At 35.8% G+C, this 144,179-nt stretch overlaps 1 protein-coding gene and 2 pseudogenes across 2 annotated transcripts; 1 reads left to right on the top strand and 2 right to left on the bottom strand.

Moving 5' to 3' along the window:
• Nucleotides 1-43,741: 43,741 nt before the first annotated feature.
• Nucleotides 43,742-44,032, bottom strand: LOC101693017 (annotated as a pseudogene).
• A 21,339-nt stretch (nucleotides 44,033-65,371) lies between these two features.
• GPR174 (G protein-coupled receptor 174) lies at nucleotides 65,372-136,769 on the top strand. Of its 2 annotated transcripts, XM_013048174.2 has the most exons (3): nucleotides 65,372-65,574; nucleotides 90,602-90,697; nucleotides 132,013-136,769. In XM_013048174.2, exon 3 carries the CDS (start codon nucleotides 132,563-132,565, stop codon nucleotides 133,553-133,555), a length of 993 nt encoding a protein of 330 aa, XP_012903628.1. In that variant the 5' UTR covers nucleotides 65,372-65,574; nucleotides 90,602-90,697; nucleotides 132,013-132,562; the 3' UTR covers nucleotides 133,556-136,769. The 2 variants fall into 2 exon arrangements, with proteins under 2 accessions (XP_012903628.1, XP_012903629.1); XM_013048175.2 differs by lacking the exons at nucleotides 65,372-65,574; nucleotides 90,602-90,697 and adding an exon at nucleotides 117,683-117,724.
• On the bottom strand, nucleotides 126,755-127,263 carry LOC106004144 (annotated as a pseudogene).
• Nucleotides 136,770-144,179: the final 7,410 nt, after the last annotated feature.

Genomic DNA, 144,179 nt, shown 5'->3' with positions numbered 1-144,179 from the left:
ACAGAGGCCACCGAGAGAGGTCGACTACACCGGACCTCCCCAATCTACCAGACCGCCTACCACTGCGGAAGTCTGGAGGGCCAGACTTCATCCCACTGGACAGCGACGAGGAAGACGACTGAACCAGGTTGGCCACCCCCCACCCCAAACTAACTAACGGGAGGACGCAAGGCAAAGGGGAAGGGTGACACCCTCGCGTGGGCCGTGAGCTCCGGGCATGCGAGAAGGACGCCACAGACCCTGGGGAACGCACCCACCTATTTCAGGCAAGCCCCAGCCAGCGAAAATAGATGAGGGGGTGGTTACTAAACAAGCTCGAGCACAGCATACATAACGACCTTAATCAAATTGAACATAAACTATATTGTAGCTACTTAAATTGGAGTTGGTTTCGATTTCAATACAAATTAAAACTTAGACTGGCACAATGTTTACTAAAATAAAAAGAGCCTTTACGAAACTCTCAGTCAGGGAAGACTGGAGAGAACTTAAGCCTCAATCTCCATGGAGAAATATAGAGAAAGTTGTACAAGATAAATTTCCTGAGTGCAGGAAAGGTACTAAACTTAATGATTTATTAATTGACCCAGAAAAGGTGCAGCCATTATTGGAAATGGCACACCGAAAAGAGGTGCCAGCAATTTTATGCAAAGTCATCGATGACGTAAACAATGACAGGCTCAAAGGCAAAAGACTAGTCAAAGAAGCCATCGGTAAATCAAAAAACCCCTTCCTGCAGATGGCTCTTGCAGAAGCTTACCAAGACAGCGGTAATAATATGGCCCAATGTAACCCGGTTACAGTAATCAAAACATCAACCCCTATGAGAACGCCTGGTGAAGGAGTCCAGATCAGGGACATAGAAACCAGAGAGTATGGTAGACAAGAACTGGCATCCTTGAGAAATGGTTGCGTGCAAAACGGCCTTAATGACGCCGAATGGCTATTAAAATTATGGAATAAAGGAATGCATGGCATAAGACTCTCAAATCAGGAAATGAAAAATCTTAACCTATCGATAGACCAACCAAATGTAGCGGAGGCACTACAATTTTATTTAGAAACAAAAAACAGGGGCGCCTGGGTGGCTCAGTGGTTTGGGCTGCTGCCTTCGGCTTGGGTCATGATCTCAGGGTCCTGGGATCGAGCCCCGCATCGGGCTCTCTGCTCCGCAGGAAGCCTGCTTCCCTCTCTCTCTGCCTGCCTCTCTGCCTACTTGTGATCTCTGTCTGTCAAATAAATAAATAAAATCTTAAAAAAAAAAAAAAAAGAAAAGAAACAGAAAACATTGTCAGGACAGTTTTTGAATAGATAGCCATGGCATGGGTACAGGCATTCCCAGTTTTAGATATTGGAAGTCTAGACACAAGATGGAGAACACCAGAAAAAGGTATTAAGGTCATTAGGAAACTTTGCCTATTAGGATTAATCTATTATGGCGATTTAACCAGTCATCCAGGCAGATTCCAACTAACAGCATCAATGAAAAAAGCTTTTATTAGAGGCGGACCCAACAACATGACACTGGCTCTCAGTACAATTATGGCAGGAATGAACACAGGACATAACACAATAGAATACTTGAGGAATATGAGGGATATCAAACAAACCCCTAAATTATCCTTCTGGATATCTAGGCCGTGGCCTAGACAGTCTTCTAGCAATAAAACCTGGAACATTAAGGAACAACCTACTGGGCGAATGCCTCACAGCCCAATGCAATGGGCCAATATTAGGAGGCAAAATGAGGGGCCTAATGCAAAAAACGACATAGGGGCTCCCCCGTCTGGCCAACGAGGGAGACCCATGGGGCCCAACAAGAGGCCGGAAGGGCTGCAGAGATATTTTCGCCCAAGAGAACCACAGAAAGATCCCTACCCAGGAGTCCCTCAAAGACGATTTTATCTCAGAAAACCAATGCACAATGCCTACCAAGACAGGAGCCGCCAGACACAGTCAGGGCAAACAGGGATAAGCCGCTTTCGCGATCGCAACCAATCTTTACCTTTACAGCGAAAATCCTTCTACAGAAGGACATAAGACCATATATACAGCTAACAGGCAGCCTCCAAGGAAGTAAATTCCATGATTCATTCTTAATAGATACCGGTAGTGAAATCACGTTAGTACGCCCAGAAATATTACCTATCAGTGAAGATACTTATAAACACTATACACCAGTTTGCATAAAAGGTGTAACAGGACAAGAAATAACGGGCTATAAAACATGCATGTCTTTGTATATATACGATAAGGAAGTAAGCATAGATATAGTTATATGTGCACATGCCCCGTGTAATATATTAGGTATAAGAGAAATCATAAAAATCTTTGGAGACTGGATACCATTGAAAAGACTTAAAACCATCAAAATGGATCCAGATAAACCCGAACGTATATGCTTGACTATAGAAGAATTAACAACCATGAAAGTAGAGCCCATAGTTTTACCTAAGATTAAACCATGTTTCACACCACAATACCCCATTAAAGGGGGAAAGCAGGAAATTACTGATACCATCTCAGACCTATTAAAGAGAGGAATTATCAAATATACACAAAACTTTAACAGCCCAGTATGGTCTGTTAAAAAGCCCAATGGAAAATGGAGAGTAACGGTAGATTATAGAAATATCAATAAGAATTCCCCTAAGATGCCAGGCCAACTACCAGACATAGAGAATATAACTAAAGAAATTACAGATTTCAAGCCAAAATGTATGGTCACTATCGATCTGACTGACATGTTCTTTGCTATACCTTTACATCCAGATAGCAGAGAAATCACCACATTTACATGGGAAGCCAAACAATATCAATTCACAAGAGTCCCACAAGGATACAAAAACAGTCCCATTATTGCCCATAGTGTTATCCAGCAAACAATTCCATGGAACAAGATTCCAGAGAACACTAAGGTCCTAACATATGTGGACGATATCATTCTAGGAAAAAGAATTAAAACTAGCTATGGATATATTCATTGATGCATTACGGAACAATGGATGGACCATCAATATGGACAAAGTCCAGGGACCATCCCATCAGGTAAAAATTTTAGGGATTATATGGATGACAGAAGGCCCCAGTATTCCCGATTTGGTAATTAACATTATTAATAATATACCAGAGCCCACTAATAAAACCCAGGCACAACACCTGCTAGGATTATTTGGATATTGGAGGATTCGTATTTTTCTTGTGTGTGGCTTGATGGACACAGTAATCATAAAACTATTGGTGGGAAAAAACCCCACCAATCCAGAAATCAACCCAATTACCAAATTTTACAGACACTTTTGGATATATAAAATGACCCTCTTCGGGTATGTTAAAACATGTCCCTCTGGTAGTCAGGGGGTGGAATGTAGTGAGTACGGACCTTTAATAAATAAAGTGTAATAAATAAATGAATAAATAAATAAATAAATAATATGTAGTAAGTGCAAACCCCTACTAAATGAAAAACAGGAACAAAATACAAACTAACTACTTAGCAAATAAATCTAGACCATATGCGTGTAGTGATAAGATTAGCGCGGAGTAACAAGTTATAAATATTTTAACTTGTGCGAAATATTGTAAACCAAAACAGGTTTACGACGTGTATATGTTTTTGGTGTGTAAGCATAAGAAAAATAAGTGATGTAATATGTTTATGAACATAATGTAAGTGATGTAATATGTTTATGAACAGTATATAAACAGGCATCGGGTTGGACTGAAGTGAAGCGAGTTCCCTGTCGGGAGAACATCATCGCCGGTGCTACTGATGCCCTGACAGTTCCGTTGCCAACCACTCGCTGGTTCTCAGTCTCAACTTCTGCGGTGACCTCTCTGTCTAGATTGTGAGGCAACATCTCCTTCTCCGTGACAACGGCAGCGGACCGTGACCGGACTATGATAGTGGTGCGGACCCTGTCCCAATAAAGATCAAGTGAGTTACATCATATCCATCTCTCTATCTCTTCTTTACACGTTGCGACCTCCTGGCGGGACGCAGGGGTTTTGCTCGCGACAAATAAGTAGTAAGATAACATTTAAAGTAATGGTCAGTTTTTCCAAAAATAAAAAGTAAAACTAAAACTAAAACAAACAAAAATATTGCTATGCTTTAACTACATTAACTATGATGAAAAAAAAGGAGAGAGAAGACTCAAAAACACAAATGAGAAATGGAGAACAATACAACAGGTAAACACAGCAGTGCATAGTATGATAATAGATTACTATAAACAATTATATACTAACAAATCAGATAACTTAGGGGGAAAAACAGATAATTCCTAAAAATGCACAAATTATGACAATTGAATCATTAATCTTACATCCAAGAAACAGGAATTCTCCTTAGACCAATAAAAAGAATTAAAGTTAAATTAGGAATCAAAAATCTCCCAGCACAGAAAATCTCATGATCCTATGGTTTAACAAATTCTACCAAACATTTAAAAAATAATTAAGGAATATTTTTATCAAAATCTTTCAAATTATGGAATAAAGGGAAGACATTCACTTAAGATATGTCATGCCACTGTCTTCTATTATCCATAGTTTCCAAAGAGGAATTATTTTAGGATAATCTTATTTAAATCTTATTATTAATCTTATCAAGAACATCTTTTGAGTGGTTACTTCACATAACCCTCTGCTTTCAAGATTCCCTATTTGTCCTGTCTTTCAAATATTTGATATTATATCTCAGTGTGGATCACTTTAGGTTTACCTTGGAATTTTTGGAGCCTCTAGGATATGTACACTCATATAGTTCATCAAAATTTGGAAAGGTTTCTTGACCATTATTTATTCAAATACTGTTTCTGCCTCTTTCTGTCCTCTCCTTCTGGGACCCCATTATGTGTATGTTGGTATATGTGATGATGTTCTACAGGTCTCTTAGGCTTATTTTGTTTATTTATTTTTCCTTATTATTTTTGTTCCTTCAGACTAGATAATCTGTTTTTTTTCAGACTGGATAATCTCAATGGGGGTGTCTTCAAGTTCACTGATTCTTTCTTCAGTATACTTAAATTGTTGAATATTTCCAGTATATTTTTTTCATTTTAGCAGTTATATTTTTCAGCTTCAGTTCTTTTGATGTTTTTATTTCAATTTGGTTCCAGTTTATAATTTCTATTTCCTTATTGGTATTTTCTATTTGGTGAGACGTTCTTTCTTCTGTGTGGTTTTTTGTCATTGTTTCTTGTACATGGTTTCCTTTCAGAGTTTGAGGGTGTTTAAGGTAGTTGATAATAGCCTTTGTTCATTAATCCAATGACTGTGTTTTTTTTTTTAACAGTTTCTATTCATGTCCTTTTATTTTTATTCCCTGTGATTGAATGGGTCTGATTTTGTATGCTTTGCAATATTTTGTTTAAAACTGGACATTTTTAATAATATAATGTGGCAACTCTTAGAAATCAGGTTTTGGAAAAAGATTTCCCCCTTCTTTGGGAGGTTTTTTAAATTGTTTGTTTTAGGCTTTTGTGTTTTTGTTTATTGTCTTTTTAAAATCATTTTTGTAAATGTTTTATACCATGAGCACTGAAGTTTGTGTTTCATTAGTTTAGTGGTAAATTATTGTTTTTATAGACTCCTTAAACATATACTGAGTTGCTGAGCATGCTTTGAAACCTGAGATTAACCTGAAATGAAAAAGACTCAGGACTTTTCTGAGTGTGCATCTTGCTGAGTCGTACATGTGGCTTTTAAATTTTATTGTACACACAGCTGTTTTTTAATTATTTAATTTCCCAAACAGTCTCATTTCAGCTTCTTTTGGGTCCTTAGATGGTCTACTTTTTTTTTTTGAGATGATGAATTTAAAATGTTTCATTCTTAGCTATTTTAAGAATTTTTTTTAATTTTTAATTTTTTATAAACATATATTTTATCCCCAGGAGTACAGGTCTGTGAATCGCCTGGTTTACACACTTCACAGCACTCACCAAAGCACATACGCTCCCCAATGTCCATAACCTCACCCCCCTTCTCCAAACCCCCCTCCCACCAGCAACCCTCAGTTTGTGACTCTTAATCTCACATTCTTAGCTATTTATAAGGGTGAGTAAATTACTTTCAGACAGTTGAACATATATTTCACATTTTCACAGACTGAATTGGGGGACATTTTTGATAAGAGTTTAATCTCTTGAAAGGAAGTTGTGATGCTCAAATAAAAGTTTATAATATCTGATTTTTGCTCAAAATTTGTTTACAACAATAAAATGTTATTTTAATGGCATGTACCATATCTTCTCTTGTGGGATACTCTTTGTATATATGTATAACATTATTTTCTTTAGGTGGGGTCTGTGTCTTATCCATATTTTAATTATATCTTAGGCTGAGTATATGGTAGGCACTCACTCAATGTGATTTCTATTTCCATAAGCTTAGATGGTCTCTTATATGTTTCTACCTATAATCTATTGTTCCAGGCATCTGAAGGTCTGTAGTTCCCTTGAAGCCTTTCTGAGCAGTACCCTCTGCTTTCTAACACTTTCTTCATGTGAGAACTTAGTTATGTTGATTATGCTTGCCTTTGATTTGGGTTAGGAAAAACAAATGGCCATCTTTTTTATTAATTTTTTAATTTTTTATAAACATATAATATATTTTAACCCCCAGGTTACAGGTATGTGAATCGCCAGGTTGACACACTTCACAGCACTCACCATAGCACATACCCTCCCAAATCTCCATAACCACACCCCCCTTCTCCCAACACCCCTCCCCCCAACAACCCTCAGTTTGTTTTGTGAGATTAAGAGTCACTTATGGTTTGTCTCCCTCCCAATCCCATCTTGTTTCATTTATTCTTCTCCAACCCCCTTAACCCCCCATGTTGTATCTCCACTTCCTCATATCAGGGAGATCATATGATAGTTGTCTTTCTCCGCTTGACTTATTTCGCTAAGCATGATACCCTCTAGTTCCACCCATGTCATCGCAAATGGCAAGATTTCATTTCTTTCGGTGGCTGCATAGTATTCCATCGTGTATATGGACCACATCTTCTTTATCCATTCATCCATTGCAGGGCATCTTGGTTCTTTCCACAGTTTGGCGACCGTGGCCATTGCTGCTATAAACATTGGGGTACAGATGACCCTTCTTTTCACGACATCTGTATCTTTGGGGTAAATACCCAGGAGTGCAATTGCCTGGTCATAGGGAAGTTCTGTTTTTAATTTCTTGAGGAATATCCACACTGTTCTCCAAAGAGGCTGCACTAACTTGCATTCCCACCAACAGTGGAAGAGGGTTCCCTTTTCTCCACATCCCCTCCAACACATGTTGTTTCCTATCTTGCTAATTTTGGCTATTCTAACTGGTGTAAGGTGATATCTCAATATGGTTTTAATTTGAATCTCCCTGAGGGCTAATGATGATGAACATTTTTTCATGTGTCTGATAGCCATTTGTATGTCTTCATTGGAGAAGTGTCTGTTCATATCTTCTGCCCATTTTTTGATATGATTATCTGTTTTGTGTGTGTTGAGTTTCAGGAGTTCTTTATAGATCCTGGATATCAACCTTTTGTCTGTACTGTCATTTACAAAAATCTTCTCCCATTCCGTGGGTTGCCTCTTTGTTTTCTTGGCTGTTTCCTTTGCTGTGCAGAAGCTTTTGATTTTGATGAAGTCCCAGAAGTTTATTTTCACTTTTATTTCCTTTGCCTTTGGAGACATATCTTGAAAGAAGTTGCTGTGGCTAATATTGAAGAGATTACTGCCTATATTCTTCTCTAGGATTCTGATGGATTCCTGTCTCACGTTGAGGTTTTTTTTCCATTTTGAGTTTATCTTTGTGTATACTGTAAGAGAATGGTTGAGTTTCATTCTTCTACATATAGCTGCCCAGTTTTCCCAGCACCATTTATTGAAGAGACTATCTTTTTTCCACTGTATATTTTTTCCTGTTTTGTCAAAGATTATTTGCCCATAGAGTTGAGGGTCAATATTTTCTAATAACCAAAATCAAAGATATGAAAATATATGAATTTCATATATGCCTCTGTGCCGGGCAAGGGCTCAACCTCTCTCCTGGGTTTTGGCACCAAATGTAAAGTTGCTCCGGCTGGTGATGATAAGAAAAGAGGCTATGAGGCAAATGGATCCGAGAGATGAACTTTATTGCAAGCACCCTTGGGCAAGGTTCTGTGACTCACAGAAAGAGAGAGAGAGGCGGGTAGTGAGTAGGGGAAGTCACACTGGGAGGGAGTTGGCGAGGTCCTTTTATCAGGTTGAGGTAGGGCATAGCCTTGCACCCACTGGGTATGTGGTGATCAGAGGGTATGGGGCGGAGGTGGTCCATGATGGCCAGTTTTCAATTTGGAAGCTCCTGGGTGGAGAGTTTCAGTCTCCTGGCAGTGACCTGGAGGCCGCAGTGAGGGTGGCAGGAAAGTCTGCCATCTTGGAGAAGGTTGGCAGGAAGATCCGCCATTTTGGAGCACTGGTTTCCCAGCCAGCCCATCAAATTTATTTAAAAAATAATAGCTATGAACTTCTCAAACCTGGGGAAGAAACTGGATATACAAATAAATTAATCTAGAACAACTAATTGTCTCAACCCAAAGACAAGTTCTCCAAAACAGATTATATTAATACTGTCAAAAGTCAATAATAAAGTATTTTAAAGGTACCTGGGGGTGTGGTGGGGAGAGACAGTAACCATCAAAGAAACTTTCATTAGAGTATTAGGAGATTTCTCAGCACAAACCCAATAGCCCAAGAAAGAGTGGAATAACATATTCAAAATAATGAAAGATAAAATCTGCCTCCCAGGAACACTCTGGCAGAGATTTTTTTCAGATACAAAAGATAAATAAAGGCTTCCTCAAGCAAACAAAAGCTGAAGGATTTCACCACCACCAGATTTGCTGTACAAAAAATATTGAAAGGAGATTTTCAAGTTGAAACTTAAAGACAAAAATACACATAATTCTGAGTAAAGTTATCAATAGAATTAGAAATCTATAATTTTTATAATATCAAACTCTTAATTATAGGATAAAGATTAAAAGAAAAAAAGCATTAAAATTAGCTGTAACTATTGTAAAAGGAATTGTTTTTTTAATTCCTCTTTCTGCTACTTCACTACTAGTGTATATAAATGCAAGATTTCTGTATATTAATTTTGTATCCTGCAACTTTATTTAACTCATTTATCAGTTCTAATAGATTTTTGGTGGATTCACTAGGGTATTTTATACACAGTATCATGTTATCTGCAAATAGTGAAAGCTTTAATTTTTACTTATCATTTTGGTTGCCTATTTTTTTCCCCATTTGATGGTGAGGTTAGGACTTCCAGTACTATGTTGAATAAAAGTGGTGAGAATGCACGTTTGTCTTGTTCCTGATCTTAGAGGAAAAGCTCTCAATTTTTCACTATCAAGAATGATGGTAGCTGTGGGTTTTTCACATATGGACTTTATTATGTTGAGGTTTCTTCCCCCTAACCTTACTTTGTTGAGTTTTTTTTTAAATATTTTATTTATTTACTTGACAGAGATCACGAGTAGGCAGAGAGAGAGGAAGGAAAGCAAACTACCTGGTGAGTAGAGAGCCTGATGCGGGACTCGATCCCAGGACCCTGAGACCATGACCTGAGCTGAAGGTAGAGGCCTAACCCACTGAGCCACCCAGGTGCCCCACTTGTTGAGTTTTTATCATGAATGTATGCTGTGCTTTGTAAAATACTTTTTATGCATCTATTAAGATGTAACTTCTTTGCATTGACCTTAGAAACATTTTTCTACATATGTCTTCTCTGGCAAGGGAAACAAAAGCAAAATTAAGTTACTAAGACTATGCCAACATAAAAAGTTTTGTGCATTGTAGGAAGCCATCATCAAAACAAGTAAGATATTCAAGATTATATATATGATAAGGAGTTAATATGCAAAATATATAAAGAACTTATACAATGCAACACACACACAAAACCCCCACAAATAATCTGATGAACAAATGGGGAGAGGACCTAAATAGGCATTTTTCCAAAGAAAACATAGAAATAGCCAACAGACATATGCAAAGATGCTCACCATCACTATCCTCAGGAAAATGCAAATCAAGCCAAAAAGGGCAACAAAAGATAAATAAGGGAATTATGTAATAATAAAATAGCAGCAGAACACACCTTCTTCTCAAGTGCACATGGAACATTCTTCAGGATGGATCATATGATAGGCTACAAAACAAATCGTAGCATTTCTTAAGAAAATTGAAATCATGCCAAATATCTTCTCTGACTACAATATCATGAAACTAGAAATCAACAGGAGAAAAGAGAGAATATATACAAATACTTGGAAATTAAACACAATACTTCTAAACAACCATTGGGTCAAAGAATAAATCAAAAGGGAGATAAAAAAAAAAACTCTCTGAAAACAAAAAATAAAATAGAAAATATCAAATATTGTGGGATGCTGCAAAAGCAGTTCTGAGAAGAAATTTAATATCAATAAATCCTAAGGTAAGAAGTTAGAAAGTTCTCAAATAAACAATCTAGTGTTACACTTCATGGAAGTAGGAAAGGAAGAACAATTTAAGCCTAAATTTAGCAGAAGGAAGGAAATAAGAAAGATGAATGGTTATAAATGAAACAGAGACCAGAAAAATAGTGGAAAGAATCCACAAAATTAAGGGTTGCTTCTTTGGAAAGATAAAATTGACAAACCTGTCTAAATCGATAACCTAACTGAAAAAAAAATAATTCAAATAAAAGTAAAAATTAAAAAAGAAGACATTACAGCTAATACTACACAAATACATAGAATCATGAAACTATAATGAACAATTGTATGCCAATAAATTATATAATGTAAAAGAAATTAATACATTTCTAGAAACACACATGCTACTAAGAATTAATGAAGTAATGAAAAATTTGAACTTGTCTCACATTTAGGTCTTTCATCATTTTTAATTTATCTTTGTTAATGGCATAAGAGAATGGTCCAATTTCATTCCTCTATATGATGGAATATTACTCAGCCATCAGAAAAGGTGAATACCTACCATTTGCATGGATATGGTTGAAGGAACTGGAGGATATTATGCCACATGAAATAAGTCAAGTACAGAAAGACAATTATATGGTTTTCACTCATATGTGGAATAAAAGGAATAATGCAGAGGACCATTGGGAAAGGGAAAGAGAACTGAATAGGAAGTAATCAGAGAGGGAGACAAACCATGAGAGACTCTTGACTAGGAAACAAACTGAGGGTTGCTGGAGGGGAGGTGGGGGGATGGGGTAACCAGGTGATGGGTACTAAGGAGGGCACGTGTTGTGTGATGAGCACTGGGTGCTATACACAACTGATGAATCATTGAACACTACGTCAAAAACTAATGCACTATATGTTGGCTAATTGGACATTAAATAAATAAATAATAAATTAAAAATCTGAACCACCAATGAAGAGTGAACAGAATGAATCAGTAAGTTAAAAACTCCCAATGCAGAAAATTCCTGGATCTGAGCACTTCAATGGAAAAATTTACTCAATATTTAAAGAAATATTCACACTAACCTTCCTCAAGATGTTCCAAAATATTGAGTGGAAGGGAACACTTCCAAACTCATTCTACAAAGCTGGCATTACCTCGATATCAAAGCCAGATAAGGGTACCACTATAAGAGAAAACTATAGACCAATATCCATGATGAACATAGATGCAATTTCTCAACAAAATGCCAGCAAAATAAAATCAAGAAGACATTAAGAGGATTATGCACCATGACCAAGTGGGATTTATTCTTGGGATTCAAGGATAGTTCAAAATACATAAATCAATATGTATTACACATGACATTAACAGAATGAAAAATAAAAGCCATATTTTTTCAATAAATGCTGAAAAAGAATTTGGCAAAATGTAACGTCATTTGATGATTAAAAATAAAACCCTACAAATTGGGTATAAAAGGAACATACGATGTGATAAAGGATATGTACAACAAACTCACAAACTAACAGTGTACTCAATGGAAAAAAGATTTGAAAGTGCTACTGCAAAGACCAGGAAGAAACAAGTGTGTCTTCTTTCATTATTGCCATTTAATATAGTACTGAAAGTCCTAACTAAAGCAATTGGGCAAGAGAAGGAAATAAAGTATTTAAATTGGAAAAAAAGAAGTGAAACAATATAAGTGAGATAATCATATAATTTTTATCTTTTTCTCTTGCTGTGATGTATATTGTAGATTTCTCTGTGACTATCAAACCACTGTTGCATCCCAAGAATGAATCTCACTTTACTGTGGTGATTTTTTTAAAAATGTATTGTTGGATTTAGTTCACTAATACTTTTTTTTTACAATTTTAAAATTGGTATATTGAGGTAAGAACACTTAATATGAGATCTACTCGCTCTATAATTCTTTTGTTTTATTTTATTTCATTGCTTTTCAGTGTTCCAGAATTCATTATTTAGGCACCACACACAGAACTCCATGCAATATGTGCCCTCCATAATGCCCACCACCAGGCTCACCCAACCCCCACCATCATCCCCTCCCAAACCCTCAGTTTGTTTCTCAGAGTCCACCATCTCTCATGGTTCATTTCCCCCTCCAATTTTCCCCAACTCACTTCTCCTCTCCATCTCCCCATGTCCTCTGTGTTATTCCTTATGCTGCTCCACAAGTAAGTGAGACAATATGATAATTGACTCTCTCTGCTTGACTTATTTCACTCAGCATACTCTCTTCCAGTCCTGTCCATGTTGATACAAAAGTTGGGTATTCATCCTTTCTGATGTATGCATAATATTCCATAGAAGATATGGACAATATCTTCTTTATCCATTTGTCTCTTGAAGAGTATCTTGGCTCTTTCCACAGTTTGGCGACTGTGGCCGTTGGTGCTATGAACATTGGGGTACAGATGGCCCTTCTTTTCATTACATCTATATCTTTGGGGCAAATTCCCAGTAGTGCAATTGCAGGGTCATAGGGAAGCTCATAAAGAAGCTCCACACTGTTTTCCAAAATGGCTGCACCAACTTGCATTCCCACCAACTGTGTCACGGAGTTCCCCTTTCTCCACATCCTCTCCAACACACGTTGTTTATTGTTTTGTTAATTTTGGCCATTCTAACTGGTGTAGGGTGGTATCTCAATGTGGTTTGGATTTGAATCTCCCTGATGGCTAATGATGATGAACATTTACTCATGTGTCTGTTAGTCATTTGTATGTCTTCACTGGAGAAGTGTCTGTTCATGTCTTCTGCCCATTTTTGACATGATTATGTGTTTTGTGTGTGTTGAGTTTGAGGAGTTTTTATAGATCGTGGATATCAGCCCTTTGTCTGTAGTGTTACTTTGAATATCTTCTCCCATTCCGTGGGTTACCTCTTTGTTTTGTTGACTGTTTCCTTTGCTGTGCAGAAGCTTTTGATCTTGATGAAGTTCCAAAAGTTCATTTTTGCTTTTGTTTCCTTTGCCTCTGGAGACATACCTTGAAAGAAGTTGCTGTGCCTAATGTTGAAGAGGTTACTGCCTATGTTCTCCTGTAGGATTCTGATGGATTCCTGCCTCATGTTGAGGTCTTTTATCCATTGTGAGTTTATCTGTGTATGCTGTAAGAGAATGGTCGAGTTTCATTCTTGTACATGTGAAAACTTAATAAATACAATAAAAATCTTGAATATATCTGAAAAAATTGAAATAGGTTAATATTTTGGCTACTTACATTCCCTACTTCCCTAGAAATGCTTATTTTTTCAGATAGTGTTTGGTGTGTGTGTGTGTGTGTGTGTGTGTGTGTGTGTCTGTGTGTGTGTATGTGTGAGCATGCTCACTCAGCTTTCTTGTGCAATCAGGGGTGTGAAAACCACTAACACAGTGATAGTATGCTATGTAATAGACATTAACCTTTAAAACAGAAGGCCTAATATCCTGTCACATCTTGGCATATTAAAATATGCTAATTAATCTCTATGTACTTAAAATTGACTATATTACCTTTAAAGTATATTCCAGTTTTAATATTCTATAATTCTAAAATTCTTCTTGTATTATGTTCTGTTAAATACATAATTAGGCAGACACTTAACCAAGGGATTACATAAAATCTGCTTCCTGTGTAAGAACACTTAAGAGTGAAAAACTGAAAGCTCTTCTTTTTAAGATCCAGAACAGAAAAGGGAAACCCCATCTAGCTACTTTTATTTAATGTAGTACTAGAAATCCTAATCAGAACAATTAGGCAAGAAAAAGAAATCCGAGGCATCTTAATTGGAATAAAAGAAGTAAAGTTGTCTTTATTTGCAGATGGTATGGCATTATACATAGAAAAACCTAGACTTCACCAAAGACTATTAAAACTAAACAAATTAAGTAAAATTGCAGGATACAAAATCAAAATACAAATATTAGTCATTTCAATACACAATTAAGAAACTATCAGAAAGAGAAATTTTAAAAACAACCTCATTTAAATTATTTAAAAAATACCTAGGAATAAATTTAACCAAGGAAGCAAAAGACCTGTACACTGAAAACTATAAAACATTCATAAAAGAAATTTTAAAAAGTCACGAGTAAGTGGAAAGACATTCTGTTCTCATATTGGAAGAATTAATATTAATAAAGTTCTCATAATATTTAAAGCAACCTACAAGTTCAGTGCAATCCATATAAAAATCCTAATGGCATTTTTCACACAGAAATAGAACAAACATTTCTAAAAGTCATATAGAATTATAAAAGTCCCCAAATAGCCAACGTGAACTTGAGTGAAAAGAAAGCTAGATGCATCACTTTCTGATTTCAAGCTATACTACAAAGCTAAAATAATCAAAACAACATGATATTTATATAAAAACAGGCACATAGGTCAATAGAACAAAATAGAAGAGCCCAGAGATAAACCCTTATATATATGGTCAATTCATTTACAACAAAGGACCCAAGAATATATAATGTGGAAGGGGAATGTCTTCAATAAATGGTTGGGAGACTGAACAGCTATATATAAGAGAATGAAACTAGAGCAGTATCTTACACCATATACAAATTCAACTCAAAATAAGTTGAAGACTTCAATATAAAACCTGAAGCCATAAAATTCCTAGATGATAATATAGAAGATAAACTTCCTGACATTGATATTGACAATGATTTTTTTTTTCTGACACCAAAGGCAAGTACAATGAAAGCAAAAATAAAAACGTGGACCATATCAAACTAAAAAGCTTCTGCGCAGCAAAGGAAATCATCAACAAAATGAAAAAGCAGTCAATGGAATGGAAGAATGTATTTGCAAATCATATATATGATAATTGGTTAAAATCCATAATAATGAAATTCTACAACTCATTAGAAGGAGTAATATGCCTCCATCATAAAGGATGAATACCCAACCTTTGTAGAAACATGAACAGGACTGGAAGAGATTATGCTGAGTGAAATAAGTCAAGCAGAGTCAATTATCATATGGTTTCACTTATTTGTGGAGCATAACAGCATGGAGGACAGGGGGAGATGGAGAGGAGAAGGGAGTTGAGGGAAATTGGAAGGGGAGGTGAACCATGAGAGACTATGGACTCTGAAAAACAATCTGAGGGTTTTGAAGGGGCGGTGGGTGGGAGGTTGGGGGAACCAAGTGGTGGGTGTTGGAGAGGGCACAGATTGCATGGAACACTGGGTGTGGTGCAGAAACAATGAATACTGTTATGCTGGGAAAAAAAAAAGGATACCAAACGTCATAAATTATGGAGTCTAGCAAGCACTATCAAAAAAAAAATAGTAATCCATTAAAATGGGCAGAAAAAAATAAAAATAGAGGGTCTGGATAGACAAGTTTCCAAATTCATAAAAATGGTCAACAGATACACAACAGGAAACATTCTTAGGCTCAGCATCTTTAGTAATCAGGGGAATGCAAAGCAAAATGACAATGAGGTACAACTCATACCTGTTAGAATGTTTATTATCAAAAGGACAGGAAACGACAAGTGTTGGTTAGGATGTGGTAAAAAGGAACCTTTATGCACTGTTGGTGGGATTGTAAATTGGTGCAACAACTATGGGAAACAGCATGGAGCTTCCTCAAAAAATTAAAAATAGAACTGCCATATGATACAGCAATTCCACTTCTGGGTCTTTACCTGAAGGAAACAAAGCCACTATATCAAAAAAAATTATCTTTATGTTTTTTAAAGTAACCAAGACACAGAAATATCCTGTATGTCCATCAATGGCTGAATGGATAAAAAAAATATGTGTATATATTCATGTGTATGTGTGTGTGTATGATTATTATTCAGCCATAACGTAGAACAATCCTTATATTTGCACCAACATGAATGGACCTGAGAGTATTATGCCAAGTGAAATAAGTCAGGAAAAGACAAACACTATATGATCTCATCTATATGTATAATCAAAGAAAAGTAAGAAAGAAAACTGAACACATAGATAGAACAGATTGGTGTTTGCCAGAGGCAGAGGTGAGGGTCACTGGGAACAAACTTCCACTTATAAGATAATAAGTCCTGAGGATACAGCATGATGAGTACAGTTAACAATAATGTACTGGACATTTGAAAATTGCTAAGAGCGTAGATCTTAAAACTCATCACAAAAGAAGATGTATAACTATGTGCAGTGATGGATATGAACTTAATTTATTATGGTAATCTCTTTGCAATATATACATATATCAAGTCATTTTGTTGTGCATCTAAAACTAACACAGTTATATGTTAATTATATATCAATTTTAAAATAAATTTAAAATATTTTAATAAGTAGAAGCATTGGGTATGGTAGATTTGAGAACCTCTATTTCAGCCAGTCATGTCAGAGCTGTTTCCATTTGCTCAGTTAGTACAGGAAAAGTAAACTTTTTGCCAATTAATAGTAAATGGGAATCTTCTGGGCAATTTCCTTCTCAATAAAGGAGAACTGCATAAGATTTTAAAAATTATTTTAATTATATTTTAATTATAAAACCCAGTGGCATTAAGTATACTCACAAAATCATGCAACCATCACCATATCCATTTCCAGAATTTCTCATCATCACAAACTGAAACTCTGTACCTGTTAAACACTAAGTCCCCATTCCACCCTCAGGAAGACCTTGATAACCATTATTCTACTTTCTGTCTCTATGAATTTGACTATTCTAGATATCTTACATAAACTAAATCATACAATATTTACTTTTATGTGTGATTTGTCTTATTCTACTCACATACATCTTCAAGGTTCATCTATGATGTAATATGTGTCAGAATTTTATTCCTTTTTAAAACTAAGTAATATTACATTGTACATATATACCACATTTTGCTTATCCATATATGCATCAACAAATATTTGGGTCCTCTCCATTTTTGGGATATTGTTTATAATGATGCTATTATGAACACGCAAATATCTGTCTGAGTCCCTTCTTTCAAATCTTTTTTTTTTTCCCCCAGTTAGGCTAAAATTTTTTATTATTTATTTGTTTGTTTTATTTTTTAAATTCAACTAGCCATCATTGGTTTTTGATATAACGTTCAATGACTTGTCAGTTCAGTATAACACCCAGTGCTTTTTCAAATCTTTTGAAATCTATCAGTGTGGAATTGCTGGATCATATGGTAATGTTATGTTTAATATTTTGAAGAACTGCTATACTGTTTTCCATAGCAGCTTTTAGTGCTTTATATTTCCACCAGCAATGCTCAGACATTCCAGTTTTTCCATTTCCTTACCAACACTTATTTTTTAAAAAAACTGATAGCCATTCTAATGGATGTGAAGTGATAGTCATTGTGGTTTGGATATGCATATCCCTAATGAATAGTGATGATGGGCATATTTCATGTGCATATTTGCTATTTGCATATATATTCCTTGATGAAATATCTACTTAATAGATATTTATCTACTCTGCCCCTCTTTGTAATTGGATTTTTTTTTGGAAGTTCTTTATATATTCTTGATCTGGATCATTTATCAGATATATGGTCCACAAATACTTTCTCCCATTCTATAGGTTGTCTTTTCACTCTGTTTACAGTGTCCTTTGACACATAAATTTGTTTTAATTTTTATCAAATCTGATTTATCTATGCTTTTTTTTGTTGCTTATGTTTCTGATGTCATATCCAAGAAATTATTGCCAAATTGATGCCATGAAAATTTTCTCTGTGATTCCTTCTAAGAGATTTCTAGTTTAATGCTTAGGTCTAACATTTAGGGTTTTTTGTTTTGTTTTAATCTATTAGTTTTATTTTAATCTATTAGTTAGTTTTTGTATACGGTGTAAGGTAAAGGTCTAACTTCTTCTGCTTGTGGATATTGTTTTCCCAGCAGCATTTATTGAAAAGACTCTCCCTGCTCCCATTGAATGGTCTTGGAACCCTTGTCAAAGATCATTTGACCACATATGTGAGGGTTTATTTCTGGGATTCTCTATTCTCTTCCATTTTTGTCTATATGTCTGTCTTCATGCCATACCACACTTTTCTGATTACTGTAGCTTTGTAATAAGTTTTGTAATTAGAAATCATGGATCCTTCAACTTTGCTCCTTTAGAAGACTTTTTTTTTTTTTTTAACTCTTCTGAATCCCTTGAGATTCCGTTTGAATTTGAGTATGGATTTTTCTATTTCTACAACAAAAAGTCATTGGGGATTTAATAAATATTGCATTGAATCTGTAAATAATCTTAGGTAGTGTTGATATTTAACTATAGTACGTCTTCCAATCATGAACACCAGACACCTTTCTATTTACTGATGTCTTTAATTTATTTCAGTGATGTTTTATGGTTTCCAGGGTATCAGTCTTTCACCTCCTTGGTTAAATTTGCCTCTAAATATTGTATTCATTTTGATGTCATTATAAATGGCATTTTCTTTTTTTTAAGATTTTATTTATTTATTTGACAGAAAGAAAGAGATCACAAGTAGGCAGAGAGGCAGGCAGAGAGAAGGGGAGAAGCAGATTCCCCACTGAGCAGCGAGCCCATTGTGGGGTTTGATCCCAGGACCCTGAGATCATGACCTGAGCTGAAGGCAGAGGCTTAACCCACTGAGCCACCCAGGTGCCCCTGTTTTCTTCATTTAGGACTTTTTTTTGTCCTGACTCTTTGTTGTTGTTGTTGGAAATCTGTCATATGGAATCACAATGCTTGAGAGGAAAAACAGTCTTTTTGTGGCCAAGAAGAGAGAGGATATAAGTATCTTAAGGACAGTAGCAAAATAAAAATGTGAAGAGACAAATTCCTTGATGACCAGGTGCTATAGTAACTCTGGAGACTCCTACTTCTAGACTTCTTGTTATGTTAGATAATTAAGCTTTTTATCACTTAAGCCAAGTTTGGTCATATGTTCCATTACTATTATCTGAAAATATCCTGAGGAGCATAATAATAAAGGGCATCTGAAACTGCAGTTAAATTATTTTAACATGAAGCATTATATATACAGAAGAATATATAAGACACATAAGAGTTTAAGGAATGATAATGAATAAACACATGTGTAATCACCATCCAAGTAACTAATAAAACATTACCAACATTCTGGCAGACCCCTATATGTCCATTCCTAATTGCATTCTCTTTCTTTTTGATTTAGAAGCAACCTCTCTCTTGACATCAGTGCCATTCATTCACTTCCTTTATTCTCCAGCCTTACCACCTCTGTAATGTATACTTAGGCAATTTATTGTGTAGGAATATACTGCATGTGTTGTTTTTGTTTTTGTCTTTTAACTGAGTATCATGCACAAACTTAGCTGTGTAAAGGACAATATTGACCATACTGGATGAAGTTTCCCAGAAAGTGATTAGCTAGTAGTCTCTAGATCATAATCTTTCCTGAAATGTTAATGGATAAGATCATAGATGGAAACTAGAAAATTGTCAGGGTTTACCTCAATCAGAGTATTTGGAAGGGCCATTATATGGGCCAAGTAAATTACATCTAGCAGGAATAAACTTTACTGTATTTTCTGATGTTAAGAACACTGTGGTCTAGCTCTAGTTTCAGGTGTAGGTCAAAGTAAAATAATTCTGAGGGATGAAATATGTGTTCTTAGGTAACTCCACAGATTTGGAGATATTTTGGGAGCAGAATTTCATCATCACTCTGTTGAGATAAATGAGGTAGATACAAGAATCTAAGCCAACCACATCAGACTGTCTTCAGGTTAAAAATAGTTATAGTGACACCAGAGATGTTGGTCATGGCATCTCTCAGTATTTCTCAGTATTTTTGCCTTCTATGTGTGGTGCATAAAGCTGTTGTCCTGAGCTATGACCTCACTTTATTCACAAGGATCCCTTTAGGTTCTCTCCTATGTTGGATGTATTGTTACCTGAACTGCTTCTTGTAAACTAAAATTTCCTTCTTATTAATTTATTTTATTGCTTTTATGCACACACCCTCTAGCCTTTCTTAAGAACAAGTGAATGGGATGCAAATTGTTCAAGATTTTGCATATTTAAAACAATCTTTGTTCTAGCCTTATACTTGAGAGTTTGGCTGCCTATAGAGTTTTAAATGAGAGATAATATTCTTTCAGAATTTGAAACAATTTTAACACTGTCTTCTTGCTTTTAGTGCTGTTTCTGAGAAACACAAAAGCATTATAATTCTTTGCATAATTGTATAGTGTGACTTTTACTTTCTCTCTGTATATCTATCTCTATTCTCTATTTCTCTTTATCTTTCTTATGGGTACATTTTTTTAAAAACAACTTTATTGAGAAATAATTACATAATATAAAAGTCACCCATTTTAAGTGTACAATTAAATGATTCTCAGAAATTTACTAAGTTGTGCAACCATCACTACAATCCAGTTTTAGAACATTTTCATCATCCTAACAAGATTCTTCATGCTTGGTTTCACTCAACCTTGGTTCCTATACCCAGTTCCAGGTACAATTTATCTACTTTCTTTCTCTATGGACTTGGTGATTTCTCTATGTATCTTTATCTCTCTTTCTCTTTCCATTTCTCTTTCTGTTTTCAGAATAATCTCTTTGCCCTCAGAATTTTGAAATATCACAATGATATGCCTTGGTGTGCATCTATTTTAATCCATTTTAATCAGTATATCAGATCCTTTTAAACTGGTAACTAATGTCTTTGAGATATAAGAATTATCTCATATTATTTCATTGATCCTGCCCTCTATTTTTCCTGTACTCTTTCTGCAACAACTATTAGTAGGATATTGGATTTTCTGGATGGATCTTCCATTTTCATTTACTTTTCTTTCCTATTTTACATATTATTGTCTTTTTAAAATTTTCTTTTGGTGTTCCAGAAATCATTGTTTATGCACCACACCCAGTGCTCCATGCAGTATGTGCCCTCCATAATACCCACCACCAGGCTCACCCAACATCCCAACCCCCTCCCCTCCATACCCCTCAGTTTGTTTCTCAGTATCCACAGTCTTTCGTGGTTTGTCTCACCCTCCAATTTACCCCAACTCACTTTTCCTTTCCATCTCTCCATGTCTTCTGTGTTATTCTTTATGCTTCACAAATAAGCAAGACCATATGATAATTGACTCTCTCTGCTTGACTTATTTCACTCAGCATAATCTCTGCCAGTCCTGTCCATGTTGCTACAAAAGTTGGGTATTCATCCTTTTTGATGGAGGAATAATACTCCATTGTATATAGGACCATATCTTCTTATTCCATTCATCCATTGAAGGGCATCTTGGTTCTTTCCACAGCTTGACAGCTGTGGCCATTGCTGCTATGAAGATTGGAGGACAGATGACCCTTCTTTTCACTACATCAGTATCTTTGGGGTAAATACCCAGTAGTGCAATCACAGGGTCATAGGGAAGCTATAGCGCCCCATTTTTAATTTCTTAAGGAATCTCCACACTGTTTTCCAAAGTGGCTGCACCATCTTGCATTCCCACCAACAGTGTAACAGGGTTCCCCTTTCACACACATCCTATCCAACATATGCTGTTTGTTAATTTTGGCCATTCTAACTGCTGTCATGTGGTATCTCAATATGGTTCTGTTTGAATCAACCCGATGGCTAGTAATGATGAACATTTTTTCATGTGTTTGTTAGCTATTTGTATGTCTTCATTGGAGAAGTGTCTGTTCATGTCTTCTGCCCATTTTTTGACATGATTATCTGTTGTGTGTGTTGAGTTTGAGGAGTTTTTTATAGATCTTGGACATCAGCCCTTTGTATGTAGTGTCATTTGCAAATATCTTCTCCCATTCTGTGCGTTGACTCTTTGTTTTGTTGACTATTTCTTTTGCTGTGCAGAAGCTTTTCATCTTGATGAAGTCCCCAAAGTTCATTTTTGCATTTGTTTCCTTTGCCTTTGGAGACATATATTGAAAGAAGTTTCTGTGGCCAGTGTTGAAGAGGTTACTGTCTATGTTCTTCTCTAGGTTTCAGATGGGTTCCTGCCTCATGTTGAGGGCTTTTATGCATTTCGAGTTTATCTTTGTGTATGGTGTAAGAGAATGGTTGAGCTTCATTCTTCTATACATAGCTGTTCAATTTATTGAAGAGATTGGTTCCCCGCCACCCCCCCAGCAAGATATTTTTTCCTGCTTTGTCAAAGATTATTTGACCATAGAATTGAGGGTCCATATCTGGGCTCTCTACACTTCATTGGCCTATGTGTCTGTTTTTATGCCAGTAACATGCTGTCTTGGTGATCATAGCTTCGTAGTAAAGCTTGAAATCAGGTATCGTGATGCCCCCAGTTTTATTTTTGCTTTTTGAAGATTCCATGCAAATGCATGTGTATTTATTATGGAAATTAAAACTATATTTAGTAATTTGAGATCTGTTTGCCTCACTTAATATGTAAGGGCTATTCTTCAATGATATGCACTTGAATCCGGGTCTTCTGACAAAATCTCCCTACATTGCAGCTCCTGGGACAAGTTAGATTTTATGGAAGATCACTGTCCCACAATAATTTTTCTTAAAGCCCATATCACAGGAAGCAAGTATGCTACTGGATATTACTTTTTTTAAGAAAATATTTAGTGACATATATTTAGGGAACAATGAGGGCATTGTATATTCCCTATTTGGCCTCCATCTCTGCCATTCTCCTTAACTTCTTTGTCTTGTTGTGTCCCTGAAAGCTAACTCCTGAAAATTTCATCTGTGGTCTCTTTTTCCCTGGCCAATAAGAGATACTTTTGATATATGTGGGTTGGTGAAAATAATCGGAGGCTTTACCTGGGAAATGAAATTTGAGCTGAATCTTGAAGAATGTTCAGGGGTTTGGCTCTCAAAAAGGAATAAAATACTATTAACTCCCTTGGTCCCTTTAGCCCTAAAGGTAAAAGTGGCTTGTGGCTATTCTCTGGATGACTCATCATCCCTTATTTGTTCAGCTACCTCTGACCAGAACTCTGTAAGACATTACTTGATTAAAATATCTTTGTGCTAATTACTTGAGGTGAATTTTGTTTTCTTCTAAGATACTGACTGAGTTAACATTTAGTAGGTTTCTTTACTGCAGAAATTTACAGAGGCTTTAATGTGCTAATTGCATTAATAATCTCTTAATGGAGGTTATCAGCTGGCAACACTTCCCAAAAGTATTTGTCTATAGAGCTCTTTTAGAAAAGTAATAATAGTTACTTGTTGATTCACTTATTTATGTAAACTAGCTTTCAGACTAATATTCAAAAGAACTAACTTTGGGAAATGTTATTTAATAATTACAAATATGCTACTTATCAAGTCTTACACTTGATAATACACTGTAATAAATACTTTCATAAATTATCTCACAAAATTGTATCAGAAACCCTATAATGTGGATTCTGTTATTATAATACTATTATCATTTCCCATTTTTATTTTTTCATTTAAAAAAAAATAATTTGAAAGATTTTATTTATTTATTTGACAGGCAGAGATCACAAGTAGGCAGCGAGCCCGATGCGGGGTTCAATCCCAGGGCCCTGGGATCATGACCTGAGCCGAAGGCAGAGGTTTTAACCCACTGAGCCATCCAGGTGCCCCCATTTCTCATTTTTAAATAAGGAAACCAAAGTTTAGAAAATTAAATGCTGCCCAGCTTATAAATGGTGAAGGTAATCAATTTCAAGTCTTTGATTCTAAAGTTCCTGTCCTCAAACTTCTAAGGCCTCATAAGGTGTGACATACGAGGCCTTGAATATGGAGATTTCCAGTTAGCAAAAGGACAGTTCAGTGAATGTAATCCAACTATCTGGCTCAAAAGATTGCTATACATTGCTTAGTAAATAATTCCTAGTGAATGTTGATGAACCAAGTGAGGATTTTTGTAACCCCAGAGAATTAATGTAATTCTGTATGCTCCAAACTCACTACCTGGGAATATAGCATTCCATTCATTTTTTTTGTTTGTTTGTTTCATCAAAGGCCAATTTTTCTTAATTACTGGAATCTTGAAAATAAGGACATCTTATTTTTCAACTTATATGCCCAGCATACCTCTCACAAGTATATACTTCATAAATGTTACCTGTTATGATTTCTGTCATACAACACTGTTCCTACAAATTTCAATGATGGAGAAAATTTCCATGAGCATCATCTTATTTTTAAAATCCTATATTCCATACTTAATCATGTATCTAGTCCCCTCTTTATTTTTTACTCTCACTTAACATTCAATTAAATTTAGAGCTTTAGAGATAATACGTTCTGGTTGGAAAGTCTTAAGTTTTAGTCATGGTTCAGGTTATGACAAAAAAAAAAGAAAGTGGAATTATTATTCCAACACTTCATGGACTATAAACTGAGCAGACCAATTTCAGATACAAAGTAGCACACTCTAAAAGGATTTGTGCATGTGTGTGTAGCAGGGGAGGGGCATACTGTGTATTTTTGGTATGTGTATGTACTCGTGTGTGTCATTTCTTCCCAGAATGATGAAATATAACTAGCTAAAAGTTGGCTCAAGGAAGGTAAATAAGTAATTAGATTGAGGCAAATAAGTAATTTTATTGAGCAACATTAATTTTTAAGGAACAACCTTTTTCTTACTTTAAACTTTTTTTTACTGAGGCATAACTGACATAACATTATTAGTTTCAGGTGTACAACATACAGATTTGGTGTTTGTACCTAATGCAAAATAGCCACCAGAATAAATTCAGTTAAGATCTATAACCATACATAATCACAATTTTTTGTTATGATGAGAACTTTCAAGATCCACATTCCTAGCTACTTTGAAATATGCAACACCTTATTATTAACTGTAGTCACCATACTGTACATTCTATTATATCACCATGACTTATTCATTTAGTAAAACGTACTTTTAATGCAAAATAAAAAATGCAAGTCTTACTCTGCCATATCATGCTCTGAGTTGGAAAACATATACAAGATGTAATAATTAAATGAGTTGAGTAGCGTTGGAATGAAATATCATGGATTATCTTTTTATTTGGACTAAAAAAGAACTGAAATTTTCCTTCTAGAACTGAAACTATGTAATTTGCATGACTATGATTAAGACTACTTGTATAAACTTCTTATTAATTGTTGATTATAACACTTCACTAAAATTTGCCTATATAAAATTTACATGACTAAGTATATTGTTATTTTTCTAATATTTCTCCTTCCTACATCATTGTATTCTGCTTGTCTGAAAGGTCACAATAAAATAGGAAAGGACAATGCAGAAAATTGTTGTTAAGACTTTAAAGATGTGCTAAATTAGATTTCTGAACACCATTTTTAGGAGACCCTAATAGGCTGTGAATGTTCTTATTGGCCTATTTCTTTCTAGCTCAAATGAGAAGACTGTCCAGATGTTAGTCTTGAAAACCCAAAGTATTCACAAAACTGTGAGTGTTCATGGCTAATGTGGAAGAAAACCACAGTATCTATGTAGAGGAAAATTTAGCATTATGAGAATGATGTTTAAATATCAGGGCCTTTCATTGTAAGGGCCCTTTTCAAGTCCATATACCTTAACTCTATTTATCCTTTTAATATGTTTTTTTTTAAAAAGTGCCCTCCAATTATATCCAAAATATATATTTTGTGGGAATGAACAACTTTTTAATGAATAACTTTATTCTTATTTAGACCATTTTGTGTTCAGTTCTTTTGCTACAGATGATCATGCACATAAAAATGAGTTTGGCTACATTAAAAAAAAGTGATAATTTTAATCAAAGCACCTAGATTCATTTTATTTACATAATTCTATGTTCACTAAATATTCACAGAAATTAGAAAAGAATAAATCCTTCTGATTCTCTTGAGTTTAAGTTCTTGTTATTATGGATGATAAAGTTTTATGTATGTGTATTTACCACACTTCATATCATCTTTTTGATTTTTGTTATAGTTGGTTACCATGAGTTCTAATTTTGTTCATTTTCCTTTACATTGACTTATGCCTTGTTATTTATTAATTAAATTTAAATTTTAAAATGTTATTTTCATAAATAAAAATCAATATAATTTACCACAAATAGAAAATAATATTAAAATAAATTCAGTAAAATAAAATTAATTTTTTTCCAGATGCTGGAGCCTGCTTAAAACTTTGAGCCTGAAGTCTGTTCCTTCTATGATAAAAAGGGAAATTATCAATGTTAAAGAAACACAAATAGCTAAAACCAGAGACTTTATCTTCAATATAATCAGAAATATTAAAAGAAAATTGAGGAGAAATGGTTTCCTAAGTCTGTGATTCAAAATACTTAATACTGAGTTTATGTCACATATGATTATTTTACATTTTAGTCAGCACTCCTGTAATTTATTCTGCAACTTCTGTCTAGCTCTAGAGTAACATCTCCACATCTTATGGTACAGTTTCCACTCAAAGGATCAGTAGAGAATTCATCTTCAATATTTAAGAAGCATCAAGACTAAAATGCTTCAAAATTAATGCATCATTATAAATATCCTTCTTGATGCATAACAATAATAAAAATTGCAATAACTTATTTATCATCTATGTAATATATACAAGAGACTTTCATACATACATCATTTTATTTACTTCATATAACAACCTTATACAAAAAGTTGAAAAATCATCGAATAGGTAATGCTATTCTAACTTTGTGATTCAATGCTATAACTATAAGTTAGTTGGTATTATTTTCATCACACTTTTACTGACATAAAGCATGAAGCTTCATAACTATGCTCTTTTAAATGTGAAATATTTGTTTTCTGGGTTTTGGAATGAGAAACATCTGAATCCAAATTTCAGCCCCCACCACTTTCTGCAGGGATATTCTGGATGGGAAAAATGGGTGAAGGTAAGTAGGAAATATGGCTTTCCATTTATGGAATGAATGAGCCACAAGAATAAAGGCACAGCATAAGGAGTAAGTCAGTATTGTTGTAATAGCATTGTATAGTGACAGAAGGCAGCTACACTTGCGGTGAGCATAGCATAATGTATACAAAAGTTATATCATTATGTTGTATACCTGAAATTGATGTAACATGTGTCAACTATACTCAAATTAAAAAAAAAAATCCTAACGCAGATGACATGACAAATTAAAAGCCTCTTTATGTTAACTGAATTGAAAATGTTTTGCTTTAAGTACAGAATATGATGAAAGGGATTATCATTTGTTCTGAAAGTCAAATATTATTTTTTTCTTAGGGGCTTTACAATATGTAATATATACAATATGTAATATATATTCCTTAGGAGCTTTACAATATTTTTTCTCCAAAGTTCAAACTTTTGAAAAATGTTAAGAAACTTTCATTAAAAAATTTTCCTACACTTCTTTGCCCACCTGAAACTAATATAACATGATACATAAACTAACTGAAATTTAAAAAAAAACTTTAGAAACTTAATACAGCAAAAAAACCTTTTCTTGTGTTTATTATATACAATAAAATTTCTTAATTAAAAAATTGAAAGAAATTGTGTACCTGTAAAATATTAAATGGGAAATAAATGTTAGTGGTTTTCCTCTTTACCTTTTCTATTCCTAGGTAACACTTCAGTGCAGTAAAACCAGCTAAACTCCATTCACATGATTTTGAGAAGTGCCTTGGACTATGTTAGAATATCTGGGTGCTTATAGCACTTAAAGCCAGGGAGCTGAAACTGAAAACTTACAGTGCCTGTGAATGTATCTGGCTGTGAGTCATGCCTGACCAACTAACCTATAAGCTCCTAGAGAGCAGGAATCTTGTCTTTTGCCTCTTTGAAATCTACCTGAATCTTGATGAAGGTTTGATAATACGGCATAATGGTTGAAGGACTATAAAAGGTTCTGCTACTATCTTTATTGACTCTATTGACTTTATTGACTCTATTGACTACCTTTATTGACTTTATTGATTGATTCCAAGCAAATCACTTAATGTTTTTGAGTCTGTTTCTTGGTTTTTAATATGGAGATGATGGTGTAACACATTCCTCATAGGCTGAATGAAAAATGCATATAAAGTATCAAGGACAGTAACTAATGCATAAGTGTTCAAAAATGGAGCTAATTAGTACTATTAATATAAATTTCAGTTATCAATAAAGACATAGTTGATTAATCTAATCCAAACACTCTAATAATAGTGCTATAAATGTTTTGAGGCAGAGATTCCTTATTTCTCTGTCTTCTGGCATTATTACTAGTGTGATCATTAACAGTCACTATTAGGATTACAGTCTAACAGTGGCAAGCATAGAAATATTTCGTTTTGCATTATTTCATAACTCTTGGCTTCAGGATGATCTGCCCTCTGCATTTCTTATTTAAGTCAGTGGCACTGTATCAAAGAACTCCTGAATTGATTATGCTATTGGTTTCAGTTTACAGACTCTTTACTTTGCTGAGAAATGAACTTTGGTTTCTATTCATAAACCACTGGCAAAAACAGGATATAACATCACTTCCTTGAGTTTAAAACAAAAATCCCCTACAAAGGTAACTATTACAATCAAAGTTAATATGTGAGATCAGACATTTAAAACCCTTTAGTATTTATCTGTTAGTGAAAAAAAATGTATAGATTTGAGAACTTACTGGAGAGTAAATTTACCAGAGAGGCATGGCATCATGAAGAGATTATCCAGATCTCTCAAGGCTATCCTATTGAGCCAACGTGCCTTATTAAAAGTGAGACTTTAACCCCACTTCTGACAAAGACAGAACAGGGATGTCCAAAAAAAAAAAAACCCAAACAACAACAACAACACAAAAAACACCCCGCTATACACATTAAAGTTTAAGACATGTAGTTTGGCATGCAGAGAGTAAACATATAACATATTGTTTGGGCCCTATAACCTCCCCAAATTAATTTCTTCCTTGCTTGTTACTTATTTCTAAGACCACATTAATTTGTTCAACCATTTAATCAATAGGCTTTAAGTGAGTTTATTAAGGATTGTGTTCTCTAGGGGTTTACCTATCATTTAATTAAAAAGGGTAGTATACTCAGAAAAAAAGTAGTGAATACTAAATTAATTGTAAGTGAGGATAATATATTCCTAAAGTCGGGGTGTCTGGGTGGCTCAGTGGGTTAAAGCCTCTGCCTTTGGCTCAGGTCATGGTCTCAGGGTCCTGGGATTGAGCCCTACATTGTGCTCTCTGCTCGGTGGGGAGCTTGTTTTCCCCTCCCTCTCTGCCTGCCTTTCTGCCTACTTGTGATCTCTGTCTGTCAAATAAATAAATAAAATCTTAAAATATATATATATATATTTATATATATATATATATATATATATATATTCCTAAAGTCTAAGAGATTGATAATTATTGAACATTTACAAGGGTCTTTGAAAGATAAAGGATAGTTTTGATTCATATGGGTAAAAAGTCATATATTTTTCCATTTCACAGATTATTTTGGTATAAGATTAGCTGATATGAGGAAGTGGTGATGCAACATGGGGGCTTAAGTGGGTAGGAGAAGAATCAATGAAACAAGATGGAATTGGGAGGGAGACAAACCATAAGTGACTCTTAATCTCACAAAACAAACTGAGGGTTGCTGGGGGGAGGGGGGTTGGGAGAAGGGGGTGGGATTATGGACATTGGGGAGGGTATGTGCTTTGGTGAGTGCTGTGAAGTGTGTAAACCTAGTGATTCACAGACCTGTACCCCTGGGGATAAAAATATATGTTTATAAAAAATAAAAATTTAAAAAAAGAAAAAGATTAGTTGATCAATGTGGTGAATATACACTAGATGGTTCTTTCTACCCATGTCTCTTCACTTAGGTTGTACTTACTCCATGAATCTAAAGAAATGACCCTAATTGACAAAGCAAAACTGTTATTTTCTAAGCCACAAAAGTTCATGAACTAAACTAATGTTGAAATATAACTCCAAACACATAGAAAACTAAAGAAAGAAATCTTGACCTCTTTCTCCACAGCAATCAGCTTATGTTTTAAATTTTGGTATAGTACCCCTTAAGTATGTTCTCCATAGCATTCATCACCAACTGCATTTATATCAGTCTCTTCCTCAAGCACACCGGCACTCCTCTAAATAATCGTCAACAGTGGCAGATAGCTTAAACACAGAACGGTAGCTTTTTTATTTCTATAATTAACAATAGATTAAGCACTCAGAGACATGATTTCAATTTGAGAAGCTTCAAGTTTCAAATTCTGTTTCCCAGAGGTGGAAGCCTGCCATTAGAGACTCTGAGCTATCAATTAACTGAGCTTTCTAAAAGAAAATAAAAGAGTTCAAGCCAGAATCTAAAACCAAATAAGTGCCTTAAATATCAGTTTAAAGCCTTGAAATTTCAGTTTCATGTATAGTATCTCAAAGGGAAATTTTATGCCTGAAAAATAAAGAGAAACCATGTAAATTCCATGATAATGGACCTTTCTATGAATTCCTGAAAATTAAGTTTAAGAAATCCAAGAAAAAATATCCTAATGATTATCATTATCCTAATAAGAATTCTGTTTCCTTCAATGAGCTATCATGAAACTGGAAGGAAATTTCACAAAAGAATAATTTTAGGGCCATCTCTTTGAACTCTACCTTCTTTCTAAAAAATCTTAAAAATAAAAAAAAATAAGTAAAAACTCATAAAATAAGCATTTACATTAATTCCACTTTTGCCTGAATGCAAAAAGCCTGACATTTGAGGCAAGTTAACTTCTCAGTCACTGTAAGCCTTATTTCAGAAGGCTACACGCATAGTTTTGTTCTGGCCAGTGTTAGAGAAAACCATGCAAATATATGATGTTTTTTCCCCCAACTTTCTAGCTTTTTAGCTTTTCTTCCCCTTCCCATTAAGCTACTCTTTCCCTCCTGTTATGAATTAACTTCCACTCTTTCCCCTAAGATGCTAAGAACAGCTTATCCTTCACATGGACTTGTCATTTCAATTCACTCAACAAATATCTATTTAACATCTATTACATATAAGTTTTCTTGTTTCATTTGAACTGGGATAAAGGCTTTAAACAAAGGCACAGCTGTGTGTGTGTGTGTGTGTGTGTGTGGGCATACCCACACACACCTTTTACTGGGGGATATTTTAAGTACTTAAGGAAAGTAGAAGACATATTTATTATGAGATCTTTTTTTGGTGAATCTAGCCACATACCTTGGTGGTTCTAAAAGAGATTTATATTAGGAAGATTGGAAAATCCAAAATTAGTGTTTCTGAAAATCTAAGTTTTCCTGTCACTGTTCATTGTGAGGATGTGTTGAGATCCCAATATAAGCCCTTTGTTGGTACTAATAAATTAGCTGGCTTTTCCAGATGAAAGAAACACTCTCCATCATCCTAATTAGTAACAATTTTAGGTGGCCAGAGTTATGCTATATACACAGTAGGAGTCAAGAGGATCCCTCTAACATATTTCTATACAACAATAGCAACAATTTATTTATCTACCATTGAAAAACATGCTGCAAGCATTTACTGTATCTATGTACGGTAACGAATACTTTAAACATTTCATTCACATCATTAAGATAAGCACCTACAAATACGGAGTGAGTAAAGCAAGCATTATTATCTTCACTTAACAGATGAGAAGAAAAGTCCAGAGAATCTCATACTTTTTAAATTCTAGAAATTAAATAAGTAGTATTTCTGAGACTATTACATAATAGCTCAATAGCTTGGCCTTTTACATACTATGTTAAGTAAAACTTCTATTAGAAATAATTGTATGTATCTTCTGTAGTTGTTTCAGTTGCTCAGTTTGCAAGACCTCAAAATCACATGTACTTCACTATATGGGGATGCTTGCTGTACAGTTGAAGGAAGAAAGTGCTGACCTACAAGTATATGTGAGGCTTTCATCCTCCAAGGAGTAAATCCTCAGATGAAAAGGAAGGGGCTAGGAGGACTTGCGAGAATGGAGAAAGGCAGCAGCTCACAGCTGTGAGAGAAATGCAGTGTTATCCATCAAACTTGGAATTCACAGCTCTGAGGCCAATTCTGCAGAGGTTGTGACCCAAATTGTGTGATATGAGTTAAACATGGGAAATGTATGCTTTGGGCTCTATGTATTGCTGGAAAAATCCACCCTCTCCCCCCACCCACCCAAGCAGTAGGAAACTCTTCCAACCCAAAGGATACAACTGAGGAAAAAAAAATAATCAAAGACTTAGTAGATTTCAGAAATTTGTGAGGTTGTAAGTGGCTTGAGAAATCATCCAACGTAACACCCCCTTTTTATAGAGGAAGAAATAGGCCTGGATGAATGGAGGTAAAGGTAACTAGATTACACACTGAGTTATTTAGAGTTGTTTAGAGCTGGGGTGAAATCATAGCTTAACACTCCTTGTGTGTAGTTTTCTTTTTTTTTCCTTTTTCTTTGTACTTCACAGACAGTCTTGTAACTTGAAAACAGCAGTCCAAGCAGAGGCCCTTTGTAGTTAAAAGGAGACTCCATTAGAAAAGACTACTAATTTTAGCTTTATAGATAACCTAAAATTATGCATCATTAGAAAAGACTACTAATTTTTGCTTTATAGATTGCCTAAAATTATGCATCCCTACTGTCCAGTTACCTGGAGAGCCTGAAAAGTGAATGATATAAGTGCTTTTTGTGCAGAGGGGATTTAGTCATGGACAGAGTACAGATACCTAGGAGGAAGACAAAAGAGCTTTCCATAACAAGGGAAACATCTGTGCACAGCTGTGAGATAATAGAAAAGTTATGAATCGGACATGGAATTTCACAGCTTTAGGGCCAAATTTGGAAAAACTATATCCCGTCTTGGGAACAATGAGTAGAGTATGAGAAACATGTACTCCTCTATGCCTGAAGCTCTGAGGAAAAGAGGACTACGAGCTTGGGAAGAGAACACCTTCTAAAAAGCTAATATCTGTTTCTGCAGTGTTTGATATTTTATAAATATGATAATTAAAAATGTATTTTTTTTTTTGTAAAGACTGGAAGCATAATGTCGAAAATATAGGTCAATAAGCCAGAGTGATTCAAACTGCATCAAGGGAAACTGGGTACAGGTACCTCTCAATATTCTTTTAACACTTCTGTGAATCTTTCCTTACATCACTCCACTCACAATCTATAGCCTCATTTTGTCCTTTTACTAGTCCCTTCCTCATCCTCTATCCAGGCTTGCCCTTCTCGAAAATCACCAGAATCTCTAGATACTTCTCAGATCATAGCAACCAGTTTCCAAATTGGAATTTCCATTTCCTTGGAGCAGCTGGTAATACCAATTTATAACATGATTTGGATCACTGATCAAGTCAACCATATTTCCACAGTTTTCTAAGATCATTTGCCTCTTAAAAGAGAAGGTTTCTAAAAGGATATCTAAGTAAGAAGTTGGAAAACGTTTTTCTGTAAAGGGCCAAATAGTGCAGACTTTACACTTTGCAGGCCATATGATCTCTGTTGCAAATACTCAACTCTGCCTTTGAATTTAAAAGTATACATAGACATACATACATTCATGGATGAGCTCATACTTGAATCATCATAGCTCTATTACAATAAAACTTCATTTATGAAGACAGGCTGGTAGTGGGAGGAGCTCAATAGACTCTGCAGAGCAACAAATATTTAAGTAGTGAAAATTATAGAAAACAATGATTTAAATTACCTGAAAATTGATCTAAGAAGGATATACTACATGGTAAAACATTTATTCGAGAAAATATGCTAAATATAGTAAATCTCAGCAATAAGTTATAGTCTGTGGCATTTGAGCTATGGATCTCTCCTATTCTTTGCCATCCCCAGCTCTGTGTAAAGGAAGCTTTACTATCAGCACTGTATAGTTGATTGTTACAAGGGCAGGGTATATGTGTATCTCAGACCCTCCCCCAGAGCTATGTTTTTCAAGCTCTATTCTCAGAAGACATGGATGAGAAGACTGAAAGGCCTTCCTACCACCCAAATCCTACTCAGGGGGCTAGGACTTTGCCCCAACAGTTACAGAGTATACTGCAGTCTGATTGGCCTCATCCCAATTTGCTCACAAGGCAGAGATTCCACTCTGGGAAAAGCAAACTGAACAACAACCAGGGGCTTCTATGTTTTTTACCACACCAGAACCCATTGGTAGAGCAACTATATTTTTCTCTCCACCAGAACCCACTAGTTGAGCAAGGTTTGTCACTCTAAGAGAAGTAGTATGCTGTCTCCATCTTTAGCTTCTGGGCAATTGCATAGATCTTCCCAAGAAAAGACACAAACCACAATGACTTATCAGCCTCAGGGGACAGACTGTCTAAGGACCTTATCAAAATAACAGAGATTTTGGTGGAGAGCAACTAAGAGGCAGCCTGTTCTAAGCAAAAGCAGCCATATCTAAGCAGAGCAACCCAAAGTTTAGTAGAGATAACTAGAGAAATACAGACCAGAAGAACTTTCCTGGGATCACACTTAACTGTGGAAGCTGGGAAGGTTGTGTACACTACTATTCATGAACAGTCATAGCAGGCTATGGGGCAGGCTTAAAAAACATTCTCCAAGCCACATACCAACCACTCAGCAAAAAGTAGAAGCCTTGTTGGCTTGAGGAACTTAAGTACAACCTCTGACCAAGCAATTGCAAAATAATAAACATTTCTGACCTTAGGGTGACTTCTAAGAATCTAGGCAGAAAAACAAGATCACATTTAACTCTAGTGGTCTGGAAGACTGCACACATCCAAAGTTGTATAACCAAAGAAGTAACTTCTTTCAAGGGCAGCCATAGAGGGATCTTCTGAGCCATTCATCCAGGATAAGACTGAAGCAAAATTCCAAGTTTCCTGAACTGTAGAAACACACACATCCAATGATCTAATTGGTTTGGTGAACTTAAGTACAATCTTTGACCAATAAATGACTTGTAATGAACAAGGGGTGTACAAGAGAAGCCAGACTAAAAGATTTTTTTTTAAAAAAAGGAAAATCTGAGAACAGACATCAGAGGCTATAGAATAGCAAAAGAAGTAAACTTCACAGAAGTAGTCCACCTAAGTCATAAATCAAACAAATGACCAAATAAACATCAAAAACAAGTCTCAGCAAGGGAGGAGACTCAGTATCAAGTTACTACAATATATCATTTGTGCAGTTATCAACAAAAATTTAAGATATGTAGAGAAACAGGAAAATATAACCTATACATAGGGAACAGAAACAAGCAATAGAAAAAATCTTTGAGAGGGCCCAGATGTTGGACTTAGCAAACAAAAATCCTAAAGCAATTGTTATATCTATGCACAAAAAACTGAAGGAAACAATGTTTAATGTCTTGAAGACATGAAAATTGTATATTATAAAGTAAATAATATCAATAAAGATATAGAGATTATAAAAATGGAAATTATGGAAATAAAAACACAATAAGCAAATTGAAAACTTCAAGAGAAAGGTTCAAGAGTACATATAATTTTTATTTTTTTAACTTTTTTAAATATTTATTTTTTTGGCAGAGATCACAAGTAGGCAGAGAGGCAAGCAGAAAGGAAGAAACAGGCTCCTCGCTGAGCAGAGAATCTGATGTGGGACTCGATCCCAGGACCCTGGTATCATGACCTGAGCCAATGGCAGAGGCTTTAACCCACTGAGCCACCCAGGCGCCCAAGAGTACATGTAATTTTTAGAATAAAGAATCAGCAAACTTGAAGATAGATCAACATGTATTATGCAATCTGAAAGACTTAAATAGAAGTGAGGATAAGTGAACAGCCTTAGAAGAAAGTGGGGCAAGATGAAGCAGACTAACACACATATAATGGAAATATCAGAAGGAAAGAGATTGGTTAAAATGACAGAAAAATATTTAAAGAAGTGATAGTCACAAATTGTATCAATTTGGTGAAAAGCACTAATCTTCACATTCAAGAAATTTTAAAAACCTTCAAAATTATACTGAAACAAAGAAGTCTACAAACAGTAACATAGTCAAAACATTAAGAGCCAAAGATAAAGAGAAAATCATGGAAGCAGCCAGGAAAGGCATTTGTACCTGACCTTTTTATTTTTTTTTATTTTATTATTTTTTTAAGTTTTTGTTTACCTTTATGTTCCCAGGATTTTTTCAAACAATTTTAGAATCCTTGTTGTAGCCTGTTTTCTTCTTTTGCTTAAGTTTCTTCTACAACATTCCTGTTTTAGTTTGCTCAGGATATATGTAATTGTACCCCAGCAGACTCTGAGCAAAGGTGGGTGATGCTTTGGCAAAGCCAAAGAAAAGATCTGGAGACAGTGAATGAGGCATATGTTTATCAAGGAGCTTACATACAAGGAGTTTAGAAGCAGCTAATGGGACAAAATATCTGTTGCTGGGATCTACATGCAGCAAGCTTTTATAGAGTAGTCTAGGAACTATATGCATCCCTTCCCTCCTTGCAGAGCCTGTATTCCAAGGAGAGCAAGGCTTGCCATCTGGACATTTTTCATTATAAGGAGATGCTCTGTTTTGGTCACACCTGGAACACCTGATCTTGAAGACTGAACTACACATTTTTCTACACATTCTGATTGATAGGAATATAGAAGTGGGTGGGATCTCTGCATTCTCAAGACTTACAGGGACAGTTAAGGTGTGCTTGCACAAGCTAGCTATTTGGCACATACAATGCAGGCTTCCATAACAGAATACCTTAGACTGGGTAACTTAACAAATTGATTTTCTCATAGTTCTATAAGTTGGAAAGTCCCAGACCCAGGTTCAGTTTTTAGTGAGAGAGCTTCCTTCCTGGCTTACAGATAGGTCCCTTCTTACATGGGAGAGTCACTGTGTGTGTGTGTGTGTGTGTGTGTGTGTGTGTGTGTGTGTAGAGAGAGAGAGAGAGAAAAGAGGAGAGAGAGGCGAAATTAGTTTTGGTGTCTCTTCCTTTTCTTATAATGGTATCAGCTCTATTCGATTAAGGCCCAATTCTTATGAAATCATTTAATCTATAACTCTCTTACAAGCTTCTTCTCTAAATACGGTCACATTGGAAATTAAGGCTCCAACATATGATGAATTTTGGGGAGTACACAGTTCAGTCCATAGCAGTCACCATCGTGAATAGTCCAGCTTCTGATTTCAGACCTCCAAAGAGACAGGGAACACATTTACTTGCTTATGCTGTCTTTTTAAGTAATTGTTTCAATGGTTTTTCTTGCATTCAGCAAACATGTCTCTTGGGAATTTGTATTTACTTCTTCCAATTCTCCCGTTAGTATTGTGTTGATTGATCTGCTCACGGAAAGGCCCTGGCTCTGTAGCTGGTGCATAGTAATCATTGAATAAGATATTATTTTGTGAAACAGCCCACTGAGTTATTTAAAGGTAGATATCATGTTCTTCATTCTACACTCCCACATTCTGCACACTAAATGTCCTGAGTTATTTCAAATAGTTAATCTTGTAAATATATTTTTATCATCTTAGATGTTCTCTTGGCATCATATTCTTTCCTCAAGTGTGACTAAACTTCATAAGCGATTTTAGGAGTGGTCTGACTGGCTTGGAGTAGAATATAACTATCAATACTATCATCCTAGTTTATTTCCATTAATTCAGCCTAACATGAGATTTATTTTTGTTGCTGCTGGTGATTGTTGCTTACTATTCACTGAGCATGAGTTAACAGTGAGCTGAAATTCCTCTTTTCTACTTGCATTTCTGCTTAGCTACAATGCAACTGTTCTCTGGCTGGTGACTTTTTTTTTAAATGAAAGAGTAAGGTAAGACAATTTTCCTATTTAAAATCCATATCATTAAAGCCAATCCTAGTTAAGATAATGTTGGATCTGTGATTATGAACATTTTAAAAGCATTGTCTCAGTTTCAGTTTTTCCAATAAGCATGTAATGCAGCACAGAGAAACCTTGAGCCAAAAAAATGAGACATATATGGTATGGTTGAGGCATGATGCTTTCAGGTTGTATCTGTTTATAGCTAATTGCTTTAGAAATAGTTGGAGTAAAATCTGAAATACTGTGAAGTCACTGATATGTCTGATATAATCATCTACTTACTAAGCTAGAATAACCTTGAACAGTCCTTTGAAATATTTAAGTCCTTTGTGTTTCATTTTCCTCATGTGTAAGAAGAATATAATAATACCTGCTCTGCTTACCTTTCAGGACTATTGGAAGCACAGATTATCACCACTTAGGAAAGCCTACCTAAGAATAAAGCCAAGCTAGAGGAAATAAGAGAGTATATATGATAAGAAGCATGTTTTTGCTTTCATTGTCTGTAACCTAGATCCAGAAATGTTTGAAGTCCTGGAAATTTTTCAAACATAGTCTAACACATTTTTTCCCTAGGTCCAGTTTGAATTGGGTTTTAGTCAAATGCATATGACAAAAGTCCTTACTAAAACATCCAGAATATGGCAGAGGAGATCTTGGTTAATATGATGATAACCCTAAGGATTAAAATGCCTGACATATGGAAAACAGAGTGAAAGGAATAGTAATGAGACATATACAAGGCTCCAAAAAGGAGCAGATGGCTTAGAATTTGCCTATTGGGTATTTGATTAATTACTTGGGATAGAGCATGGCCTTTTGGGATGGGGAACCAGGGACTCAGATACTCTCTACATAGTGGCAAGAGGAGCATTTTGTTCATCCTACATTACTTGCTTTTTGCTGCACTAACAGAGAATAGAGTTGATGTTATTCTTGTTAACAGTTTAGTTGATGTTTACAATGAGCTGGAGATGTGACCTTTGTTTAATAAGTCATGACAAGCAAAACTAAATGGGAAATTGCTGATAAATAAATTGTTTTAAGTATCTTTGGTTTAATATAAACTAAAAAGTAGATCAATATTAAAGATTTCATTTATTGCTGTGTATAATTTTTAAAGCAAATTAACTGGGAAAATAGGCTCAAAAAAAGTAGGCACTTCTATACTGGAGATATAGGCAGTATGGCTCATGAAATTTGTACAACCTAATTAAGTAGAAATATAAATAGCCTATTTGGGTTTGGATATTCTGCTAAGATAGATGGTTTCAAATTAACTTTCTGTTATCCAACCAGAAGAACCTTCAGCAAATCCTTGAAATTAGAAGGGATTCATGGAACCAATTTAGTCCAATTCCTTAAGCCAAGGAAAAACTGCTTTTTACTGATCATTTTTTATTTTCTACTGTATGTGAATAATCTGTGGAAACTATACCTAAAAAAAAAGGTCTTTTCCTCCATATGACCTAGAAAAGAAGAGCATCTTCATAAGTTATTAGCTCCTGGTCTTTTAGTCAGATCTGGGATTCAGGGCAAGAAAATCAACATGCAGTGGTCTCCAACCAGTCCCATTTCCTTGTTCCCCCAAGATTACGACTGTTTCCTTCCAGAGTTCATCACAGACACAGAGAACATTGCCTATGAACATATAATTTACTCTAGCTGAAAAGTCTCTTAACCAATTCCACCTTTAATCCATTTTTTCTTCTTTTCCCCTCAGCTCTCAGCCTCTTTGCAGTCTCTCTATTCCTATCACCCAATTATCTACCCCCATTCCATTTACTCTGCTGTTAATTCATTTTTACCTCATTGTGCTCTTGAACCAGATCAGGCATTCCTGAGCCGACAGGGTCCCACCCCTCAGTCCCTTCAAACTCCTGATACAGTCAGTTCTGTATGGGAACATGCAAAAACACAGGCAATTCCTAAACAGGCATTTCAAATTAAAGAGTGTAGACATGGATTTAGGGTATTTTACCATTTTTAATGTTTATCTTCTTAATCATGTTTGACTTAAACTAAAATTCCTAAGAGTTTTTTTTATTTATTTTTTATTTTCAGCATAACAGTATTCATTATTTTTGCACCACACCCAGTGCTCCATGCAATCCATGCCCTCTATAATACCCACCACCTGGTATCCCGACCTCCCACCCTCCGCCCCTTCAAAACCCTCAGATTGTTTTTCAGAGTCCATAGTCTTTCATGGTTCACCTCCCCTTCCAATTTCCCCCAACTCCCTTCTCCTATCTCCCCATGTCCTCTATGCTATTTGTTATGCTCCACAAAGGAGTGAAACCATATGATAATTGACTCTCTCTGCTTGATTTATTTCACTCAGCATAATGTCTTCCAGTCCCAGCCATGTTGCTACAAAAGTTGGGTATTCATCCTTTCTGATGGAGGCATAATACTCCATCGTGTATATGGACCACATCTTCCTTATCCATTCATCCGTTGAAGGGCATCTTGGTTCTTTCCACAGGTTGGCAACCATGGCCATTGCTGCTATAAACATTGGGATACAGATGGCCCTTCTTTTCACGACATCTGTATCTTTGGGGTAAATACCCAGTAGTGCAATGGCAGAGTCATAGGGAAGTTCTATTTTTAATTTCTTGAGGAATCGCCACACTGTTCTCCAAAGATGCTGCACCAACTTGCATTCCCACCAACAGTGTAAGAGGGTTCCCCTTTCTCCACATCCCCTCCAACACATGCTGTTTCCTGTCTTGCTAATTTTGGCCATTCTAACTGGTGTAAGGTGATATCTCAATGTAGTTTTAATTTGAATCTCCCTGATGGCTAGTGATGATGAACATTTTTTCATGTGTCTGATAGCCATTTGTATGTCTTCATTGAAGAAGTGTCTGTCCATATCTTCTGCTCATTTTTTGATATGATTGTCTGTTTTGTGTGTGTTGAGGTTGAGGAGTTCATTATAGATCCTGGATATCAACCTTTTGTCTGTACTGTCATTTGCAAAAATCTTCTCCCATTCCGTGGGTTGCCTCTTTGTTTTCTTGACTGTTTCCTTTGCTGTGCAGAAGCTTTTGATTTTGATGAAGTCCCAAAAGTTTATTTTCGCTTTTGTTTCCTTTGCCTTTGGAGACATATCTTGAAAGAAGTTGCTGTGGCTGATATTGAAGAGATTACTGCCTATGTTCTCCTCTAGGATTCTGAAGGATTCCTGTCTCACATTGAGGTCTTTTATCCATTTTGAGTTTATCTTTGTGTATGGTGTAAGAGAATGGTCGAGTTTCATTCTTCTACATATAGCTGCCCAGTTTTCCCAGCACCATTTATTGAAGAGACTGTCTTTTTTCCACTGTATATTTTTTCCTGTTTTGTCGAAGATTATTTGACCATAGAGTTAAGGGTCCATATCTGGGCTCTCTACTCTGTTCCACTGGTCTATGTGTCTGTTTTTATGCCATTACCATGCTGTCTTGGTGATCACAGCTTTGTAGTAAAGCTTGAAATCAGGTAACGTGATGCCCCCCGTTTTATTTTTGTTTTTCAACATTTCCTTAGCGATTTGGGGTCTCTTCTGATTCCATACAAATTTTTGGATTATTTGCTCCAGCTCTTTGAAGAATACCGGTAGAATTTTGATCAGAATAGCATTAAAAGTATAGATTGCTCTAGGCAGTATACACTAATAATGAAAATATGGAAAGGGAAATTAGAGAATCGATTCCATTTACTATAGCACCAAGAATCATAAGATACCTGGGAATAAACCTAACCAAAGAGGTAAAGGATCTGTACTTGAGGAACTACAGAACACTCATGAAAGAAATTGAAGAAGACACAAAAAGATGGAAGACCATTCCATGCTCTTGGATTGGAAGAATAAACATTGTTAAAATGTCTATACTGCCTAGAGCAATCTATACTTTTAATCCAAAGAGTTTTGTGTCATACCAGCACTGTGTAGTTAACTTAGTACTGTCCCAAGGTTTTAGCATGTCAGTTTTGATTTTAAATTATTCTTTGAGTGACCTACTAACACTAACCCCCTTTGCATACTGCAATGTAAAACAGTTGACTAGTCTCACCTCCCATGGAAGATATTCTGTGTTTGTTTATCCAATACCCATTCCAACCTAATTCTAATTTTAGTATATGTGCTGCCGAAGCGAGCACCAACCTAATTCTAGTTTGAATTCTTCTACAATTAAATTACGAAACTAAAATCTACATTGCATGTATGAATACATACACAAACACACATATTTTTAAATTATTTTTTGGCAACTGATATACATGCCTGTGACCCAATTTGGTTAAGCAGATGAAAATTTATGACACTTGGAAGCAGAAGAAAGCAATATGGGGCTGGGGCCATATGGGTGAGCTTGGATCTTATGGAAATCATTATGGCAGAGGCATCCTATTCTTTTAGGCAATCTGTGCAAAGTGTCACATAAAGTCTCTAATATCATAGTGCTAAGTGTTAGATAGTGAATATTCTCCTAGAATATTCCCATGATGTGACATATATCCTTGCTGAATTGTCCTTAGCTGTGTGGCATCTGGGCCTATTTTTTTTTTTCTCTCCCTCCTGGAGATTCAGTGATTTATCTAATAATCTTTGACAAGTTGCTTCCTGTATAAATGAAGTAGATCCAATTTTACAGTGTCTATAACTAAAAACTTACTTATGTCACTTTAACTTCTTACCACAATCACAGTGGCTAGATTTATTTGAAAATGTATTAATTGAATGCTTTGAGTTTCAGAAGATGTCCTTACATTCACTTAAGAATACCTTTCTGTATTGAGTCTACAAGTGTCTGTGGTTTTGAGTATATCTCATCAGGTCTTTCCCACATGTATTAAATAGGCCAAAAGCATAAATACATCATCCTTAGAAATATAAAGTAGTAGAGAAAAAGGTTGCTTAGGACACAGTGTAAAAACCACTGAACCAAAGTTGAGAGCCTGAGTTCTTGTCTTAGCTTTTTACTTCCTAACTGTGAGAACATGTGAGTCCCTTATCCTCTTTGGGCCTTAGTTTACTTCAATGAATAAATGAGGTCAGTGGTTTTTAACTTTTTTGCATGTTATGGACTCTTAGGAAGCTTATAAAATCTATAGAATATTTTCTGTAAAATACACACACACTCCAAAAATTTTATACAACTTCAGAGATCCTTTAAACTCAGGAACCTCTATTTTAAATTTTTTTCAAATATAATGGCAATAGCCCTGGAATTCAACATTTAGTTCCCTATTATTTCACTTATCCTCTTCTATCATTACACAGATCTAAAGATACCTAAAAATGCCAGCATAACCCTGTATCCAACACAGTGAGCACCCTCTCTACCATTTACAGTGACTCTCAGAAAAGAAACATCAAAATAAAATAGAAAGAAGAAAAGATAAATGATCTCTCATTAGACTCAAAATAATTTACACTGAGCTCATCTGTATTACCTGTATTAAGACATGTAGAAATATTTTAATTTACATGTCATATCACAATAAATCAATGTGGAGTCAAAGTCCATCATTACACATTCAGAAAAATTCCAACCATTATCCTCCAAATAATCAGTTTCTATACAAAGATTTATAGATATGCAAGGTACATAGTTTTTCCTCAGTGTGATACAGAGTTTAGAAGTTCTGCTTGAATAGTCCCCAAATCAAATGCAGGATTTGTTTCTTCAGCAATTTCTCCAATGAGTGCAATATTGTGACTTTGTTATGATGTGTATCCCTAGTACCACTTGTTTTACTCCTGTGAAGGGCTGAATACTAGTTCATGACTTTCATCCAAACTCAAGTTAATGGTCTGGTTAAAACATTGCAATCTTTGCACAACCATTCTCTCCTCAGAAGTAATAAATGCAACAGTTTGGTTGATGTAGTTCTCCAAGGCAGATGTCATAATGCTGGGCTCAGCTGCTCTGGACAACACAGCAATGCAGGTGACAAGTGAAGCTAAAAAGGCCTGCCTGAGCTCATCTATATTACACTATTTTAGTATACTGTAATTATAATTATACTACATCGGACAATTTGTATAATTGTCTTTGGGTTTCAATCTCCTCACCTGTAAAATAAGGAAGTACGACAAACTAGCAGTATAACCATTTAGGGGAATATTATATGAAAGCCCTAATTTTCTGGGCCCTTCCTGCCAAGTCGCACTTCTGATAGCACAGTCTGTGGTGGTAACCTTTCTTAGTCCAGTGGTTCTTAAATTTTTTTTGTCCCAGCCCCTTCAAGGATCTGATTAAAATGTAGACATTTTCCCCAAAAAAGTGCTCATATGTATGCACACAGAAATTTTTTTATAAATGCTTTCAGAAATTCCAGAACCTTCTGAAGTCCATGCATGGGACCAGTAAAAACTCCTTTACAGGAAGATGTTTAAAAATCCTTTTATAATTTTTTAAAAATTTAAATTCAGTTTAGTTAGCATATACTGTATTATTAGTTTCAAGGGTAGAATTTAGTGATTCATCAGTTGCATATAACACCCAATGCTCATTACATTAAGTGCCCTCCTTAAAAATCCTTTTACTTCCAATAAGTTGTGAGTCTCTTACATGGTCAGCATGTTTGGCTGAATGCAAAAATGGGTGGTGGATACTTCCCTAAGCCCTTCCCATTCTTCTCCACCATTATTTTTTCCTGTTAATTATCCCCAGATTGCCAGGATCCCCACTGAGAGTAGATTTACCTAATAGGTTTATGCTAAATAAGGAATTTGAGGCTGTACATGTTACCCTTCTCAATAGTTTGCTTTTGCAAAAAGGACAAGGAAGGGGAAGAGCAAAAAAGGACACACTTGGAATACTGACTTTTCAGACCTGATGGCAGGTATATGAGTGGGCTTTTAGGGATTATAACACTTGTATTGAATACTGTGTTGTGTAGAACAAGTGACCTTCTAGTTTATCTATGGATAGGGTGTTTCTTTCTATGAAGGGCAAACCACATGCATATATCTGAATACAAGCTTTATGAAGTGAATTTTGTGTGGGCTCCTGCTGAATCTCCTATCACAAGTGTCTGACACAAAAGATACTCTCACTTATTGTTAATTATAAAGACTTAAAATCAGTAACAATAATACCATTCTTGCCCTGAATTCTGGTGTAAGTAAGCATGCAGATTCTAACAGCACCCTTTTGTTTATTTCCTTTGAGTGCTATTTTTGATTGAGATATTCAGTGCTCATTTGCACTTACACTGTGACTTTTAGTACAATGTTCTTTGAAATTTTTCAAAATAACAAATTAGGCTCCCTCCAGGCCCAAAACTGGTCTGATTGCTATGGCTAGAACTTCCAGTATTATGTTGAATAAAAGTGGAAAGAGTGAACATCCTCATCTCATTCCTGATCTTAGTATTTCCCCATTGAGTATGATGTTTGCTGTAGGTTTTTCATATATGGCCTTCATTATGTTGAAGTATGTTCCCTCTAAACTTATTTTGTTGAGGGCTTTTATCATAAATGGATATTGTAATTTGCCAAGTGCTCTTTCTGTGTCTATTGAAATGATGATATGGTTTTTATCCTTTCTCTTATTGATGCGATGAATCATGTTGATTGATTTGTAAATATTGAGCCAACTTTGCATACCAGAAATAAATACCACTTTATGGTGGTGAATGCTTTTTTAATGCATTATTGGATTCAAGTTGCTAGTATTTTACTGAGGATTTTTGGACTCTATTCATTGAAGATATTGGCCTGTGGTTCTCTTTTGTTGGTATTGTCTTTATCTGCTGTTAGTGTCAGGGTAATGCTTGCCTGCTTTCCTCATAGAATGAATTTGGAATTTCCTTCTGTGTGTGTGTGTGTGTGTGTGTGTGTGTGTTGTAAACTTTGGAATAGTTTGTGAAGAATACATATTAACTCTTCTGTAACTGTTTGGTAGATTTCCCCTGTGAAGCCCTCTGGTCCTGCCATAATATATAATTTAGAAATGAACATGGTCTTGAGTAAACTGACTCTTTGGCCACTGGACTATTTGGGATAGAAACAATGTTCAACCAATTTCCCCTCATTTTCTTCCTTCTTTGCTTTCTGTAAATTGAATTCTGTTTTCCAACCTCCTTTTATGATCAATTCAGAGACTATCCCTCAAGGAAAAAACAAAACATACAGATATAAGATAACACTGAAAACTTTGGCAAAGAAGGAAGGAGTTGAGTCGGTGATATACCCTTGGACTGCTTGTAATTTTGGTACTGAAAGGTAATTTGCAGTTTATTTGGGACTATGTGGGAGTTCCACAAATATGGAATCTACTTTATGCCATAACCTGATAATCCCAAAGCTGTGAGAATTTTTCTCTTGGCCATGTGCAAGAATAAAAATTTTTAAGTTATTCTTTTATTTTCTTTATATTTATAATGATTAACATAATTTGGTTCCAATATTATATTTTACCAATAAGTACCACTATATCCTGAGAATCAGCAATGATAATGTGTCTTGAAATTTTAAACTGCTTTTCTTTAGATTTTATTTATTTATATGTCAGAAAGAGAGAGAGAGAAAAGTAGGCAGAGGGAAAAACAGGGTCCCCGCTGAGCAAGGAGACAGATATGGGACTCAATCCTAAAACCATGGAATCATGACCTGAGCCAAAGACAGACACTTAACCAACTGAGCACCCAAGTGTCCTTGTGTCTTGAAATCTTAATTTCAAAATTGCAAATCAATTTTTAGCATTTTTTGACAATCAAAGCTGTATAACTTAGAGAAAGTTACTTAAAAGTAAAAAGTTATACTTAATATAATTTATATATACTTATATATATACTTAATATATAGCTATATATTATATATAGCTATATATAAGTATATATGTATACTTATAAAAAGTTATACTTAAAAGCTGTATAACTTAGAGAAAGTTACTTAAATTACTCTTTTTTTAAAAGATTTTATTTATTTATTTGACAGACAGAGATCACAAGTAGGCAGAGAGGCAGGTGAAACAGACTCCCTGCTGAGCAGAGAGCCCGATGCGGGGCTTGATCCCAGGACCCTGGGATCATGACCTGAGCCGAAGGCAGAGGCTTTAACCCACTGAGCCACCCAGGCACCCCTAAGTTACTCTTAAGTTACTCTCTTAGCCTGGTTTTTAATCATAAAATGGGACAAATACTATCTAAAACGTAGGGTTGTTTGGATGAATAAATAATAGAACAAATGTGAAATTGGTAGTACAGTGCTTAGTGGATTGCCAACTCTCTGGCTGATGAAGTCCCAGAACCTAAGTCAGGTTCGGTGGGGTGAGGAGGTTCGGAGCCGACGACTAAAGAAAGAATTCTTAAGACGTCGTTGGTGCAAAATGGTGGTTTATTAAAGCACGGGGACAGGACCCATGGGCAGGAAGAGCTGCTGCCCCGGGTTGTGAAGGTGGGCATGTTATATACCCCATGGTTGGGGGGAGGTGGTGAAGGAATGGGAGATTTCGACAGAGTTCTCACATGCTAGGGAGGGCCTACAAGGTGCCGGGGGGAGTCTTTGCCCTTATGGCTTGATCAATGTCGTCTTTAGGTCAGGCATTAACATCAAGATAATTGGGAGATTCTTGGTGGGGTATTATGATCCTGCTGTCATTTACATTCCCTTCTACCTCAGTCTCCTCCAGTTTATGGTGGGAGGGAGACATTAGGGCTTCAGTTATTTGCCTCTGGAAATTTGTGCTATTGATAAGGTAACCTCCCTGTTTAGGTCTCTAGGACATCTTGTAGAGCAAGGGAGATTCCTGTTCTGCAGGATTGCGATCCCTGCAAGTTAACTATTTATCGTTTTATGGCAGTCAGGGGTGCCTGAGGAATGCCACACGTATGGAGGGGAGCGGGTGAAGAGGGGGTGCAAGGCGCCAGCTTTTGCTTTGTCCTCAGCCAGCCTCCTGCTCCCTCATCATTCCCCCCTGAACAATTTTGACCCTTAAATCTTTAAGGTGGTTGAAGGTGGAAGGTCTCATCTTCTGTAACTTCTTCGTGCTGAATAGGGGCGTAGAGCTGTCCCTACCTGCTCGGGTCAATATTGGTCAGGGTAGGAATGTATAAGGGAGTTACAAAAGGTGGAGGCAGCTGAATCCAGCGCTGACAGTGAAGAGGCGTCCTCGCGCGCGACAAGGATTGTCTGCCGTGGTGTAGTCATTGTAGCAATGGAGTCTCGGCACCAAGTAGAGAAACATGGAACAAAGCAACATATTAAGATTAATAAGGCGATAAGAATAAGAAGCCCAAAAAGGAGATTCGGCCATAGTCCTCCTTCAAATTAGGAACTTAGCCATTTACTGAGAGAGAGAGAAGGATCTTGTAGGGCCTTAATCTGGGTGTTCATATCCTTTATTATTCCTGTGACATTTTTGCGATAGTCTGGGATGTATACGCAACATTCTGTCTTGATATTGCATGTGTGCCACCCTGGGCTGCTGTCAGGACATCTAAGGCCATCCTATTTTGTAGGACTGCCTTGCGTATTTGTGAGACTTTGGTATTAAGGAGGGAGATGCCATTTAGTGGATCATTGAGTGCCTTTGTAGTATATTTATTAAGGGCTTCTACATGCCACATGACATCCTCTAGTCCCACAGATGGAACAAAAATGGATGCTAAGTAATCATACCATTTAAAAACAGATTGCTTCCATCTTTGTTTTAAATTGGAGAGATTAGCTGGAGTTGTAATGGTTTTAGTAATGCGCCCATGGATCCAGGCAAATCCCAAAGTACAGTGACCTATCCATCCTGGAGGAAACCAGGGCCACAGGTTGGTTCCACATATCCAGTGGGTTCCGTTTGGAGCTGGCCATCTAATGCCAGGTCGCCTTACCCAATCAGTAGCAAACCAGTCAGTAGTCTGGAGTACTATTATCTGGGAACACATTTCTAGTGGTAGCCATCCCAGATATCGTGCGTTATTTGCCCAAGTACCACTCGTATGATTCTTTTGTTCCCAGCATAAAACTGCCTTTTGACTGAGCCGTCCAATCGTGGGCGTAAGCCACAGATGCGCATCCCAGATTTGATATATATCATCCTTAGTATAGTGATAAGGAGGGTTTCGTAACTTAGGCCCTAGCCGGTGAGTATCATCTTGTGAGCCTGTAAAGCCAGTTAGAATTTTAATAGTTTGAGAATATGAAAAACTTTGATTATGTCCTGGTGAATCCCATGTTTTACTGATCATGGGCCAGGAAGAAACATTTTGATTAGTAATAGATTTATCCCGGAATGTGCTGTCTCCATCTACCATCTCTGAGATATAATTTTGTAGAGAATGCCAATCAGTGCCCTGTAAAGGAGAAACCCACCAGGGTAATCCAGACGTACTTGAAATAGGCAAACTTCCGCAGATCCAGCAATCTGTCTGATTATGTAGTTCAGCAAAATGCTGTGCCCACTGTAGAAAGGAATTGTCAGCTAAGACAAATGAAAGGAAGACAAAGAGAATATATATAACCTTCATTTTCGTTTGAAGGGAAGTTTGAGGTCTTCTAGGGGCTCACAGGAGTAAGAAGTCACGTTGGTTTGTTTGCTCGGTTCCTATGGAGGAGGTACAGGTTTTATTCTAGATATATGAACCCATTAGGAGCGTCCTTCTAATTTCACCGCAGTGGGGGTACATAATATGACCTGATATGGACCTTTCCATCTTGGATGTAAGTTTTCAGTTATATCTGACTTCCAATTTTTTAAGTAAAGCTTATCTCCGGGATTTACATGGGGTGGGCTTTCAGTTATAGTTAAATCAGGTTTGGGGAGAATACGATTAGTATACTCATTAAGTGACTTATGAATTAAACCAGCTTCCAGTGAATAGTTTAGTAAGGCATTATAATCTTCATCTAATAACAGATCTACAGAAAGAAATGGTCTCCCATAAACTAACTCAAAAGGGCTAAGTCCTATAGGTTGTTTTGGGGCAGTTCTCATCCTGAGAAGTCCTATTGGTAGGAGAGTAACCCAATTTTCTCTCATCGTTAACAATCCAGTCTTGTGCGTTTTTAGTATAGCCTCGCTCCTGAGCAATATGAATTTCTTGGTCTGAATAGACTGGAGTTATGGACTCCATTGGAGTCAAGACTGGTATAAGGCTTAATATCTGTTTACCCTTTGCTGCCTCTTTGGCTGCATGGTTTGCTAGGTTGTTTCCTTTAGATTCCAAGGTCATATCCTTCTGATGTCCTTTGATGTGAATCACCGCTACCTCCTTAGGCAAGTGTACAGCCTCAAGAAGGGCTATGATCTCAGGACCATACTTGATTGGGGAGTTATGGCTTGATAGCAATCCCCTTTCCTTCCAAATATCTCCATGATCATGTAGTACCAGGAAAGCATATTTGGAGTCAGTATAAATGTTAATTCTTAGGCTTTGGCAATTGCAAAGTGCTAGTGAGCACCATAACATACCTCATCAGAAAATCAACTGTCATTCGTATTTTTAACAGGGGCATCTTAAATCTGGCCATATAGAATAAGCAAGATCAAATAAAATAAAAAGAACATTTTTGCTCTATAGAGAAAGAAGTACAGTGGTCAGGTTCAGGCATACAGGTAACTAGGTTTAAAGTTTGACAAATTTTAAGTATTATTTCTGGCATATCCATAAGTATGGCCCAATATTTAATTAGTTGGCCTCCATCATCCATTGGTGGCCTTTGGCTTCTAAGACAAATCTGGACCTGATGTGAAGTCATTACAGTCAGGGACTGTTCCATAGTGAGTTTTGAGGCTCCTTTTATGAGGGCTGTTCTATGCTTAGCTAAAGCATCTATTTGCAATTGCACCTCAACAGAGGTGGCCTCTAGGATAAATATGACTAAGGGATGAAACCAATAAGAAGACCTTTGAGTGGTCCAGCCTTAACAATATCCTGATTACAGAGGATCACTGGCAAGTGAGAAAACTTGTCAAGAGATAAGGGGAGTTCCCCATGCATCATCCGATCCAATCATAAAGAAAGTGGGGTCATCCATCATCTCCACAAGTCCATAGTTAATCCTATGGAGTGTGATAGGTTGGCTTTTAGGCAATTTCATTATCCCAGCCACACATAAGATGTAGTTAAGTTATATAATTGTAGGGAATCAATCCCATTTTTTCAGTTGTTTAATCATGTGCCACAGGGTTCTGCTAATATCCCCACAAAATAATAAGATCGACTAAAGAAGCTATTGTGCAACTTCTCTGAAGTTTACCTCAAATTGTTGAGCTTGGGTAAACAAGCATTTAAAGACAATAAAATCTAGAATTTAATATCCATAAAGGTGTGTTACCGAAACATAATTTTTCTCTCTAAAGTAACCCTCATTTCCAGTGATAGCCAAATCAGGACTAATTCACTTGTGACACAGGTCCAGTTTTAACAAACTTGGCCCATTATTTACATAAGCTCAGCAAGAACAGTGAGTGTGATCAAATAGATCTTTTAGAATCTGCTTTGCTGGAACTTTGCATTAGGAATCTCTAGGTTGAACTTTTAGTAGCCTCTCCGGGCCAGAAGCCAAGCCCTGTACTTGCCATGAGGCATGCCTGCAATACCTTTGGGCGAATTCCTCTTCCCGAGACTGCACCTACCAAGGAGTGACATTCTTTACTCACCTGGTGAGGCTGCTGGGAACTCTGTAAGCAAGGTATCAGGCCAACAGTCCCAAGGGGCTTTATGGCTTCAGGTTTCATAAAGTCAACCTTAGTTCCTTAAAGCTGTCTGGTCATATCTGAGTCTTTTCAAATATGACATCCCAGTCAAAGCCTTGGTAAAATAACCCGTGTTTCCAATTCTTTCCTGTTACAAGGAGAACAGATTCTTATTGAACTTATGCAAATGACTGATTGCCATGGAAGAAAGAATACTTACTAAGACCTTTTGGTTTCAAAGGGTTCAGATAGAGAGAAAAGGTGAATGCCTTGAGCACTTTTACAAATGAGCACTTTTACATCTCTATAAGCTACAGATAACTAGGAGGGAGTATCCCTAGTCTGTAAGAGCAAACATTAGAGAGAACCAGCAATGTTTAAAGTAAGACAAAACATTAAGAGACACAACACTATAATCTTTTAGTTCATTTAGTCCCATGTTACTAATTCTGGTGAATGCGGCTTTAGTCAGTTTTGGAAATTCTTAGCCATTTCAGTTTTAGGATTTTCAAGTATATCAAATATCTGTATTTGTCCTGAAAGTCCTTTATAAGAATCTCCTTGAAGATAAAACTCATTATGAATAAGAGAATTAAAACAATTATAAATGACAAAAACTCAGAATGGATATGGTTAGAGCTAAAGAGACATGGGAGTTTACAATTTAGCTGCAAGGAAATCAGGTTATTTCTGTGATACATAACTTTTCCATAATTACAGTATCAAGCGGTGATCTCTCAAAACGTTAAAACTTTAGGAAGTGCGTAGAATCTCTAGAATAGTTATAGTATTTTCCCAAATGTAATCCAAGGTTTATCATTGGTTCAGTAGTACTTCATGAGCAACTTCACATACCAAGGAAAAGCCTGAGTTAAAGAGATTTACGATTTAAATCTTGTCAACATTTGCTAAAATCTAATGAAGTTTTAAAGCACATGCCTAAATATAATTAGGGATGTTAAACACCTGATAAAACTGAACATAGAAACTGGTTTTTCTGGGCAGGCAAAGAGAAAACCATTTACATTTTCTTAACAGCAGATCAATTGATCTAAGAAAACATTGTCCTTTGAACAGAGACAATTTCTGTCTTGTACCAATGTACCTTTAAAACCCATTCATTTCAATCTTAATCCATTCTTGACCATAGCTAAAATTCCTTTTCTGAAGATTTCCCTTCTCAAACCTTCTACAACTTTCCTTTGCATTCAGGTTTTGTCCCAAGACATTTCCTTCCAAACAACCATCTCATTTAGGACAAAATTACCTTCCTTTACCTTCAACAAAATGTATTCCCATTCCTTAAATCTTTCTTACATATCTCCTACTTTCCTACATACAGAGTTTCCCTTTATTTCCATCAGTCTTAGTTACACTAAGCAGAACTTCGTATTCTTAGAAACACCTTTAGTTATTAACCAATTGTGAACTGTTACAACAGAATTCTTCAGGTGGCAATTTATGAATCTGTTAAGTGGAAAACAAGTTTACCAGCAGATTTAAATACTCTTAGTTTCTTTGCAGTAAGAAGTCAAAAGCACAAACCTACATCCAGTAATTAACGACTTAGCATTTTATCCTGTTTGGTTAAGACCTAGATGTCCACAATTTAATTCCATTTGTCATCCAAGCAAAACTTTAAAACTTTCAGGTTACCAAAGACTTTGAAAGCTACTTCAGCAATTACCCATTAGAACTTTGAGACAGACAATTAACCATCAGTTTAGTCATTTCTTTGCTAACAAATTTTAATAAATAATACAAGTTTATTTGACCTTCAATAAACTTTGATAGAATAAAAGTTTCACATTTACTGCTGTAACTTCAAAGACGCATCTTATCTTAATTAAACCAACAAACTTAACTTAGTTCCAATAGTGATTTATGTTCCACCTGGGCCCACTCCACTTTGAATGTTTACCTGAGACATACGTGGGAAGATCTGGAGTGGGGAGTGTTAGGTCCAGGGGGTGCTCTTCTTGCTTCTTTACAGTGGAGAGAGAAGGAGCCGTGGTGCATGATCTAGAGGCTAGTCATGCAGGTTGCACGCGCGTTGGCATCCTTAGGTCAGGCATTAACATCAAAATAATTGGGAGATTCTTGGTGGGGTATTATGATCCTGCTGTCATTTACATTCCCTTCTACCTCAGTCTCCTCCAGTTTGTGGTAGGAGGGAGACATTAGGGCTTCAGTTATTTGCCTCTGGAAATTTGTGCTATTGATAAGGTAACCTCCCTGTTTACGTCTCTAGGACATCTTGTAGAGCAAGGGAGATTCCTGTTCTGCAGGATTGCGATCCCTGCAAGTTAACTATTTATCATTTTATGGCAGTAAGGGGTGCCTGAGGAATGCCACACGTATGGAGGGGAGCGGGTGAAGAGGGGGTGCAAGGCGCCAGCTTTTGCTTTGTCCTCAGCCAGCCTCCTGCTCCCTCATCATGGCCATCAAACACTTTCCAAAAAAAGTATTTTACTTAAAGAAGGAATAAGTATGTTTAGTATTTTAATTGGTAACTTGACAAAAAAATTAATTTAGGTATCCTATTTTTTTAATTTTTTTATTTTTTATAAACATATATTTTTATCCCCAGGGGTACAGGTCTGTGAATCACCAGGTTTACACACTTCACAGCACTCACCAAAGCACATACCCTCCCCAATGTCCATAATCCCACCCCCTTCTCCCAAACCCCCTCCCCCCAGCAACCCTCAGTTTGTTTTGTGAGATTAAGAGTCACTTATGGTTTGTCTCCCTCCTAATCCCATCTTGTTTCATTGATTCTTCTCCTACCCACTTAAGCCCCCATGTTGCATATCCTATTTTTTAATGTATTTTAATTTGTTAATTGCAGCACTCTAATGTCTTATTGATGATGATGATGTGTTAATTTTGTGCAATCACTTCACAGCATAAAGCAGTTTGCAGATTATAGAGTGCTGAACAAATGCTAGTTATGATTAAATCAAATGATAACAATTTAAACTATAGAAAATTTGTAGAAAGGGAGAACCAGTGGTATTTAAAATTATAGGTCAGATGATATGAATATGTATAGAAAACTTATTTTAATGATAATCTATATTGCATTATGCAATATTGTATATGCAACATAATAAACTAAGTTGAAATAGTAATTTTAGAATCATGAGGTAAACATTAAATGATAATGAAGCATTTATTAAAAAGAAAATTCTTTCCTCGAACAAATAATAGAAGCTCAAACTTTTCCTTTATTTACACTTTATTATTATTATTTTTAAAGGATTATTTATTCCCTTTAGAGAGAGAGAGAGACAGTGCACAATTGAGCGGAGGGCAGCAGGAGAGGGAGAGAGAGAATCTCAAGCAGATTCCCCACTGAGCATGGAGTCCTATACATGGCTCTATCCCATGATCCTGAGATTATGACCAGAGATGAAAGAAATAAAAGGCATTCAAATTGGCAAGGAAGAAGTAAAACTTTCATTATTTGCAGATGACATACTATACTATGTCATATATACAACAAACCTGAATGACTCTACCAAAAACATACTAGAACTGCTAAATGAATTTTGTAAAGTTGCAGGATACAAAAACAGTGAGAAAAAAATCAACCTACTGAACCACCCAGGTGGGCCACACTTTCATTATTAATTATTGTTATTATTATTTTGCCTCACAAGATCATAATTATTTACAAAAATAGGAGATTATGAAGAATAATTTACAAAGCCATGCCTCTCTGAACAGGGAAAACAGACTCATTTTTATTAATCTTTTTAAAAAAAATTCCAATAGAGTTAACATAGTGTGTTATTTTAATTTCAGGTGTATAATATAGTAATTCAACACTTCCATGTATCAGCCTGTGCTCATCACAGTGCACTCCTTAATCTTCATCACCTACTTAACTTATTCCCCCACTAACCTACCTTCTGGTAACCATCAGTTTGTTCTCAATAGTTAAGAGTTTGTGTCTTGGTTTGTTTCCCTCTCTTTTTGTTCTTTATTTGTTTTGTTTCTTAAATTCCACATATGAGTGAAATCATATTGTATTTGTCTTTCTCTAACTTATTTCACTTAGCATATACTTTCTATCTCAATCCAAGTCCTTGTTGATGGCAAGATTTCATTTTTTAAGGCTGAATAATATATATATATATATATATATATATTATATATATCGTATTGTATATTGTATTGTATTTTATTGTAACAATATTGTATATTGTATATATGTAATTATATATATATAATATATATATTTATAATAGTATATATGTATACACCACATCTTCTTTATCCATTCATGAACCAATGGATGTTTGCACAGTTTCCATAATTTGGCTATAGTAAATAATGGTGCAATAAACATGGTGGTCCATGTATCCCTTTGAATTCGTGTTGTATTTTTTTGGGTAAATATTCTGTAGCACCATCATTTAATGATAGTGTAGTTCCTTTTTAATTTTTTGAGTAACCTCTCTACTTTTTTCGACAGTGGCAATACTGGTTTGCATTCCCACCAACAGTTATCTTGTTTGCTGCAAAAAACAGTTATCTTTACATTTTTACCTGTAAAGGTAAAAATGACCTTTACAGCATAAGGTCATTTCTTATGCTTTTTATTTTAGCACTCATGGTTTTGATTTACATTTCCCTGATGATGAGTGATACTGAGCATCTTTTCTTGTGTCTGTTGGCCATTTGTAGATCTTCTTTGAAGAAATAGATGTTCATTTATCTGCCAATTTTTAATTACATTATTTGGCTTTTGGGTGTTAATTTGTAAAAGTCTTTAATATATTTCCATACTAACCCTTTATTGGATATGTCACTTGCAAATATTGTCTCCCATTTAGTAGGTTGCCTTTTCTTTTATTGATGATTTCCTTTGCTGTACAAAAGCTTTTTATTTTGTATAGTACTGATAGTTTACTTTTGCTTCTATTTACTTTGCCTCAGAAGACATATCTAGAAAAATGTTCCTACAACTGATACCATAGAAATTACTGCCAGGGCTAACTTCTAGAATTTCTATGGTGTTAGGTCTCACGTTTAGGCTTTTGTTTTTGTGTATGATGTAAGAAGGTGGTCCACTTTCAATCTTTTTCGTGCAACTGAACAGTTTTCCCAACACCATTTGTTGAAGGACTCTCCTTTTCCAATTGGATATTCTTTACTGCTTTGTTTGAGATTAACTGACCATATAGTTGTAAATTTCTTTCTGAGTACTCTATTCTGTTACGTTGACCTATGTATCTATTTTTGTGCCAGTATGATAGTTTTCATTACTACAGCTGTGTTATATTACTTGAAGTTTGAAATTGTGATACCTCCAACATTGCTTTTATGTCTCAAATTTGTTTTGTCAATTCATGGTCTTCTGTGGTTTCATATAAATTGTAGGATTTTTGTTCTACTTCTGTAAAAAATGACATTGGTATTTGACAAGGATTGAATTAAATGTGTAGATTGCTTTGGGGAGTAAAGACATTTTAACAATTGTTCTTCCAATCCATGTTCATAGAATATATTTCTATTTCTTTGTGTCACCTTGAATTTCTTTTATCAGTGTTTTATACTGTTCAGAGTGAAGATCTTTGAACTCTTTGGTTAGGCTTATTCCTAGGTTAGGTTGTTTATTTGAGATTTTTCTTGCTCTTTTAGGTAGGCTTCTATTGCTTTAAATTTCCCTCTTAGATCCACTTTTGTTGCATTCCAAAGGTTTTGGACCATTGTGTTTTCATTTTCACTTGTTTCCATGTAATTTTAGATTTTTTTTGATTTCTTGGTAAACACATTCACTGTCTAGTAACATGTTATTTAACCTCATATTTTTGGGAGTCTTTCCAGATTTTTTCTTATTTTTGAATTCCAGTTTCATAGCGTTGTGATCAGAAAAGATGTGTGGTATGAATTCATTTTCTATTTATTGAGACTTATTTTGTGCTGTAATATGTGATCTATTCTGGATAATCCTGTGTGCACCTGAAAAGAATGTGCATTCTATTTTAGGAAGACATATTCTAAATATGCCTGTCAAATCCACCTGGTCCCATAAGTCATTCAAAGCCATTGTTTCCTTGTTTATTACTGATTGGACTATCTGTCCATTGAAATAAGTATGATATTAAGGTCCCCTATTATTGACACTTGGAACATTCTCCAGAGTAGATCACATATTAGGTCACAAAACAGGTCTCAACAAATATAAGAAGATTGACATCAAACCACACTTTTTTTTTAACCCTAAGGCTCTGAATCTGGAAGTCAACAACAACAAAAACATCTGGAAAGTTCTCAAATACATGGAAGTTAAACAGCATGCTACAAAACAATGAATGTGTTAACCAGCAAATAAAAGAAGAAATTTAAAAAGAACAAGGAAACAATGAAAATGAAAACACTGTGCTTCAAAATCTTTGGGAGGTGGATGGGGAATGGGCTAAATAGGTGATGGGGATTAAGGAGTTAAGCAGTTCACTTGCTGTGATGAACAGTGGATGTTATATGGAAGTGTTGAATCACTATATTGTTTACCTGTAACTAATATTAAACTGCATGTTAACTAACTGGAATTTAAATAATTAAAAAAATCCCTTATTATTACTGTTTTACTATCAGTTTCATTATATTTGTTTTTAACAGCTTTATGTATTTGGGTGCTCCCATGTTAGATGCATAAATATTTACAATTGTTATATGTTCTTGTTGAATTGTCCACTTTATTATTATATAGGGTCCTTCTTTGTCTCTTGTTACAGTCTTTGTTTTAAAATCCAATTTTTCCAATGTAAGTATTGCTACTCCAGATTTCTTTCCATTTTTTGGTAAGATTTTATTTATTTATTTGACACAGAGAGAAATCACAAGTAAGCAGAGAGGCAGGCAGAGGGGGAAGTGGAAGCAGGCTCCCTGCTGAGCAGAAAGCCTGATGTGGGGCTCAATTCCAGGCCCCTGGGATCATGACCTGAGCCAAAGGCAGAGGCTTTAACCTACTAAGCCACCCAGGCGCCCCATGCAGCTTTCTTTTGACAGCCATTTGCATGGTAATTTTTTCTCCATCCCATCAGTTTTAATGTGTAGGATTCTTTAGGTCTAAAATGAATCTCCTGTAGGCAGCATTTTGATTGATACTTTTTTTTTAAATCCATTCTGTAGCCCTATGTCTTTTGATTGGAGCATTTAGTCCATTTACATTCAAAGTAATTATTGATAAATATGCATTCAGTGCCATTTTATTATTTGTTTTGTGGTTGTTTCTGAAGACTTTTTCCTCATCCTTTCTTGTCTTACTCTCTCTCTCTTTTTTTTGTTTTCTTTAGTGATATATTTGGATTTCTTTCTGTATTTTTCTTTGCATGTGTATTATTGGGTTTTGATATATGATTACCATTAGATTTTTATATAACCTCTTCTGTATATAGCAGTTTATATTAAGTTGATAGTCATTTAAGTTTGAACCCATTCTTTTCTCCTCTCCTCCTCAAATGTTAGGTATACATGTCTTAGGTATACCATGTCTTACATCTTTTGCTTGGTGACTTTATTGAGTGACTTTTTTTTTTCTTTTACAGAATATTCATTTTTACTGCTTTTGTATTTCCTGCCTTCTTACTATCACTTTTGGTCTCTCCTTTCTACTCAGAGTCTCATTTAATATTTCTTTCAGGGCTGATTAGTGGTCACAAACTCCTTTAGTTTTTTGCTTGTCTGGGAAACTTTTCATCTCTCCAGTCTTTGTGGATCAAGTATTCTTGGCCGCAGATTTTTCCCATTCAGCACTTTGAATATATCATGCCACTTTCTTCTTACAAAGTTACCACTAAAATATCTGTTGATGGCCTTATGGGTTCTCCTTTGTATGTAACTGTCCGTTTTTTTTTTTTGTCTTTCTTCTTTTAAAATATTTTCTTTATCCTACATTTTCCCTGTTTAGTTACAATATGTCTCGGTGTGGATCTGCTTTTGTTGATTTTGTTGGAGTTTCTCTGTGCCTCATGAACCTGGATATCTGTTTTCTCCCCAATTTTCAGCTATTATTTCTTCAAGTATATTTTCTGCCCCCTTTTCTCTATCTTTTTCTTCTTAGATCCCTATAATATGAATGTTATTATGTTTGATGAAATCTCTGAGTTTGGCAAGTTTATCCTCATTTTGCATAATTCTTTTTTCTCTCTTTTGTTCAGCTTGATTACATTCCATTACTGTCTTCTTGGTCTTTAATTCATTCCTCTTCTTCTTTCAGCCTGCTGTCCATACTATCTAATGTGTTTCTCATTTTGTTTATTGAATCCTTTATCTCTATTATATGTATTTTTTTCTTTTTGGTAAGGGTTTCACTGATGCCTTCCACTCCTTTCTTCATCCAGTGAGTATCTTTATAATCATTGCTTTCAATTCTCTATTGGGCATGTAATTACATCTGTTTTTGTAGATCTCTGACTGTGGCCTTGTCCTATTATTTCACTTGGGAAAATTTCCTCTGTTTTCTCATTTTTGTCTAAGTCTCAGTTCCTGTTTATACGAATTAGGAAAATCAACTATATCTGTTCTTGAGGGCAATGGATTTATGCAGAAGAGTTCCCATATTCAGTGTAGTGTCCTTAATTCCCTAGGGCCAGGTGTCTCAGAGTGTGGACTCTGCTGATTTATCCTGGTTGCTTTATCTTTCAGTAGTCTGCAGAAGCTTTATTTGCCTATTGTGTGCAGAGTTTGGTCCCTGACCTGAATATGGTGAGTTTTAAGAAGGTGTGCTGTGGTCTGCCTGTAAAATAATACCTGCTGCCACCACCTCTGGAATCATGTCCCTGCAAAATTTCCAGGAATTCTGGGGGAAGGGTTATACCACTCTTTACTTACACAAGCATGACTGGGAAGAGAAGGGTAGTTCCACTGGAGTGAAGGGGATCTAGTCTTGGTGTAAGCAAGTTCCATAGCAAGCTTTGTAGTCTTGCTGATTTCTGCATGTGGCCCTGTGCTTATTCTCAAGGGAGAGAAAGGGAAAGCTGCCTCCCAGTTCCTTCATTACCAGAGGGGTCTCTCTGTGAATACTACCTCTTTGGTACGTACACTGAAATAAGTAAATAACCTCCCCATTGTGTGCCCCAGGTTCTTTTCAGATTGCTGTTTTCATGTTGTATCTTCACAGCCTGTTTGCCCTGCTTTCTCTCCAAGAGCAGTCCAAATGTTTTTTATGTTATCTTGGAGTCAAGCCCACCAACCTTTAAAATTGCAATCTTTAAGCACACTTGGTTGCCAGAAGTCACGAATTCATTCCCTCCTGCTTTCCAAGCCAATCACTATGGGAATTGCTTTTCCCCGTGCACCACCCTTGGGTTTGTCTCTCTCTCATCTTTCTCTGTCACCATGGCTGCATCCCCACTGCAGGGACTACAATCTATTTCTCTACCAAACTGCATTTCTGTACGTCTTACCTTCTTCGATATGGCCTCTTCTCTACCTTTAGTTGTGGAGTTTGTTCTGGCAGTCTTCAGGTCAATTTCTGAGGTATTTAAGATAATTTGATACTTATCTAGTTGTATTTATAGGAGCCTAGGGTCCTCCTATTTTGCCACCAACTTCCCCTTTTTTTCCCACTTTAATATATTTTACATTTCAAAATTACACTACCAAGAAAATATTTATAAATTGTCTTGACCTGTATTTCTAATTTGAATGAGCTTAAACATTTTTTTCTTTTTAAAGTAGATCCACATCAGTCAAAGTAGATCCACATCAGTCAAATGTCCACCCCTTTTATGTATAAAGGCAGAAGCATAGAATGCAGCTTTTGAGTTTATTTGATATTTGATCTTTCCTCTGTAACTAAGACAAAGCCTTGATACAGATGATACAATTGTGAACAAATTACCCATATCATTAATGCCATGAGACACTAGCCAGATAGAAATGACTTCGGTGAGAACATTGTCTTAAAAGTCAAGAAACCTGGGTTTAAGTCCAAGATTTATCATTAATTCACTATGAAACATGAATCCAGTCCTTCTCTCTTATATTATTCATCCTTAAAATTAGAGCTTAGACTAAATCATCACTCAAATTTCATTTGGTTCTGATATAGTGTTCTTATCTGACCAATTTGGAGTGGAATTTAACAATGTTCCTTTGGGGATATTAATTTGATTCTAATTGGGCTGAAGTTCCTTGATCTAAATAGGAATGATAAGTCTAGGTCAGGAAATTTTACTACCAGGTATTTTATGTCATAATACATGAGGATTGGCTCCTATGAGTTTTTATTTGGGACAGCCAGCTAAAACCACAAGACTGATATGTCCATGCCTAGACCTTACTTGGTGGAAACAGACAGGAAGAAAATGAAGATAATAAAAGGTGAGCCTATACCAAACAGCAAAATTTATGGGCTTTTAGAAATCTGAAAATATATCTTTCTGTTCTGGGCTTATTGAAGTCCTGCTATTCTTTTTTTAAATTTCTTTATTTTTTATTTATTTTCAGCATAACAGTATTCATTATTTTTGCACCACACCCAGTGCTCCATGTAATCCGTGCCCTCTATAATACCCACCACCTGGTACCCCAACCTTCCACCCCGCCACCGCCACTTCAAACCCCTCAGATTGTTTTTCAGAGTCCATAGTGTCTCATGGTTCACCTCCCCTTCCAATTTCCCCCAATTCCCTTCTCCTCTAACTCCCCATGTCCTCCATGCTATTTGCTATGCTCCACAAATAAGTGAAACCATATGATAATTGACTCTCTCTGCTTGACCTATTTCACTCAGAAGTCCTGCTATTCTTAATTGGCCCAGCCCAATTTCTCATTCTCCTGGAAGTCTTGCCTGACTTGTACCCTGAAATTCCATTCCTTATCCAAGCCTCCTCCTCTCCCCCCAGCATCTCTGACTTCTGTAAAATCTTGCAGCAGTAGATATGACATTTTTAGGTCCTTATGACATGTATGTTGCCTTATATTTGAGGCATCTACATAATGTCTTATCTGCTTAACCACATTTTAAAACATTGTCCTTTTGTTTACCATCAGCTCTCTCCTACTCTTTTCTCTTCATTCTTTCTTCTTCAGCTATATTTGATTACTGGCCTTCATTTGGCAGTTACTTGGTAGATGTTTGCTGAATGAAGTTAAGTCAGAGAGAAGGGAGAAAGCACCAAAATAAATTCAAGACACAGGAAAAAGAAAATAGGAAATTTTTCTTTAAATAAGCAAATAAAACATTAATGCCCTATTCTGCCAGACTGTGAAGTACAGAATAAAAAGATACAACAGAAAGAATGAATTGTGATCTGTTGTCAATATATCTGACTTAATGCAATCATAGATTAATTTGACTCTTTCTCCTATATTCACTACAATTGCTGAGCACTATTCTCACCATAGCTAGCTTAGTGCAAAATCATTAAATGTTTTTGTAATTCAGTTTTATGTCCTGGAATCTTTCCATTTTTCTTTTATATCCTGCTCCCACCATCTATTCTCAACTTTCTAAGTCTAATAAATTCATTCACACCAAAGTTTTCAAATAAGTATATTTCTAAGTGTCAGGATTTGAAGATCAAGGAAGAAGGAAATGCTTGCCTCCAAAGGACTTGTGTTTCAGACATTAGTAAAGAAAATATTTTGAGGCAAAGAGTTCTACAGATGCTTCCTATAATATACTGTGAATGTATGTCCTGGTATGAGGCTTGACCTGCATTAATATATTTCTTTCTTCCATGGTCTATATGAAAAGTTCCCTTGCTTTGGTCTAAAATACTACTTAAGTCTTGGAGATTGCCTTCAGTTGTCCCTTGTTCATCTCTAAGGGATCCTGCTGATGAGGGAGCAGAAGGCTGGCTGAGGACAAAGCAAAAGCTGGCACCTTGCACGCCCTCTCCATGCACTCCCCTAGGTAATATGTGTGACATTCTCAGGCACCCCTGGCTGCCCTAAAAGAAAAACAAATAGTTTACTTGCAGAGATCACAATCCAACAAGACAGGAGTCCCCCTCAGTTTACAAATGTCCTAGTGATTTACAACAAAACAGCTATCTTATCAATAGCTCAACTTCCAGAGACGAACAACAAGCCCTAATGTCGCCCTCCCTTCTATAAATAAAACTGAAGGAGGCTGAAGTGGAAGGAAATTAAATAAAGTTAAATTTCTTCTAAACCTAAATCTCACTAACAAGGACACTTGATAGCAGGAATGTGACATTCCACCAGGAAATTCCCAATTGTCTTCATGCTAGTGCAACATTAAAGGGAAAAATGGCCGTGGCTTGACAGTAACCAGGCCTTCAATATCCTGACAGTCTCTTTACCATGATAGCCCTTCTGAACACCCCTTTTGTCCTCACCTACCCAACTCCTGTGTATATAATCATCCACTCCTCACATCCCCGGAGGAGCAGCTCTTCCTGCCCATGGGTCCTGTCCCCGTGCTTTAATAAACCACCATTTTGCACCAAAGATGTCTCAAGAATTCTTTCTTGGTCATCAGCTCCAGACCTCACCCCACCGAACCTCACCTATGTTCTAGAACTTCGTCACTGCTGCCGGTGGTGATATGTTGGTTGTCTAATACAGTGTAGTGCTGGTTTCTAGAGCTCTGAGGCTACTTGGAACCCCATCTTCAATAAGCTGTGGCTAAGGGTCTGGGCTGCAGGAAATCATGTTCTTTTCACCCAATTATCCCTAACTATGGAGAGGAAATGGGAGTTTACTTGCACTTCCTGGCCCAGGACCCTGGGAAGAATGGGGAGTGGGTGAACAGGAAGTGGGAGGTTAGTTAGGTATCTTCAAGTTTTTCTTAAAGAGTATTTATTTTAATATTGGGCTTAAAGGTCTACACATCTAAGAATACCCTAGGCAGAGGTCATTCCCACTTTGAACTCTCCTACTAGGAGCTACCTAAGGGCAACTTTAGGTAAGGAGTATCTACCTTGGTACCTCAACACTATATATATGAGGGTCTGAGAGAAAAGATCACAGTGAAGATTGCAGTGGCCTACTCTCTGTGAAAGTGGGAGGTTAGGGTACCAGGTGGTGGGTATTATAGAGGGCACGGATTGCATGGAGCACTGGGTGTGGTGAAAAAATAATGATACTGTTATGCCAAAAATAAATAAAAAATAAATAAATTAATTTTAAAAAAAAGTGGTCAGAAGGTAGATAACTTCTGCAAAAGGCTCCATAAACAAACAGGCCACCTATTGTCACAAACTCAAAGCTTAGTGCAACCACAAGATTAGAAGACAATGAACAATGAACGGTGGTCCTATAAATAGAAACAAGGGTTTCTTTGCTAAGTGTGAAGTTTAGCAGGCGTTATGTACAGCCCATAGCATAGCTCTGCATCATTAATCAGAGAGAGAGAGAGACTGAGCACCAGCGAGCTTGCTAGCTCAAGCTACCTCCTGGAAAACGGAAATGTTCAGTGTGCACAGAGGCTTGCATATTTCACTCTGACATCTCACTACCATGTTTTCCAACATGGTAGTGGTTAGGTAATGCTGAAGGTTTTTTTTTTTTTTCCTTTTGCTATCTTCATTTTTTTTTTTTGGCTTTTTAAAATTTTGTTTTCTTTTTATTCTTCTCCCCGCTCCTTCTGTACCTCCCTCCCTCTCCCCTTTTCTTTTCTTTCCCTTACTTTTCTTCCTTCCTTTCTCTCTTTCTTCTTTCTTTATTTCCTTTTTTTTTTTTTGGTAGTGAGAAAGAATTAGATTGTTTTTTTCTCAGAACAGGGAGCTAGAATTTATGTATATATCAGTAGCATCCTTGTTGGAGTTGTTGTCGCTTGAATTCTTTGGAGATCTCTGGAGAAAACAAAGAAACTGAAACGGTAGGCTCCTTTTTTAATGAATATTTAGATCTTATCTGAGTCTTTTACTGTTAATATCTAGAATTGGTCTCTTCATACCAGATTCTGGATAACCTGTCAGTTCTAAGGGTGGTATGTATATCATGAACATGGACCATCCTAGTATGTCATTTCCTTAGTATTTTTACCACCACCACCACCACCAACAACAACTATATATGTATACATACAGTTGGCCACTTGATGTGGGAAGGGGAGTAACTTAGAATAGGAAGAAATTAAGTTTGACATGGAGAGATTTTTCCTAATGTGTTTCACTCAATTGATATTGAATAAAATATACCCATGAACATTCATAAATTAACCAACTTTGTATTAAGAAGATTCACTTGCAGAATGTGCAGAATATTTTTTATCTACTCTTTGTTACCACTTTTTGGAGGTGATATTTTTATCTACTAAATGATTAAAATGGTAAGGTTTCTGTTAGTTTCAAAATGAGCTTGTGATTAAAAAACAAGAGCTATAATGTCTCAGGACCTTTACTAATATGAATGCATGTTCTAATCAGCTTGTATAAGTTACATATTTTTACTAAAAATGTGAATTGTAGTTAAGTGTAGAGATTCTGCTTTCAAAGAATGCTCTGCAGAACAACAATGACAACAAAACACAATTAAAATGAGAAAAAAGAAATAAGAAGACAAGATATATAGATGAGCTGTATCTATCAGAATAATCAGTACATAAAAGAAACAACAATGAGCTAAATGATTTTAGGTTAAATTTACATCTTTAGATACACATAATTAACTTATTTTGACAAAATGTAAGTAAATACATTTTATATTTAGTAGTTTCCTGGTTTGCATTTTTTTTCCTCGTTTGTGCTCAAGTAGAAATATTGAGGAAGGTGCCTTCTAACTTTAAACCAAATGATGGGATTATTAGTAGCATGGAACTGTTAGGAGATGCATTCAGAGATTATGAAAAAAGAAAGGGTAATTTTTAAAAAAAGGATGGATTTCCAACATGATCCATGATGAAATCTCAAATGAGTTTCCTACTCCTTTCTCTGCTCTTAACAATGGTGTGCATGGACGTTATATTAGTTTTTCATTATTTTTTCCATGGACTTCATTTTATATTGCTTGGATCTTTTTAGCAAAGAAAAAAGGTATACTTTTATTCAACTAGAGTTACATTTGTTAGAGAGCTTTGTATCATTCAGCAAGAAGTATTTCTTTCCTTCAGCTGCTATAAATATCAGGTATTGTGGTAAAGGTATTGATTTTATAGATGGGAATCAAGTTTTTCAGCTGAATGAAAGATTCTACCGGCCACACTAGCAGATACCTAGATCACATAAAAACCATCCTTCAAGAAATTTGTGTTGGAGGGTTTCTTTAATTATAGAAAATATTCTTTGCACTTTTAAACACTTGTACTGATCTATTTTGCTGTATGTTTTCAGTATTATTTCTGTGAGACAGAAATCATCTAATATACCTATTCTGTTTGGGCTGGTACAATATGCTACTGAATATTGTAAAGGTGAATAAATACAAATGGACATTGACTCCTCCAAAAAATTCACTGAATTTTCACCTAAAGACCCTTAAGAATGAATGAATTCCATTTTCCCCCTTTGCACTAGGTGACTGAAATGAATAGGAGAAAGAAGCATGCTTTCTACAATCCTCTCATAGACAGTTTCAGCATTAATCAGATACTCAGAGTAAGAAAGGGAATTTAACTCTTTCTTCTGAACCCTATCTAATTCTGAAAGAGGGGACCACAGATAGTGCTGTTTCCCTTGCCCTTTAAATTGACCTCCCAAAAGCCTTTTTATTGTGTCATAAGTCTAGAGAATCAGTCTGCAGACACTGAGACAAAGAAAATGGTCAGAAACAGATTCAAATCCTTTCACTGATGGGAGAAATGGAAAACATCTAAGATTATTTTATGCTTGAAAAATGGAATACACTCACAGTTTTCATTTTACAGTTGGAAAAACTGAGGCTCAGATAATTGAAATGACTGGGCCAAGTACTTCTATGAGTCTGTGACAGAGAAAAGGCTACAACCTACATCTCTGACACCTCATCCAGTGCTCATTTCACTTTTTCTTACTACTTAACAAGGCTTGAGGATTAAGAGAAGCATGTATTATTCATTGGGAAATGTTAAAATGTGTCATTTAGAAATCGCTCAAGAATAAAGGGGGCACTTTTCAGGGTTCTTCCAAGGACCTTACAATATAACAAATTTTGTTTTGCTGGGATCTAGCACTGTCACTGTTTCCTTGCAAGAGTAGGAGGTAATTATTCTACTATGCCCATAGGAAAGAAAAAAAAAAACCTAAAATGAAAATGAACATGCACAATGTTGCAAAGTTAACACAGTCCTGGCCATGTACTTGATATTTATGTGCTATATCATATGCCAAGGCAATGTTTGGCCAAGCTCTAAGACAAGAGAAAGTACTCAGGAAGTCCTGAGTTCTAGGAGATTCCACGTTTGAGTAGAGTCAAGATTATAGGGTAAGCATAAAGGCAAAATAGACTTAGAATAAAGTGTGAAGAAGTTAATATAATAATTTGTGGTATGTGAATCCACAAGAGGATATAGTCATTAGAGGCTTGACTATTACTGCTTATTGTATAACATCATGATATCTGGGATTTGAAAATTAAAGTGAGTTCTCTTGATACAGTCATTGAAAGATAATCCAGACGGGAGAGTGTGCTTCAGAAGAATAACTTTTACTTGTAGCAATGACTAGATTAGCATAAGCTGCTACAAATCAAGATGTAGACACAGTTCCTGAGAAATAATCAGAAGTACAGGTTTTGGACTAAAACCAAGTTTGTATAGATGCTGGAGATGGATATGGGTCAAGAAATTCACTAAATCTCATTAGCTAGTGAGGAAACAAATGTTTAAACCATTGCTCGTGATTATTTGGCAAATCACGATAAGAATGGCTCCTGCTCAGAGCATGAGCCTAGCCTTCAGTTTCAACTGTATCTTGGACCGCATAATTACTATCTCGTTAGGTTCCTAAAATATATGCAAATGTCAACCATTAACTCAAAAAGCCCTTCAATTCCTTTCTTACTTCTTGACAATGCATTTGTTTTTCCAACAGTTTTTGCTCAATGTCACACTGTTTATGGAAGGGAATGACAAGTTTTCCTCCACATTCTCAGCAACAGAAGAAAGCATTTAATTTTGTTATAATTATAAATATTTAGCTAGAATTATTTTCAGTTCTACTTGGCAGGTCACATACAGGTATTTCTATAAAGCTAACAACATATTACTAATGTTTCTTTTTAAAAAGTTTTTATTTAAATTTCAGTTAGTTAACATACAGCTTAATAACATATAGCTTAATATACAATTTAGTGATTCAACATTACTGTACAACACCCTATGCTCATCACAACAAGTGAACTCCTTAATCCTTGTGTCGTCTTTTACCCATCCCCACCACTCACCTCACCTCTGGTAACTATCATTTTGTTTTCTATAGTTAAGAGTCTGTTCCTTGGTTTGCTTCCCTTTCTATTTTTTCCTTATGTTCCTTTGTTTTGTTTCTTAAATTCCATATATGAGTGAAATCAATTGGTATTTGTCTTTCTTTGACTGATTTATTTCACTTAGCATGATATTCCTTAGTTCCATGCACATCATTGCAAATGAAAAGATTTCATTCTTTTTATGGCTAAGTAATAATCCATGGTGTGTGTGTGTGTGTGTGTGTGTGTGTGTGTGTGTGTGTATTCATTGGTAGACAAACATGAGGGCTGTTTTTATAATCTTGCTATTGTAGATAATGCTGCTATAAATATCAGAGTGCATGTATCCCTACAAATCAGTATTTTGTATCCATTGGGTAAACACCTAGCAGTGCAAGTGCTGGATTTTAAGGTAAGTTCTATTTTATCCTTTGAGGAACTTCCGTACTATTTTCTACAGTGTCTACACCACATGGCCCTTCTACGAAGAGGGTTCCCCTTTCTCCACATCCTCCCCAACACCTATTGTTTCTTGTGCAGTTGATTTTTACCATTCAGACTAGTGTGAGGTGATATCTCATTGTAGTTTTGATTTTCATTTCCCTGATGATCAGTGATGTTGAGCATCTTTTCATATGACTGTTAGCCATTTCTATGTCTTCTTTGGAAAAAAAAGTCTAATCATGTTTTCTGTCCATTTTTAATTTGATTATCCAATTTTGGGGTGTTTAGTTTTATAAATTCTTTATAGAATTTGGATACTAACCCTTTATCAGATACGCCATTTAAAAATATCTTCTCGCATTCCATAGGTTGCCTTTTAGTTTTGACAATTGTTTCCTTCTCTGTTCAGAAGTTTTTTATTTTGATGAAGTCCCAATAGTTTATTCTTTGCTTTTGTTTTCCTTGCCTCAGGAGACATATCTAGGAAAAAACGTGTTATGGCTAATATCAAAGATGTTACTGCCTGTGTCCTTCTCTAGGATTTCTGTGGTTTCATGTCTTATATGCAGGTCTTTAATCCTTTCTGAATTTGTTTTTGGGTATGGTGTTAAGAAAACGGTCCAGTTTCATTCTTTTGTTTATTGCTGTCCAGTTTTTTCCCAACACCATATGTCAAAGGGACATTTTCTCTTTCTGGCTTTCCTGAAAATTAATTAATTTACCATATAGTTGTGGGGTCATTTCTGGGTTTTCCATTCTGTTGATCTATGTGTCTATTTTTGTGACACTACCATACTGTTTTGATCACTACAGCTTTATAATATAACTCAAAGTTTAGAGTTGTGAAGCTTAATTTAAAACAGAAAACGTTTCTGTAGTTTGCAATAATTGTCTTACTTTATTCACTTTTGTAACCAGAGTGGCTTTATTTACACATATTGACTTTGTTTATACATATTAATGTGACATCAATCAGAAATTTCAAGAAAACATTTCCTCCTACAGATTTTGAATTAAATGGGTGTTTAAAAAACACATCTGAAAAATAATAAATCGGTTTGTTTTTCACACATCATTTATTTTCTGACACACCATTTGGTCTGACATTTTCAAAATAGAGAAGGTACTCAAAATATTCAGGTTTTTTAAAAGATTTTATTTATTTATTTGGGAGAGAGAATGAGAGAGAGAGAGAACATGAGAGGAGAGAAGTCAGCAGGAGAAGCAGACTTCCTGCCGAGCAGGGAGTTTGATGTGGGACTCAACCCCAGGACTCCAGGATCATGACCCGAGCCAAAGGCAGTCACTTTACCAACAGAGCCACCCAGGTGCCCAAAATATTTAGTTTTAAAGAACCAACTCACACGTCACCTTAAGTCACCTAAAAATGATTACATACTCTAAGCAGTAAATCATTGCCATTAATGTCCTATAAATAAAGTGTAAGAATTATTTTATCATATAAACATGTCATTAACTTATAAGAAATATGTGGTAAGAGGTGAAAGACCTGTACTTTGAAAACTATAAAACACTGATAGAGAAATTGAAGATGACACAGAGAAATGGAAAGACATTCCATGCTCATGGATTGTAAGAACAAATATTAAATATCTATACTACTCAAAGCAATCTACATATTTAATGCAGTCTTTATCAAAATACCAAGAGTCATTTTCACAGAGCTAGGACAAAAAGTCCTAAAGTTTGTATGGAACACAAAAGACCCCAAATAGCCAAGGCTATTATTGTTGTTGTTTAATCTCCCCCCCGCCCCCGCTCACTGCATTCTAAAGTATTAGCAGATTTCTCATGTTTCTAAGAATATTGGGGTTAAATTTATGTGTTACTGATTTTTAATATTTCATAAAACTCAATATGATGAAGGAAAGTTTGGTCACTTGACCTAGCATTAGTCTTCTGTGGAAGAACTACTGAAAATAGAAATATTTCCACATCACACCATCTGGTACAGTAATTCCTTTTCCTCTGAAAGTCTATCACATCCAAAACCTTATCAGGACTAAAACAAAAAATGATTTGTGATTAATTTCACATCATGAATATAATAAAACTAACCCAGAGATGATTTAACTAGCTGAGGCAGAGTGTGACTATGACAGAGAGTTAAGTGGCCAGTCTAGATAACCAATACAGAGGAATTAAGGAAAGTTGATTTGGGGCCTGAGTTACCCAGAGTATGTGATCATCAGTTGGATTTTGGGCTAGCCGTTTTTGTTCTGGCCAGTTGCTGAAAGGTCTGTTTGGTTGTGGAGGACTGAGTAAGCGTCACTCAATTCTGGACCATTAAATTTGATTAAGCAGAGCACTATGAAGATATTTTTCAATTTATAGAGATAACAGTGATGTTGTTCAGAATTCAGATATTATGACCTGCATCATATTTTACATAGAATTACTTATTAATAACCATCTTGGTTCTAAGTTAAAGTTGTAAGAATTGCTATCTGTGTGTCTGAGCTTTTCCTAGGGAGGAAAAATTACTTGGGAAATTTAAAGCTGTGTAACCTCTGGGAATCAATAAATTTGAAAATATCTCTGACACGGTTCAACTGGGTAGAGATACTAAGGTTTATTATCCTGGATTATAAGCTACTTTCTAACTGGGACTTGGGCCGAGCATAGCTGTAGTATAAGCCTAGGCTAAATCAATATCTAGAGAATATGGGCATGATGGTTAATCATACTGGCTCTCCCCAAATGTTATGGAATCTCCAATATGTGGGATGCTTTAACACACTAAACAGAGATACATATTCCCCCAGACTTTTCAATTAGCAGCACATCTGGGAATTTGTTGAAAATATTTTGGTTACATATATAATTAAAATTGCTGGTGAACCACCATAATATACTGCTTTCCAAAGACTGTATCATGTTGTGTAGGAAATTTTAAGTCTAAAATCAGTGTTTTCATATTGGGCCAAGAAATATAAAGCACTTCTAAGAAATGTTTATCATTACATTATCTTTTTCTGTAAATTGTCATCATATTTATTACAAGAGAATTAATTTATCTTCATATTTAAAAATTTGTCTTCAAATTAGTTTTAATTTTACATAACCTTTTTGTGATATGGAGTTATTTTTAGGTTTGAAAAATTCACTTTGGAATGTAAATTGGTTTTGATTTCCTTTGTTTTGTTCCTAAGCATGTTGACTTCATTTTCTTCATGGAGAATTCTGAATGTTTGGCCTTGGTGTATTCTCACAACTCTGGGAAGCCAATATGGTTTTTATAGCAAAGGGAAAATAATTAGAATTCTCCAATGTGATTTGGGGATTTATAAGTACATTTAGTCCTTCCCACCATGGAGTAAGGATCTACATGAAATTCTCAAACTTTTGGTTTTCTCTCAAAAGAACTTATACCCTATTCTAAAATGATTATCTTCTTAGTAATGATTCCAGAAAAAGTCCATAAGCATCTAAACAGCTACCTAGAATCTATCAGCTTTTGGTGCTTATATACTACTGGCTCTAACTTTGATTTTAGGTGTTCTATCATTAAAAAGGCAATAATGGTTCTTATTTATTGTGCACTTATGATGTACTGAGCACTGGGAAAGATATCTTACATTTTTATAATAACTCTATTATTTCCCCCATTTTATAGATGAGCGAACCAAAAATTAAGCAACTTGCCCAAAGTTGTTTAACTGTCTTGGTTGTGTTTGAAACAAAATTCTATTTGTTGCCAAAGCTCTTTCCACTAAGCTGTACTGTGTGAAGATGATACAGTTATTTTTCACTATTTTGAGAATCAAGAGAATTCATAATAGAAATAAAATGCACCAATTTCAAAATAGGTTGTCCTTTTATTAGATTTAGGTTAGGTGGACTAAGAAATGGGGAGGAAGATTAAAATGGATAAAATGAGGAATAACAGATTTAAAAATAGGAATCATAGAAAACGTATATAAAATACTTTCTCTTTGACCAATGTTTATGGTGTTTACTATTTTTCAAGTGTAGTATGAGTAATAATAAGAGTCATATAAGATATAGCCCATACCCTTAGGGAGCTTATTTACTTGGGGAGGATAAAGTGGCACATATTAAGTCTGTACAAAAGGAATTTAGAAAAATGTATGACTTCATGGCACAGTTTGCTTTAAACAGGAAGTCACCACTGTCATTCACGTTAAGCTGCTGAGATGCAAAAAAAAAAAAAAAAAAAAAACTCATTAAAGCTTTAACAAAATGTTTGTTTTCTTATGTTATACTAGTCTATGTTATGCTAAGTTTAGACCAAAGCTTCTGAATTCCAGATATAAGGCTATATCAGAGTAGGACAGAATGTGTGATTTTAGATGCAAGTTAAAATCTATACAAGGAAAGGGCTCAGAAGAAAATTATGCATAGAGAATCTCTAAAATACATACGGAAGAATAGATTCATTTATGTGTATGCTTATTTGTGTTTTCCAACTTCTATATTAGTTATAGGGCATCTAAACTAGAAGGAAAACCATTAGATTCTTCACACAGAAAATTAAAGCTACACACCAACCATCAGAAGAGAGAGTGGATTGGTTTGGGTAGTATATACATATTAATAAAATTTGTCTTTCCAATCCATGAGCATGAAATGTTTTTTTCCATTTTTTGCATTCTTTTAAATTTCTTTCATAGATATTCTATAGTTTTCAGAGCATAGATCTTTCACCTCACTGGTTAGTCACTTATGGTTTTTGGTCCCATTCTAAATGGAATCAATTCTTTGATTTCTCTTTCTGCTGGTTCATTATTGGTGTATAGAAATGCAACAGATTTCTGTATGTTGATCTTTATTTTTATTTTTATTTTTATTTGTTTATTTATTTGAGAGAGAGATAGGGAAAGAACATGCATGCATGGGGGAGGGCAGAGGGAGAGGGAGCCAGAGAAGGAGACTCCTCACTGAGCAGGGAGCCCTGTCTGGGGCTTGATCGTGACCCGAGCCAAAGACAGACAGTTATCCAACCAAGTCACCCAGGTGCCCGTTGATTTTATATCTTGTGACTTTACTGAATTTGTGTATCAGTTCCAGTAATTTTTTGATGGAGTCTTTCAGGTTTTCTACAGTATCATGCCATCTGTGAACAGTGAAAGTTTGACTTCTTCCTTGCTAATTTGGATGTGTTTTATTTCTTTTTATTGTCTGATTGTGGAGAGTAGGACTGCCAGTTCTATTTTAAATAACAATGTAAGAGTGAACATCCCTGTTTTGTTCCCAACAGTAGAGGAAAAGCTCTCAGTTTTCCCCATGGAGGATGATATTAGGGTGTTTTTTTTTTTCTTCATATATGGGCTTTATAGTATTGAGTTATGTTCCCTCTATCCCTACTTTGTTTAGAGGTTTTATCAAGAACAGATTCTGTATTTTGTCAAATGTTTTTACTGCATCTATTAAGAGGATGATATTGTTCTTATCCATTATTTTATTAATGTGGTATATCACATCATTTGATTTTCAGATATTGAACCACCCCTGGAGTCCAGGAATAAATTCCACTTGATTGTGGTGAATAATTATTTTAATTTACTGTTGGATTCAATTTGCTAATATCTTATTGAGAATTTTTGCATCCATGTTCATCAGAGATATTGGCCTAGAGTTATTTTTAGTGGGGTCTTTGTCTGGTTTTATAATCAAGATAAAGCTGGCCTTGTAGAAGGAGTTTGGAAGTTTTCCTTTCATTTCTATTTTTTAGAACAGTTTGAGAAAAATAAGTATTAGCCCTTCTTTAAATGTCTAGTTGAATTCTCCTGGGAAGCCATCTGGTCCTGGATTTTTTTGGGGGGGGGGAGATTTTTGATTACTGATTAAATTTTTTTGCTGGTCATGTGTCTGTTCAAGTTTTCTATTTCTTCCTGTTTAAGTTTGGAAATTTGTACACTTCTAGGAATTTATCCACTTCCTACAGATTGACCATTTTGTTGGAATGTAACTTTTCATAGTATTGTCTTATGATTGTATTTCTGTGGTGTTGGTTGTGAACTCTCTTCTTTAATTTGTAGCTGTATTTACTTGGGTCCTTTCTCTTTTCTTTTTGATAAGACTGGCTAGGGTTTTATCAATTTTATTAATTCTTTCAAAGAATAGTTTTTTGTTTTTTTTTTAAGATTTTATTTATTTATTTGAGAGAGAGACAGTGAGAGAGAGCATGAGCGAGGAGAAGGTCAGAGGGAGAAGCAGACTCCCCATGGAGCTGGGAGCCCGATTTGGGACTCGATCCCGGGACTCTGGGATCATGACCTGAGCCGAAGGCAGTTGTCCAACCAACTGAGCCACCCAGGTGTCCCTCAAAGAATAGTTTTTATTTCATCGATCTGTTCTACTGTTTTTTGTTTGTTTGTTCCTATATCATTAATTTTGGCACTAATCTTTATTATTCCCCCTATTCTGCTGGCTTTAGGCTTTATTTGCTATTCCTTTTTTATCTCCTTTAGGTATAAGGTTAGATTGTGTCTTTAAGGCTTTTATTACTTCTTGAAGTAGGTCTGTATTTCTATATACTTCCCTCTTATGACCACCTTTGCTGCATTCCAGAAGTTCTGGACTGTCATGTTTTCATTTTCATTTGCATACATGTATTTTTTAAGTTTATTCTTTGATTTCCTGGTTTACCCTTCATTCTTTAGTAAGATGTTCTTTAACTTCCACGCAATCTACACATTTAATGCAATCCTTATCAAAATGCCACCAAGCATTTGTCACAGAATTAGAACAAACAATCCAAAAATTTCTGTAGAACCACAAAAGCCCCCAAATAGACAAAGCAATCTTGAAAAACAAAAGCAAAAGTGGAGACATCACAATTATGGACTTCAAGCTATATTACATAACTGTAGTTATCAAGACAGTATGGTACTGGAACAAACACAGACACAGAGATCAATGGAACAAAATCAAAAATCCAGAACTGGACCCACAACTCTATGGTCAACTAATCTTCAACAAAGCAGTAATTAATACCCAATGGAAAAAAATACAGTCTCTTCAACAAATAGTGTTGGGAAAACTGGGCAGCAGCACACAGAAGAATGAAAGTGGGCCATTTTTTTAATACCATGCAGAAAAGTAAATTCAAAATGTATGAAAGACCTAAATGTGAGACAGGAAACCATCAAAATCCTAGAAGAAAACACAGGCAGCAACCTCTTTCATCTCAGCTGTAGCAACTTATTACTAGATACCTCTCCAGAGGCAAGGGAAACAAAAGTAAAAATGAACTACTGGGAATTTGTCAGGATAAAAAGCTTTTGAAGAACAACAGTAACAATCAGCAAAATTAAAATGTAACCTACATAATTCAAAAAGACATTTGCAAATGACATATTTGATAAAGGGCTAGTATCCAAAATCTATAAAGAATTTACCAAACTCAAAACCCCAAAATAAATGAACCAGTTAAGAAATGGGCAGAAGACATAAACATTTTGCCAAAGACCTCCAGATGGTTAATAGACACATGAAAAGATGCTCAGTATCACTCATCATCAGGGAAATACAAATGAAAACCACAATGAGATATACCCCACACCTGTCAGAATGGCTAAAATCAAAATTAACAACACACACACAAAAACCAGGTGTGGAAAAAGTGGAAATTTCTTGCATTGTTGGTGGGAATGCAAACTCTGTATTCACTCTGGAAAACTTTATGGAGGTTCCTCAAAAAGTTACCCAATGACACAGAAATTACACTGCTAGATATTTATTAAGGACACAAAGATACAGATTTGAAGTGGCACATGCACCCCAATGTTTATAGCAGCATTATCAACAGTATCCAAATTAGTGAAAGAGCCCAAATATTCATTGATGAATGGATAAATAAGTCCTACACACACACACACACACACACACACACACACACACACACACAGGAATATTACTCAGCCATCAAAGAGAATGAATTCTTGCTATTTGCAATGACGTGGATGGAGCTAGAGTGTATTATGCTAAGTGAAATAAGTTAAATACCAGAAAGACAAATACCGTATGATTTCACTCATATGTGAAATTTAAGAAACAAAACAAATGAATATAAGGGAAGGGAAAAAAAGAAATTGTTAAACAATTTGTTATACAATCTAGTAAATCACCTATGATTTACTAAATTGTAAACTTCAGTCCAATTTTACCATATATATTACCTAACTAAAATTTAAATGAAAAGTTGAATTAAAAGAAGAAGAGAAAGTAGATCTCTACTTCTATTTGTGAATCATTTTTTTCCCTTTGGAACAAGGATTTGGAGTTACAGGATTCTTGTCACAGGTTCAGAATAGAATATATGGCCATATTACAGAGAAAGATAATGGAATTTAACACACATACTTAAGTTTAGGACCTCAGTGTTGTAACCGTCTGACCTAATCAGCTACAGAACTCTGGGAAACAAACAGATACAAGGTTTAGGATAGTTTGTCTCCTGATAATGTTGGTTATTCTCCATGTCCTCCTGCTCTCTGCACCCTGGCCTCTATTTTTATGCTTTTTTATCCAAGAGGAAGTATAGGAAGGGTCTTAGGACATGAATCTCTGAACTCTGATCTAAATCATATTTTCAGCAGGCACTAATCAGAAGCTTGAGCTTCAATTTGTGCTTTTTGGGAGCTAGCTAGGTGCATAAACCTGAACAAGGAGGTAACCTCCATTTTTCAGTTTCTTTTTTTTTTTTTTTTTTAAAGATTTTATTTATTTATTTGACAGAGAGAAATCACAAGTAGTCGGAGAGGTAGGCAGAGAGAGAGAGAGGGAAGCAGGCTCTAGGCTGAGCAGAGAGCCCGATGCGGGACTCGATCCCAGGACCCTGAGATCATGACCTGAGCCGAAGGCAGCGGCTTAACCCACTGAGCCACCCAGGCGCCCCCATTTTTCAGTTTCTGTATTTGTGCAAATAGTGTGATTGAGGGCACCTCTCTCTCAGAGGTATTACTCAACATGCAGATACTAAATACATACTTCACATTACTTTGTTCAGAATTTTCCTGTAGAATTTGCAAAATGCCATGTGCAATTTTTAGATTCAAACTATACTGGGAAAGTTAAGTTACATCTGCCTATTTCCTTCAGCACATGGGACCATTATGCTTGGTCCAGCTTTCACCTTAAAATGTTTATGAGGAGCAGAATATTTATAAGGCTTAAGTTGAAAAAATGGGAGAGAAGTATGAGATTTATGAATTAGTGAAATCTCTGCTTTGAGAAAGGCCATATGGAATGCTCCAAGCACATTAAGCACCATGGTGGGTTTGTTTAAATATATGGTCAGCTTTCTATGGAGCTATTAATATAATATTATATAATATATATATATTATATATATAAATATATTATATATATAAAACCATTAATATTTGGCATATTCAATTTAGCAATTGATTTCACTCATTTCTCTCTTGTTATGTGTATTGTGCCACTGCTGCCAGTATATAAGTTTTCAAGGAGAGAGGCCATTTCTCCTTTTCCTCTCCAGTGGCATCTAGCACAATAACTATAATTATTGTGGGAATGGATACATTTACAACAAGTTATTGTTCATCTCATCACTTAATTCCTTTTTGCTAGACTGATCATTTAACAAACTGTAGGAGCAGGAAAAGGGCTGGCCAAGAAAAAGAACATTTGTCCTATTTTAGTTACTTTCTTCCAGAATTGCATGCCAGTGAAAATAGATGTCTGTATGTCTGTATTTCTGCGTGTGGGGTGGGGATAGAAAGAGAGGTGGAGAAAAGGCAGGAATAAGTGTTATGTTTTTATACACATATCAAGAACGCATAGCAAATATTCTGTATTGCTTTTAGTTAATGAATAAAACTAATTTCAAGTCTACAGTAAGCTAAGCTGAATACAAAGTCTTAGTGAAGGAGGTCTGGGGGTTAGCATGCCATTGCAGAAAGCAAAATAAAGGACATGTATTTCAGTGATCTGTACATGTGTTGATTTAACAATTGACTGCCTTTAATAACATAAACAAAGCTCAGATGCAAATGCCTGACTATATAGGAAGAGAAATATCTGTTCACCTATTAGAGAATGTACAGTTGGAAGTATAGTGTGGATAAAGGAACTCAAGACTTTTGAATTAAAACTTAGATTCTAGTCCTGGCTCTACCATTAAATTGCTATATAACTAAGAATGAATACCGTGGGCCCCTGTGTGGCACAGTCAGTTAAATGTCCAACTCTTGGTTTCAGCTCTGGTCATGATCCTGAGATCATGGTTGTGAGCTTAAGCCCCAAGTCAGGCTCTGCACTCAGCCCGGAGTCTGCTTGAGTTTCTCCTTCCCTTTCCCTCTTACCCCCACTCATGCTCTCTCTCTCTCTCAAATAAATTAATAAATCTTTTTTAAAAAGAATGAATACCTTACTTTCTCTAGGCCTCAGTTACCCTGTCTCTTAAGACTACAGCATTAATAGAGATTAATAGATTAATGTTGAAGATAAAAAATCCAATATTTATTTAAAATGTTCAGTAATTTCTATCATCAATTACAGATTATAATTAGTCTCATTGATGGAATATAAGAAATAGCACAGAAGATCATAGGGTTAGGGGGCAGAAACCGAATGGGAAGTAGTCTGAGAGGGAGAAAAACCATGAGAGACAAACTAAGGGTTTCTGGAGAGGGGGAGAGTGGGGTATGGAGTAATTGGGTAATAAGCATTAAGGAGGGCATATTATGTGATGAGCCCTGGGTGTATGCAACTGATAAATTATTGAACTCTATATCTGAAACTAATGATGTGTTATATGTTGGCTAATTGAATTTAAATTACAAAAAATGAAAAAATATTTCATTGAATTACTACCTATGTCATCATTGGGCTTATCAATGAAAAGAGCATATGGACAAAAGAAAAAAAAACAGCATACCATTCCAGGTATTCAATAACTATTTGCTAACTGAACTTGTTGAATTACTTACTCAATATGTTGGGTGATAAGCAAGTTTAGTATAAGATTTGAAGGGTGGATCTTGTTTAAAATCCCTCCCCTGCTCTCTTTCCATGGTACCACCCTCCTTTTAACTTGTGTCTGTGATGGTTCCCATCAAATGACTTAAAAAAAGACTACTAGGAAAGTGCCTTCATGGTCTCTGTGAAGGTCCTGGATAATACCTTCTAGTTCTTCATCATAAGTACATTAGCTTAAATCCACAGATCAAATTTCAGTCATTTTGAGTTTAAAAATAGAGACATTCTTTTTCTCTGACTTATTTCACTTAGCATTACCTTCTAGGTCCATTAGTGCTGTTGCAAATGGCAAGATCAATTTTTTTTTTTTTAATGGATGAGTAATGTCCGGGTTTATACCAATTTCTTATCCATTAATCTGAGGATGGACCTGGGTTGCTTTTGTATCTTGATTATTGTAAATAATTGTGCAATAAACATAGAGATACATACATCTTTAAGAATTAGTGTTTTCATTTTCTTTGGGCAAATAACCAGTAGTGGAATTACTGGGTCCTATGGTAATTATATTTTGATTTTTTGAGGAACTTCAACACTGGCTACACCAATTTGAAGTCCCACCAACAGTGCACAAGTGTACATTTTTCTCTACATCCTTAGCAACACTTGTTATTGATTGTACTTTTGAGTTCAGCCATTCTGACATGTGTGAGGTGATACCTCATTGTGGTTTTGATTCGTATTTCCCTGATTATTAGTGATGTTGAGCATCTTTCCATGTGTCTGTTGTCCATCTGTATGTCCTCTTTGGAAAAATGCCCATTTAGGTCCTCTGCCCATTTTTTAATCAGATCATTTTTTTGGTGTTGAATTGTATAAATTTTTTATATATTTTGGATATAACCCCTTATTGTTTACAGCATTTTCAAGTAACCTTTCCCATTCAGTAGAATGCCATTTTGTTTTGTTTATGGTTTCTTTCACTATGTAAAAATCTTTTATTTTGGTGTAGTGCCAATAATTTAATTTTATTTTTGTTTCACGTGCCAGATGAAATGTATCTAGAAAAATGTTTCTGTCGCCCATGTCAAAGAAATTACTATCTGTATTTCCTTCAAGCAATGTTATGGTTTTAGGTCTTACATTTAGTTCTTTAATCTATTTTGAGTTTATTTTTGTATATGGTGTAAATAAGTGGTCCCCATTCTTTTTTTTTTTTTTTACATACAGCTGTCCAGTTTTCTCAACACCATTTGTTGAAGAGACTTTTTCCCAATGTACATTCTTGCCTCCTTTGTCATAACTTAATTGACCACAATGTATGGGTTTATTTATGGGCTGTCTGTTCTGCTCCACTGACCTCCATGTCTGTTTTTGTCCCAATACCATATTGTTTTCACTACTATAGCTCTGTTGTATACCTTAAAATCTGGGATTGTCATGCCTACAGTTTTGTTCTTCTTTCTTGAGATTGCTTTGGGTATTTAAGGTCTTTTGTGGTTGAATACTAATTTTAGTATTGTTTGTTCTAGTTCTATGAAAAATACTGTTTTTTTTTAATAGGGATTGCATTAAATGTATAGATTTCTTTGGGTAGTATGGCAATTTTAACTATAGTGGCTCTCCCAATCCATGAGCATGAAATGTCTTTCCATTTCTTTGTGTCATCTTCAGTTTCTTTCATCAATGTTTTTTAGGTTTTTAATTTAATTTTAATTTTTTAAAAGATTGTATTTATTTATTTGATAGAAATCACAAGTAGGCAGAAAGGCAGGCAGAGAAAGAGAGGGGAAAGCAGGCTCCCTGTTGAACAAAGAGCCTGATGTGGGGCTCGATCTCAGAACCCTGAGGTCATGACTTGAGCCAAAGGCAGAGGCTTAACCCACCGAGCCACCAAGGCACCCCTTAATTTAATTAAAAATTTGTTTTCATTATCTTGAGTTAGCCAACATATAGTACATCATAAGTTTTACTAGTTGCATAAAACACCCAGTGCGCATCCAATATGTGCTATCCTTAATAACCATCACCCAGTCATCCCCTCCCTCCACTCCCCTCTTTTCTGTAACACTCAGTTTGTTTTCTAGAGTCCAGAATCTCTCATAGTTTGTCTCCCTCTCTGATTTCTTCCCATTCAGTTTTCCCTCCCTTCCCCTGCATTCCTCTATTGTGTTCCTTATGTCCCACATATAAGTAAAACCATATGGTAATTGCAATATTTTATAGTTTTCAGAGTATAGGTCTTTCACCTTTTTGGTTCAGTTTATTCCTAGGTATTTTATTGTTTTTGATGTAATTGTAAATGGGATTGCTTTTTTAATTTCTTTTTCTGCTACTCCATTATTAGTGTATAGAAATCCAACATATTTCTTTATATTTTCTTTCCTGCAGATTTATTGAATTCATGCATTAGTTCCAGTAGTTTGTTGGTGGTATCTTTAGGGTTTTCTATAAAGAGTGTCATGTCATCTGCAAATAGTGATAGTTTACTTCCTCCTTACCACTTTGAATGCCTTTTATTTATTATTTCTTATCTGATTACTCTGGCTAGGGCTTCCAGTATTATGCTGAATAACAGTGATGAGAATGGATACCCTTGTCTTCTTCCTGATCTCAGAGGAAAAACTCTCAGTTTTTCCCCATGAAGTATAATGTTAACTGTGGCTTTTCATATATGACCTTCATTATGTTGAGGTATTTTCCCTCTAAGCCTCCTTTGTTGATAATTTTTAGCATGAATGGGTGTTGTACTTTGCCAAATGTTTTTCTGCATGTGTTGAGATGATTATGTTGTTTTTATCTCCTTTCTCTTATTTGAGAATATTAAAATACCTTTGTATTCCCAAAATAAATCCCATTTGATCATGGAGACTGATTTTTTTCAGGTATTATTGGACTTGGTTTGATAATACTATATTGGGGATTTTTGCATCTATGTTCATTAGAGGTCTATAGTTCTCTTTTTTTAATGTCTTTATCTGTTTTTGTTATTAGGGTAATTCTGGCCTTATAGAATGCATTTTGAAGCCTTCCTTTCTCTTCTGTTTTTTTGGAAAAGTTTGAGAAGAATAGGTATTGACTGTTTAAGTGTTTGGTGGAATTCACCTGTGAAGACATCTGTTTCTGGACTTTTGTTTGTTGCAGGTTTATGATTATTTACTCAATTTATTGCTAGTAATCTGTCTATTCATTTTCTTTTATTGCTTCCTGATTCTGTTTTGGAAAGTAACATGTTTTTAGGAATTTATCCATTTCTTCTAGGTTTTACGATTCATTGGTATATGTTTTGTCATATTCTTAAAATTATTTTTTATTTCTGTGGTGTCAGTTGTTATTTCTTTTTCATTTCTTATTTTATTTGTTTATTTATTGATTTGATTATTTATTTATTTAGTGTATCTGGCTAAAAGTTTATCAATTTTGTCAATCATTTCAAAGAAACAGCTCCTGGTTTTATTGATCTGTTCTATTGTTATTTTAGTTTCTATTTCATTTATTTCTAATCTAATTATTATTATTCCCTTCCTCTACTGGTTTTGGGCTTTATTTTGTTATTTATCTAGAACATGTAGGTATAAGGTTAGGTTGTTTTTGAGCTTTTTTTTTTTTTATTCTTGAGGTATGCTGTATTGCTATACTCTTTCTTACAACAGATTTCCCTGCATCTCAAAGATTTTGGACCATTGTGCTTTTATTTTCATTTCTCTTCACCTATGTTTTTGATTTCCTCCTTAATTTCTTCATTGACCCATTAATTGCTTATTAACATGTTATTGTGCTTCCATGTATTTGTTATTTTCAGATTTTTTTGTCATTGATTTCTAGTTTCATACCATTGTGGTTGAAAAAGAAACATGATATGATTTCAACATTTTTAAAATTTATTGAGATTTGTTTTATGTCCCAACATGTGATCCATTTTGAAAAATGTTCCATATGCACTTGAAAAGGATGTGCATTCAATTTTTTAAATTTATTTATTTAACAGACAGAGATCACAAGCAGGCAGAGAGGCAGGCAGAGAGAGAGGAAAGGAAGCAGGCTCCCTGCCGAGCAGAGAGCCCGATGCGGGTCTCGATCCCAGGACCCTGCGTTATTATGGAGTTTTTCCTTCATGTCTGTTATTACTTGCTTTATGTCTTTGAGTGCTCCCATGTTGAGTCCATAAATATCTACAATTGATATATCTTCTTCTTCGTTTCCTTCATGATTATAATATCCTTCTTGTCTCTTTTTACAATCTTTGTTTTAAACTCTCTTTTGTTTGGGGACCCTTAGTGGCTCAGGTAGCTAAGTTTTCATCTCTTGATTTTGTCCCAGGTCATGATCTCGGGGTCATAGGGTCAAGTCCTGCATCAGGCTCTGTGACCAGGATGAAATCTACTTAAGATTCTCTTTTTCCTTCTGCCACTCCCTCTGCTCATGCATGCTCTCTCCCTCTCTAAAATGAATAAATAAATAATAAATAAATAAATATCTTTAAAGTCTATTCTGTTTGATATAACTACTGCTACCACACTTTCTTTTTGCTTCTATTTGCATGATAAATGTTTTTACATCTTTTCACTTTCAATCTGTATATGTCTTTAGATCTGACATGAGCCTCTTGTATGAAGCATATAGATGGGTTTTACTGTTTTGTACATTCTCTCTACTTGTGCCTTTGATTAGACCATTTAGTGCATTTACAATCAAAATAATTATTGATAAGCATGTACTTACTGACATTTTTTATTATTTTATATTTGTTTTTATATTTTTTCTCTGTTCCTTTTTCCCCTTCTTTTCCCTTGTATTTTGATGGCTTTCTTTAATGATACGCTTGGATTCCTCCCCCCCCCAACCTTTTTTTTAAATCTGATACAGGTTTTTGATTTGTGGTTACCATTAGGTTTATATATAACATCCCACACATATAGCAGTCTATATTAAGTTGATGATAACTGAAGTTTGAATTCATTATAAAAGCACTGAATTTTGACTCCACCATCCACATTTTATATATAAGATGTTATGCCATCTTTTTGTGAATTACTTGCCTGATTTTTGTGGTTATAATAGATTTTATTGCTTGTAAGATTTAGTCTCCATGCTGGCTTTATAAGTAATCAATCTACCATTTTTATTATGTTTTCATGTACTTATAAATTTTTTTCTTCCATAATTTTCATACCCCTGATTGTGGTCTTTCCTTCTTTTCAGAATAAAGCCTTGTTGGATAGAGTATTTTTGGCTGTGGCGTTGTTTTTTGTTTTTTGTTTTTTCTCCCTTTTAGCACTTTTAATATGTCATGCCACTCTCCTCTGTCCTACAAAGTTTCTGCTGAAATATCAGCTGATAACCTTATGGGGTTTCCCGTTATGTAACTGCTTTTTTTTTTCTTCTTTTTTTCCTCTTGCTCCCTTTAAAATTTTCTATCACTACATTTTGCCATTTTAATTATTATGTGTCTTGGTGCAAACCTACTTGGCTTCCTTTTGTTGGTAGCTTTCTGTGATTTTTGAATCTGGATATCTGTTTCCTTCCCCAGATTAGGGATTACTTCAGCCATTATTCTTCAAATAAATTTTCTGTCTCCTTTTCTCTCTCTTTTTTCTTTCTGGAATACCTATAATGCCAACATTACTACTATTGATAATGTTGCTGAGTTCCCTTAACTTATTCTAATTTTTCATTGTTCTTTTTTTTTTCTTTTTGCCAATTTTCTTGGTTTGTTTCTATTATTTTGTCTTCAAACTCACTGATCTACTTTTCTGTTTCCTCTAATCTACTATAAATTCTCTCTAGTGTATTTTTTATTTCATTTATTGAGTTTTTCATCTCTGGTTCTTTTAAAATATTTTCTCTTAACTGAAGAGATCCTCCATTCTTTTCTCAAGTCCAGGAAGTATCTTGTGGCCATTACTTTGAATTCTTTATCAGGGCCCTTATCTCCATTCCATTTAGCATCTTTGCTGTGATTTTTTCCTGTTCTTCCATTTGGGACATATTCCTCTGCCTCATCATTTTGTCTAACTTGCTGTGTTTGTTTCTGTGTATTAAGAAGGTCAGTTATTTTCCTTATCTTGAAAGTACTGGTGTTATGAAGAACAGATCCTGCAATACCTTGTAGAGCAATGTTCCTTGGTTACCCAGACCAGGCACTTCAAGGCTATCTTCTATATGTGTTCCATGCACCCTGATGTTGTGGCTGAGCCATGTTTGCCTTCAGACTAGTCAGTCAGTTGCAATGTCCCCCTTTGCCTGTTGTGGACAGGTTTTGGTCCCTGTACCACTAAGGGGCCAGTCTAGGACTACCTTGTTCTTATAGTTGTGTCAGACCTGATGCCTATCCTCAGTCCTTTTGTTGGGGCTGCTTTTGCACCAAACTGCAGGTTGCTCTACCTACATTGTTCCCTGAGAGGATTTCCTCGATGGATGGAATGTGTAGTCAGACTCAGATGTCTGCCTTCACTTTATCTTTTGGGGTTGCAGTGGCCCCAAACTACAAGGCTTTCTCCTTGTGCTGTCCCTGGTGAAGTTTTTATTGACAGGGGAGGCCAGGAGTCAGATTAGGGATCTACCCACAGCCCACTGTTGGTACTGCAGTATAGCTAATATGTGTGGTTATCTTTTCCTCTTACCAGAACAGGGATTGCTTTGGAGGGACTACTGATGAGTGGATTGGATTGGATGGGCAACTATGCAGGAGAACACAGGGACAGGGCCTTCAATGTTACTAAGCTAGGTGAGGAATGTTCAAGTTGGTTTCATGGTGTGCCTGGATATCTACATTGGGGATGGGGAGGTAAATTGTGCCCACCAGCTCTTTTGTTCCTGAAGTCTTTTAAAGAACCTTATTCTTCCAACATATGTTCTGAGATTAGTAAATAGATTTCCTTCCATTATACTCCAAGCACTTTTTCAAGCTGCTGCTTCTATGCTGTGTCTTGCAGGGGTTATTATTCAATCTTTTTAATGGCTGAGGCTCAGTTTCCTTTCTGGCTCTCCCATAGCTAAAAATGCTGAGTTTGTGGGGGTGCTTCTGCCTTCAGCTCAGGCATGATCTCAGGGTCCTGGGATTGAGCCCCACATTGGGCTCTCTCTCTGCTCAGCACAGAACCTGCTTCCCCAACCCCCACTCTCTGCCTACTTGTGATCTTTCTTTCTGTCAAATAAATAAATAAAATATTTGAAAAAAATGCTGATTTTAAAAGTACCCAGAGTTATTCCTACTTACTGTAATGGTGCAAAGTTAAGCCCCACTGGTTTTCAAAGCCAAATGTTATGAGGAGTTATCTTCCCATGCATGTCCCTTATGTCTGGGGTGACTGGCATGCGGTTTATTCCTTTTCTTTCCCACTTTCTTTCCTTCTTCTCTCTCTTCCGTTTGTGGTTAGTCTTGGCAGAAGTTTAGTTCACAGCCACATCTCTGGCCCTACTACTATTTTTGTTATATTCTCCTCCCTAGGATTAACTGTGGAGAATCTATTCTGCCAGTCTTTGGGCTGTTTCCTGAGTTAGCTGCACTGGTGTGGCTGCATCTAAGTGTATCTATGGGGCAAGGCAAGCTTAGAATTCACCTACTATACCATTTTCCCAGGATAAGCAAATCAAATTTTGTACTAGACTTAAACTATCAGAACTCAAAAGAACCTTAGGAATAAAAAGTCCAGCTATTGCATTTTACAGATGAAAAATTGAGGCCCAGAAACAGAAGTGATTTTCCCAAAGTCATACCACCAAATAATGATAAAGTGAAGACTAGAAGCCAGGTGTCCTAGTTCTCTGACCTGTGGTTTTACCCTTATACTCTGTTTCTCTCACCTTATGTGGCCTGTCTTGGGAAAAAGCTAGCTTGAAAAAGCCAGCAAATAACACAATAGTTTTGTAGGTATATGGTTTTTCTAAAAGAACAGTTGAAACGAAAACCCTTTTTTTTATATCTTAGATGACTTTTGTCCATGAAATATAATTTTAAAAAGACTTGAGGGCACCAAGGTGGCTCAGTGGGTTAAGCCACTGTCTTCAGCTCAGGTCATGATCTCAGGGTCCTGGGATCGAGTCCTGTATCGGGTTCTCTGCTCAGCAGGGAGCCTGCTTCCCTCTCTTTCTCTCTCTCGGCCTGTCTCTCTGCCTACTTGTGACCTCTCTCTGTTAAATAAATGAATAAAATCTTTAAAAAAAAAGACTTGAAAAAAGTTCTTGAGAATATTCACCATTTCAATAAAATCTGTTTTTCTCCAACTGGATTTGTCTAATGGTGTTTATGATTAATCTGTGACTCCACTCAGTCACTGAATTCTGTCCCTATGAACTATTGCTCTAGTTTGTCCTCACATATTTGTCCCACTCAGATGGTACTTTGGTAGTTCTGGCTATGGCTTTACACACAACAAAGTACCAGTAGGCATCATAACTTTGTTGGTTTGTAATTTTCTGTCTGGGTTTTCTTTCTTACCCTTTCCCCGTAATAGATTACTGTGGATTCTGGGGCCTCTAAGAATGCCTTTTGGTTACTCTAGTCTATTTTATTCTCACCATTAATTTTTCCTTCATTAAGTCTTTTTAAAGCACTTATTGAGAAGTCCCTGTGTACCAAACATCTTATTTAATTAATGTTGGAAGCCAGAAGAAAAAGACAAATGACACATATTAAACATCTCTTACATGCTAAGCACTGTCTTACTGGCTTTTACTTGGGTTATCTTATGTAATCTTAACAACATGCTCCAGGAGTATACATTATTGTACTCATTGTGTGAGAGGAAGAAACTGAAGCAGGGCAGGGAGAACATAAACAAGTGGTTCAAGATCCCCCAACTGAAGCTGGTATTCAAACTCTAGTATCTTTAAAAGGAGCCCCCCCCCACAAGGAGCTTGCAGTCTAGATGAGAAAATATTCTTAAAAGGACTAGTCTGAGACAAATTTGTTTAGGTGGAAACTATTATGTTGGTTGTCTGTCTTCTTTCTTTCCTGCCCACTCCTCCCTTATACAGCATTTTTTGCCAACACTTAGAATATAATCTGGCTTCTCTGGTAATCCTAATATATTGCACCACCTAAGATTGTTCCCATCTATGTTCCTTTACCTACCTTCTTCCACAAAGTAAAATGAATCTTTTTTTTGTATATTTCATCCTGTACACTCTCCAAAGTGAAAACTGGCATATCTGATTGACTACAGTAAATGGGCTAATTTGAAAATCTTTGTAGTATTTTCATTTATTAAGAAATTATTTGAGGGGCACCTGGGTGGCTCACTCAGTTAAGCATCTGACTCTTGATTTTGGCTCAGGTCATGATCTCAGAGTTGTAAGACTGAGCTCCACATCAGCCTCCATGCTGAGTGTGGAGCCTCCTTAAGATTCTCTCTCTCCCTCTGTTCCTCCCTCCTCCACTCAGATTCTCTCCCTTTCTCTCTTTTTCTCTCCTTCTCATTTTCTCAAAAAAATACAAGCCATTAAAAAAAAAGAAATTCTTAGAGACAAAGTACATTAAAGGGCTGAATCTGTAATGGGTATTTCAGGTAGGGTGGCAAGTCCAGGCAAGAGATCATTGTGCAATATGGAGCAGAAAGGAGTGAAGTACGGTTTTTGGTGCACCTAAACTACCCCACATGAGAAGGCATCTACAAACATTTCAAGAGTACCTGCAAGGCAGAGTTCTTTTGGGGGGGGGTGGTAGAAGTTAATCTACTGCAGTATCAGCTGTGCTGACAGCCAGTGGCCATTTGGATTTCCCTCCATGTGTATTCATTAATCAGTGAAGCAGCTGTGGTTATGAGAGCTCAGGACAAGAATCCCCACCTGAGAACAAGTCAGCTCCTATCCTCCAAATGGTTTGTGTTTGACTAGAAGCCATGGTACTTTTCCAGGCTAGTTCAGAGCTTCTTGTGACCAAGAAGTGACATGTGAACCCTGCCACTGACATTTCTATCATCTCTCCCCGTTTCCAAAGGCTACCAAGTTAAAAAAAAAAAGATGTCAGATGATAAAGGGATTCCCACTTGACTTTGCTACTACCACCAGCTAAGTATAACTTTCTCCATACTATTTTTGCACATGGTAATCCATTTTTAGTTTCAGCATCCATCTGCTGAAGTATCCCAGCACTCTGAGAATCTTCTTAATGCAGTACTTGACCACTGCTTTTCTATTTTTTTCAGGCATAAATGAATTAAACCAGTCAGATTCCCCATGGCTTCTTGAGAAGACCCTATTGCTATGACTAAGGAATTCCACTACCATTGGAGAAACAGTAGGTACTCAAATAGTCTTAATTCCATTTTGGCATTATCCCTAGCAGAGTGCTTTTTCACTCTGTGAAGAGTAGACTGAGAGCTCTCACAAGTCACCTCTCCTACATTTGTTGGTCCATTGATAGATTCCCAGATAATGACCAGGTTCTTACAGTCAATGAATGTAATCTTATAGAACATGAAAGGCTAGTGTTTCTGGAGTATTTGGTAGAATGTGATATTCTTTTAAATATTATCTTGTTGAATCATATTGGAAGTGAGGCAAAAAGAAAAATGAATCATACTGACCCTGACTATATTAAGAAAATGCAAACACATAATTAAATATCACTCAGCACATATTCTCTACTCTAGACCTATAGTAGAGAGTAATATATGTGCATTGAGGAAGGGGATGCCACTTACTGAGAAGAAATAATAGACTAGTTGTAAGTGAATCACATGAATAATAGGAAAGTGTCTATTTATTGATTGGTAAGCTTAAAAGTCATTGAATCTTAGGTTAAAAGCCTATTTGGAAAATGCATATTTTGGAGAGAAGGGAGTGTTTTTTATGTTTCTTTTGGCTTCCTTTTCTAGATGTCTATTCTTAGAAGAAAGGTATTATTGAAGCACCAGCCTAGATATCTATTGTAAGAGAACATGTTTAATACTTAAACTCATTTAAAAAATCAACATCAATATCTCATTGTAGCTTTGATTTGCATTTCCTTGATGATTAGTAACATTGAACATCTTTTTATGTGTCTGTTGGTCACTTATATGTCTTCTTTGGAAAAAATGTCTATTCAGGTCCTCTGTCCATTTTTTAATAAGACTATTTGTGAGTGTTTGCTGTTGAATTGTATGCATTTTTTAATATATTTTGGATATTAATGGAATATTGGATACATTATTTGCATACATCTTATTCTAGGTGGCTTTTATATTTTGTTGATGGTTTCCTTTGCTGTGCAAAAGCTGTTTATTTTGGTATAATCCAAATAATTTTATTAACAACAGGCAAATTATGGAAGAACCCAAGAGTCAGTTGATAGATGAATGGATAAACAAGTGGTATATACACACATATATACATACAACGGAATATTACTCAGCCATAAAAATAATGAGATCTTGGTATTTGCAACAACATGGATGGACCTAGAAAGTGTTACACTAAGCAAAATCAGTCAGTCAGAGAAAGACAGATACCATGTGATTTCACTCACATGTGGAATTTTAAAAACAAAAGAAACAGGGGAACCTGGGAAGCTCAGTCAGTTAAGCATCTGACTCTTGATTTCAGGTCAGGTAATGATCTTGAGATTAAGCCCTGCATTGGACTCCATCCTAGGTGTGGAGCCTTCTTAAGATTCTCTTTCCCTCCCCCCTCCACACTCTCTTTCTCTCCTTCTAAAAAAAGTTAAAAAAAAATAAAAAGACAAACAGCAATAAAAAGACAAATTAAAAAAAAGACAATAAAAAGAAAAATAACATCAAACAGATTCTTGAATATAGAGAACAAACTGGTGTTTGCAAGAGGGGGGGTGGATGGGGGATAGGTGAAATAACGGGGATTAAGAGAACATTTATCATAATGAGCACTAAGTAATGTGTAGAGTTATTGAATCATTATATTGCACACCTAAAACTAATATAACACTGCATGCTAATTATACTTAAAAAAATCAAGAGCAAAAGGACTGCACAGATCACTTTAACATGGAGAAAAAAAAAGGCACTAAACATGGTCACATTCACTTATAACTCTACCCAGGAATTCAGGGATTTAAAAACTAAAAAAGCTACTTAGAGTGCTCATATTCCTTATATGTGAATATGTACATGTTTAACATAAGTATTTAGTATATGGATTTCTGGATATCTGGAAACAAAATTGAAATAATTCTATCTTTTCTTTATAGTTGCACTTTCTCATAAAAATGAAAAAAACCTCTGTTCAAGACCACTTGAGACTTTTCCCCTGATTTAATCAGGATGAGAGTTCGGTGAGACAAGAAGAAAAAAAAAATATATGCCTGTCTGAAGCACATTATATTTGCAGCACTGATAAATTAGTGATTAATAATAAGTGGGGTAGCCTACATGGCATGCTTTCTTTGTCAAAAATAATTATCTTTAAAAAAATAATTATCTTTTGCCTCAGTATAGTACTATACCTCTGTTGAAAGAGTTGGTTGAACTTTAGTTCCTGTTGTGGTATAAAAGTCAAGTTAAGTAAGGAAATTCAAGAGCATTTTTATTTATTAATAGCCATAGAAGTCCCTAATCATGATATAACATCAGACTTGAGAGAAGAAGAGAAATACTTAACTACGACTACCAGCCAATAAAAATAAATAAATAAATAGATAGATAGATAGCAAAACAAAACAAAGAACAATAGAAATTTTTACTAATAAAAAAGATGCATGAAGAAAATATGTAATTTCTTATTATGATTTCCTCTTGGAGACCTTAGCCAGCATTCAGTCTTTGGCTGCAACAGTTCGATATGCATACAGTTATTTTGCACTGTTTAAAATGTTAAGAATTCATTCGTTTTTTTTTTTTAATTAGTCAGGATATTTTTTTTTCATTTATTTATTTTCAGCATAACAGTATCATTATTTTTTCACCACACCCAGTGCTCCATGCAATCCGTGCCCTCTATAATACCCACCACCTGGTACCCCAACCTCCCACCCCCCCCCACTTCAAACCCCTCAGATTGTTTTTCAGAGTCCATAGTCTCTCATGATTCACCTCCCCTTCCAATTTCCCCCAACCCCCTTCTCTCTAACTCCCCATGTCCTCCATGCTTTTTGTTATGCTCCACAAATAAGTGAAACCATATGATAATTGACTCTCTCTGCTTGACTTATTTCACTCAACATAATCTCTTCCAGTCCCATCCATGTTGCTACAAAAGTTGGGTATTCGTCCTTTCTGATGGAAGCATAATACTCCATAGTGTATATGGACCACATCTTCCTTATCCATTCATCTGTTGAAGGGCATCTTGGTTCTTTTCACAGTTTGGCGACCGTGGCCATTGCTGCTATAAACATTGGGGTACAGATGGCCCTTTTTTTCACTACATCTGTATCTTTGGGGTAAATACCCAGTAGTGCAATGGCAAGGTCATAGGGAAGTTCTATTTTTAATTTCTTGAGGAATCTCCACACTGTTCTCCAAAGAGGCTGCGAATTCATTCATTTTTAAAGATTTATTTATTTGAGAAAAAAAAAGAACATGAGTGGGGGTAGGGACCAAGAGGGAGGGAAAGAGCCTCAAGCAGACTTCCCACTGAGTGTGGAGCCTGACAAGAGGCTTGACCTCAGGTCCCTGATATCATGACCTGAGCTGAAATCAAGAGTTGGATGCTTAAGCAACTGAGCCACCTGGGTACCCCAGAATTTGTTCCTTTTTAAGAATATTTATATAGCACTTATTATAGAAGCTTAGAAATATTAACTGATTACTCATAGAGGGAGGCAGTATTACCTCCTTTTACAGATGAGGCAATTGAGACATGGAAATGTGTAAGTAACTTGCCCAAAGTCACACAGCTAGTCAGTGGCAGAGTCTGAATTTTTTTTTTAATTGAAGTGTAATGAACATGCAATGCTATGTTAGTTTCAGATGTATAAAATATTGATTCAGTAATTCTATGCATTACTCAATGCTCAATGATAACTGTAGTCACTGTCACTATACAATGTTAGTTATTACAATATTATTGAGTATATTATTTAAGCTCTCTTTTTATTTCCATGATTTATTTATTTTATAACTTGAATTTTGTACCTCTTAATCCCTTTTATCTATTTTAATCATCTTCCTAGTCACCTCCCCTCTGGCTGACTGGCTCCAGATTCCCATGCTCTTGTCAACTCTAAATGATGTTTCATTATTTATAAAATATCTGTATATTATACAATAATTATATATACATTCACATAAATACGACATGGAATACTAAGGCTCTTTAAAACCCAGAGGTAAAATGATATAATATTACAATTAAATTTCCTATAAAAGTTATTTGGTTTAATCAACCAATTTCAAAGAAGAAATGAGGGAGGAAGAGAAGAAAATGCTAGCAGAGTAGGAGGACCTAGGTTTGCCTCATCCTAGGAACACAATTAGATAACTATCAATCATATTAATACCTCAGAAATATATATAAAGCCTGACAGAAAAAACTCTACAAATAAAGGGAGAGAAGAGACCACATAGAAGATGTTAGGATGCATGGAGATATGGTTCAGAGGAGAAATGTATTGCAAGTGCTGCAGAGGGAGGGAACCATGGTCACAGAGAAGGGTGAGAGAGAGATAAGCACACAGGAGAATGTACACAAATGTTTGCCAAAGACATTGGCTTGGAAAATGAGAGAGGCTGACTTCCATGAGTTCTGGCAGCCAGCCTTGCTTACATCCTGGAGTATTAAAGGTCAGGAGTTTTGACTGATGCCTGCCATGTCAGAGACTTGAGGGCACTGCACTCCTCCTGGAGAGAAGGCAGGCAAAGAACAGAGAGGCAGAGAGGGTGGAAAGAGCAATCTGAAGAGTACCTGGGGTACAGGTACTTCCCAGATCATGTCACTGAGAGGCTGCATACATACAGACACCTTACTGGGAACAAAGGAGCTGACAGATCCCTCACCCAGAAGACTAGCACAACCCCCTGCACATACCACTTCTCCAGACCAGAGAGTTCTACAGGCCTCAGTTCTGGACAGGTCTCATTTCACAAGTAGACCAGAGCACACCTAGTTAAAACTCACCACATTATGGCCAAATATGAAATACTGCCACAACAGGCAAGGAGAGATTCTGCATATGAGTGGGCTGAAGGACAGAGCAGGTAAAAAACAAACAAACAAACAAGCAAAACAACAACAACAACCAGCAGCATGCACACAGCAAATATTGGTGACACACCCTTAAGCACCAGGACATGGGCACTACATGACCTTGTCTTCATAAGGTCATTACTTTCAGGAAGAGAAGACATAACTGGTCTTTCTTTCTTCCTTCCTATCTTTCTTTCTTTTTTAAGACTTTTTTTTATTTATTTGAGAGAAGGAAAGAGAAAGAGAGAGAAAGCAAGAGCAGGGAGGAGAGGAGAAGCAGGCTCCCTGCGACCAGGAAGCCCAATGCAGGGCTTAATCTCAGGACCCTGAGATCATGACCTGAGCTGAAACAGAGCCACCCAGGCATCCCAAAACTGGCCTTTTTAACACAAAGAAGGCAGAAACTTAGACAAAATATGAAGATGTAGGAATTTATCCCAAATGAAAGAAAAAGACAAGGCTATTGCCAGAGATCTAAGCAAAAGAGATATATGTAAGATGTCTGATGGAGAATTTAAAGTAGCAACCATGAGGATACTCAAAGAGCTTGAGAACAGAACAGAAAACATCAGTGAGATCCTTACCACAGAGATAAAATAATTGAAACGATTTCAGAGATGAAGAATGCAATGCATGAGGTTAGAAACAGGCTTGATGCAATGAATAGCTGGTTGGGAAAAGGAGAGGAATTAATAAATAACCTTGAAGACAAAGTAAAGGAAAGTAATTAAGCTGAACAAAGAGAGAATGAAGAATTATGCAACACAGGAATAAATTTAGGGAACTCAGTGACTACATCAAGCATAGTAACATTTATTTTATAGAAGTACCAAAAGAAGAGAGAGAAAAGGGGGCAGAAAACTGATTTGAAGAAAACTTAATTAATCTGCAGAAGGAAACACATATTGAGACTCATGAGACATAAAGAACTCCCATCAAAAATGACAAAAGCCGTCCAACACCAAGATACATTGTGATTCAATTTCCAAAATATAATTATAAAGAAAAAAATATTAAAAGTAGAAAACAAAAGAAGTCCCTAATTTATAGAGGAAACCATTAAGGGCAGCTGAAGTTGTCCCAACACAAACTTGAAAAGCCAGAAGGGAGTGGCATTAGATGACAAATGGCTGAATGGGAAACATTTGCAGTAAGAATATTTTATCTAGCAAGGCTGTCATTTAGAATAGAGAGAGAATTGAAGAGTTTCCCAGGAAAACAAACACTAAAGGAATTCATGACCAGTTGACCAACCCTGCAAGAAATATTAGTGTGGATTCTTTAAGTGCAAAGAAGAGACCAAAAATGACAAAGACAAGAAAAGATAAGAAAAAATCTCCAGAAAGAATGATAAAACAAGTAAGAAAGTGGCAATAAATGCATATCTATCAATAATTATTTTGAATATCAGTGGATTAAATGCTCCAATAAAAAGACATGAGGTGTCATAATAGATTTTTTTTTTAAAACAGTCTATATGTTGCCTAAAAGAAACTCATTTTAGATCTAAAGACACACTTATCTTGCAAATAAATGTCAAAGTAAAGCCTGAGCAATAATTTGTGGACAAACTAGAATTTAAAACAAAGACAACAATAACAACAAAAAGACTATAACAAGAAACAAAGAAGGGCACTATGTAATAACAGAGGGTAAAATCCAATAATAGGATGTAATGACTGTAACTATTTATGCACCTAACAGAGCAACCACATATATAAAACAATTAATAACAAACAGGGGTGCCTGGATGGTTCAGTTAAGTGTCTGACATTCAATTTCAGCTCAGGTCATGATCTCAGGGTTGTGAAATCGAGGCCCACTTTGGGCTCCACACTCAGTGTTGAGCTTGCCTAAGATTCTCTCCTTCTCCCTCTGCCCTTCCCCACCATTCACTGGAACTCTCTCTTTAAAAAAATCTGAATTAATAATATACATATAGGAACTCATTGATAATGATATAATGACAGGAGGGGATTTTAAAACCCCATTACATGGATGGACAGATATTCTAAACAGAAAATCAGTAAAGAAACAATACCTTAGAATGACAAACTCGAACAGGTGGACTTAACAAATATATTCAGAATATTCCACCCTAAAACAGGGTACACACATTCCTTGCAAGGCCACATGGAACATTCTCCAGAATAGATCACACATTAGACAACAAAACAGGTCTCAACAAATATAAGAAGATTGAAATCACACCATACATCTTTTCTGACCAAAATCCTATGAAACTAGAAGTTAAGCAGAAAAACAAGAACAAAAACAAAATCTGGAAAGACCACAAATACATGGAGCTTAAATAATATGCTACTAAACAATGAATGGGTCAACCAGGAAATAAAATAAGAAATAAAAAATACGGAAATAAATGAATAATAATATAGAATGGTCCCAAACCAGTGGGAAGCAGCAAAAGTGATCCTAAAAGAGAAGTGTATAGAAAGATCTATCTCAAGAAGCAGGAAAAATCTCAGATAAAACACCTAACCTTACACCTTAAGGAGTTAGAAAAAGAACAACAAATGAAGCCTTAAGCCAGCAGAAGGAGGTAAATAATAAAGAATAGAGCAGAAATGAATAATAGAGGGTGCCTGGGTGTTTCAGTGGGTTAAGCCTCTGCCTTCAGCTTGGGTCATGATCGCAGGGTCCTGGGATCCAGTCCCGCTCTGGGCTCTCTGCTCAGCAGGGAGTCTGTTTCCATCCCTCCTTCTCTCTCTCTCTCTCTGCTTGTCTCTCTGCCTACTTGTGATCTCTCTCTGTAAAATAAAAAAAAAAATCTTAAAAAAGAGAAATGAATGATAGAGAAACAAACATACATACAAACAAAAAAAACCCGACAGAACAGATCAATGAAAACAGAAGTTATTTCTTTGAAAAATTAATAAAATTGATGAACTTTTAATTAGATTTATCAAAAAGAAAAGAGAATGGACCCAAATAAAAATAATAACAGATGCGAGAGGAGAAATAACAACCAACACCAGAGAAACACACTTAAAGGAGAATATTATGAAAAATATATGCTAACAATTGGACAACCTGGTAGAAATGATAAATTTCTTTAAAAAGATATGAAATACCAAAAATGGGACAGGAATAAATAGAAAACTTGAACAGATGAATAACCAGCAAAGAAATTGAATCACTAATTTAAAAAGTCCCAACAAACAGAAGTCTATGACCAAATGGCTTCACAGGTGCATTCTACCACACATTTAAAAGAAGAGTTAATAGATATTCTTCTCAAACTGTTCAAAAAAAAAAGAAAAGAAAAGAAAAGAAAAGAAATGGAGGGACACTCTCAAATTCATTCTAGGACTCCAGCATTACCCTGATACCAAAACTAGATAAAGACCACTAAAAAATTCTGTCAAGTCCTGGACTCTTGTTTTTTGGGAGGTTTTTGATCACTGCTTCAATCTCATTACTAGATATTGGTTTATTCAGGTTGTCAATTTCTTCCTAATTCAGTTTTGGAAGGTTATAGATCTCCAGGAATTCATCCATTTTATCTAGGTTGCTTAACTTATTGACATATAACTGTTGATAATAATTTCTGATGATTGTTTCTATTTCCTTGGTGTTAGTCATGATCTCTCCTTTTTCATTCATAATTTTATTAATTTCAGTCTTCTTTCTCTTCTTTTGGGTTAGTTTGGCAATGGTTTATCGATCTTATTGATTCTTTCAAAAAAACCAGCTTCTAGTTTTGTTGATGTGTTCTACTCTATCTCTAGTTTCTATCTCATTGATCTCTCCTCTAATCTTGATTATTTCTCTTCTTGTGTGTGGGGTTGGTTTAATTTCTTGCTGATTCTCCAGTTCTTTGAGGTGTAAAGAGAGTTGATGTATTCAGGATTTTTCAATTTTTTTGAGGGAGGCTTGGATGGCTATGTATTTTCCCCTTAGGACTGACTTTGCTATATCCCATAAGTTTTGGACTGAAGTGTCTTCATTCTCATTGGTTTCCATGAATTGTTTAAGTTCTTCTTTGATTTCTTGATTGATCCAAACATTCTTAAGCAAGATGGTCTTTAGCTTCCAGGTGTTTGAATTCCTTCCAATTTTTTTTCTTGTGGTTGAGCTCCAGTTTCAATGCATTGTGATCTGAGAATATGCAGTAAATAATCTCAGTCTGAGGGTTTTGGAGGGGAGGGGGGTAGGAGGTTCAGTGAACCTGGTGATGGGTATTATGGAGGGCATATATTGCATGGAGCACTCAGTGTGTTGCATAAACAATGAATTCTGGAACACAGAAAAGAAATTTAAAAAAAAAAACAAATAATTGTTAAAAAGAGCAAAGGAAACAGAGGAAGAGAGAAAAAGAGAGACAAACCAAGAACACACTCTTACCTATAGAGAACAAACTGATAGTTGCCAGAAGGGAGGTGAGTGGGAGCACTGATAAAGTAGGTCATGGGAATTCTAGAGTGCACTTGTTTTGATAAGCACAAGGTGTTATATGAAAGTGTTGAACCACTGTGTTGTACAACTGAAACTAAAGTTATACTGTATATTCACCAACTGGAATTTAAATAAAAACTTAAAAAGAAAAGAAAAAAAAAGACCACTAAAAAAGGTCCAATATCCCCGATGAGTATTGGATGCAAAAATCCTCAATAGAATACTAATGAACCAAATCCAGCAATACATTAAAAAAACCATTCATCATGATCAAGTGGGATTTATTTCTGGATCACAAGTGTGGTTCAATATTCACAAATAAATCAACATAATGCATAATATTTATAAAGGAAAGGATAATAACTGTATGATCATTTCAATAGATGAAGAAAGCATTTAAGAAAGTACAGCATGTATTCATGATAAAAACCCTAAATGAAGTAGGTTTAGATAGAACAAAATAATAAAGGTCTTACATGAAAAACCTATAGCTCATGTCAAGCTAAATGAAGAAGAACTGAAAGCATTTTGTCTATGGTAAGAAACAAGATACAGTAGACACTAACGTCATTTTATCCAACAAAGACTGGAAGTCCTAACACAAGAATAAGACAACAAAAAGAAAGAAAAGACATCCAGATCAGAGAGAAAGTATAAAACTTTAACTTTTTTGCAGGTGCCATGATACTTTATATAGAAAAACTGAAAGACTCCACAAAAAAACTACTAGAAATGATAACCAAATTCAATAAAATTACAAGATATAAAATCAATGTACAGAAACCTTGCATCTCTATACACCAGTAATAAAAAAAAAAAAAACAACAGAAAAAAGAGGAGGAGTCAAGATGACAGAGAAGTAGCAGGCTGAGACTACTTCAGCTAGCAGGAGAACAGCTAGATAGCTTATCTAAACATTGCAAACACCTGCAAATCCATCGGCAGATCAAAGAGAAGAAGAACAGCAATTTCAGAAACAGAAAAACAACCACTTTCTGAAAGGTAGGACTGGTGGAGAAGTGAATCCAAAGCTACGGGAAGATAGACCCCGGGGGGAGGGGCCAGCTCCCAGCAAGTGGCGGAGCAACAGAGCACAAAATCGGGACTTTTCAAAGTCTGTTCCGCTGAGAAACATAACTCCAGAGGCTAAACCGGGGTGAAGCCCACCCGGGGTCAGCGTGGCCGCAGGTCCTGCAGGGTCACAGAAGGATTGAGGGTGTCTGAGTGTCACAGAGCTTGCGGATATTGGAACGGGAAAGCCGGCTACAGAGACAGAGCTGACAGTAAGCTCGCAGTTTGGGATTACCTCGAACCAGTCGCAGGCTCAGTGAGCGCGGCCAGAGGTGAGGCAGACGGGAGTTACTGGGCGCTGTTCTCTGAGGGCGCACTGAGGAGTGGGACCCCGGGCTCTTGGCTCCTCCGGGCCGGAGACCAGGAGCCACCATTTGTATTCCCATCCTCCAGAACTCTACAGAAAGTGGTCAGGGAACAAAAGCTCCTGAAAGCAAACCTGAGCAGATTATTCAGCCCAGACCCTGGTAAGGGTGGTGCAATTCCGCCTGGGGCAAAGACACTTGAGAATCACTACACCAGGCCCCTCCCCCAGAAGATCAACAAGAAATCAGGCCAAGACCAAGTTCACCTACCAAGGGGTGCGGTTTCAATACCAAGGAGAGCAGCAGAATTCCAGAGGAGGAGAAAGCAAAGCAAGGAACTCACGGCTTTCTCCTTGTGATTTTTTAGTCTTGCAGTTAAAGTAATTTTTTTCTTTTTCATTTTATTTTCTTCTTTTGCTAAATTTTTTTTAACTTTTACCCTTTTACTTTTTAACGTTTTTAAACTAGTTTATCTAATATAATATATATATTTTTTCTTTTTTTTTTACTTTTTTTATTCGTTTTCTTTTTAAATTATTTTCTTTTCTTTTCTTTTTCTTTCTTTCATTCTTTTTGAACCTCTTTTTATCCCCTTTATCCCCCCTCACGATTTGGGATCTCTTCTGATTTGGTTAAAGCATATTTTCCAGGGGTTGTTGCCACCCTTTTAGTATTTTACTTGCTCCTTCATATACTCTTATCTGGACAAAATGACAAGGCGGAAAAAATCTCCACAAAAAAAAGAACAAGAGGCAGTACTGAAGGCTAGGGACCTAATCAATACAGATTTTGGTAATATGTCAGACCTAGAGTTCAGAATGACAATTCTCAAGGTTGTAGCCGGGCTCGAAAAAGGCATGGAAGATATTAGAGAAACCCTCTTGAGAGATATAAAAGCCCTTTCTGGAGAAATAAAAAAACTAAAATCTAACCAAGTTGATATCAAAAAAGGTACTAATGAGGTGCAATCAAAAAAGGAGGCTCGCACTGCTAGGATAAATGAGGCAGAAGAAAGAATTAGCGATATAGAAGACCAAATGACAGAGAATAAAGAAGCTGAGCAAAAGAGGGACAAACAGCTACGGGACCACCAGGGGAGAATTCGAGAGATAAGTGACACCATAAGACGAAACAACATTAGAATAATTGGGCTTCCAGAAGAAGAAGAAAGAGAGAGGGGAGCAGAAGGTATACTGGAGAGAATTATTGGGGAGAATTTCCTCAATATGGCAAAGGGAATGAGCATCAAAATCCAGGAGGTTCATAGAACGCCCCTCAAAATCAATAAGAATAGTCCCACACCCCGTCACCTAATAGTAAAATTTACAAGTCTTAGTGACAAAGAGAAAATCCTGAAAGCAGCCCGGGAAAAGAAGTCTGTAACATACAATGGTAAAAATATTAGATTGGCAGCTGACTTATCCACAGAGACCTGGCAGGCCAGAAAGAGCTGGCATGATATTTTCAGAGCACAAAACGAGAAAAGCATGCAGCCAAGAATACTATATCCAGCTAGGCTATCATTGAAAATAGAAGGAGAGATTAAAAGCTTCCAGGACAAATAAAAACTGAAAGAATTTGCAAACACCAAACCAGCTCTACAGGAAATATTGAAAGGGGTCCTCTAAGCAAAGAGAGAGCCTACAAGTGGTAGATCAGAAAGGAACAGAGACAATATACAGTAAAGTCACCTTACAGTCAATACAATGGCACTAAATTCATATCTCTCAGTATTTACTCCGAATGTTAATGGGCTAAATGCCCCAATGCAAAGACACAGGGTATCAGAATGGATAAAAAAACAAAACCCATCTATATGTTGCCTCCAAGTAACTCATTTTAAGCCCGAAGACACCTCCAGATTGAAAGTGAGGGGGTGGAAAAGAATTTACCATGCTAATGGACATCAGAAGAAAGCAGGAGTGCCAATCCTTATATCAGATCAATTAGATTTGAAGCCAAAGACTACAGTAAGAGATGAGGAAGGACACTATATCATACTCAAAGGGTCTGTCCAACAAGAAGATATAACAATTTTAAATATCTATGCCCCCAACGTGGGAGCAACCTACTATATAAACCAATTAATAACAAAATCAAAGAAACACATCAACAATAATACAATAATTGTAGGGGACTTTAACACCCCCCTCACTGAAATGGAAAGATCATCCAAGCAAAAGATCAGCAAGGAAATAAAGGCCTTAAATGACACACTGGACCAGATGGACAATACAGATATATTCAGAACATTTTATCCCAGGGAACATTTCATCTCTAGTGCACATGGAACATTCTCCAGAATAGATGACATCCTCGGTCCTAAATCAGGACTCAACCGGTATCAAAAGATTGGGATCATTCCCTGCATATTTTCAGACCACAATGATCTGAAGCTAGAACTCAACCACAAAAGGAAGTTTGGAAAGAACCCAAATACATGGAGACTAAACAACTTCCTTCTAAAGAATGAATGGGTCAACTGGGAAATTAAAGAAGAATTGAAAAAAATCATGGAAACAAATGATAATGAAAATACAACAGTTCAAAATCTGTGGGACACAACAAAGGCAGTCCTGAGAGGGAAATATATAGCGGTACAAGCCTTTCTCAAGAAACAAGAAAGGTCTCAGGTACACAACCTAACCCTACACCTAAAGGAGCTGGAGAAAGAACAAGAAAGAAACCCTAAGCCCAGCAGGAGAAGAGAAATCATAAAGATCAGAGCAGAAATCAATGAAATAGAAACCAAAAAAAACAATAGAACAAATCAACAAAACTAGGAGCTGGTTCTTTGAAAGAATTAATAAAATTGATAAACCCCTGGCCCAACTTATCAAAAAGAAAAGAGAAAGGACCCAAATAAATAAAATCATGAATGAAAGAGGAGAGATCACAACTAACACCAATGAAATACAAACTACTATAAGAACATACTATGAGCAACTCTACACCAACAAATTTGACAATCTAGAAGAAATAGATGCATTCCTAGAAACATATAAACTACCACAACTGAACCAGGAAGAAATAGAAAGCCTGAACAGAACCATAACCAGTAAGGAGATTGAAACAGTTATTAAATATCTCCAGACAAACAAAAGCCCAGGTCCAGACGGCTTCCCGGGGGAATTCCTCCAAACATTTAAAGAAGAACTAATTCCTATTCTACTGAAACTGTTCCAAAAAATAGAAATGGAAGGAAAACTTCCAAACTTGTTTTATGAGGCCAACATCACCTTGATCCCAAAACCAGACAAGGATCCCATCAAAAAAGAGAGCTATAGACCAATATCCTTGATGAACACAGATGCAAAAATTCTCACCAAAATACTAGTCAATAGGATTCAACAGTACATTAAAGGATTATTCACCAATTCCAAGTGGGATTTATTCCAGGGCTGCAAGGTTGGTTCAACATCAGCAAATCAGTCAATGTGATACAACACATCAATAAAAGAAAGAACAAGAACCATATGATACTCTCAATAGATGCTGAAAAAGCATTTGACAAAGTACAGCATCCCTTCCTGATCAAAACTCTTCAAAGTGTATGGATAGAGGGCACATACCTCAATATCATCAAAGCCATCTATGAAAAACCCACTGCAAAAATCATTCTCAATGGAGAAAAACTGTAAGCTTTTCCACTAAAGTCAGGAATACGGCAGGGATGTCCATTATCACCACTGCTATTCAACATAGTACTAGAGGTCCTAGCCTCAGCAATCAGACAACAAAAGGAAATTAAAGGCATCCAAATCAGCAAAGAAGAAGTCAAATTAGCACTCTTCGCAGATGATATGATACTATATGTGGAAAACCCAAAAGATTCCACTCCAAAACTGCTAGAACTTGTACAGGAATTCAGTAATGTGAGGATATAAAATCAATGCACAGAAATCAGTTCCATTTCTCTACACCAACAACAAGGCAGAAGAAAGAGAAATTAAGGTGTCAATCCCATTTACAATTGTACCCCAAACCATAAGATACCTAGGAATAAACCTAACCAAAGAGGCATAGAATCTATACTCAGAAAACTATAAAGTACTCATGAAAGAAATTGAGGAAGAAATGGAAAATGGAAAAAGAAATGGAAAAATGTTCCATGCTCCTGGATTGGAAGAATAAATATTGTGAAAATGTCTATGCTACCTAAAACAATCTACACATTTAATACAATTCTTATCAAAGTAGCATCCATCTTTTTCAAAGAAATGGAACAAATAATTCTAAAATATATATGGAACCAGAAAAGACCTCGAATAGCCAAAGGGATATTGAAAAAGAAAGCCAAAGTTGGTGGCATCACAATTCCGGACTTCAAGCTCTATTACAAAGCTGTCATCATCAAGACAGCATGGTACTGGCACAAAAACAGACACATGGATCAATGGAACAGAATAGAGATCCCAGAAATAGACCCTCAACAATATGGTCAACTAATCTTCGACAAAGCAGGAAAGAATGTCCAATGGAAAGAAGTCAGCCTCTTCAATAAATGCTGTTGAGAAAATTGGACAGCCACATGCAGAAAAATGAAATTGGACCATTTCCTTACACCACACACAAAACTAGACTCAAAATGGATGAAGGACCTCAATGTGAGAAAGGAATCCTTCCAAATCCTTGAGGAGAACACAGGCAGCAACCTCTTCAACCTCAGCCGCAGCAACATCTTCCTAGGAACATTGCCAAAGGCAAGGGCAGCAAGGGCAAAAATGAACTATTGGGATTTCATCACGATCAAAAGCTTTTTCACAGCAAAGGAAACAGTTAACAAAATCAAAAGACAACTGACAGAATGGGAGAAGATATTTGCAAATGACATATCAGATAAAGGACTAGTGTCCAAAATCTATAAAGAACTTAGCAAACTCAACACCCAAATAACAAACAATCCAATCAAGAAATGGGCAGAGGACATGAACAGACATTTCCGCAAAGAAGACATCCTGATGGCCAACAGACATATTAAAAAGTGCTCCATATCACTTGGCATCAGGGAAATATAAATCAAACCCATAATGGATATCACCTCACACCAGTCAGAGTGGCTAAAATCAACAAGTCAGGAAATGACAGATGCTGTCGAGGATGCGGAGAAAGGGCAACCCTCCTACACTGTTGGTGGGAATGCAAGCTGGTGCAACCACTCTGGAAAACAGCATGGAGGGAGGTTCCTCAAAATGTTGAAAATAGAACTGCCCTATGACCCAGCAATTGCACTACTGGGTATTTACCCTAAAGATACAAATGTAGTGATCCAAAGGGGCACGTGCACCTGAATGTTTATTGCACCAATGTCCACAATAGCCAAACTATGGAAAGAACCTAGATGTCCATCAACAGATGAATGGATCAAGAAGAGGTGGTATATATACACAATGGAATACTATGCAGCCATCAAAAGAAATGAAATCTTGCCATTTGCGACAGCATGGATGGAACTAGAGCGTATCATGCTTAGTGAAATAAGTCAATTGGAGAAAGACAACTATCATATGATCTCCCTGATATGAGGAAGTGGTGATGCAACATGGGGGCTTAAGTGGGTAGGAGAAGAATCAATGAAACAAGATGGGATTGGGAGGGAGACAAACCATAAGTGACTCTTAATCTCACAAAACAAACTGAGGGTTGCTGGGGGAAGGGGGGTTGGGAGAAGGGGTGTGGGTTATGGACATTGGGGAGGGTATGTGCTTTGGTGAGTGCTGTGAAATGTGTAAACCTGGCGATTCACAGACCTGTACCCCTGGGGATAAAAATACATGTTTATAAAAAATAAAACAATTAAAAAAAAGAAAGAAAGAAGAGAAATTCAATAATCAATCCCATTTACAATTGCAACAAAACCAATGGGATACCTAAAAATAAACCTAAACAAAAATATGAAAGATCTGTACTCTGAGAACTACAACCAATAATGAAAGAAATCGAAAATGACACAATGAAATATAGAGACAATCCATGTTTATGGGTTGGAATACAAACATTAAAATGTCTATACTATCCAAATAAATGTACATATTTAAAGCAATCCCTGTCAAAATACCACCACCATTTTTCATAGACCTAGAACATACAATCCTGAAATTTTTATGGAACCACAAAAATACCCTGAAGAGCTGAATAGCCAAAGCAATCTTGAAAAAGAAAAGAAACCTGGACACATCACAATTCCAAACATCAAGTTATATTACAAAGCTGTAGTGAACAAGACATTATGCTACTAGTACAAAAACAGACACATAGATCAATGGAACAAAATAGAAAACCCAGAAATAAATCCAAAATCATATGGTTAATTCATCTTTGAGAAAGGAGTAAATAATATCCAGTGGGAAAAAGACAGTCTCTTCAGCAAATGGTGTTGGGAAAACTGGAAAAGAAAAGAAGAAATAAAAGAAAGAAAGAAAGAAAGAAAGAAAGAGAGAGAGAGAGAGAGAAAGGAAGGAAGGAAGGAAGGAAGGAAGGAAGGAAGGAAGGAAGGGAACCACTTCTTACAGCATAAACATAAATAAATTCAAAATGGATGAAAGACCTATAGGTGAGACAGGATACCATCAAAATCCTAGAGATGAAAACAAGGAGCAACCTTTTTGATATTGGCCATAGCACCTTGTTACTATATAGGTCTCCTGTGGCAAGGGAAACAAAAGCAAAAATGAACTACAGGGACTTCATCAAGATAAAACGCTTTTTGCACCATGAAGTAAACCATCAATAAATCTCAAAGGCAAGCTTTGGAATGGGGAAAGATATTTGCAAAGGACATATTTTTTTTTTAAGGTTTCGCTTATTTTTTTGAGAGGGGAGAGAAAGACGGAGAGGGAGTGAGGAAGAGAGAGAGAGAACAGAAGGAGAACAGAACACTGAAAAAAAGGGAGAAACAGCTCTGCTGAACAGAGAGCGTGATGCAGGCTGGGCTCAATCCCAGGACACGGTCATTTTTTATCAAAAGCAAAGTGCGTGGGAACATTCATTTTTCTTTTCTTTTTTTTTTTTCTTCGAAGTTTTTAAATTCCAGCTAGTTGACATACAATGTAATATTAGTGACAGGTGTAGAATTCAATGATTCATCACTTACATACAATACCCAGTGCTCATCACAAATGCCCTCCTTAATACCATCACATATTCCACACAACCTCCCAGCCTGTCTCCTCTCCGGCAACCCTCAGTGTGTTCTCTATAGTTAAAAGACTATGTTATGATTTATTTCCCCCTCCTTTTCTTGATTAGCTCAAAGGAGTCCCAAAGATAATTCCAAAGAATAAATTATGAGAATATTTCTCAAAATTCAGCATCACTAGGCTGAGCATCTATCTTTGCAAAGTCACCGTTTGAAGGTAACATTGATTTGAAAATATAAACTGTGATGAATTTCTTTAAATTCGTCATAGCAAAGCCAACTTCATTGTAATGAAAATCAGATTAAGAGTGAGAAGTCTTGAGCTCTTGTTCCATATCTGCCATTGGATGTCTGTGTGACCATGAGAAAGTCAATTTATCTGGGCCTTCATTTCTTTATTGGGGGGCACTCTAAATACCCTTTATTTTTTAAAAGTTTTTTTTTTTTAAAGTCCAGATAGTTAACACAGAGTATAATGCTTCTTTCAAGTGTACAATATATAGTGCTTTAACATTTCCATATAGCACCCAGTGCTCATCACATGAGCACCCCTTAATCCCCAAAACCTATTAAACCAACTCCCTACCCCACTCCCTTCGAGTAATTGTTCATTTATCCTCTATAATTAAGGATCTGTTTCTTGATTTGCCCCCTCTCTCTTTTTCTCCTTTGCTCCATTTTTTTGTTTTCTCATTCCATATATTGGTGAAACCACATGGTATTTATCTTTCTCTGACTGGCTTATTTCACTTAGCGTAACACTCTCTAACTCCATCCATGTCATTGTAAATGCCAAGATTTCATTATTTGTTATGGCTGAGTAATATTCTGCTGTGTGTGTGTGTGTGTGTGTGTGTGAGAGACCTCTTCCTTAGCCATTCATCAGCCTATGGACACTTGGGCTGTGTCCATGATTTGGCTTTTGTAGATAATGCTGCTATAAACATCTGGGTGTGGGCGCCTGGGTGGCCCAGTAAGTTAAGCATCTGATTCTTGGTTTCCACTCAGGTCATGATCTCAGGGTCATGAGATGGAGCCTTGTGTCATGCTCTGCACTCAGCAATGAATCTGCTTGTATCTCTCCCTTTGCTCCTCCCCGCCCCAACTCTCTCCCCCTCCTCAAATATATGGATTAAAAAAAATCTTTAAAAAGCAACAACAAAAAAAATTCAGGTGCATGTCTCCCTTTAAATTAGTATTTTTGGTTTTTTCTTCTTTCTTCTTTTCTTTTTTTTTTTTTTTGTAAATACCTTGTAGTGCAATTGCTGGATTGTAGTGCAATTGCTGGGTAATTCTATTTTTCATTTTTTGAGGAACCTCCAAATTGTTTTCCAGGGTGGCTGTCCCACTTTTGCATTGCCACCAATAGGGTAAGAGGGTTCTTCCTCTTCACATCCTCACATCCTCACCAACTTCTGTCGTTTCTTGTGTTGTTGATTTTAACCATCCCGAAAGATGTAAGTGTTATCTCATTGTAGTTTTGATTTGTATTTCCCTGATGATGAGTGACGTTGAATGAGCATTTTTTACTCTGGTTAAACACCCAGAGCTGAAATGGCTAGATTTCACTCTTTTTATGGCTGAATAATATTCCTCTATGTGTGTGTGTATGTGTGTACCACTTCTTTATCCATTTATTAATCAAAGGATACTTTGGCTGCTTCCATAACTTGGCTATTATAGATAATGTTATAAACAAGAGTCCATGTATCCTTTTAAACTAGTGTTTTTGTATTCTTTTGGCAAATACCCAATAGTGCAACTGTTGGATCATAGGGAGTTTCTATTTTTAATTAATTAATTTACTTATTTATTTATTTATTTATTTTTGAGAAAGAGCAGAGAAGGGCAGAGGGAGAGGGAGAGACATACTCTTAAGTATGCTCCATGCTTATGCTCACAACCCTGAGATCATGACTTGAACTGAAATCCAGTGTTGGATGTTTAGCCAACTGCAGCACTCAGGCATCCTGGGTTTTTCTATTTTTAATTTTTTGCGGAATGTCCATACTGTTTTACACAGTGGCTGCACCAGTTTGCATTCCCATGAAAAGTTCAGGAGTGTTCCTTTTTCTCCATAGCCTTACCACACTTGTTCTTTCTTGTGTTGTTGATTTTAGCTGTTCTGACAGATGTGAGCTGATATTTCATGGTAGTTTTTATTTGCATTTCCCTGATCATAAGTGATGGTGAGAATCTTTCTGTAAGTCTGTTAGATATCTGTATGTCTTCTTTGGAAAAACACATGTTTCTTTGACAAAATATAATGTCTTCTGCCTATTTTTTAATTGGACTATTTGTCTTTGCAATGTTGAGTTTTATCAGTTCCCTATATATTTTGGATACTAATCATTTACTGCATATATCATTTGCAAATATCTTACATTCTGTAACTTGCCTTTTAGTTTTGTTGACTGTTTCCTTCGCTGTACAGAAACTTTTAAAAAATGAATTCCCAATAGTTTATTTTTGCTTTCTTTTAAGATTTTTTTTTTTATTAATTTGACAGAGAGAAAGACAGTGAGGGAGGGAATACAAGCAAGGGGAGCAGGAGAGGGAGAAACAGACTCCCCACTGAGCCAGGAGCCCGATGCAGGGCTTGATCCCAGGACCCTGGGATCATGACCTGAACCAAAGGCAGATGCTTAACAGCTGAGCCAACCAGGCACCCCACTTATTTTTGCTTTTATTAACTTTGCCTCAGGAGGCCTATCTAGAAAATAGTTGCTATGGCCAATGTCAGAAAAGATATGGAATGTATTTTTTCCAGGAATTTTATTGGCTCAGATCTCACATTAAAGTATTTAATATATTTGAATTTATTTTTGTGTATGATGTAAGAAAGTGGTCCTTCTTTTGCATGTTGTTGTCCAGTTTTCCCAACACAATTTGTTGAAGAGACTGTCTTTTTCCCATTGGATATTATTTCCTCCTTGTCAAAAACTAATCGACCATATAATTTTGGATTATTTCTGCATTTTTCTATTCTGTCTTATTGATCTATATGTATATTTTTGTGCCAGTTCCATAATATTTGGATTACTACAGCTTTGTAATATAATTTGAAGTCCAGAACTGGGATGTCTCCAGTTTTACTGTTCTCTTTGAAAATTGCTTTGGGTATTCTGGGTCTTTTTTGGTTCTTTCTAAATTGTAGGATTGTTTTTGTATTTCTATGAATAATGCTGCTGGTATTTTGATAGGTATAGCATTAAATCTGTAGATTGCTTTGGAAAATATAGACATTTTAACAATATTTGCTATTTCAATCTATGAGTATGAAATGTCTTTTCATTTCTTATATCATCTTCAATTTCTTTTGTCAGGGTTTTATAATTTTCAAAGTATAAGTCTTTTACATCTTTGGTTATGTTTATCATTGGTATCTTAATATTTTTGGGACAATTATAAATGGGATTGTTTTCTTTTCTTTTTTTTTTAAAGATTTTATTTATTTATGCGGTGGGGGAGAGCACAGGCAGACAGAATGGCAGGCAGAGGCAGAGGGAGAAGCAGGCTCCCAGCCGAGCAAGGAGCCCGACGCTGGACTCGATCCCAGGACGCTCGGATCATGACCTGAGCCGAAGGCAGCTGCTCAACCAACTGAGCCACCCAGGCGTCCCTGGGATTGTTTTCTTAATTTCTCTTTCTGCTGTTTCATTATTGGTATATAGAAATGAAATAGATTTCTGTACGTTGATTTTGTATCCTGTGAGTTTACTGAATTAATTTATTGATTCTAACATTTTTTGGTGGAGACTTTTGGGTTTCCTATATATTCTATCATGTCATCTCCAAATAATGAAACTTTTACTACTTCTTACTGGTTTAGATGCCTCTTATTTCTTTTTGTTGTCTGATGCTCTGGCTAGGGCTTCCAGTACTATGGTGAACAAAAATGGTGAGAGTGGTCATCTTAGCCAAATTCCTGACTTTAGGGGAAAAGCTCTCTGTTTATCTCCATTAAGAATGATATTAGCTATGGATTTTTCATATGACACCTTTATTATGTTGAGGTATATTTCCTCAAACCTTTGTTGTTGAGAGTTTTATTATGGATGGATGTTATACTTTGTCAAATGCTTTTTCTGACTCTATTGAAATGGTCATATGGTTCTTATCCTCTCGGTTATTGATGTGATGTGTCATGTTGACTGATCTCTGCACACTTGCAATCCAAGGGTAAATCCCACTTGCAATCCAGGAGTAAATCCCGCTTGATTGTGATGAATGATTTTTTTTAATGTATTTTTGGATTTAGTTTGCTAGTATTTTGTTCAGGATTGTTGCATCTTGTTCATCAGGATCTTTGTCTATAGTTCTCTTTTTTAGTGATGCCTTTATCTGATTTTAGTATCAGGGTAATACTGGCCTCATAGAATGGGTTTGGAGGTTTCCTTTTCATTTCTATTTTTTAGAATACTTTGTGAAGTGTAAGTGCTAACTCTTCTTTAAATGTTTGGTAGAATTTGCCTATAAAGACATGTGGTCTGAGACTTTAGCTTGTTGGGAATTTTTTGATTACTGAGTTAATTTATTTGCTGGGAATTGGTCTGTATGATTTTTTTCTGTTTCAGTTTTGGTAGGTTATATATTTTTAGGAATTTATCCTTTTCTTCTACGTTGTCTAATTTGATCTTATATAGTTTTTTCATAATATTCTCCTGTAGTGTTTTATTTCTACAGTGTTGGTCATTATTTCTCCTCTCTCACTTATAATTTTTTTTATTTATGTCCTTTCTCTCTTTTTTTTTCTTTGTATGTCTGGCTAGAGGTTTATCAATTTTGTTGGATTTTTCAAAGACTATCTCTTCATTTCATTTATCTTTTCATTGTTTTTTAAATTTCTGTATCATTCATTTCTGTTCTAATCTTTATTATTTTCTTCCTTCTGTTGATTTTATGTTTTGTTTGCTGATCATTTTCTATCTCTTTTAGCTATAATGTTAGGTTGTTTAGTTGATATATTTCTTACTTCTTGAGGTAAGCCTTTATTGTTATAAACTTCCCTCTTAGTACCACTTTCACTGCATCCAAATTTGAACCACTGTGTTTTCAATTTCATTTGTTTCCATGCACTTTTTAACTTATTTTATTTCTTGGTTGACCTAGTCATTGTTTTGTAGCATCTTATTTAACTGCCATATATTTGTGTTCTTTCTAGCTTTTTATTGTTGTTGTTGTTTTGTGGTTGTTGTTGACTTCAACTTTCATACTGTTGTGATCAGAAAAAATGCATAGTAGGAATTCAATCTTTTTAATTCACTGATACTTGTGCTGTGGCCTAGTATGTCATCTATTCTGCAGAAAGCTCTATGTACACTTGAAAACAGTGTGAATTCTGCTTTTTTATGATGAAATGTTCTGAATATATCTGTTAAATCCATCTGTTGCAAGTGTATTATTCAAACCCATTGTCTGCTTTTGTATTTTCCTTTTAGATTATCTATTTATGTAAGTGTTAATGCCCTATACTATTACTTTATTTTTAGAAATTACTTCATTTATTTGTTATTTACTGTTTGATGTATTTAGGTGCTCCCATGTTGCATGCATAAATATTTACTATTGTTATTTCTTATTGTTGTATTGTCCCCTTTATTATTATATAGTGTTCTTCCTTGTCTTTTGTTACAGTCTTTGTCCTAAAGTTTGTTTTTTCTGAGGTAAGTATTAATAGTTTCACTTTATTTTGACATACATTTTCATGACAAATATTTCTCCATCTCCTTATTTTCTCTCTTTAGGTGTCCTTAGGTCTAACATAGGTCTTGTATGCAACATATACTTGGGTCTTCTTTTTTTTAATCTATTCTGTCAGGATATATCTTTTGATTGGAGCATTTAGTTAATTTACATTTATTATAATTATTGATGGACATGTATTTATTGTAATTTTAATACTTACTTTGCAGTTGTTTTTGACTGTTTTCTCTGATCCTTTCTTGTCTTTTCTTTTCATGTTTTGTTGACTTTCTTTAGTGATATATTTGGATTTCATTCTCTTTATTATTTGCATTTTTATTAGTGGCTTTTAATATATGATTACCATGATGTATTTATATAATCTCTTCTGCATATAATAGTTTATATTAAGTTGATGTGTTTAAGTCTGAGCCCATTCCTTTCTCCTCTGTTACCCATCCTTGAGGATTGTGTTGTCATATTTTGCATCCTTGTATGTTTGAGATTTTTCACTGATTATTTTATAGAAATATTCATTTTCACTGGTTTTATGTTTCCTATTTTTTTTAAAGATTTTGCTTATTTATTTGACAGAGAGAGATCATAAGTAGGCAGAGAGGCAGACAGAGAGAGAGCAGAGAGCCTGATGCAGGGCTCGATCCCAGGACTCTGAGATCATGACCTGACCTGAAGGCAGAGGCTTAACCCACTGAGCCACCTGGAAGCCCCTGTTTCCTATTTTTATACTGTCATTTTTGGTCTCCCCTTTCCACTTAAAGAGTCCCCTTTAATATTTCTTGCAGGGCTGGTTTAGTGGTTACAAACTCCTTTTCCTTTTGTTTGTCTCAGAATTTCTTTATTTCTCTTTCTAATTTGAATGTTAGCTTTCCTGGATAGAGTATTCTTGGTCACAGACTTTTCATATATATCATGCCACTCTCTTCTTGCTTGCAAAGTTTCTGGTGAAATATCTGCTAATTTTCTTATGTCGTTTCCCACGTATGTAACTTTCTTCTTTTGTCTGTTTTTAATTTTCTTTTTTTAATTTTTACTATATCTCCGTATTTTCCATTACATTATTAATTATAATATATCTCAGTGTGGATCTGCTTTTGTTATTTTTTGGCAGGGATTATCTATGTCTCATGGATCTGGATATCTCTTTCCTTCACCAGATTAAGAATGTTTTTATCTATTATCTTTTTAAATAAAATTTCTGCCCCCTTTTCTCTCTCTTTTGCTGGTACTATTATATGAATGTTTTTATGTTTGATGGAGTCACTGAGTTCCCTAAGTTTGTTCACGTGTTGCATAATCCTTTTTTTCTTTCTTTCTTTTGGTCTGCTTGATTAATTTCCATTAGTCTGTCTTGTAGGTCATTACTTCCTTTCTCTGCTTTTTTGAGCCTGGTGTTTATTGCAGTAAGCCTGTTTCTAATCTCACTTATTGCACTCTTCATCTGTAATTGGTTCTTTTTTATTTCTGTGTTAAGGGTCTCACTAATGTCTTCTGGTCTTTTCTCATGTCCAGTGAATATCTTTAGGATCAATGCTTTATACTCTATCAGGCATGTTACTTATTTCTGTTTCACTTAGATTTCTGGCCATGGCCTTCTCCTGTTCATTCATTTGTGACAAATCCCTCTGTTTTCTCATTTTATCTAAGTCTCTGTGAATTTATCTGTGTGTGTGTGTGTGTGTGTGTGTGTGCATTAGGAAAGTCAGCTACATCTCCTGTACTTGAGGGTTATGAAGAAGAGGTCCTGTAGTTTCCTGTCATATAGTGTCCCCTGTTCTCCAGGGCCTGGAACTTGCAGAAGCGTCTCCAATGTGTGCTGCATGTTTTCTGCTCTTTTGTCCTGGCTGTTTTAGCTTTCAGGCCCAGTTGTCTGCAGAAGCTTTCTTTGCCTGTTGTGGGCAATGTTTGGTCCCTGACCTGAATGTGGTGGATTTTAACAAGTGCATTCTGATTTGCTTCTGAAATGAGATCTGTTGCCACCACCACCAGAACTGAAGCTCTGCCAAACTCCGGAGTGGGGAGATGTGGTGTTTTCAGGGGTATAGGCAGGTCTTCTGGGGAAGGAGGCCTTGCCACAATGGATCTGAGGCAAGGGTGACTGGAAAGCATGGATCCATTAAAGTATGGTATGGCAGGGCTTAATTTATATTAAGTAAGTTAGGTAATGGGTGTTGGTGATATGTTAGTTCCTGCAAGTGGTTTTCTGCTTATACTGAATTGCAGGGGAGGGAAATGGCACTTGTCATTCATTTGTTTCTGTAGGGGTCTCTCCATAAATGCTGCTTCTCAGGGACATTCTCTGAAATGAGCAAATAATCTCCCCACTGTGTGTCCAGGTGTTCTTCAGGTTGTTGCTGCCATGCTATATATCCTCAGGCTCTTTGCCCTTCTTTCTCTTCAAGTGTGGCCACTCTGCCTCAGGGGTCTCCCTGAGTCAAACCCCTTGACTTTTTGAACTCCAGATTTTAAGCCCCACTGGTTGCTAAAAGTCATGAAATTCAGTCCCTCTGGCTTTCTGAGCTGATTCCTATGGGGATTCATTTTCTAAATGCACTCCCTTGTGTGTTAGTCTGTCTCTCAGCCTTCTCTATGACCATAGCTCCCTCCTCACTTCAGAGTCCATGATCTCTTTCTCTCTCATACTGTGTATCTGTACATCCTACATTATTCAGTGTGGCTGCTTCTCTCCATTTTGTTGTAGAATTTGTTCTGTCAGTCTTCATGTCTTTCTGTGCTATTTAGGATGATTTGATAGTTATTTAGCTGTATTCATGGGATGAGGTAAGCCTAGGATCCTCTTACTTTGCTGTCATCTTCCTTTTCTCAGAATATCTTTCCATCTATTTGTGTCATCTTTAAGTTCTTTCAGCACTGTTATAATTTTCATAATTTACTTTTCATAATTTACTTCCTTGGTTAAATATATCCTAAATATTTTATTTTTGGTGTAATGTTAAAAGTATTATTTTCATTTTCCTCTGATTTTTTGTAAACAAGAAAAAACACAGATTTCTGCATGTTGATTTTCTATCCTAGGACTTCACTGAATTCATTTATTAGCTTTTTCTTGGGGAGGGGTAGAGTATTTTGGATTTTCTATATAAAGTAGAAAGTATTTGTCATTTGCAGATACTGACAGTTTTACTTCCTTTCTGTTTTGGATGCCTTTTTATTTTTCTTATGTAATTGTTCTGGCTAGGACTTATGAAACTATGTTGAATAAAAGTAGGAAGTGTAAGCATTCTTGTCTTTTTCCTGATCTTTGAAGAAAATCATCTTTTCACCACTGAGTATGAGGTTAGCTGTGGGTTTATCATATATTGCCTGAATTATATTTAAGAGCATTCCTTCCATACCCTCTTTATTTTATCATAAATTAATATTGAATACTGTCAAATTATTTTTCTGCATCTGTGATCATATATGATCTTTTAATCCATGTAATTTTATTCTTCATCTTGTTAATGTAATGTATCATGTTGATTGCAGATGTTGAACAATTCTTGCATCCTTGGAATAAATCCCACTTGATCATGGTGCATCATTCTTTTAAGGTATTGTTGGATTTGATTTGCTAATAATTTAAGTATTTTTGCAAGTATATTCACCAGGCACATTGACATGTAATCTATTTTCTTTAGGGTGTTTTTGTCAAATTTTGGTTTTATGGTAATGCTGGTATTGTAAAAGAACTTTGGAAGTGTTTTCAAATTTTGGGGGAGATTTTGAGGGTAGATATTAAACATTCTTCCAATGTTTGTTCGAGTTGACTAGTAAATTCATCTGGTCCTGGACTTTTATATGGTGGGAGATTTTAAATTATTGATTCAATTTCCTAACAAGTAATCTATCTATTCAGAATTTCTAATTCCTCATGATTGAGTCTGGAAAAATTATCTATTTCTAGGAACTTATCTATTTCTTCCATGTTGTCCAAATTGCTGGTGTATATTAGTAGGAGTTTCTTATGATCCTTTGTCCTTCTGTGATGTCTGTTGTAACTTCTTTCATTTCTGGTTTTATTTATTTAACCTATCTTTTTTTCTTGGAGATTCTAGCTAAGGGTTGATCAATTTTGTTTATCTTTGAAAAGAAACTGCTCTTAGCTTCATTAATCTTTCCTGTTTTATTTTTAGTCTCTATTTCATTTATTTCCACTTTTATATTATTTCCTTTCTTCTTCTGAATTTGAATTTCATCTATTACTCTGTTTCTAGCTTATTTAGGTATAGAGTTAGATTGTTTATATCAGCTAGTTCTAGTTTTTAGAGGTAGGGCTGAATTACTATGACCTTCTCTCTAGCAATACTTTTGTTGCATCTCCTGGATTTTTGTATTTCATAAATCTATTTTTACTTATTTCTAGGTTTTCTCAAAATTTCTTCATTGATTACTTCAGTGACCCATTGGTTGTTCAGAAGCATGTTGTTTTATCTCTATTTTTTTTTTCCATTTTTTTCTTGTAATTTATTTCTGGCTTCATACCATTGTCAGAGAATATGTGTGATACAATTTAAGTCTTCCTGAAGTTATTAAGACTTCTTTGGTGATTTAACATGTTATCTATAATGAAGAAAATTCTAAGTGCAATTGAAAATAATGTATATTTGTTGCTTTTGGATGCAATGTTCTATCTATTAAATCTGTCTGGCCTAATGTGTCATTTAAGGACGCTATTTCCTCATTAACTGTCTCTTTGGATGATCTGTTTTAATGTAAGTGGGTAGTTCAAATTGCATCACTGTTATTTTTTTTCCCTTTTATGCCCATTAGTATTTGTTTTATATATTTTGGTGTTTCTTTGATGTGTGCATATACATATATTTACAAACGTTTTGTCCCCTTGTTTGGTTGACCCCTTTATTGTTATGTGCCTTTCTTTGTCTATTATTACAGTCTTTAAAGTCTATTTTGCTGCTGACTAGAATACATGATTTTTCTTTTTATTTGATTTATATGGAATATCTTTATCTATTCCTTCACTTTCAATCTGCATTGTCCTTACTTCTGAAGTGTGTCTCTCATGGGAAGCATATAGAAGGGTCTTTGTTTGTTTGTTTGTTTGCTTTAATCCATTCAACCACTCAGTCTTTTGATTAAAGAGTTTAGTTCATTTATATTTAAAGTAACTACGATAGGTATGTACTTATTGACACTTCATTATTTTCTGGATGTTTCTGTAGTTCTTCTGTGTTCCTTTTGTCTTTTTCTCTTTCCTTAAGGTTTGATGGCTTCCTTTGTTGTTATATTTAGATTTCTCTTTCATTTTCTTTTGTATTTTTACTGCAGACTTCTGCTTTATGGTTCCTATAAGGTTCACATACAACTTCCTATGTATATAATGTCTGGTTTGAGTTCATAGCAACTTAAATTTGAACACATTCCCAAACTAAAGTTTTTTATCTTCCCCCATATTTTCTGTTGTTGTTTGTGATATCACATTTTACATATTAAAAAAAACATTTTATTTATTTATTTTAGAGATAGAGAGAACAGCAGGGGGATGAGCAGAGGGAGAAGGGCAGGCAGACTCTGTGATGAGTGCAGAGCCCAATGTAGGGCTTAATCCTACACCCCTGAAACCATGACTTGAGCTGATATCAAGAGTTGGATGCTCAACCAACTGAGCCACCCAGGTGCCTCTTACATATTTTTATTTTATGCATTCTTTAAGTAGTTGTTGTACTATCAGTTAATTTTACTATTTTTAAATTTTAACTTTCATACTTGTTTTGTAAGTGATTGACCAGCTACCTTTACTATATAATTACCTTTTCAGTGAGATCTTTAGTTTTGTATGTATTCTTGTTTGTAATTGAGTACCATTTTCTTTCAGTTTAGAGAAGTCTCTTTAACTTTGTTTGTAAGGTCAGTTTAGTGGTGATAAACTACTTTAGGTTTTGCTTATCTGGAAAGTTCTTGATCTCTCCTCTAATTCAGAATGTTAACCTTGTCAGGTAGATAATTTTTGGTTGGAAGTTTTTGCTTTCAGCCCTTTGAATATATTGTGCCACTCTCTTCTGGCTTACAAAATTTCTGGAGGTAAAAAAAAACCTGGTATTCTTTCAGATTTCCTTTGTATGTAAGAAGTTGTTTTTCTCTTGTTGCTTTTAAGACTCATTCTGTATCTTTAACTTTCACCATTTCAAATATGATATGTCTCAGTGTGCATATTTTTTGGTTCATTTTGTTTGAGACTCTGGGCTTTCTAAACCTGTTTGTTTCATTCCCCAGATTACATAAATTTTCAATCATTATTTCTTCAAATAAGAAATTGACTCTTTCTCTATGCCTCTCCTCTTCCAGGAATTATAATGTAAATGTTATTCCCTTTATATTGTCATAAATGTCCCTTAAGTTACCATCTTTTTTCTGGCTCTGTCTGAATTAGTTCTGTTGATTTGCCTTTCAGCTCATGGATTTGGTCTTCAGCTTCACCCACTATCCTGTTGAAGCTCTCTAGCGTATTTTTCAGTTTAGTTAATTTATTCTTTAGCTCTGTAACATCTGTTTGGAACTTTCTTACATATCTTATTTTTTAATAAGAATTTCACTGTGTTAATTCATTGTTTTCCATGTTTAATAAGCATTTTTATAGGTATTACTTTGAAAACTTTATCAAGTAGATTGTTTATCTCCATTACATTAGTGTATCTTTTTTCCCTGATATTTGGTCTTTCTTTGTGTGTGTTTTTTCTTATTTTCCCTGTCTGTGTTTGGCTCTACATACTACACAAATCAATTAATTTTCTGAGTCTTTTTTTTTAAAGATTTTATTTATTTATTTGACAGAGAGAGATCACAAGTAGACAGAGAGGCAGGCAGAGAGAAGAGGAAGCAGGCTCCCTGTTGAGCAGAGAGCACACTGCAGGGCTCCATTCCAGGATCCTGAGATCACGACCTGAGCTGAAGACAGAGGCTTAACCCACTGAGCCACCCAGGCACCCCTAATTTTCCCAGTCTTGAAGGAATGGTCTTATGTAGGACAAGTCACATGGTGCCCAGAAGCACAATCTCCTCTGACCACCAGAGCTAGGTGCTCAAAAGGTGTCCCTTGGGTTGGTTGTATATGCTTATCTGTGTTTGGGCTGTATCTGTGGTGAAGACATGGGTGGGACTGGTACCCAGCCCATTTGTAACATGTGCTTGCACTATAGCACTGAGATGAGTGGGCAGGTTAAGACCCAGCCAGGCTGTGACATGCAGCTTCACTGTATGGATGAGTAGTGGAGGTTTATTTTTAAAGTGAGTGACAAAGTAAACTCCTTTAGAATTCTCCTAATTTATAGGGTCCACTTTCTGAGTATAAAAAATATTGTAGAAAATTAAGAAGTACAGAAAAGAATCCTATTTAACTGGAGTACCAGAAGAGACAGGCTACTAAAAGCCAAAAAGTAAGACAAGTCCAGCAAAAACAAAACTGACACTAGAGGAGTTTTATATTTAACCATCTGGGTTAGCTGCTTTCACTGTCTTATACCCATCTCCCTTGCCTTCCTCCAAGTCTGATATAAGGATGTGATTTAGTATCTGTCATTAAAATTCAAAAATGAGATCCCTATGTTTTAGATTAATTACCTTTTTACTGGGATGTCAAATGTTCCCTAGGCAGTTTTTTAGAATAATTATTAAGAGCTACGTGGGTACATTTTAAGGTAATTACTCAGAGCTAAAGAATCTTTTGTTTTTCCCCTGTATTTCAGTATTTAAAATCTTAAAATCTAAATAATATTTTATTATGTTTTTTTAATGTAGTTTCTAAAGACCTCAGGCATCTACTGAAAGCCTTCCATAATATGCTTTTGTTCTTTTTAAAAATATTTTATTCATTTATTTAAGATAGAGAGAGAAAAAGAGAGAGAGAAAGAGAGCATGCAAAGGAGAGGAGGATGGAAAGATTCCCTGATGAGCAGGGATCCCGACATGGGGCTTGATCCCAGGACCCTAAAATCATGAACCAAACTAAAAGCAGTTGCTTAACTAACTGAGCCACCCAAGCACACGCTTTAATTCTTTAAAACAAACTACTATAGGGGCACCTGTGTGGCTCAGCCAGTTAAGCATCTGCCTTCAGCTCAGGTCATGATCCTAGTGTCCTGGGATCACACCCCATAAAGGTAACCCTGCTCAGCAGGGAGTCTGCTTCTGTATCTCCCTCTGCCCCTCCAGCTGCTTGTGATCTCTCTCTCTTTTTCTCTCAAATGAATAAAAATAAAATACTTAAAAAATAAATAAAACAAGATGCTATAGATTTTGCGTAATACAGTGGAGAGAAAATGTTCTCAATGTATAAGTAAAACACAACTATGGGGGAAAATACTAAGCACCAAGAACAAACAGACAAAAAAAAAACTGATACACTAACTGAACTGTAAAATACAGAATGCAAAAACTCTAGGATCTATTATACATGATACAGAAAATCTGAATTTGTGTGTGGTACTGATATTCCTCAGGAAAAGATGCCAGTTTTAAGTTCCTGAACTCCATCTTTAAAGGTGGAAGTCTGGCATTCCAAGCCTAAATTTTTTTTCTATAAGGAAAAAAAATGTCTCATTCTTAAGAAAAATGAGTTTGGACCCCAACCAACAAATTGGAAGGGATTTCTACTTCCATTTTTCTTACAGGAGGGCTTTTTGGCAGCCCTTGAAATCACAGCGCATTAGGTAGCCACCTACATTCAAAATCAAAGCCAGCACTGGAGTGAAGCCCTGGAGTTTGGTTTAATTTTCTACTCCATTCTTGCTCTTTTTACCAGACCTCTTAAAGTTGCTTTACTTCTTCACTTTTGTAACTTAATAATTCTATGAAGCAGTGGATAAGGCACACTCTCAAAAAGAAATTTGCAAGAAAAGGACTGCAAAAAAGTGAAAACAGCCAGAAGGATCTGGTTATATTGGACCTTACTTTATTTTCTATAAACTTGAAAGCATTTAACTTTCCTCTAAAAAGTCCTCTTTTTGTCTAGATTCTGATGTTTGGTCTGAAATACCAGATGAACATTAAGAAGAGTGGAAGAAAATCTCTATAGACTTGTCAGCACTGAGAATAGGAAATGCATACAGTTTTCCCACTGCACCATAACTTGTGATTTTGTCATCACACCTACATATTAAAATATTTGAAATATAATGTTTAAAATGGAACTTTGTAAAATGGTGACCTTTATTTCCAAATGAAAATTAGGATACATACACCCAGAGTTGTAAAAACAGGAGACACTAATAGCTAGATGGCTGGATACATAATTAGAAACTGTTTGCTCAGTGTTTCATAGTACCGGTGAAAAGTGATTTACTACTTTATCCTGTATTTTAACCATGTATAAATAAAGTCTTGAAACACTTTATTAGCCACAAGTTAAACAATAGTCAATATGGAGCTATATTCAAATTGTTTACAAAATAACATGGCATATATGAGACATAAAAGGATCCTCCTATTGTATTAAGCTCTGACCTAGATGTTCAATAAACTTAGTTGAATATAATTGAGTTATGACTACATGTAAAATAGCTGGGCACTTCAGTGGTGGAGAGTTATATAATCAATAAAACATGGTCTTTTCTAGTAATGATATCACAGTTTTGTGGAATGAATAAGAAAAGAAAATATATTTATATTGCAAAGTGCAATGGGAATTCATAGGTGGGTATGATCATAATCAGAGAATAATGGAAATTTTAATAAGGAAGGTAGCATTTTTTTAAGGAGTGTCCTCAGAAGATGGGCAGGATTTCAATAGGTAAAGATGGGGATGTATCACTTTAAGCAGAGGGAAAATCAAGAACCTAGGGAATGGAGGTAGGAAAGCATAGAAAATGCCTGCAAGGACCTAATTTCGGTATGGAGCTTAAGAAAATGACTAAATTGATGTTGATGTTGCCCTTTATAATTCAAGGAAAACTCTCAGATTTGAAGGCTCTCAAATTTGTTTCTCTTGGAAACTTGTTAAATGTAGCTACGTTGGCTCTATCCTTTGGAAGTTAAGATTTGTTCCATCTGGAAATATTCATTTTTAATATGCACTCCAGTTAGTGCAGAGAACACATTTTGAGAAATATGGCTTAAGAAAAAGTGAAAAAAAAATAAAGAGCTTTAAATCATGTGTATAAGAACAAGACACTGAGAGATAGGAGCAGTGTAAGAACAATCTAACATTTTTTAATGGATGGTAGGGGCAAGGAAGTGGGTAGTGGCTAAAGTACTTGTTAATTATTAGTACAGATTTTAATGGCATCTGAGGTCACCAACCAATTAGTGAGCGTTTGTCTCCAGGATATGAAATGATTACAAACTAGAATATCTGAGGAAAGGCAGTGTAACTGGGCATTACCTTCTGGTAATGTGAGATTGAGTAATGTACTCCTTGCTGTCTCCTGGTAATTAAAATAGTACTACTACTCAGAGTAACAAGGTGCACTGTCTGTTGAAGAGGAAATGGGCTTCAGATCTCAGGAAAGACATTTAGACCCAACTAAATGAAATAACTTCCAGGTAAAATTACAATGCTCACAATAACTACATTGTCTGTACACACATAGTTTTTCCCCCCTTTATGAAGTTGGCTTATGAAGGAATCATAGGAGGTATCAAATATAAGAGAAGTTGGGAGCCTAATTGAATGCTATATCCATGCAGAACTCCCTTATTTAAAATAAAAATTCTGACTGAGATTTCAATAGGGCAGAACTGGTGAATTTTCTAGGAGAACTAGCCAGGAAAAGACTTTGTGAAGTATTTGCTCACTGTGCTGTAGTCAGCTCTTTAACTAACTGCAGTTGCCAGATAGGTTTTCTGGGAAGATTATAAGCTATTTGACTTCAAGATCTTCAAAAGTGAAAAATAATCCCTGATATTTGTTATGTGTGCTGATCAGTATCAGGAGAAATCTTTGCCCTTATCTATCCAATATTTGTAATTACTTATGTATCATAGTGGTACTATTGCCTCTCACACACATGTACACATCTTATTCAGTCCCACATCATTTGCAGTCACTTGAAGCATTTTCTTGGCTTACTAAAGTATGTACCTTTCTAGAACTCTAAAATAAAGTTGGTTTTTGGGTAAGTAGTTGCCTTTGACCTATGAAAGGATGGTTGCTGGGCAGAACGCCACATCCCAAAATATAGTATTTACTTGCCGCTAATATGTCTCAAAGAACACCATTAAAAATTAGGTCATTTGATGGTTTAATATTTTTAATGATTCACTTTCTTTTAATAAAATATAGAAACACATGTTGATAGGTAAAAGTCTAGCATCTTTATAGGTAATAGTAACTTGTTCAGAAGTCTCAGTAAGGTAACACAAAAAGTTATCCCTGATATTCATTTGAATCACATTTTTCCTGGATAAGCAACCAAACACATAATATTGCTGGAAAATACTCTTAGACCATATCATGAGTGAAATTTGGTAAAGCTTCAGGTTTTGATAAACATAAATATTCATAAATGAAAATAAAAACTTCTCATGAGAACTCCATATGAAATAGTTTCTGACCTGTAGATTGCTGGGAATCAGGCCAGATTTAGGCCATTGGTTTCATTTTCTCTCTCTCTTTTTTTTAATTCCCAAAAGAAAGTAAGTAAAGTTAAGGAAGAATAGTCTCCTGAAAGCAAAAAATAATTTCATCAAGGAGTCTGGCATGTTTCTTCAAATAAATATCTAACTCAAACTGGAGTCTGTTTTAGTGCCTGTTATAATATGGATCATTTCCTGAGAAAGGAAAATCTCAAAAAATAGTGGCATGCTCTGGAAAACAACAACAACAACAACAACAACAACAAAAAGCCTCCTTCATTTTTTTGTGTCCATTACTCTTAGATAATGTGGAATTTACATTCATTATAGAACAGCTAAGTAGGGATTTTTCCATGATGGAAAGCTTTTTCAGTCATCCCAAGCAACTTTTCCTATTAGAAAATAATGTTATTTAAACAAAGGGAAAATATCGTCAGCTCTCCCAGAAGAAGCTAGAGGAACTGTAAGGGAGATACTCTATTCAGGAGCATTTCAAGGTTACAAGCTAGGGTATACATATGAAAATGCACTTGAATGTGGGCAATGACAGATTAACCAACAGGAAAAATATAGATTTTAGGAGGATGGTCATGACTTTGATTTCACTTCACTTAAGCAAATTTGTTCTTTATATTTTAGTTTTTTCCCTTCGTTTGTGTTTATAGAATACACTGTACTTTTTCTACAAACACACTTTTTTTTTGTTATACATCTACAATTTTATTTTTTCTTTGGGGTAAGGGTTGGGGGGAAACAGAGGTTTTCTCAGAGGCTGAGAAATAAACATTTTGCTGAAATTTTGTCCTGAAAATTTTAAATAAGTACCAGAAGAAGGGGGAAGATAGGTAGTTGGTACACTGGGGCCTAAAGCTGCTATCCCATTTCTGCCACCAGGACTTCCTGTCCCAAACCAAATTATAATAGAGAAGAAAACTATTCTGTATTTTGCTCATTAATGATACAGACAAGAGACAGAGAAGGAGGTGCCACCACAAGTTCCCAAGAACAAAGGGCCCAAGTCCGTTCATTCCACTGTGTCAAAAAGTAGAAGGTAGCTATATGGACTCGATTTGCTTCTGGGCCTTTTCCAGAGCTTTTCTGTTCAGCTGTCGCTGACGAATGATGACAAGGAAAGCAAAGACCAAGGCCACACCCACGATGGCCCCTTCAAATCTCCAGAATAAATATTGTTCCATGAGAGCTGAGTGGCAGCTTATGAATTCATTCCTCTTAGATGAGCTGCATGTGATTTTCTCCACATACCCTGTGGAACCACACTCAGGGGTTGTTTGGGACTGGAAATGGGAGCACGGCGCACACTCTTCCGCCACCGTGAAGTCCTCCGCCAGCCAGCACGGCAGGTTCGAAGCGTCCACAGAGCTTTAGGGTGAAAGTGCAGAGCAGCCAACAGATGTGGCAGCCCTGGGGGAGGCACCGCCTCCCTCCGCCCACAGGCATGGAGCGCTCAGGGTCGCGCCTGTTGGGGCAGAGGGACTTTCGAGACTGGCCTCGTGCCTCAGCCGGGGCCCTTCCGCCTCAGGCTCCGGAGGTCCTTCTGTGAGAAGCCGACACTGCCTCTCAGGGCAGAGGCATCACTGGGGCGTCCCCACGGCCATGGCAGGAAAAGCCATCACGCCTTCGTTGGACTGGGCTTGAGCTCGCTTCCTGGGGCCCGCACAGCCCTCGGGAGAAGCCGCGGGGCGGACGACCTAGCGCCCCGTCACCTCCTGGGCCGTCCCGGCCGCCGCCATCTTGCTCTGTGGAGGATGCTGGGCCAACGCACTTTTTTAAAAATTTTGTAAGACAACTATCATTCTGCCTCACTAGAAAATAAGGTCCAGGAAGACAAAGATCATGTGCTTTTTCCACTGTTTATATCCCCACTACCAAGAGTGGTGCCTGGCAAATGGTAGATGGTGAATAAATATTTGCTGGATAAATATTAGATGAACCCATCACATTCCAAACATGGCTTTAGGTGCTTCAGGGGATATAAAGGTGTTCAGGCCCCAATCCCTAACTTCAAGGAATTTCTGGGCTTGTTATGGTGGGATGAAATAGGCAGGGGAGCAGAGGTATAAATAAGATACAGACACGAATTGCTAACTAAAAAAACAGAAAGTTAACTACTTTAAGAGAGCTATAAATGAGTATTTGAAAATGGGATTAGCATAACAGTGCCAAGTTAATTGCAGAAGTTTCCATAAAGAACAGGAAATTTAAGAAAGGCCTTCATAAATAGGTAGGACTGATATGCAAAAAGACAATATTCCAGGATGAGTAGCATAATAAGCAGTTGTTTGTGAAAAACAAAAACAAAAACAAAAATGTCAGTTTGAACAATAAGGAGCTCAGTTTGCCTGGAACAGTGATCATCACAAGGAAGTAACGGGAGACAAAACTAAAGGTCTAAGGAAGATACAAGGTACAGTGGCTTTAAGGAAGAAATTGACTACAAGACTATGTACTTTGTGATCTGATGGGTAATAGGGAGTCATTAATTCTCTTTAAAAGGTTCAGCTTAGAAAAAAATTCTAATGGCATTATACACAATAGAGAAGGATAAGATATAGGATAGGGAGACAAATTCAGTAATAAAGGCCTGAACTAGCGTGAAACAATGTAAATTTCAAAAATGAGATGGTTGTGAGAAATAATGCGGTTGCAGAAAATAGTAATAGGATCAGTTATAATAACTAATGTTTATTATGTACTAGACACTATGCTAAATATATTATATACAGCAGTTCAATTAATTTTCAAACTGATTATGTATGTTAGGTACTATGATTTTTCTCATTTTACCAATGAAAAAATTAGAGATCAGAGAGGTTTAGTGATATACCCTGGGTCACAGAGTAATTGAAAGAACAAGAATTTAAACCGAGGTCATTCTGACTTCTAAACATACATTATTTCCCTCATAGTATACTGTCTCCCCCTTAGAAACTTGTTTGGAAGTGGAGAACAAGTGACAATGAGTCAAGGTCTCCAAGATTTTGACACAACCTGGGAAAATATTGATGAGCTTAGTAGAAATAAGGAAGTCTAGAGCAGAATCAGGTTTGAAGTTTTGAGAGATGATAATTTTTGTTTGAGACTATTGATCTCTATAGTCATATTTTTTATTTACTGAAACTATTTCATTCAACAAATACTGAGCACTTACTTTATGTCTTGCACAGTTTTTGGTTTTGGTACACAGCCACTGGACAAACACAAGAATTCCTGTCCTCAGACTTTACGGTCTAGTAGGTAAAATATATAAAAAACAAATAAGTAAAAAACATAAACATAAAGTATATTAATTATGGTTGGAAGTGGATAAAATACTGAAGGAGATGGGAAATGTTGGAGAGATGCAGTTTTAAAATAGAAAGTTCAGGGAAAGTCTCCTGAAAGGTAACATTGAGGTAAAGATCTGAAGGAGGTGAGCTAATGAACAAGTGAATAGCTGGACTAAAGCATCTCAGGCACAGGGAACTGCTAATTCAAAGGCTTCAAGGCAGGAATGGACCTGGTCCATTCCCCTAACAGCAAGGATGGCAAAGTGGCTGGAGCACAGTAGAAGAGGGAGAATGTTAGAATGTGAGCTCAGAAGAGCAATAGGGACCAGAGCATGTAAGATAAAAGCCTATTTTTTAAAGATTTATTTATTTTAGAGAAAGGAAGTGGGAGAGGTAGAAAGAGAGTGGGGAGGGGCAGTGGAAAAGAGAGACATGAGCAGGCTCCCCAGTGAGCATGGAGCCCAACATGGGGCTTGATCTCACAATCCTGAGATCTGACCTGAACTGAAAACAAGATCTGGAAGCTTAACTGACTGCACCATTCAGGCATCCAAAAGATGCAAGCCATTGTAAAGAACTTTGGTCTTCCTCTAAATGAGAGGAAAAGTCATTAAAATATTTTTATCAAAGACATGACATAATCTGACAAGATAAGACATAATTTGAGTAAATATTAAAGATAACTTCATATTCATGTGTTGAATTTCAAGGTGATAATGAAATATTCAAGAGGAGAGTTCTTATACATAGTTGGAAAGAGAGCTACAACTCAAAAGAAATACAGATTTAAGAGTCATTGCCCATGTTAAGGAAGATGGATTTTCAATAGAGATTGACTGGATGTATATTTATATAAACTTCTAATGTCTATTCAATGACATTAAAAGACAATGACTTCTGTATAAATAGTTAAGAGGCTGAAAACCCAGGGCTTTTGATTGTTTGGTCTGCCACCCAATTTTGCCTGTCACCTGTCTAAAATTAGTACCTGTGAAAATATTATAAAGATGAACTTCAGTTTGAGAACTAAACAATCTCTAATTTTAATCACTTTCAATATATATGTTATTCTTTAAAGCTGTGCTTCCTTGTATTTTATAATGCCATTTTCCTACTTTGTGCTTTCTAAGAAATCTCAAGTGTTTAACCTTTTCAGTTTGATGCATAGTTCATATCATTCATCAGGTCTTTTAGTTAAAAAGGGCATGACGGTTTTGAACAAAATGGCTGCAATATATATATATATATATATATATATATATATATATATACCACTTCTTCTTTATCCATTCATCTTTTGATGGACATCTAGGTTCTTTCCATAGTTAGGCTGTTGTGGACATTGCTGCTATAAATATTTGGGTGCACACGCCTCTTAGGATCATTACATTTGTATCTTTAAGGTAAATACCCAGTAGTGCAATTGCTGGGGCATAGGGTAGCTCTATTTAAAACTTTTTGAGGAGCCTCCATGCTGTGTTCCAGAGTGGCTGTACCAGCTTGCATTTCCATGGATTCCCCTTTCTCAGCATCCTGTCCAATGTCTGTCATTTCCTGACTGGTTAATTTTAGCCATTTTGACTGCTGTGAGGTGGTATCTCATTGTGCTTTTGATTTGTATTTCCCTGATGCCGAGTGATGTGGAGCAATTTTTCATGTGTCTGTTGGCCATCTGGATGTCTTCTTTGCAGAAATGTCTTCTCATGTCCTCTGCCCATTTCTTGATTGGATTATTTGTTCTTTGGGTGTTGAGTTTGCTAAGTTCTTTATAGATTTTGGATACTACCCCTTTATCTGATATGTCATTTGCAAATATCTTCTCTCATTCTGTCAGTTGTTTTTTGGTTTGGGGGACTGTTTTCTTTGCTGTGCAAAGGCTTTTGTTTTTGATGAGGTCCCAATAGTTCATTTTTGTCCTTGCTTTCCTTGCCTTTGTCAGTGTTTTTAGGAAGAAGTTGCTGTGGCTGAGGTCGAAGAGGTTGCTGCCTGTGTTCTCCTCAAGGATTTTGATGGATTTCTTTCTCACATTGAGGTCTTTCATCCATTTGGAGTCTATTTTTTTTGTATGTGTAGGGAAATGGTCCAGTTTCATTCTTCTGCATGTGGCTGTCTAATTTTCCCAACACCATTTGTTGAAAAGACTGTCCTTTTTCCACTGGTCATTATTTCCTGCTTTGTCAAAGATTAGTGGACCATAGAGTTGGGGATCTATTTCTGGGCTCTCTATTTTGTTCCACTGATCTATGTGTCTGTTTTTGTGCCAGGACCATACTGTCTTGATGATGAAAGCTTTGTAATAGAGCTTGAAGTCTGGAATTATGATGCCACCAACTTTTGCTTTCTTTTTCAACATTCCTCCGACTATTCGAGGTCTTTTCTGGTTCCATATAAATTTTAGGATTATTTGTTCCATTTCTTTGAAAAAAAAAAAGATGTTATTTTGATAGGGATCACATTAAACATATATACTGCTTTAGGTAGCATAGACATTTTCACACATGCTTGCACACTGGACTTCAGTGTAATTACTATAAAAAAATCCAATTCTTCCAATCCATGAGCATGGAACATTTTTTCATTTCTTTGTTTCTTCCTCAATTTCTTTCATGAGTACTTTATAGTTTTCTGAGTACAGATTCTTTGCCTCTTTGGTTAGGTTTATTCCTAGGTATCTTATGGCTTTGGGTGCAATTGTAAATGGGATTGACTCCTTAGTTTCTCTTTCTTCTGTCTTGTTGTTGGTATATAGAAATGCAACTGATTTCTGTGCATTGATTTTATATCCTGACAGTCTTTGGCATTTCTAACAAGCTCTCAAACAAAGTTCGTTCACAGTCAGAGACTATATTACCTTTCAAGTGACTTCTAGCTATAGTTTTTTGTAATTCTAAAGGAACTTATAGAAACTGGCTTGTCACCCTCACTTACATCAGAATTTTCCTTCATAGATTTTTGTACACATAGGCTTTTTCTTTTTTTGCAAGAAGTCCCAGAATTAATTGACTTATATGTTTTTTCACTTGCAGCTTTGCCTTTGTTTCCCATTTTTAAGCTTTCAACACATAGCTGAAAAAGTCTTGGAAAACAGATCTATCCAAATTAATCACCTCTGAAGAACTGCGGACTTACTGAGTACTAAAGCAATCCTTTCTTCTACGTGAGGCAAACATAAGAAAAAAAACAGCCTGTCAAACACCTGTAAAGAGATGGCTATCATCATATGGAAATTTGAAGAGCTGCTACGTAGCAATTCATGGTCCAAATGGGAGAGTCAACTGTTATGATGTCCCAGGAAGTCTTATAACAGGAAACAAAAGGGGAAAATTGTAACAGCTTGTTATCTGTGCTTGCACACTGGACTTCAGCATAATTATTATAAAAAAATCCAAAGCAAATATGCAAATAGTTCTTTGAAAAGTCCCCGAATTATGTGTAGAGGCTCAGATCAATGCAGTAAATGCAGTTATACTCACTCTCTATCACCCATTCATAATTAGTCTTTTAGGAAGAGTGGCAGTTAATTGTGAATTTATATTTAGATCCACTATTTGGCAGACAGTTGCTCTGGGAACAAACATGCTTGCAAATTACACATGTGCTGGGCCAGAAGGATATAAGACAGATTCTCGATATTTTATCTATGCAGTGACATACACTGTAATTCTTGTGCCAGGTCTCATAGGGAACATATTAGCCTTATGGGTATTTTACGGCTATATGAAAGAAACCAAACGGGCTGTGATATTCATGATAAACTTAGCCATTGCTGACTTACTGCAAGTTCTCTCCCTGCCACTGAGGATCTTTTACTACTTGAATTATGACTGGCCATTTGGGCCTGGCCTCTGCATGTTCTGTTTCTACCTGAAGTATGTCAACATGTATGCAAGCATCTACTTCTTGGTCTGCATAAGTGTGCGACGATTTTGGTTTCTCATGTACCCCTTTCGCTTCCATGACTGCAAACAGAAATATGACCTATACATCAGCATTGCTGGCTGGTTGATCATCTGCCTTGCCTGTCTCCTCTTTCCTCTCCTCAGAACCAGTGATGACATCTCAGGCAACAGAACCAAATGCTTTGTGGATCTTCCTACCAGGAATGTCAATCTGGCCCACTCGGTTGCCATGATTACCATTGGCGAGTTGATTGGGTTTGTCACTCCTCTTCTAATTATTGTATATTGTACCTGGAAGACAGTTTTATCACTGCATGATAAATATCCTGTGGCCCAAGACCTTGGGGAGAAAAAAAAAGCCTTGAAGATGATCTTAACCTGTGCAGGAGTATTCCTAATTTGCTTTGCACCATATCACTTCAGCTTTCCTTTAGATTTCCTGGTCAAGTCCAACAAAATTCAAAGCTGCCTAGCCAGAAAGGTGATTCTAATATTTCATTCTGTTGCCCTCTGTCTTGCTAGTCTGAATTCCTGTCTTGACCCAGTCATATACTACTTCACCACTAATGAGTTCAGAAGACGACTTTCAAGACAAGATAGTATCCAACTCTATGTAAAATCCTTTGTAAGCAACCATATCACTTCTACTCTGACAACTGAATTATGCTAAATTAAAACAAAACCTGAATGTGGTCTAAAATGCAAGTATATCAGTACATATTTATAATACCCCAAGCCACTGGAAAGTAATCATAGGAAGCACTCACTGCTGTTCATTTATGCTCTATCTTACCTATATGACAAATTCACACCTTTATAATGGAACCTGTTTTTAAAGCATTGTATTCCACCATCACTGTTGTTGATATGTCTGTGTAATAATTTGTTATTAAGTTAGGATTTAAACTGTAAAACTTCAGTGACATTCTATATATGTATGCACTCAATTAGAGTCATCATAAGCACTTAGTTTTGCCACAATGGACACTGAGTCTCTGTACTTAGAGGCGATGTAGTTGTCTATTTATACTGGTAATCACAGTTTATATTCAAATACCATATTTTGAGTGTATTTCAACTAAGATGGGCAATTTGTTATTCTGTGAAAACAGAGTGGTATAAATATGGGACTATTTTTATCTCCTATGTGTGATTATACTCTAGGGTTTGAAGACTCAAATAACTATTCTCTTCATTTAGGTGTCAATATGAAACATCATGTCACACTTATTCATAAAATGAAAATCTGAGCTCAGGCCTCTGGTATGTTTAAAGTAAGAACAAGAAACAAATTCATATACAGTAACCTCTATGATTATATAAGATGTCTTACGGAATCCACCTAGATCAGATAGCTCACCAAAGTACATACAATGTAACCTAAATTTTCTCTATAGGTCTGGGAGATGGCAGATAAGTGACAATCAGAGCTCCAGTTCTCTTAAACTATTTCCTAAGAATACCTATTGAAATGTATGGACCTGCCTAATAGAGAGAGCTTCCACCATCCTTCTAGAGTAACACTGAATATCTCTGACAGGATACTGCACTATTTGAGCTTATGAAGAAGTAGTGCAGTAATTAATTACTAAGCTTAGGCCAGAATAAAAAGATGAAGGGATGGGTACACCTCTTAAAAGTCTCACCATGTTGTATTCATTACTTTAAATGATGATTGTCAAGCCACCTTCATGAACTGAAGGCAAACAGGCATGTGGACCTTAGAGTCTTCAGAAATTTTGGGGGGCCAGCTTTGCCTCAGTCATACCATTGTGAGTCCTGCACAGCCTACCTCCCAGAAGCTATGGGAGGAGATTCTTTCACCATTTTTGAGAAAATAAAAGTGCAGAAGATGAATTTTGACAGCATTGGACACCCCTTACAGTTATTTACCTGTTAGCTGTTTGGTGCTAGTATGCAGGTAGCAGACCCAAGATATGAGTCATAGTTATATCTGAAGTTAAAATATTATAGTACCTTGAAATATGTTTTAGCAGAAAGCTCTAATTTAAAACAATGATCTACTTAAAAATCTGTGTGCTATATAATAAAGACACATGCTACTTCTCATCTAGAAGGAATGTAGAAATCAACCAAGGGCTCCATCATATTTTCATAGGAAAGGAGTTGTTTTGGGCACACAGTTATGATACTAATATGATTTGGGAGAAGCTGGCAAATCAAAATTAATGGAAAATATTCAAATGTTTTTTCTAGACAAGTATTGATTTTACTTTGTTATTAAAATAATACCTTATTAGAAAACAGACTTTGTGCTGCTAGCAATGGTGTGTTTGTCTCTTTATTATTCATCATAATGTACATATTGTGATGTATTATAAGAGTTCTAAATGAGTGTTAAATTGTGTTTTAAAAAGGAGGAACTGTAACTATGTCTGGTCTGTTTGCTTTAAAGTGATTTGTGTTTGAATATAATTTAACGTTTTAATGGGATCACAAGTAATAATTTTGTGGGTACTTATAATAAAAGAGTCTTGTTTATAGCATATTTTTTTACTATTTTTTAGATTAACATGGATTACGCTTTTTAGGGTCGTTTTGGGGTACCAGAGATTTAATTTTATTAATATATTAATGTTACTTTAAACACCATTTTTTTTCTAAAAAGGAGAGGAAATATTTCTAGGACATTAATGAATTTCTTAGAGGAATGGTTGAAGGGGTTAGAGCCCATTTATTGGTGGTCCAGAGCCTTTGTAGATCATTTACATCATTAGAGCAGAGGATAAGTGTCTTGTATTATGATACTGTATATCTAGTACCACGACTTCTCCCAGGTCTGCCCATCTAGGTTTGTATTAAATGTAATTCACTTTATTTACCTCTCTTCTCCATCAATACATTTTTCCTCCTGTCCTATTCCCTTGTTCTTCTAGTCAGTAATCTGATCAATTTATTCATACTTAGGTCTCTAGCACCTAAGTATGAATAAATTGATCAGAGACTAATGTTAGTTTAATATTAACTTGCCATGGGATACCTGAATTCAAGTTTTAGGGATATAACTCAAAGTGTTAATCCCTTACTTTTAATGGGAGGTTGAATGACACTGTAGAAAACTGGAGGGGAAGATTTTTTTAAGAAATTGAATTTTATAGCAGTGTCTTTCAAATTGCCTAATAAGTGATCACTTATTTTGCTTGCAGTAATTTTAAGAAATATATATTTCATCCATCTATCTATCATCTATCTATCTATCTATCGTCTATCATCTATCTGTATCACAATATATCAGCTTCTCATGTCTCTGCTTGTTTCCTTTTTCTTTTTGCCTTTTCCCCTTCCAAATCTGGACTTTATTTTCAGGAGAAAAGCTTTGCTGTTAGGAGTCAGAGGGATGTGTTATTGCAGCTGCCATCTGGACAGCAGTCTCCTCTCTGAGCTTCTCTTTTCCTTGGAAAATCTTTTTGAATCTCCCATTTATCACTCTCTGGGTCAATGAAACCAAGGTGCAAAAGTAAGCATCCTCAACTATAGTAATATACAATTCAAAATAAATAAACTCACATTTCCTATATAAAGTTTTTTGAGTTCTGATTCCAAAACCTACATACATGTAATTATTCCAAAACCGGAGATTTTGAATATGGGGTGATTTCCATGTTACTATTATTGTCATTATTATTATTATTATTATTATATTCAAATGGTTTAACTTTTTTCATTGTCACTCAGATAAGCAGCTAATTCTACTAACTTGTAATTCCATAAAAAAATGAGCCATTTGTCCTAGGAACAACAAGAGATCAAGCTACCTTGATCTGAAAGAGTACATGAGTGGAACTTTTGTGTAACTTCATTTTATATCATCATTCTGTTTTTACTTTCAAGAGACTGTGAAAAATGTTGCACTTGGAATTTATTTTCATATGTAATTTATAATTTTCATTTTAGCAATAAAGATGGTCTCTGTAATTATATATTCTCTGCCTCCTGAAGTCAAGGTATATTTAGTGACTTTTCATAAAATGATAAGCTTGAGTATTTCTTTTTCAGTATTCTCACCCACATAGATAAGTCCCATGAGGCTTCACTCTCCCTTTCTCTCCCCTGAGAGGTGCATTCTTTTTTCAAATAGAAAGATAAGGAACTTCCCTCATTCTACACCATCCCCTTCCCTCCACTTCTCCCACAGATAGACTCTCATATATGCACACCCTTCTAAGATTATTCCTCACACTCACTTGTTGACCAAGTTTATTTGAATGACAATGCCCTGTATTTTCTAGAATCTAGTTTATGGGCAGAAAAGGAGATAAAGTGACAGAGGGAATATTTTCTCTTTAGTCTTAAGGGTTGTTAAGACCTGATAATCTGATTTGTTTTACAGTTTGCCAGGAACCCCACCCCCACCCCACCCCAACAATTTTGCACTATGCCCTTCCACTCTTCCAAAAACAGATTGAAAAACAAACAAAACATGCAAAGACAGTAAATTGTCTCTGGCCCTCTTCTCATCTTCTCTTTCTTCCACTTTAGTAGCTCCCTCTTTATCTTGCCTATATCTCCAGGGATTTGGTGAGGCCCAGGTATCTTCTCTAATAACTAGTTAGGTAAGAATTACACATTTTGAACAATTTGAGGTTTGCTGGAAGGGAGATGGGCAGGGGATGGGCTAAATGAGTGGTGGGTATTAAGGAGAGAACATGTAATGAACACTGGGTGTTATATAAGTGATGAATCACTAAATTCTTGAAACCAATATTACACTAACTAGAATTTAAAAAACAAACCTTAAAAATAAAAAAAAAATAAAAATAAAAAGGAAAAAGGAAAAATTTAAAAAAAAGGGAATTACACATTTTGGCTACTGCAGAAATAATTTCCTGGGAATGGTGAAGACTTTTTAAAAAGAAATCTCTGATGTCTTGGTAGACATGGAAGAAATTAACGGGATATAAATATGGAATCTGGCCCATGCTTCCAATACCCTCAAATCATATATACACCTTTTCTGTACCTTCCAAAAGCCAGACCAGAAGTAACTTCACTGCCTCCACTACCATATTTTGGGAGGAAGGAGTGAGAGATAAACTCTCAAGTAAATGTGGCTCTTTTAACTCATTCCTTAGTTATAGAGGATGTGATGTGTGTTTGAGAAACAAAACAGTGTACTGTAAACTTTCTTAAACTTCATTAACCATTTCCTCCGTAGAATTTCCTCACTTATTTGATTTTGTCAAGAAGACATTTCTTCTTCCATTGTTTGTTGATTAAGTTTTATTTATCTGACTCCTTACTATGCATTTGCTAATTCCTCTAGAGGCATAACTCTTATTTGATGCCTTACCTTTGTCTCCTTGGATCTTTTCAAAGAATAATAGAGCAACTGTTCCTTGGAAGGGAGAACTATCATTAGACCTATCACTCTGACCCCAGTGTTTTCTTTCTGAAAGGGCTTCAGAAGCAGAGTTCAGAGGCAATCCTAGGATATTTTGCTCTTCAAAGTTTGATTCTGAGCATAATGGGAAGATTTGTTTCCAGCCTTTTCTAAGCAATATTGAATATCCACAACCTGTGCAATGACAAGTATCATTCATATTTTTAAACTGCTAATCTAATAACAAGAAAAAAAATAAATAACTAGCTTGAAACACTAATGGTCAAAGTATTGGGCTCAAGGAATGAAAGCATGAAGTAAGTAGCCTTATCATAAGAATCCTGCCATGCTTGCATGAAGTAAAATTTATAATACAGCGTTAAAAATGTATGAAATCACAGTAGTGTCCTATGTCACTAAATGAGTTTAACTTTTTTACTTAGATGCATATAAGTCTGTGTGTAACTATGGAAAAGTTTAAATATATTAAAATGAGGAACAATTAGCATAACAAACATCCATGTCCCCATTATTCAGCTTCCATCAACATCAACACATGACCAGTCTTTATCTATGCCTGTACCTATTTTCCTTACTCTATATTATATTAAAGTACATTTCATACATTATATAATTCCATCTTTAAATATTTTAACAAGTTATATTACTATTTAAATGAACTATTCAATATATGATCAAAAGCCATTAAAGATAAATGATTTTAGATGTTTTCAGTAATAACATCAAACACTAAATTCAAACAAATAAAATAATTTCTTTTTGATCAATATGAACAGGTCCCAACTAAGATAAAAATGTGTATTAACCTGACTCTGTTTTCCACAGATGAGCTTTCTACTGCAGAAGTGTGATGGAGACATTATCCTACAATGGTATCCTTCTTATATGAAAAAGAAATAAAAGTTTTCTCAGACAAACAAAGATTGAGGGAGTTCATCACCACTAGATCTTCCTTGAAAGAAATATTTAAAGTTCTTCAAGCTGAAGTGAAGACCCTAATCACTGAAAGAAAAAACATATGAAAGTACATGACACCCTGGTAAAGACAAAAAGTAGTCAGACTTAGAAAACTGTAACTCTATATTAAGGTAGTGTGTTAACACCTCAACTACAGTTCAAAAGTCAAAGGAAAATGATTAAAATAATATAACTACAATATATTGTTAGCAAATACATGACATAAAAGAAGTGACTTGTAACATCAATAATATAAAAGAGAAGACTGGAAGAATGGGGACTTTACAGACATTCAAAGATAAGTTTCTATCAGCGTAAAATGGAATATTTTATTTATTAGACATTTTAAATAATGTAAAGGCAACCACAAAGCAGAAACCTAGAGTAGATCCACAAAGACAAAGAAAAGGGAAAGAGAATATCACTATGGAAATTAACCAATTTACAAAATACATAGAGACAAAAGGAAAAAGAAACAATAGAAATATGAAACAACCAAAAATAAGATAGTAGTAGTAAGTCTTATATATCAATAATTATTCTAAATATAAAGGTATTGTACTTACCCATCAAAAGGTACACAATGGCTGGGTAGATTTTTTTAAAAATCAACTATATGCTGCCTATAAAGGGCCAATTTCAGATTTAAGGGCACATATAAACTCAAAGTGAAGGGATGGAAATAGATACACCATAAAAGTGGAAACCAAAAGAAAGTAGAGGTAGCTACATCAGACAAAATAGACTTTATGGTAAAAAAGTAACAAAAGATGAGGAAGATTATTGTATAATGATAAAAAGATCAATGCATCAAAAAGATATGGTCATCATAAACATATACACACCTAACACTGGAGTACCTAAATATATTAAGCAAATGCTAACAGATTCAAAATAAGAAATAGATAATAATACAAGAAGAGTAAGGGATTTCAACATTTGCTTTCAATAATGGATAAAGTAATATAGACAGAAAAGCAACAAGGAGATAATGGACTTGAAACATATTATACCAAATGGACCTAACAGAGATGTGCAGAAGACTCCACCTAAAAAAAAAAAAAGCAGAATACACGTTTTCAATGCACAAAAAGCACTGTCCAGGATACAACATATGATAAGACAGAACAAATCTTAGCATATGCATAAAAGACTGAAATCATATCAAGTATCTTTTTTGACCACAATGGTTCAAAACTGGAAATCAAAATAAGGAATTCTGGAAAATCTGCAAAAATATGGACACTAAACAACACACTCCTGAACAACCAAAAGATCAAAAAGGAAATCAAATAGAAATTAAAAAAAATAGAAACAAATGAAAATAAAAGCATAACTTACCAAAACCTATAGAATGGTACAAAAGCAGTTCTGAAAAGGAACTTAATATTGGTAAATGTATATATTAGGAAATAAACAAGATGACAAATAAACAACCTAATTTGGAAAAAAAGCAAATTAAGCCCAAATTTAAGGGAAAGAAAGAATAAAGATCGGAGTGAAAGTAAATGAAATAGAGACTAGAAAAAAGGAAAAGGATCAATGAAAATAAGAATGATATTTTCAAAAAATAAAATTGACAAAACTTTAGCAATACTGAGAAAAAGAGAGACAACTCAACTAAGTAAAATTAGAGATGAAAAAGGAGAAATAAAAAGTGACACCACAGAAAGTCATAGAATATCAAGAGACAACTATACCTCTCAATTGATACAGAAAAAACATTTGACAAAATATAGCATCTGTTCTTGATTAAAACAGTTCAAAGTATAGGAATAGAGGGAACATTCCTCAACTTTATAAAATCTATCTACAGCAAATATCATCCTCAATGGGGAAAAGCTGACAGCCTTCCCTTTGAGATCAGGAACATGACAAGGATGCCCATTCTCACCATTTCTGTTCAATATCTTACTGGAAGTCCTAGCAACAGTAATCAGACAACAAAAAGAAATAAAAGGTATTCAAATTGGCAAAGAAGAAATCAAACTCTCTCTCTTTGCAGATGACATAATACTTCATATGGAAAACCCAGAAGAGTTCATCCCCAAACTACTAGATCTCATACAGCAATTCAGTAATGTGGCAGGATACAAAATCAATGCACAGAAGTCAGTTGCTTTCTTATACACTAACAATGAAAATATAGGAAGGGAAATTAGAGAATCAATTCCATTTACTATAGCACCAAGAACCACAAGATACCTGGGAATAAACCTAACCAAAGAGGTAAATGATCTGTACTTGAGGAACTACAGAAAACTCATGAAAGAAATTGAAGAAGATGCAAAGAGATGGAAAAGCATTCCATGCTCATAGATCAGAAGAATAAACATTGTTAAAATGTCTATACTGCCCAGAGCAATCTATACTTTCAATGCCATCCCAATCAAAATTCCATCAGCATTTTTCAAAGTGCTGGAACAAACAATCCTAAAATTTATATGGAACCATAAAAGACCCCAAATAACTAAGGAAATGCTGAAAAAGAAAAACAAAGCTGTGAGTATCACGTTGCCTGATTTCAAGCTTGTACTACAAAGCTGTTATCACCAAGACAGCATGGTACTGGCACAAAAATAGACGCATAGACCAGTGCAACAAGGTAGAGAATCCAGATATGGACCCTCAACTCTATGGTCAAATAATTTTCTACAAAGCAAGAAAAAATATCCAGTGGGAAAAAGACAGTCTCTTCAATAAATGGTGAGGAAAAAATTGGGCATCTAAGTATAGAAAAATGAAACTCGACCATTCTTTTATACATTCACAAGGATAAACATGAAATAGATGAAAGACCTCAATGTGAGGCAGGAATCTATCAAAATCCTAGAGAAGAACATAGGCAGAAGAACATAACCTCTTTGACATTGGCCACAGCAAAGAAAACAAAAGCGAAAATGAACTTTTGGGATTTCATCAAGATCAAAAGCTTCTGCACAGAAAAGAAACAGTCAACAACATGAAGAGGCAACCCACAGAATGAGAGGAGATATTTGCAAATGACACTACAGACAAAGGGCTGATATCCAAGATCTATAAAGAACTTCTCAAACTCAACACCCAAAAAACAGATAATCATGTCAAAAAATGGGCAGAAGATGTGAACAGACACTTCTCCAAAGAAGACATACAAATGGCTGACAGGCACACAGAAAAATGTTCATCATCATTAGCCATCAGGGAAATTCAAATCAAAACCTCATTGAGATACCAGCTTACACTAGTTAGAATGGCCAACATTATCCTGACAGGAAATAAACAAATTTTGGAGAGGATGTGGATAAAGGTGAACCCTCTTGCACTGTTGGTTGGAATGCAAGTTGGCGCAGCCAGTTTGGAAAACAGCGTGGAGATGCCTCAAAAGATTAAAAATAGAGCTACCCTATGACCCATCAATTGCACTACTGGGTATTTATCCTAAAGATACAGATGTAGTGAAAAGAAGGGTCATATGTACCCTAGTGTTCCTAGCAGCAATGGCCACAATCACCAAATTGTGGAAAGAGCCAAGATGCCCTTGAATGGACGAATGGATAAAGAAGATGTGGTATGTATATACAATGGAATACTATGTAGCCGTTTTTTAAAAGATTTTATTTATTTATTTGACAGAGAGATCACAAGTAGGCAGAGAGGCAAACAGAGAGACAGGAAGAAGCAGGCTCCCCACTGAGCAGAGAACCCCATGCAGGGCTTGATAACAGGACTCTGAGATCATGATCTGAGCCAAAGGCAGAGGCTTAACCCACTGAGCCACTCAGGCGCCCTGATAAAACCTTTTTCATGAGCAGTCACTGGCCAATACTTCTCAGAGACAGCTAGTTTAATGTTTGAAAAAGACTTCTCATGCATTTCATTAATACAAAAGAGTGTTTTAATGGCTCAGTTCTTTTACTGTGTAGTGTCTAGATATAGTAAAATTCTTATGAGGTGTGTAGGTTTGTTTACCCATATACTGAATGCTTCTGGACTAACATTACTTTTTAAATTTCTTTTGTTCATTTTTTAGACTGTTTCTGTCTTATTTTCTTTTTGTCAACTGTAATTTCTTTATCCTGTACTAGTATTTACTCTCCTTTGCCTATTCTAATGAAATGCTTCTAATATTCTGTAATAACAATGCTCATTAGAATTACTTATAAAATAGGAGCCAAATGGTTTAGAATCATTCAAATATTGTGAAATGCTGGGTAAAACTCTCTCTCTCTCTCTCTCTATATATATATATGTGTGTGTGTGTGTGTGTGTGTGTGTATACACACTTGCATTTAGGTTAAATAAGATAATTATACAAGGCAGATATAAAGAGACCTAACATGATAAGTACTCACATTTAAGATACAGCTTTGAGTAAACTAACTCCACAGTTCAATGTGTCTATCCACAAGCAAGCAACACTCTTTTTTAAAAAAGATTTTGTTTATTTATTTGATAGAGACACAGTGAGAGAGGGAACACAAACAGGGGGAGTGGGAGACAGAGAAGCAGGCTGCCTGCTGAGCAGGGAACACTTAATGACTGAGCCACCCAGGTGTCCCAGCAAAACTCTTTTAATACTTTAAGAAAGGAACATTTTCCACAATTAGGAAGGTGTCATTCTTGCTTTAATTCACATTGGTCAGATGAGTTTTGGAAATCACATTTTAGGACCGACTTAAATAAATTAAAGTATCCAAAGGAAGATGAACAATGCCGTGAGAGGCTGGAAAGCATGGCTAATGAAGAATATGTGATGAAACTAGTGATGGATATCCTGGGGAATTGAAAACTGATGCTGGTGAAGGAGAGAAAAAAGCATGTTTGCTATCTTCAGAAGGAAAAAATGGCTGTCATATGCAAAAGTGAAGGAAGTTAATTTTTTAATGTAAGAAAAGAAAGAAAAAATACCAATAACTGGAAATTAGGTGGATATGGATATCCAGTTATAAAAGAGAACTTATAAGCAGTTCTTTAATAATTGGGCAGCCTGCAT

The sequence above is a fragment of the Mustela putorius genome, unplaced genomic scaffold (genome assembly GCF_011764305.1).
Source record: "Mustela putorius furo isolate JIRA1106 unplaced genomic scaffold, ASM1176430v1.1 tig00003862_pilon_pilon_pilon, whole genome shotgun sequence".
Taxonomy (NCBI): Eukaryota; Metazoa; Chordata; class Mammalia; order Carnivora; family Mustelidae; genus Mustela; species Mustela putorius.
Note: the sequence above shows the minus strand (reverse complement) of the source record. Positions and strands in the feature narration are given on the sequence as shown.

Coding starts and splice junctions, on each gene's coding strand:
- GPR174 (XM_013048174.2), top strand. CDS start 132,563: ATGCTTGCAAATTACACATGTGCTGGGCCAGAAGGATATAAGACAGAT.